Source organism: Dendrobates tinctorius, unplaced genomic scaffold, assembly GCF_039654945.1.
Source record: "Dendrobates tinctorius isolate UK_male_01 unplaced genomic scaffold, ASM3965494v1 ptg000324l, whole genome shotgun sequence".
NCBI lineage: Eukaryota > Metazoa > Chordata > Amphibia > Anura > Dendrobatidae > Dendrobates > Dendrobates tinctorius.
In genome coordinates this window covers 2,661,584-2,800,609 of record NW_027361991.1, presented here as the reverse complement: position 1 = coordinate 2,800,609, position 139,026 = coordinate 2,661,584, and the positions used below count along the sequence as shown (strand labels likewise).

The 139,026-nt window shown below is 43.7% G+C and overlaps 1 protein-coding gene across 1 annotated transcript; it reads left to right on the top strand.

The window, feature by feature from the left end:
• Positions 1–21,798: 21,798 nt before the first annotated feature.
• NAT16 (N-acetyltransferase 16 (putative)) lies at positions 21,799–107,658 on the top strand. Its single transcript, XM_073561672.1, has 4 exons — positions 21,799–21,877; positions 102,453–102,810; positions 104,180–104,404; positions 104,580–107,658. Exons 2-4 carry the CDS (start codon positions 102,613–102,615, stop codon positions 105,129–105,131), a joined length of 975 nt encoding a protein of 324 aa, XP_073417773.1. The 5' UTR covers positions 21,799–21,877; positions 102,453–102,612; the 3' UTR covers positions 105,132–107,658.
• The last annotated feature ends 31,368 nt before the right edge of the window (positions 107,659–139,026 follow it).

Here is a 139,026-nt window from a genome sequence, read left to right as displayed (position 1 = left end):
CTGTGTGTTACATTGTATCACTGTGTGATGATACATATGTGCTCGTGTCCTGTTTGTTACATTGTATCACTGTGTGATGATACATTTGTGTGTGTCCTGTGTGTTACATTGTATCTCTGTGTGATGAAACATTTGCGCTGTGTCCTGTGTGTTACATTGTATCACTGTGTGATGATACATATGTGCTGTGTCCTGTTTGTTACATTGTATCTCTGTGTGATGATACATTTGTGTTGTGTCCTGTGTGTTACATTGTATCTCTGTGTGATGATATATTTGTGCTGTGTCCTGTGTGTTACATTGTATCACTGTGTGATGATACATTTGTGCTGTGTCCTGTGTGTTACATTGTATCTCTGTGTGATGATACATTTTGTGCTGTGTCCTGTGTGTTACATTGTATCACTGTGTGATTATACATTTGTGTTGTGTCCTGTGTGTTACATTGTATCTCTGTGCGATGATACATTTGTGTTGTGTCCTGTGTGTTACATTGTATCTCTGTGTGATGATATATTTGTGCTGTGTCCTGTGTGTTACATTGTATCACTGTGTGATGATACATTTGTGCTGTGTCCTGTGTGTTACATTGTATCTCTGTGTGATGAATACATATGCGCTGTGTCCTGTGTGTTACATTGTATCACTGTGTGATGATACATTTGCGCTGTGTCCTGTGTGTTACATTGTATCACTGTGTGATGATACATATGTGCTGTGTCCTGTGTGTTACATTGTATCTCTGTGTGATGATATATTTGTGCTGTGTCCTGTGTGTTACATTGTATCTCTGTGTGATGATATATTTGTGCTGTGTCCTGTGTGTTACATTGTATCACTGTGTGATGATACATTTGTGCTGTGTCCTGTGTGTTACATTGTATCACTGTGTGATGTTACATTTGCGCGTGTGTCCTGTGTGTTACAGTTGTATCACTGTTGTGATTACATATGTGCTGTGTCCTGTTTGTTACATTGTATCTCTGTGTGATGATACATTTGTGTTGTGTCCTGTGTGTTACATTGTATCTCTGTGTGATGATATATTTGTGCTGTGTCCTGTGTGTTACATTGTATCACTGTGTGATGATACATTTGTGCTGTGTCCTGTGTGTTACATTGTATCACTGTGTGATGATATATTTGTGCTGTGTCCTGTGTGTTACATTGTATCACTGTGTGATGATACATATGTGCTGTGTCCTGTTTGTTACATTGTATCTCTGTGTGATGATACATTTGTGTTGTGTCCTGTGTGTTACATTGTATCTCTGTGTGATGATATATTTGTGCTGTGTCCTGTGTGTTACATTGTATCACTGTGTGATGATACATATGCGCTGTGTCCTGTGTGTTACATTGTATCTCTGTGTGATGATACATTTGTGCTGTGTCCTGTGTGTTACATTGTATCACTGTGTGATTATACATTTGTGTTGTGTCCTGTGTGTTACATTGTATCTCTGTGCGATGATACATTTGTGTTGTGTCCTGTGTGTTACATTGTATCTCTGTGTGATGATATATTTGTGCTGTGTCCTGTGTGTTACATTGTATCACTGTGTGATGATACATTTGTGCTGTGTCCTGTGTGTTACATTGTATCTCTGTGTGATGATACATATGTGCTGTGTCCTGTGTGTTACATTGTATCTCTGTGTGATGATATATTTGTGCTGTGTCCTGTGTGTTACATTGTATCTCTGTGTGATGATACATTTCTGTTGTGTCCTGTGTGTTACATTGTATCTCTGTGTGATGATATATTTGTGCTGTGTCCTGTGTGTTACATTGTATCACTGTGTGATGATACATTTGTGCTGTGTCCTGTGTGTTACATTGTATCTCTGTGTGATGATACATTTGTGCTTTGTCCTGTGTGTTACATTGTATCTCTGTGTGATGATACATATGTGTTGTGTCCTGTGTGTTACATTGTATCTCTGTGTGATGATACATATGTGCTGTGTCCTGTGTGTTACATTGTATCACTGTGTGATGATACATTTGTGCTGTGTCCTGTGTGTTACATTGTATCTCTGTGTGATGATACATTTGTGCTGTGTCCTGTGTGTTACATTGTATCTCTGTGTGATGATACATTTGTGCTGTGTCCTGTGTGTTACATTGTATCTCTGTGTGATGATACATTTGTGCTGTGTCCTGTGTGTTATATTGTATCTCTGTGTGATGATACATTTGTGTTGTGTCCTGTGTGTTACATTGTATCTCTGTGTGATGATATATTTGTGCTGTGTCCTGTGTGTTACATTGTATCACTGTGTGATGATACATTTGTGCTGTGTCCTGTGTGTTACATTGTATCTCTGTGTGATGATACATATGTGTTGTGTCCTGTGTGTTACATTGTATCTCTGTGTGATGATACATATGTGCTGTGTCCTGTGTGTTACATTGTATCACTGTGTGATGATACATTTGTGCTGTGTCCTGTGTGTTACATTGTATCTCTGTGTGATGATACATATGTGTTGTGTCCTGTGTGTTACATTGTATCTCTGTGTGATGATACATATGTGCTGTGTCCTGTGTGTTACATTGTATCACTGTGTGATGATACATTTGTGCTGTGTCCTGTGTGTTACATTGTATCTCTGTGTGATGATACATTTTGTGCTGTGTCCTGTGTGTTACATTGTATCTCTGTGTGATGATACATTTGTGCTGTGTCCTGTGTGTTACATTGTATCTCTGTGTGATGATACATTTGTGCTGTGTCCTGTGTGTTACATTGTATCACTGTGTGATGATACATTTGTGCTGTGTCCTGTGTGTTTACATTGTATCACTGTGTGATGATACATTTGTGCTGTGTCCTGTGTGTTACATTGTATCACTGTGTGATGATACATTTGTGCTGTGTCCTGTGTGTTACATTGTATCTCTGTGTGATGATACATTTGTGCTGTGTCCTGTGTGTTACATTGTATCTCTGTGTGATGATACATTTGTGCTGTGTCCTGTGTGTTACATTGTATCACTGTGTGATGATACATTTGTGCTGTGTCCTGTGTGTTACATTGTATCTCTGTGTGATGATACATTTGTGCTGTGTCCTGTGTGTTACATTGTATCTCTGTGTGATGATACATTTGTGCTGTGTCCTGTGTGTTACATTGTATCTCTGTGTGATGATACATTGTGCTGTGTCCTGTGTGTTACATTGTATCTCTGTGTGATGATACATTTGTGCTGTGTCCTGTGTGTTACATTGTATCTCTGTGTGATGATACATTTGTGCTGTGTCCTGTGTGTTACATTGTATCTCTGTGTGATGATACATTTGTGCTGTGTCCTGTGTGTTACATTGTATCACTGTGTGATGATACATATGTGCTGTGTCCTGTGTGTTACATTGTATCACTGTGTGATGATACATTTGCGCTGTGTCCTGTGTGTTACATTGTATCACTGTGTGATGATACATATGTGCTGTGTCCTGTGTGTTACATTGTATCACTGTGTGATGATACATTTGCGCTGTGTCCTGTGTGTTACATTGTATCACTGTGTGATGATACATTTGTGCTGTGTCCTGTGTGTTACATTGTATCACTGTGTGATGATATATTTGTGCTGTGTCCTGTGTGTTACATTGTATCACTGTGTGATGATACATTTGTGCTGTGTCCTGTGTGTTACATTGTATCTCTGTGTGATGATACATTTGTGCTGTGTCCTGTGTGTTACATTGTATCTCTGTGTGATGATATATTTGTGCTGTGTCCTGTGTGTTACATTGTATCTCTGTGTGATGATATATTTGTGCTGTGTCCTGTGTGTTACATTGTATCTCTGTGTGATGATACATTTGTGCTTGTGTCCTGTGTGTTACATTGTTATCTCTGTGTGATGATACATTTGTGCTGTGTCCTGTGTGTTACATTGTATCACTGTGTGATGATACATTTGTGCTGTGTCCTGTGTGTTACATTGTATCTCTGTGTGATGATACATTTGTGCTGTGTCCTGTGTGTTACATTGTATCACTGTGTGATGATACATTTGTGTTGTGTCCTGTGTGTTACATTGTATCTCTGTGCGATGATACATTTGTGTTGTGTCCTGTGTGTTACATTGTATCTCTGTGTGATGATACATTTGTGCTGTGTCCTGTGTGTTACATTGTATCACTGTGTGATGATACATTTGTGTTGTGTCCTGTGTGTTACATTGTATCTCTGTGTGATGATACATATGTGCTGTGTCCTGTGTGTTACATTGTATCTCTGTGTGATGATACATTTGTGCTGTGTCCTGTGTGTTACATTGTATCTCTGTGTGATGATATATTTGTGCTGTGTCCTGTGTGTTACATTGTATCTCTGTGTGATGATACATTTGTGTTGTGTCCTGTGTGTTACATTGTATCTCTGTGTGATGATACATTTGTGCTGTGTCCTGTGTGTTACATTGTATCTCTGTGTGATGATACATTTGTGCTGTGTCCTGTGTGTTACATTGTATCTCTGTGTGATGATACATTTGTGCTGTGTCCTGTGTGTTACATTGTATCACTGTGTGATGACACATATGCGCTGTGTCCTGTGTGTTACATTGTATCTCTGTGTGATGATACATATGTGCTGGTGGGGTCCTGTGTGTTACATTGTATCTCTGTGTGATGATACATTTGTGCTGTGTCCTGTGTGTTACATTGTATCTCTGTGCGATGATACATTTGTGTTGTGTCCTGTGTGTTACATTGTATCTCTGTGTGATGATACATATGCGCTGTGTCCTGTGTGTTACATTGTATCTCTGTGTGATGATACATATGTGCTGTGTCCTGTGTGTTACATTGTATCTCTGTGTGATGATACATATGTGCTGTGTACTGTGTGTTTACATTGTATCCTCTGTGTGATGATACATTTGTGTTGTGTCCTGTGTGTTACATTGTATCTCTGTGTGATGATACATATGTGCTGTGTCCTGTGTGTTACATTGTATCTCTGTGTGATGATACATTTGTGTTGTGTCCTGTGTGTTACATTGTATCTCTGTGTGATGATACATATGTGCTGTGGTCCTGTGTGTTACATTGTATCTCTGTGTGATGATACATATGTGCTGTGTACTGTGTGTTACATTGTATCTCTGTGTGATGATACATATGTGCTGTGTACTGTGTGTTACATTGTATCTCTGTGTGATGATATATTTGTGCTGTGTCCTGTGTGTTACATTGTATCTCTGTGTGATGATACATATGTGTTGTGTCCTGTGTGTTACATTGTATCTCTGTGTGATGATACATATGTGCTGTGTCCTGTGTGTTACATTGTATCTCTGTGTGATGATACATTTGTGTTGTGTCCTGTGTGTTACATTGTATCTCTGTGTGATGATACATATGTGCTGTGTACTGTGTGTTACATTGTATCTCTGTGTGATGATACATATGTGCTGTGTACTGTGTGTTACATTGTATCTCTGTGTGATGATACATATGTGCTGTGTACTGTGTGTTACATTGTATCTCTGTGTGATGATATATTTGTGCTGTGTCCTGTGTGTTACATTGTATCTCTGTGTGATGATACATATGTGTTGTGTCCTGTGTGTTACATTGTATCTCTGTGTGATGATACATATGTGCTGTGTCCTGTGTGTTACATTGTATCTCTGTGTGATGATACATATGTGCTGTGTCCTGTGTGTTACATTGTATCTCTGTGTGATGATACATTTGTGTTGTGTCCTGTGTGTTACATTGTATCTCTGTGTGATGATACATATGTGCTGTGTCCTGTGTGTTACATTGTATCTCTGTGTGATGATACATTTGTGTTGTGTCCTGTGTGTTACATTGTATCTCTGTGTGATGATACATATGTGCTGTGTCCTGTGTGTTACATTGTATCTCTGTGTGATGATACATATGTGCTGTGTACTGTGTGTTACATTGTATCTCTGTGTGATGATATATTTGTGCTGTGTCCTGTGTGTTACATTGTATCTCTGTGTGATGATACATATGTGCTGTGTCCTGTGTGTTACATTGTATCTCTGTGTGATGATACATTTGTGTTGTGTCCTGTGTGTTACATTGTATCTCTGTGTGATGATACATATGTGCTGTGTACTGTGTGTTACATTGTATCTCTGTGTGATGATACATATGTGCTGTGTCCTGTGTGTTACATTGTATCTCTGTGTGATGATACATTTGTGTTGTGTCCTGTGTGTTACATTGTATCTCTGTGTGATGATACATATGTGCTGTGTACTGTGTGTTACATTGTATCTCTGTGTGATGATACATATGCGCTGTGTCCTGTGTGTTACATTGTATCTCTGTGTGATGATACATATGTGTTGTGTCCTGTGTGTTACATTGTATCTCTGTGTGATGATACATATGTGCTGTGTACTGTGTGTTACATTGTATCTCTGTGTGATGATACATATGTGCTGTGTCCTGTGTGTTACATTGTATCTCTGTGTGATGATACATATGTGCTGTGTACTGTGTGTTACATTGTATCTCTGTGTGATGATACATTTGTGTTGTGTCCTGTGTGTTACATTGTATCTCTGTGTGATGATACATATGTGCTGTGTACTGTGTGTTACATTGTATCTCTGTGTGATGATACATATGTGCTGTGTCCTGTGTGTTACATTGTATCTCTGTGTGATGATACATATGCGCTGTGTCCTGTGTGTTACATTGTATCTCTGTGTGATGATACATATGCGCTGTGTCCTGTGTGTTACATGTATCTCTGTGTGATGATACATATGTGCTGTGTCCTGTGTGTTACATTGTATCTCTGTGTGATGATACATTTGTGCTGTGTCCTGTGTTACATTGTATCTCTGTGTGATGATACATATGCGCTGTGTCCTGTGTGTTACATTGTATCTCTGTGTGATGATACATATGCGCTGTGTCCTGTGTGTTACATTGTATCTCTGTGTGATGATACATATGCGTTGTGTCCTGTGTGTTACATTGTATCTCTGTGTGATGATACATTTGTGCTGTGTCCTGTGTGTTACATTGTATCTCTTTGTGATGATATATTTGTGCTGTGTCCTGTGTGTTACATTGTATCTCTGTGTGATGATACATATGTGCTGTGTCCTGTGTGTTACATTGTATCACTGTGTGATGATACATTTGTGTTGTGTCCTGTGTGTTACATTGTACCTCTGTGCGATGATACATTTGTGTTGTGTCCTGTGTGTTACATTGTATCTCTGTGTGATGATATATTTGTGCTGTGTCCTGTGTGTTACATTGTATCTCTGTGTGATGATACATATGTGCTGTGTCCTGTGTGTTACATTGTATCTCTGTGTGATGATACATATGCGCTGTGTCCTGTGTGTTACATTGTATCTCTGTGTGATGATACATATGCGTTGTGTCCTGTGTGTTACATTGTATCTCTGTGTGATGATACATTTGTGCTGTGTCCTGTGTGTTACATTGTATCTCTTTGTGATGATATATTTGTGCTGTGTCCTGTGTGTTACATTGTATCTCTGTGTGATGATACATATGTTGCTGTGTCCTGTGTGTTACATTGTATCACTGTGTGATGATACATTTGTGTTGTGTCCTGTGTGTTACATTGTACCTCTGTGCGATGATACATTTGTGTTGTGTCCTGTGTGTTACATTGTATCTCTGTGTGATGATATATTTGTGCTGTGTCCTGTGTGTTACATTGTATCTCTGTGTGATGATACATATGTGCTGTGTCCTGTGTGTTACATTGTATCACTGTGTGATGATACATTTGTGTTGTGTCCTGTGTGTTACATTGTACCTCTGTGCGATGATACATTTGTGTTGTGTCCTGTGTGTTACATTGTATCTCTGTGTGATGATATATTTGTGCTGTGTCCTGTGTGTTACATTGTATCTCTGTGTGATGATACATATGTGCTGTGTCCTGTGTGTTACATTGTATCTCTGTGTGATGATACATTTGTGCTGTGTCCTGTGTGTTACATTGTATCACTGTGCGATGATACATATGCGCTGTGTCCTGTGTGTTACATTGTATCTCTGTGCGATGATACATTTGTGTTGTGTCCTGTGTGTTACATTGTATCACTGTGTGATGATACATATGTGCTGTGTCCTGTGTGTTACATTGTATCTCTGTGTGATGATACATTTGTGCTGTGTCCTGTGTGTTACATTGTATCTCCGTGTGATGATACATTTGTGCTGTGTCCTGTGTGTTACATTGTATCTCTGTGTGATGATACATATGTGTTGTGTCCTGTGTGTTACATTGTATCTCTGTGTGATGATACATTTGCGCTGTGTCCTGTGTGTTACATTGTATCTCTGTGTGATGATACATTTGTGCTGTGTCCTGTGTGTTACATTGTATCTCTGTGTGATGATACATATGTGTTGTGTCCTGTGTGTTACATTGTATCTCTGTGTGATGATACATTTGTGCTGTGTCCTGTGTGTTACATTGTATCTCTGTGTGATGATAAATATGTGTTGTGTCCTGTGTGTTACATTGTATCTCTGTGTGATGATACATATGCGCTGTGTCCTGCGTGTTACATTGTATCTCTGTGTGATGATACATTTGTGCTGTGTCCTGTGTGTTACATTGTATCTCTGTGTGATGATACATATGTGCTGTGTCCTGTGTGTTACATTGTATCTCTGTGTGATGATAAATATGTGTTGTGTCCTGTGTGTTACATTGTATCTCTGTGTGATGATACATATGCGCTGTGTCCTGTGTGTTACATTGTATCTCTGTGTGATGATACATTTGTGCTGTGTCCTGTGTGTTACATTGTATCTCTGTGTGATGATACATTTGTGCTGTGTCCTGTGTGTTACATTGTATCTCTGTGTGATGATACATATGTGCTGTGTCCTGTGTGTTACATTGTATCTCTGTGTGATGATAAATATGTGTTGTGTCCTGTGTGTTACATTGTATCTCTGTGTGATGATACATTTGCGCTGTGTCCTGTGTGTTACATTGTATCTCTGTGTGATGATACATTTGTGCTGTGTCCTGTGTGTTACATTGTATCTCTGTGTGATGATACATTTGTGCTGTGTCCTGTGTGTTACATTGTATCTCTGTGTGATGATACATTTGTGCTGTGTCCTGTGTGTTACATTGTATCTCTGTGTGATGATACATATGTGCTGTGTCCTGTGTGTTACATTGTATCTCTGTGTGATGATACATTTGCGCTGTGTCCTGTGTGTTACATTGTATCTCTGTGTGATGATACATTTGTGCTGTGTCCTGTGTGTTACATTGTATCTCTGTGTGATGATACATTTGTGCTGTGTCCTGTGTGTTACATTGTATCTCTGTGTGATGATACATTTGTGCTGTGTCCTGTGTGTTACATTGTATCTCTGTGTGATGATACATATGTGTTGTGTCCTGTGTGTTACATTGTATCTCTGTGTGATGATACATATGTGTTGTGTCCTGTGTGTTACATTGTATCTCTGTGTGATGATACATTTGTGCTGTGTCCTGTGTGTTACATTGTATCTCTGTGTGATGATAAATATGTGTTGTGTCCTGTGTGTTACATTGTATCTCTGTGTGATGATACATTTGTGCTGTGTCCTGTGTGTTACATTGTATCTCTGTGTGATGATACATATGTGTTGTGTCCTGTGTGTTACATTGTATCTCTGTGTGATGATACATATGTGTTGTGTCCTGTGTGTTACATTGTATCACTGTGTGATGATACATATGTGCTGTGTCCTGTGTGTTACATTGTATCTCTGTGTGATGATACATTTGTGTTGTGTCCTGTGTGTTACATTGTATCTCTGTGTGATGATACATTTGTGTTGTGTCCTGTGTGTTACATTGTATCTTTGTGTGATGATACATATGTGCTGTGTACTGTGTGTTACATTGTATCTCTGTGTGATGATACATATGTGCTGTGTACTGTGTGTTACATTGTATCTCTGTGTGATGATACATTTGTGTTGTGTCCTGTGTGTTACATTGTATCTCTGTGTGATGATACATATGTGCTGTGTCCTGTGTGTTACATTGTATCTCTGTGTGATGATACATATGTGCTGTGTAATGTGTGTTACATTGTATCTCTGTGTGATGATACATTTGTGCTGTGTCCTGTGTGTTACATTGTATCTCTGTGTGATGATACATTTGTGTTGTGTCCTGTGTGTTACATTGTATCTCTGTGTGATGATACATATGTGCTGTGTCCTGTGTGTTACATTGTATCTCTGTGTGATGATACATATGTGCTGTGTACTGTGTGTTACATTGTATCTCTGTGTGATGATACATATGTGCTGTGTACTGTGTGTTACATTGTATCTCTGTGTGATGATACATTTGTGTTGTGTCCTGTGTGTTACATTGTATCTCTGTGTGATGATACATATGTGCTGTGTCCTGTGTGTTACATTGTATCTCTGTGTGATGATACATATGTGCTGTGTAATGTGTGTTACATTGTATCTCTGTGTGATGATACATATGCGCTGTGTCCTGTGTGTTACATTGTATCTCTGTGTGATGATACATATGTGCTGTGTACTGTGTGTTACATTGTATCTCTGTGTGATGATACATATGTGCTGTGTCCTGTGTGTTACATTGTATCTCTGTGTGATGATACATATGTGCTGTGTACTGTGTGTTACATTGTATCTCTGTGTGATGATACATTTGTGTTGTGTCCTGTGTGTTACATTGTATCTCTGTGTGATGATACATTTGTGTTGTGTCCTGTGTGTTACATTGTATCTCTGTGTGATGATACATATGTGCTGTGTCCTGTGTGTTACATTGTATCTCTGTGTGATGATACATATGTGCTGTGTAATGTGTGTTACATTGTATCTCTGTGTGATGATACATATGCGCTGTGTCCTGTGTGTTACATTGTATCTCTGTGTGATGATACATATGTGCTGTGTACTGTGTGTTACATTGTATCTCTGTGTGATGATACATATGTGCTGTGTCCTGTGTGTTACATTGTATCTCTGTGTGATGATACATATGTGCTGTGTACTGTGTGTTACATTGTATCTCTGTGTGATGATACATATGTGTTGTGTCCTGTGTGTTACATTGTATCTCTGTGTGATGATACATATGTGCTGTGTACTGTGTGTTACATTGTATCTCTGTGTGATGATACATATGTGCTGTGTCCTGTGTGTTACATTGTATCTCTGTGTGATGATACATATGCGCTGTGTCCTGTGTGTTACATTGTATCTCTGTGTGATGATACATATGTGCTGTGTCCTGTGTGTTACATTGTATCTCTGTGTGATGATACATATGTGCTGTGTCCTGTGTGTTACATTGTATCTCTGTGTGATGATACATATGCGCTGTGTCCTGTGTGTTACATTGTATCTCTGTGTGATGATACATATGCGCTGTGTCCTGTGTGTTACATTGTATCTCTGTGTGATGATACATATGCGCTGTGTCCTGTGTGTTACATTGTATCTCTGTGTGATGATACATATGTGCTGTGTCCTGTGTGTTACATTGTATCTCTGTGTGATGATACATATGTGCTGTGTACTGTGTGTTACATTGTATCTCTGTGTGATGATACATTTGTGTTGTGTCCTGTGTGTTACATTGTATCTCTGTGTGATGATACATATGTGCTGTGTCCTGTGTGTTACATTGTATCTCTGTGTGATGATACATATGTGCTGTGTACTGTGTGTTACATTGTATCTCTGTGTGATGATACATATGTGCTGTGTCCTGTGTGTTACATTGTATCTCTGTGTGATGATACATATGTGCTGTGTCCTGTGTGTTACATTGTATCTCTGTGTGATGATACATATGTGCTGTGTCCTGTGTGTTACATTGTATCTCTGTGTGATGATACATTTGTGCTGTGTCCTGTGTTACATTGTATCTCTGTGTGATGATACATATGCGCTGTGTCCTGTGTGTTACATTGTATCTCTGTGTGATGATGCATATGCGCTGTGTCCTGTGTGTTACATTGTATCTCTGTGTGATGATACATTTGTGCTGTGTCCTGTGTGTTACATTGTATCTCTGTGTGATGATACATTTGTGTTGTGTCCTGTGTGTTACATTGTATCTCTGTGTGATGATACATATGTGTTGTGTCCTGTGTGTTACATTGTATCTCTGTGTGATGATACATTTGTGTTGTGTCCTGTGTGTTACATTGTATCTCTGTGTGATGATACATTTGCACTGTGTCCTGTGTGTTACATTGTATCTCTGTGTGATGATACATTTGTGTTGTGTCCTGTGTGTTACATTGTATCTCTGTGTGATGATACATATGTGTTGTGTCCTGTGTGTTACATTGTATCTCTGTGTGATGATACATTTGTGTTGTGTCCTGTGTGTTACATTGTATCTCTGTGTGATGATACATTTGCACTGTGTCCTGTGTGTTACATTGTATCTCTGTGTGATGATACATTTGTGTTGTGTCCTGTGTGTTACATTGTATCTCTGTGTGATGATACATATGTGTTGTGTCCTGTGTGTTACATTGTATCTCTGTGTGATGATACATATGTGCTGTGTCCTGTGTGTTACATTGTATCACTGTGTGATGATACATATGTGCTGTGTCCTGTGTGTTACATTGTATCTCTGTGTGATGATACATTTGCGCTGTGTCCTGTGTGTTACATTGTATCTCTGTGTGATGATACACTTGTGCTGTGTCCTGTGTGTTACATTGTATCTCTGTGTGATGATAAATATGTGTTGTGTCCTGTGTGTTACATTGTATCTCTGTGTGATGATACATTTGCGCTGTGTACTGTGTGTTACATTGTATCTCTGTGTGATGATACATTTGTGCTGTGTCCTGTGTGTTACATTGTATCTCTGTGTGATGATACATATGTGTTGTGTCCTGTGTGTTACATTGTATCACTGTGTGATGATACATATGTGCTGTGTCCTGTGTGTTACATTGTATCTCTGTGTGATGATACATTTGTGCTGTGTCCTGTGTGTTACATTGTATCTCTGTGTGATGATAAATATGTGTTGTGTCCTGTGTGTTACATTGTATCTCTGTGTGATGATACATTTGCGCTGTGTCCTGTGTGTTACATTGTATCTCTGTGTGATGATACATTTGTGCTGTGTCCTGTGTGTTACATTATATCTCTGTGTGATGATACATTTGTGCTGTGTCCTGTGTGTTACATTGTATCTCTGTGTGATGATACATATGTGTTGTGTCCTGTGTGTTACATTGTATCACTGTGTGATGATACATATGTGCTGTGTCCTGTGTGTTACATTGTATCTCTGTGTGATGATACATTTGTGTTGTGTCCTGTGTGTTACATTGTATCTCTGTGTGATGATACATATGTGTTGTGTCCTGTGTGTTACATTGTATCTCTGTGTGATGATACATATGTGTTGTGTCCTGTGTGTTACATTGTATCTCTGTGTGATGATACATTTGTGTTGTGTCCTGTGTGTTACATTGTATCTCTGTGTGATGATACATATGTGTTGTGTCCTGTGTGTTACATTGTATCTCTGTGTGATGATACATATGTGTTGTGTCCTGTGTGTTACATTGTATCTCTGTGTGATGATACATTTGTGTTGTGTCCTGTGTGTTACATTGTATCTCTGTGTGATGATACATTTGCACTGTGTCCTGTGTGTTACATTGTATCTCTGTGTGATGATACATTTGTGTTGTGTCCTGTGTGTTACATTGTATCTCTGTGTGATGATACATATGTGTTGTGTCCTGTGTGTTACATTGTATCTCTGTGTGATGATACATATGTGCTGTGTCCTGTGTGTTACATTGTATCACTGTGTGATGATACATATGTGCTGTGTCCTGTGTGTTACATTGTATCTCTGTGTGATGATACATATGTGCTGTGTCGTGTGTGTTACATTGTATGTCTGTGTGATGATACATATGTGCTGTGTCCTGTGTGTTACATTGTATCTCTGTGTGATGATACATATGTGTTGTGTCCTGTGTGTTACATTGTATCTCTGTGTGATGATACATTTGTGTTGTGTCCTGTGTGTTACATTGTATCTCTGTGTGATGATACATATGTGCTGTGTCCTGTGTGTTACATTGTATCTCTGTGTGATGATACATTTGCGCTGTGTCCTGTGTGTTACATTGTATCTCTGTGTGATGATACACTTGTGCTGTGTCCTGTGTGTTACATTGTATCTCTGTGTGATGATACATATGTGTTGTGTCCTGTGTGTTACATTGTATCTCTGTGTGATGATACATATGTGCTGTGTCCTGTGTGTTACATTGTATCTCTGTGTCATGATACACTTGTGCTGTGTCCTGTGTGTTACATTGTATCACTGTGTGATGATACATTTGTGCTGTGTCCTGTGTGTTACATTGTATCTCTGTGTGATGATACACTTGTGCTGTGTCCTGTGTGTTACATTGTATCTCTGTGTGATGATACATATGTGCTGTGTCCTGTGTGTTACATTGTATCTCTGTGTCATGATACACTTGTGCTGTGTCCTGTGTGTTACATTGTATCACTGTGTGATGATACATATGTGTTGTGTCCTGTGTGTTACATTGTATCTCTGTGTGATGATACATATGTGCTGTGTCCTGTGTGTTACATTGTATCTCTGTGTGATGATACATATGTGTTGTGTCCTGTGTGTTACATTGTATCACTGTGTGATGATACATATGTGCTGTGTCCTGTGTGTTACATTGTATCACTGTGTGATGATACATTTGTGCTGTGTCCTGTGTGTTACATTGTATCACTGTGTGATGATACATATGTGTTGTGTCCTGTGTGTTACATTGTATCTCTGTGTGATGATACATATGTGCTGTGTCCTGTGTGTTACATTGTATCTCTGTGTGATGATACATTTGTGCTGTGTCCTGTGTGTTACATTGTATCACTGTGTGATGATACATATGTGTTGTGTCCTGTGTGTTACATTGTATCTCTGTGTGATGATACATATGTGCTGTGTCCTGTGTGTTACATTGTATCTCTGTGTGATGATACATTTGTGCTGTGTCCTGTGTGTTACATTGTATCACTGTGTGATGATACATTTGTGCTGTGTCCTGTGTGTTACATTGTATCTCTGTGTGATGATACATATGTGCTGTGTCCTGTGTGTTACATTGTATCTCTGTGTGATGATACATTTGCGCTGTGTCCTGTGTGTTACATTGTATCTCTGTGTGATGATACATTTGTGCTGTGTCCTGTGTGTTACATTGTATCTCTGTGTGATGATACATATGTGCTGTGTCCTGTGTGTTACATTGTATCTCTGTGTGATGATACATATGTGCTGTGTCCTGTGTGTTACATTGTATCTCTGTGTGATGATACATTTGTGTTGTGTCCTGTGTGTTACATTGTATCACTGTGTGATGATACATTTGTTCTGTGTTCTGTGTGTTACATTGTATCTCTGTGTGATGATACATATGTGCTGTGTCCTGTGTGTTACATTGTATCTCTGTGTGATGATACATATGTGCTGTGTCCTGTGTGTTACATTGTATCTCTGTGTGATGATACATTTGTTCTGTGTTCTGTGTGTTACATTGTATCTCTGTGTGATGATACATATGTGCTGTGTCCTGTGTGTTACATTGTATCTCTGTGTGATGATACATTTGCGCTGTGTCCTGTGTGTTACATTGTATGTCTGTGTGATGATACATTTGTGCTGTGTCCTGTGTGTTACATTGTATCTCTGTGTGATGATACATTTGTGCTGTGTCCTGTGTGTTACATTGTATCTCTGTGTGATGATACATATGTGCTGTGTCCTGTGTGTTACATTGCATCTCTGTGTGATGATACATTTGTTCTGTGTTCTGTGTGTTACATTGTATCTCTGTGTGATGATACATATGCGCTGTGTCCTGTGTGTTACATTGTATCTCTGTGTGATGATACATATGTGTTGTGTCCTGTGTGTTACATTGTATCTCTGTGTGATGATACATTTGTGCTGTGTCCTGTGTGTTACATTGTATCTCTGTGTGATGATAAATATGTGTTGTGTCCTGTGTGTTACATTGTATCTCTGTGTGATGATACATTTGCGCTGTGTCCTGTGTGTTACATTGTATCTCTGTGTGATGATACATTTGTGCTGTGTCCTGTGTGTTACATTGTATCTCTGTGTGATGATACATTTGTGCTGTGTCCTGTGTGTTACATTGTATCTCTGTGTGATGATACATATGTGTTGTGTCCTGTGTGTTACATTGTATCACTGTGTGATGATACATATGTGCTGTGTCCTGTGTGTTACATTGTATCTCTGTGTGATGATACATATGTGTTGTGTCCTGTGTGTTACATTGTATCTCTGTGTGATGATACATTTGTGTTGTGTCCTGTGTGTTACATTGTATCTCTGTGTGATGATACATTTGCACTGTGTCCTGTGTGTTACATTGTATCTCTGTGTGATGATACATTTGTGTTGTGTCCTGTGTGTTACATTGTATCTCTGTGTGATGATACATATGTGTTGTGTCCTGTGTGTTACATTGTATCTCTGTGTGATGATACATATGTGCTGTGTCCTGTGTGTTACATTGTATCACTGTGTGATGATACATATGTGCTGTGTCCTGTGTGTTACATTGTATCTCTGTGTGATGATACATATGTGCTGTGTCCTGTGTGTTACATTGTATCTCTGTGTGATGATACATTTGCGCTGTGTCCTGTGTGTTACATTGTATCTCTGTGTGATGATACACTTGTGCTGTGTCCTGTGTGTTACATTGTATCTCTGTGTGATGATACATATGTGTTGTGTCCTGTGTGTTACATTGTATCTCTGTGTGATGATACATATGTGCTGTGTCCTGTGTGTTACATTGTATCTCTGTGTCATGATACACTTGTGCTGTGTCCTGTGTGTTACATTGTATCACTGTGTGATGATACATATGTGTTGTGTCCTGTGTGTTACATTGTATCTCTGTGTGATGATACATTTGCGCTGTGTCCTGTGTGTTACATTGTATCACTGTGTGATGATACACTTGTGCTGTGTCCTGTGTGTTACATTGTATCTCTGTGTGATGATACACTTGTGCTGTGTCCTGTGTGTTACATTGTATCTCTGTGTGATGATACATATGTGCTGTGTCCTGTGTGTTACATTGTATCTCTGTGTCATGATACACTTGTGCTGTGTCCTGTGTGTTACATTGTATCACTGTGTGATGATACATATGTGTTGTGTCCTGTGTGTTACATTGTATCTCTGTGTGATGATACATATGTGCTGTGTCCTGTGTGTTACATTGTATCACTGTGTGATGATACATATGTGCTGTGTCCTGTGTGTTACATTGTATCACTGTGTGATGATACATTTGTGCTGTGTCCTGTGTGTTACATTGTATCACTGTGTGATGATACATATGTGTTGTGTCCTGTGTGTTACATTGTATCTCTGTGTGATGATACATATGTGCTGTGTCCTGTGTGTTACATTGTATCTCTGTGTGATGATACATATGTGCTGTGTCCTGTGTGTTACATTGTATCTCTGTGTGATGATACATTTGTGCTGTGTCCTGTGTGTTACATTGTATCTCTGTGTGATGATACATATGTGCTGTGTCCTGTGTGTTACATTGTATCTCTGTGTGATGATACATTTGTGCTGTGTCCTGTGTGTTACATTGTATCACTGTGTGATGATACATTTGTGCTGTGTCCTGTGTGTTACATTGCATCTCTGTGTGATGATACATTTGTGCTGTGTCCTGTGTGTTACATTGTATCACTGTGTGATGATACATTTGTGCTGTGTCCTGTGTGTTACATTGCATCTCTGTGTGATGATACATATGTGCTGTGTCCTGTGTGTTACATTGTATCTCTGTGTGATGATACATTTGTGCTGTGTCCTGTGTGTTACATTGTATCACTGTGTGATGATACATTTGTTCTGTGTTCTGTGTGTTACATTGTATCTCTGTGTGATGATACATATGTGCTGTGTCCTGTGTGTTACATTGTATCTCTGTGTGATGATACATTTGTGTTGTGTCCTGTGTGTTACATTGTATCACTGTGTGATGATACATTTGTTCTGTGTTCTGTGTGTTACATTGTATCTCTGTGTGATGATACATATGTGCTGTGTCCTGTGTGTTACATTGTATCACTGTGTGATGATACATATGTGCTGTGTCCTGTGTGTTACATTGTATCTCTGTGTGATGATACATTTGCGCTGTGTCCTGTGTGTTACATTGTATGTCTGTGTGATGATACATTTGTGCTGTGTCCTGTGTGTTACATTGTATCTCTGTGTGATGATACATTTGTGCTGTGTCCTGTGTGTTACATTGTATCTCTGTGTGATGATACATATGTGCTGTGTCCTGTGTGTTACATTGCATCTCTGTGTGATGATACATTTGTGCTGTGTCCTGTGTGTTACATTGTATCTCTGTGTGATGATACATATGTGCTGTGTCCTGTGTGTTACATTGCATCTCTGTGTGATGATACATTTGTGCTGTGTCCTGTGTGTTACATTGTATCTCTGTGTGATGATAAATATGTGCTGTGTCCTGTGTGTTACATTGTATCTCTGTGTGATGATACATATGTGCTGTGTCCTGTGTGTTACATTGTATCTCTGTGTGATGATACATATGTGTTGTGTCCTGTGTGTTACATTGTATCTCTGTGTGATGATACATTTGTGCTGTGTCCTGTGTGTTACATTGTATCTCTGTGTGATGATACATATGTGCTGTGTCCTGTGTGTTACATTGTATCTCTGTGTGATGATACATTTGTGCTGTGTCCTGTGTGTTACATTGTATCTCTGTGTGATGATACATATGTGCTGTGTCCTGTGTGTTACATTGTATGTCTGTGTGATGATACATTTGTGCTGTGTCCTGTGTGTTACATTGTATCTCTGTGTGATGATACATTTGTGCTGTGTCCTGTGTGTTACATTGTATCTCTGTGTGATGATACATTTGTGCTGTGTCCTGTGTGTTACATTGTATGTCTGTGTGATGATACATTTGTGCTGTGTCCTGTGTGTTACATTGTATCTCTGTGTGATGATACATTTGTGCTGTGTCCTGTGTGTTACATTGTATCTCTTTGTGATGATACATTTGCGCTGTGTCCTGTGTGTTACATTGTATGTCTGTGTGATGATACATTTGTGCTGTGTCCTGTGTGTTACATTGTATCTCTGTGTGATGATACATTTGCGCTGTGTCCTGTGTGTTACATTGTATCTCTGTGTGATGATACATTTGTGCTGTGTCCTGTGTGTTACATTGTATCTCTGTGTGATGATACATATGTGCTGTGTCCTGTGTGTTACATTGCATCTCTGTGTGATGATACATATGTGCTGTGTCCTGTGTGTTACATTGTATCTCTGTGTGATGATACATTTGTGCTGTGTCCTGTGTGTTACATTGTATCTCTGTGTGATGATACATTTGTGCTGTGTCCTGTGTGTTACATTGCATCTCTGTGTGATGATACATATGTGCTGTGTCCTGTGTGTTACATTGTATCACTGTGTGATGATACAGTTGTGCTGTGTCCTGTGTGTTACATTGTATCTCTGTGTGATGATACAGTTGTGCTGTGTCCTGTGTGTTACATTGTATCTCTGTGTGATGATACAGTCATGGCCAAAAGTATTGACACCCCTGCAATTCTGTCAGATTATACTCAGTTTGTTCCTGAAAATGACTGCAAACACAAATTCTTTGGTATTATTATCTTCATTTAATTTGTCTTAAATGAAAAAACACAAAAAGAATTGTCCTAAAGCCAAATTGGATATAATTCCACACCAAACATAAAAAAGAGGGTGGACAAAAGTATTGGCACTGTGCGAAAAATCGTGTGATGCTTCTCTAATTTGTGTAATTAACAGCACCTGTAACTTACCTGTGGCCCCTAACAGGTGTTGGCAATAACTAAATCACACTTGCAGCCAGTTGACATGGATTAAAGTTGACTCAACCTCTGTCCTGTGTCCTTGTGTGTACCACATTGAGCATGGAGAAAAGAAAGAAGACCAAAGAACTGTCTGAGGACTTGAGAAACCAAATTGTGAGGAAGCATGAGCAATCTCAAGGCTACAAGTCCATCTCCAAAGACCTGAATGTTCCTGTGTCTGCCGTGCGCAGTGTCATCAAGAAGTGTAAAGCCCATGGCACTGTGGCTAACCTCCCTAGATGTGGACGGAAAAGAAAAATTGACAAGAGATTTCAACGCAAGATTGTGCGGATGTTGGATAAAGAACCTCCACTAACATCCAAACAAGTTCAAGCTGCCCTGCAGTCCGAGGGTACAACGGTGTCAACCCATACTATCTGTCGACATCTGAATGAAAAGGGACTGTATGGTAGGAGACCCAGGAAGACCTCACTTCTTACCCCGAGACATAAAAAAGCCAGGCTGGAGTTTGCCAAAACTTACCTGAAAAAGCCTAAAACGTTTTGGAAGAATGTTCTCTGGTCAGATGAGACAAAAGTAGAGCTTTTTGGGCAAAGGCATCAACATAGAGTTTACAGGAGAAAAAAAGAGGCATTCAAAGAAAAGAACACGGTCCCTACAGTCAAACATGGCGGAGGTTCCCTGATGTTTTGGGGTTGCTTTGCTGCCTCTGGCACTGGACTGCTTGACCGTGTGCATGGCATTATGAAGTCAGAAGACTATCAACAAATTTTGCAGCATAATTTAGGGCCCAGTGTGAGAAAGCTGGGTCTCCCTCAGAGGTCATGGGTCTTCCAGCAGGACAATAACCCAAAACACACTTCAAAAAGCACTAGAAAATGGTTTGAGAGAAAGCACTGGAGACTTCTAAGGTGGCCAGCAATGAGTCCAGACCTGAATCCCATAGAACACCTGTGGAGAGATCTAAAAATGGCAGTTTGGAGAAGGCACCCTTCTAATATCAGGGACCTGGAGCAGTTTGCCAAAGAAGAATGGTCTAAAATTCCAGCAGAGCATTGTAAGAAACTCATTGATGGTTACCGGAAGCGGTTGGTCGCAGTTATTTTGGCTAAAGGTTGTGCAACCAAGTATTAGGCTGAGGGTGCCAATACTTTTGTCCGGCCCATTTTTGGAGTTTTGTGTGAAATGATCAATGTTTTGCTTTTTGCTTCATTCTCTTTTGTGTTTTTTCATTTAAGACAAATTAAATGAAGATAATAATACCAAAGAATTTGTGTTTGCAATCATTTTCAGGAAGAAACTGAGTATTATCTGACAGAATTGCAGGGGTGTCAATACTTTTGGCCATGACTGTACATTTGTGCCGTGTCCTGTGTGTTACATTGTATCTCTGTGTGATGATACATATGTGTTGTGTCCTGTGTGTTACATTGTATCCTTTGCCCTTCATCTTTGCCCTTCATCGTGGGTACCAGAGGAGAATGCTGTCCCGGCCCCCTGCCCCTCATTGATGCCTGGTACAGACATTCCCTTTATGTCACGATCTACAATGGAGGGGGTCGGACACGTGCAATCACCCCGGGAAGAGACCGATGAATGCTGCCCTTCCTCTCCATGATCTCTCGCCACCCGTGTTCCCATTTCATGCCGGGCTTCTGAATGGAAGCTGGATGTGGGAGGGATAGGGAGAGTGATGGAGGGAGGGTGGCAGAGATGGAGGGGGCGCTTTTCTTTCTCCCATAGAGGGGGAGGGGAGCAGAAAAGGTTTTCAGATTGGGGAGGGCTCATAGAGATGATATAGACAGCAGCACGGCGACCAGGAGGGAGAAGGATGTAGGAAGAAGTCCAAGGACGGCCGCCCTCACCCCATCGGTAACACTGCCTATATTCTATCTACCTGCACTGCATATAGGGGGCTGAGGAGTGAGTATGGGGAATGTGGGGGCATGAGCGCTGGGCGTCCGGGCTATGACACCTGCACAGAGGACCGGCATGGATACGGACAGGTGACTAATCCACAAATGATGCTCATAGAGAGAGGGCTGTGTAATAGGAGGAGGTCACCGGCAGCGAGGAGAAGGCGACAGCCAGCGACAGGTGCGAGGCAATGTCAGGGTGTGCGGTGACAGCGAGGTCCGAAGATCAGTGTATTAGGAGGAGGAGAGGTCTGTGTGTCCTGATATCTGTGTATGAGGAGGAGAGGTCTGTGTGTCCTGATGTCAGTGTATGAGGAGGAGGAGAGGTCTGTGTGTCCTGATGTCTGTGTATGAGGAGGAGGAGAGGTCTGTGTGTCCTGATGTCTGTGTATGAGGAGGAGGAGAGGTCCGTGTGTCCTGATGTCTGTGTATGAGGAGGAGGAGAGGTCTGTGTGTCCTGATGTCTGTGTATGAGGAGGAGGAGAGGTCTGTGTGTCCTGATGTCTGTGTATGAGGAGGAGGAGAGGTCTGTGTGTCCTGATGTCTGTGTATGAGGAGGAGGAGAGGTCCGTGTGTCCTGATGTCTGTGTATGAGGAGGAGGAGAGGTCTGTGTGTCCTGATGTCTGTGTATTAGGAGGAGAGGTCTGTGTGTCCTGATGACTGTGTATTAGGAGGAGGAGAGGTCTGTGTGTCCTGATGTCTGTGTATTAGGAGGAGGAGAGGTCTGTGTGTCCTGATGTCTGTGTATGAGGAGGAGGAGAGGTCTGTGTGTCCTGATGACTGTGTATTAGGAGGAGAGGTCTGTGTGTCCTGATGACTGTGTATTAGGAGGAGGAGAGGTCTGTGTGTCCTGATGTCTGTGTATGAGGAGGAGGAGAGGTCTGTGTGTCCTGATGTCAGTGTATGAGGAGGAGGAGAGGTCCGTGTGTCCTGATGTCTGTGTATGAGGAGGAGGAGAGGTCTGTGTGTCCTGATGACTGTGTATTAGGAGGAGAGGTCTGTGTGTCCTGATGACTGTGTATTAGGAGGAGGAGAGGTCTGTGTGTCCTGATGTCTGTGTATTAGGAGGAGGAGAGGTCTGTGTGTCCTGATGACTGTGTATTAGGAGGAGGAGAGGTCTGTGTGTCCTGATGACTGTGTATTAGGAGGAGGAGAGGTCTGTGTGTCCTGATGACTGTGTATTAGGAGGAGGAGAGGTCTGTGTGTCCTGATGTCTGTGTATGAGGAGGAGGAGAGGTCTGTGTGTCCTGATGTCAGTGTATTAGGAGGAAGAGAGGTCTGTGTGTCCTGATGTCAGTGTATTAGGAGGAGGAGAGGTCTGTGTGTCCTGATGACTGTGTATTAGGAGGAGGAGAGGTCTGTGTGTCCTGATGACTGTGTATTAGGAGGAGGAGAGGTCTGTGTGTCCTGATGACTGTGTATTAGGAGGAGGAGAGGTCTGTGTGTCCTGATGTCAGTGTATTAGGAGGAAGAGAGGTCTGTGTGTCCTGATGTCAGTGTATTAGGAGGAGGAGAGGTCTGTGTGTCCTGATGACTGTGTATTAGGAGGAGAGGTCTGTGTGTCCTGATGACTGTGTATTAGGAGGAGGAGAGGTCTGTGTGTCCTGATGACTGTGTATTAGGAGGAGGAGAGGTCTGTGTGTCCTGATGTCAGTGTATTAGGAGGAAGAGAGGTCTGTGTGTCCTGATGTCAGTGTATTAGGAGGAGAGGTCTGTGTGTCCTGATGACTGTGTATTAGGAGGAGGAGAGGTCTGTGTGTCCTGATGTCTGTGTATGAGGAGGAGGAGAGGTCTGTGTGTCCTGATGTCAGTGTATTAGGAGGAAGAGAGGTCTGTGTGTCCTGATGACTGTGTATGAGGAGGAGAGGTCTGTGTGTCCTGATGTCAGTGTATGAGGAGGAGAGGTCTGTGTGTCCTGATGTCTGTGTATGAGGAGGAGAGGTCTGTGTGTCCTGATGTCAGTGTATTAGGAGGAGGAGAGGTCTGTGTATTAGGAGGAGGAGAGGTCTGTGTGTCCTGATGTCAGTGTATTAGGAGGAGAGGTCTGTGTGTCCTGATGTCTGTGTATGAGGAGGAGAGGTCTGTGTGTCCTGATGTCTGTGTATGAGGAGGAGAGGTCTGTGTGTCCTGATGTCTGTGTATTAGGAGGAGGAGAGGTCTGTGTGTCCTGATGTCTGTGTATTAGGAGGAGGAGAGGTCTGTGTGTCCTAATGTCTGTGTATTAGGAGGAGGAGAGGTCTGTGTGTCCTGATGTCTGTGTATTAGGAGGAGGAGAGGTCTGTGTGTCCTGATGTCTGTGTATTAGGAGGAGGAGAGGTCTGTGTGTCCTGATGTCTGTGTATTAGGAGGAGGAGAGGTCTGTGTGTCCTGATGTCTGTGTATTAGGAGGAGGAGAGGTCTGTGTGTCCTGATGTCTGTGTATAAGGAGGAGAGGTCTGTGTGTCCTGATGTCTGTGTATTAGGAGGAGGAGAGGTCTGTGTATTAGGAGGAGGAGAGGTCTGTGTGTCCTGATGTCAGTGTATTAGGAGGAGAGGTCTGTGTGTCCTGATGTCTGTGTATGAGGAGGAGAGGTCTGTGTGTCCTGATGTCAGTGTATTAGGAGGAGAGGTCTGTGTGTCCTGATGTCTGTGTATTAGGAGGAGGAGAGGTCTGTGTGTCCTAATGTCTGTGTATTAGGAGGAGGAGAGGTCTGTGTGTCCTGATGTCTGTGTATTAGGAGGAGGAGAGGTCTGTGTGTCCTGATGTCTGTGTATTAGGAGGAGGAGAGGTCTGTGTGTCCTGATGTCTGTGTATTAGGAGGAGGAGAGGTCTGTGTGTCCTGATGTCTGTGTATTAGGAGGAGAGGTCTGTGTGTCCTGATGTCTGTGTATTAGGAGGAGGAGAGGTCTGTGTGTCCTGATGTCTGTGTATGAGGAGGAGGAGAGGTCTGTGTGTCCTGATGTCTGTGTATGAGGAGGAGGAGGAGAGGTCTGTGTGTCCTGATGTCTGTGTATGAGGAGGAGGAGGAGAGGTCTGTGTGTCCTGATGTCTGTGTATGAGGAGGAGGAGAGGTCTGTGTATTAGGAGGAGGAGAGGTCTGTGTGTCCTGATGTCAGTGTATTAGGAGGAGAGGTCTGTGTGTCCTGATGTCTGTGTATGAGGAGGAGAGGTCTGTGTGTCCTGATGTCAGTGTATTAGGAGGAGAGGTCTGTGTGTCCTGATGTCTGTGTATTAGGAGGAGGAGAGGTCTGTGTGTCCTAATGTCTGTGTATTAGGAGGAGGAGAGGTCTGTGTGTCCTGATGTCTGTGTATTAGGAGGAGGAGAGGTCTGTGTGTCCTGATGTCTGTGTATTAGGAGGAGGAGAGGTCTGTGTGTCCTGATGTCTGTGTATTAGGAGGAGGAGAGGTCTGTGTGTCCTGATGTCTGTGTATTAGGAGGAGAGGTCTGTGTGTCCTGATGTCTGTGTATTAGGAGGAGGAGAGGTCTGTGTGTCCTGATGTCTGTGTATGAGGAGGAGGAGAGGTCTGTGTGTCCTGATGTCTGTGTATGAGGAGGAGGAGGAGAGGTCTGTGTGTCCTGATGTCTGTGTATGAGGAGGAGGAGGAGAGGTCTGTGTGTCCTGATGTCTGTGTATGAGGAGGAGGAGAGGTCTGTGTGTGATGATGTATGTGTCCATATCTGCATGCATCCTCAATTATCCCCTATCTTGGACATAATTGTGAGCTCCCCCTAGTGGTGGCTGACCCCGGAATCTCATGTGTGCCTTGTTAGGCTGTGTGCACACGCTGCGGATTCTGCTGCGGTGTACAGTACCATAAATCCTATGGATATCAAAAACCGCAGTGCAGATGGAGCGGATTTTTCCGCACGGATTTGCTGCGGTTTCTAAACTGCAGGAAGAATTGACATGTCAATTCTTTCTGCGGATTCCGCTGCGGTTTGCCATCTCCTCCATTGTGGAGATGAAAAACCGCAGGCTAATCCGCAGGTAAAACCGCAAGTCTTCTGACCTACAGATTTACCTGCGCATTTTACAAAATCCGCGCGGCCAAATCTCCACCCCATTCCGCAGCGTGTGCACGTAGCCTTAGTGTACTGTAAAGTGCTGCGGAATATGTCGGCGCTATAGAAATTAAATTTATTATTATTACTGAACAGTGTGGTGGGTGTACAGGGTGATGAGGTGGATTCTGACCCCTCTGTACAGTGTGGTGGGTGTACAGGGTGATGAGGTGGATTCCGACCCCTCGGTACAGTGTGGTGGGTGTACAGGGTGATGAGGTGGATTCCGACCCCTCTGTGCAGTGTGATGGGTGTACAGGGTGATGAGGTGGATTCCGACCCCTCGGTACAGTGTGGTGGGTGTACAGGGTGATGAGGTGGATTCCGACCCCTCTGTACAGTGTGGTGGGTGTACAGGGTGATGAGGTGGATTCCGACCCCTCGGTACAGTGTGGTGGGTGTACAGGGTGATGAGGTGGATTCCGACCCCTCGGTACAGTGTGGTGGGTGTACAGGGTGATGAGGTGGATTCTGACCCCTCTGTACAGTGTGGTGGGTGTACAGGGTGATGAGGTGGATTCTGACCCCTCTGTACAGTGTGGTGGGTGTACAGGGTGATGAGGTGGATTCCGACCCCTCTGTACAGTGTGGTGGGTGTATAGGGTGATGAGGTGGATTCCGACCCCTCTGTACAGTGTGGTGGGTGTACAGGGTGATGAGGTGGATTCTGACCCCTCTGTACAGTGTGGTGGGTGTACAGGGTGATGAGGTGGATTCCGACCCCTCTGTACAGTGTGGTGGGTGTACAGGGTGATGAGGTGGATTCCGACCCCTCTGTACAGTGTGGTGGGTGTACAGGGTAATGAGGTGGATTCCGACCCCTCGGTACAGTGTGGTGGGTGTACAGGGCGATGAGGTGGATTCCGACCCCTCGGTACAGTGTGGTGGTTGTACAGGGTGATGAGGTGGATTCCGACCCCTCTGTACAGTGTGGTGGGTGTACAGGGTGATGAGGTGGATTCCGACCCCTCTGTACAGTGTGGTGGGTGTACAGGGTGATGAGGTGGATTCCGACCCCTCTGTACAGTGTGGTGGGTGTACAGGGTGATGAGGTGGATTCCGACCCCTCTGTACAGTGTGATGGGTGTACAGGGTGATGAGGTGGATTATGACCCCTCTGTACAGTGTGGTGGGTGTACAGGGTGATGAGGTGGATTCTGACCCCTCGGTACAGTGTGGTGGGTGTACAGGGTGATGAGGTGGATTCCGTCCCCTCTGTACAGTGTGGTGGGTGTACAGGGTGATGAGGTGGATTCCGACCCCTCTGTACAGTGTGGTGGGTGTACAGGGTGATGAGGTGGATTCTGACCCCTTTGTACAGTGTGGTGGGTGTGCAGGGTGATGTGGTGGATTCTGACCCCACTGTACAGTGTGGTGGGTGTACAGGTGATGAGGTGGATTCTGACCCCTCTGTACAGTGTGGTGGGTGTTCAGGGTGATGAGGTGGATTCTGACCCCTTTGTACAGTGTGGTGGGTGTGCAGGGTGATGTGGTGGATTCTGACCCCTCTGTACAGTGTGGTGGGTGTGCAGGGTGATGTGGTGGATTCTGACCCCTCTGTACATCGTGGTGGGTGAACAGGGTGATGAGGTGGATTCTGACCCCTCTGTACAGTGTGGTGGGTGTTCAGGGTGATGTGGTGGATTCTGACCCCTCTGTACAGTGTGGTGGGTGTGCAGGGTGATGTGGTGGATTCTGACCCCACTGTACAGTGTGGTGTGTGTTCAGGGTGATGAGGTGGATTCTGACCCCTTTGTACAGTGTGGTGGGTGTGCAGGGTGATGTGGTGGATTCTGACCCCTCTGTACAGTGTGGTGGGTGTGCAGGGTGATGTGGTGGATTCTGACCCCTCTGTACATCGTGGTGGGTGAACAGGGTGATGAGGTGGATTCTGACCCCTCTGTACAGTGTGGTGGGTGTTCAGGGTGATGTGGTGGATTCTGACCCCTCTGTACAGTGTGGTGGGTGTGCAGGGTGATGTGGTGGATTCTGACCCCTCTGTACAGTGTGGTGGGTGTTCAGGGTGATGTGGTGGATTCTGACCCCTCTGTACAGTGTGGTGGGTGTACAGGGTGATGAGGTGGATTCTGACCCCTTTGTACAGTGTGGTGGGTGTGCAGGGTGATGTGGTGGATTCTGACCCCTCTGTACAGTGTGGTGGGTGTACAGGGTGATGAGGTGGACTCTGACCCCTCTGTACAGTGTGGTGGGTGTTCAGAGTGATGAGGTGGATTCTGACCCCTTTGTACAGTGTGGTGGGTGTGCAGGGTGATGTGGTGGATTCTGACCCCTCTTTACAGTGTGGTGGGTGTACAGGGTGATGAGGTGGATTCTGACCCCTCTGTACATTGTGGTGGGTGTACAGGGTAATGAGGTGGATTCTGACCCCTCTCTACAGTGTGGTGGGTGTACAGGGTGATGAGGTGGATTCTGACCCCTCTGTGCAGTGTGGTGGGTGTGCAGTGTGATGAGGAGGATTCTGACCCCTCTGTACAGTGTGATGGGTGTTCAGGCTGATGAGGTGGATTCTGACCCCTCCGCACAGTGTGGTGGGTGTACAGGGTGATGAGGTGGATTCTGACCCCTCCGTACAGTGTGGTGGGTGTACAGTGTGATGAGGTGGATTCTGACCCTTCTGTGCAGTGTGGTGGGTGTGCAGTGTCATGAGGAGGATTCTGACCCCTCTGTACAGTGTGGTGGGTGTGCAGGGTGATGTGGTGGATTCTGACCCCTCTGTACAGTGTGGTGGGTGTACAGGGTGATGAGGTGGATTCTGACCCCTCTGTACAGTGTGGTGGGTGTACAGGGTGATGAGGTGGATTCTGACCCCTCCGTACAGTGTGGTGGGTGTACAGGGTGATGAGGTGGATTCTGACCTCTCTGTACAGTGTGGTGGGTGTACAGGGTGATGAGGTGGATTCTGACCCCTTTGCACAGTGTGGTGGGTGTACCAGGTGATGAGGTGGATTCTGACCCCTCTGCACAGTGTGGTGGGTGTACAGGCTCATGAGGTGGATTCTGACCCCTCTGCACAGTGTGGTGGGTGTACAGGGTGATGAGGTGGATTCTGACCCCTCTGTACAGTGTGATGGGTGTACAGGGTGATGAGGTGGATTCTGACCCCTCTGTAAAGTGTGGTGGGTTTACAGGCAGATGAGGTGGATTCTGACCCCTCTGTACAGTGTGGTGGGTGTACAGGCTGATGAGCTGGATTCTGACCCCTCTGCACAGTGTGGTGGGTGTGCAGGGTGATGAGGTGGATTCTTATCCCTCTGTACAGTGTGGTGGGTGTACAGGGTGATGAGGTGGATTCTGACCCCTCTGCACAGTGTGGTGGGTGTACAGGGTGATGAGGTGGATTCTGACCCCTCTGTACAGTGTGATGGGTGTACAGGGTGATGAGGTGGATTCTGACCCCTCTGTAAAGTGTGGTGGGTTTACAGGCAGATGAGGTGGATTCTGACCCCTCTGTACAGTGTGGTGGGTGTACAGGCTGATGAGCTGGATTCTGACCCCTCTGCACAGTGTGGTGGGTGTGCAGGGTGATGAGGTGGATTCTTATCCCTCTGTACAGTGTGGTGGGTGTACAGGGTGATGAGGTGGATTCTGACCCCTCTGCACAGTGTGGTGGGTGTACAGGGTGATGAGGTGGATTCTGACCCCTCTGTACAGTGTGGTGGGTTTACATGCAGATGAGGTGGATTCTGACCCCTCTGTACAGTGTGGTGGGTGTACAGGCTGATGAGCTGGATTCTGACCCCTCTGCACAGTGTGGTGGGTGTGCAGGGTGATGAGGTGGATTCTTATCCCTCTGTACAGTGTGGTGGGTGTACAGGGTGATGAGGTGGATTCTGACCCCTCTGCACAGTGTGGTGGGTGTACAGGGTGATGAGGTGGATTCTGACCCCTCTGTACAGTTTGATGGGTGTACAGGCAGATGAGGTGGATTCTGACCCCTCGGTACAGTGTGGTGGGTGTACAGGCTGATGAGGTGGATTCTGACCCCTCTGCACAGTGTGGTGGGTGTGCAGGGTGATGAGGTGGATTCTTATCCCTCTGTACAGTGTGGTGGGTGTACAGGGTGATGAGGTGGATTCTGACCCCTCTGTACAGTGTGGTGGGTGTACAGGGTGATGAGGTGGATTCTGACCCCTCTGTACAGTGTGGTGGGTGTACAGGGTGATGAGGTGGATTCTGACCCCTCTGTGCAGTGTGGTGGGTGTACAGGGTGATGAGGTGCATTCTGACCCCTCTGTACAGTGTGGTCGGTGTACAGGGTGATGAGGTGGATTCTGACCCCTCTGTACAGTGTGGTGGGTGTACAGGCTGATGAGGTGGATTCTGACCCCTCTGTACAGTGTGGTGGGTGTACAGGCTGATGAGGTGGATTCTGACCCCTCTGTACAGTGTGGTGGGTGAACAGGGTGATGAGGTGGATTCTGACCCCTCTGTACAGTGTGGTGGGTGTAATGGTTGATGAGGTGGATTCTGACCTCTCTGTACAGTGTGTTGGGTGTACAGGGTGATGAGGTGGATTCTGACCCCTCTGTACAGTGTGGTGGGTGTACAGGGTGATCAGGTGGATTCTGACCTCTCTGTACAGTGTGATGGGTGTACAGGGTGATGAGGTGGATTCTGACCCCTCTGTGCAGTGTGGTGGATGTACAGGGTGATGAGGAGGATTCTGACCACTCTGTGCAGTGTGGTGGGTGTACAGGGTGATGAGGTGGATTCTGACCCTTCTGTGCAGTGTGGTGGGTGTACAGTGTGATGAGGTGGATTCTGACCCCTCTGTACAGTGTGGTGGGTGTACAGGGTGATGAGGTGGATTCTGACCCCTCTGTACAGTGTGGTGTGTTTACAGGGTGATGAGGTGGATTCTGACCCCTCTGTACAGTGTGGTTGGTTTACAGGGTGATGAGGTGGATTCTGACCCCTCTGTACAGTGTGATGGGTGTACAGGGTGATGAGGTGGATTCTGACCCCTCTGTACAGTGTGATGGGTGTACAGGGTGATGAGGTGGATTCTGACCTCTCTGTACAGTGTGGTGGGTGTACAGGGTGATGAGGTGGATTTTGACCCCTCTGTACAGTGTGGTGGGTGTACAGGGTAATGAGGTGGATTCTGACCCCTCTGTACAGTGTGTTGGGTGTACAGGGTGATGAGGTGGATTCTGACCCCTCTGTACAGTGTGGTGGGTGTACAGGGTGATGAGGTGGATTCTGACCCCTCTGTACAGTGTGGTGGGTGTACAGGGTAATGGGGTGGATTCTGACCTCTCTGTACAGTGTGGTGGGTGTACAGGGTGATGAGGTGGATTCTGACCCCTCTGTACAGTGTGGTGGGTGTACAGGGTGATGAGGAGGATTCTGACCCCTCTGTACAGTGTGGTGTGTGTACAGGGTGATGAGGTGGATTCTGACCCCTCTGTGCAGTGTGGTGGGTGTACAGGGTGATGAGGTGGATTCTGACCTCTCTGTACAGTGTGATGGGTGTACAGGGTGATGAGGAGGATTCTGACCCCTCTGTACAGTGTGGTGTGTGTACAGGGTGATGAGATGGATTCTGACCCCTCTGTACAGTGTGGTGTGTGTACAGGGTGATGAGGTGGATTCTGACCTCTCTGTACAGTGTGGTGGGTGTACAGGGTGATGAGGTGAATTCTGACCCCTCTGTATAGTGTGGTGGGTGTGCAGGGTGATGAAGTGGATTCTGACCCCTCTGTACAGTGTGGTGGGTGCACAGGGTGATGAGGTGGATTCTGACCTCTCTGTACAGTGTGGTGGGTGTACAGGGTGATGAGGTGGATTCTGACCCCTCTGTACAGTGTGGTGGATGTGCAGGGTGATGAGGTGGATTCTGACCCCTCTGTACAGTGTGGCGGATGTACAGGGTGATAAGGTGTATTCTGACGCCTCTGTACAGTGTGGCGGGTGTACAGGGTGATGAGGTGGATTCTGACCCCTCTGTACAGTGTGGCGGGTGTACAGGGTGATGAGGTGGATTCTGACCCCTCTGTACAGTGTGATGGGTGTACAGGGTGATGAGGTGGATTCTGACCCCTCTGTACAGTGTGGTGGGTGTACAGGGTGGTGAGGTGGATTCTGACCGCTCTGTACAGTGTGGTGGGTGTACAGGGTGATGAGGTGGATTCTGACCCCTCTGTACAGTGTGATGGGTGTACAGGGTGATGAGGTGGATTCTGACCCCTCTGTACAGTGTGGTGGGTGTACAGGGTGGTGAGGTGGATTCTGACCGCTCTTTACAGTGTGGCGGGTGTTCAGGGTGATGAAGTGGATTCTGACCCCTCGGTACAGTGTGGTGGGTGTACAGGGTGATGAGGTGGATTCTGACCCCTCTGTACAGTGTGCTGGGTGTACAGGGTGATGAGGTGGATTCTGACCCCTCTGTACAGTGTGGTGGGTGTACAGGGTGATGAGGTGGATTCTGACCCCTCTTTACAGTGTGGTGGGTGTACAGGGTGTTGAGGTGGATTCTGACCCCTCTGTACAGTGTGGTGGGTGTACAGGGTGATGAGGTGGATTCTGACCCCTCGGTACAGTGTGGTGGGTGTACAGGGTGATGAGGTGGATTCTGACCCCTCTGTACAGTGTGATGGGTGTACAGGGTGATGAGGTGGATTCTGACCCCTCTGTACAGTGTGGTGGGTGTACAGGGTGATGAGGTGGATTCTGACCCCTCTGTACAGTGTGGTGGGTGTACAGGGTGATGAGGTGGATTCTGACCCCTCTGTACAGTGTGGTGAGTGAACAGGGTGATGAGGTGGATTCTGACCCCTCTGTACAGTGTGGTGGGTGTACAGGGTAATGAGGTGGATTCTGACCCCTCTGTACAGTGTGGTGGTTGTGTAGGGTGATGAGGTGGATTCTGACCCCTCTGTACAGTGAGGTGGGTGTACAGGGTGATGAGGTGGATTCTGACCCCTCTGTACAGTGTGGTGGGTGTACAGGGTGATGAGGTGGATTCTGACCCATCTGTGCAGTGTGGTGGGTGTACCGGCTGATGCGGTGGATTCTGACCTCTCTGCACAGTGTGGTGGGTGTACAGGGTGATGAGGTGGATTCTGACCCCTCTGTACAGTGTGGTGGGTGTACAGGGTGATGAGGTGGATTCTGACCCCTCTGTACAGTGTGGTGGGTGTACAGGGTGATGAGGTGGATTCTGACCCCTCTGTACAGTGTGGTGGGTGTACAGGGTGATGAGGTGGATTCTGACCCCTCTGTACAGTGTGATGGGTGTACAGGGTGATGAGGTGGATTCTGTCCCCTCTTTACAGTGTGGTGGGTGTACAGGGTGATGAGGTGGATTCTGACCCCTCTGTACAGTGTGGTGGGTGTACAGGGTGATTAAGTGGATTCTGTCCCCTCTGTACAGTGTGGTGAGTGTACAGGGTGATGAGGTGGATTCTGACCCCTCTGTACAGTGTGATGGGTGTACAGGGTGATGAGGTGGATTCTGACCCCTCTGTACAGTGTGGTGGGTGTACAGGGTGATGAGGTGGATTCTGACCCCTCTGTACAGTGTGGTGGGTGTACAGGGTGATGAGGTGGATTCTGACCCCTCTGTACAGTGTGATGGGTGTACAGGGTGATGAGGTGGATTCTGACCCCTCTGTACAGTGTGGTCGGTGTACAGGGTGATGAGGTGGATTCTGACCCCTCTGTACAGTGTGGTGGGTGTACAGGGTGATGAGGTGGATTCTGACCCCTCTGTACAGTGTGATGGGTGTACAGGGTGATGAGGTGGATTCTGACCCCTCTGTACAGTGTGGTGGGTGTACAGGGTGATGAGGAGGATTCTGACCCCTCTGTAAGGTGTGGTGGGTGTACAGGGTGATGAGGTGGATTCTGACCTCTCTGTACAGTGTGGTTGGTGTACATGGTGATGAGGTGGATTCTGACCCCTCTGTACAGTGTGGTGGGTGTACAGGGTGATGAGGTGGATTGTGACCTCTCTGTACAGTGTGGTGGGTGTTCAGGGTGATGAGGTGGATTCTGACCCCTCTGTACAGTGTGGTGGGTGTACAGGGTGATGAGGTGGATTCTGACCCCTCTGTACAGTGTGGTGGGTGTACAGGGTGATGAGGTGGATTCTGACCCCTCTGTACAATGTGGTGGGTGTACAGGGTGATGAGGTGGATTCTGACCCCTCTGTACAGTGTGGTGGGTGTACAGCTGATGAGGTGGATTCTGACCCCTCTGTACTGTGTGGTGGGTGTACAGGGTGATGAGGTGGATTCTGACCCCTCTGTGCAGTGTGGTGGGTGTACAGGGTGATGAGGTGGATTCTGACCTCTCTGTGCAGTGTGGTGGGTGTACAGGGTGATGAGGTGGATTCTGACCTCTCTGTACAGTGTGGTTGGTGTACAGGGTGATGAGGTGGATTCTGACCCCTCTGTACAGTGTGGTGGGTGTACAGGGTGAGGAGGTGGATTCTGACCCCTCTGTACAGTGTGGTGGGTGTACAGGGTGATGAGGTGGATTCTGACCCCTCTGTACAGTTTGGTGGGTGTACAGGGTGATGAGGTGGATTCTGACCTATCTGTACAGTGTGGTGGGTGTTCAGGGTGATGATGTGGATTCTGACCCCTCTGTACAGTGCCGTGGGTGTACAGGGTGATGAGGTGGATTCTGACCCCTCTGTGCAGTGTGTTGGGTGTACAGGGTGATGAGGTGGATTCTGACCCCTCTGTACAGTTTGGTGGGTGTACAGGGTGATGAGGTGGATTCTGACCTCTCTGTGCAGTGTGGTGGGTGTACAGGGTGATGAGGTGGATTTTGACCCCTATGTGCAGTGTGGTGGGTGTACAGGGTGAGGACGTGGATTCTGACCACTTTGTACAGTGTGTTGGGTGTACAGGGTGATGAGGTGGATTCTGACCCCTCTGTACAGTGTGGTGGGTGTACAGGGTGATGAGGTGGATTCTGACCACTTTGTACAGTGTGGTGGTATCCTTTTCTGGAGATCAGGTTGAACAATTTTCTGGAGGTATCAACTTTTTGGGGGGCGAGAGTGTCAAGTGGCAAAATTTGGTGATTGTTGGGAAGTGACGCAGAACGTGTGTCTGTGGCAGTGTGACAGCTGGTGACATGGTGAGATGTGGCAGTGTGGGACGACACACTTATCTCTGGGCTTATTTATTAGTACGTGGAGGCCATAGGCATAGTTTCCTGTATGTAATGTGCTGTCCAGCTGCTGCGGAGTCGGGGTGACAGCTGGATCGCTCCACTGGAGCACCTCTCTCTGTGTACGGAATCGAGATTTTTCTCCTTCATCCTTACGTCCGTCATTACTACAGTGTCATCTGTCATTTATTCCTCATCAAGCTGTCTATCTACAGTGATGTGAGAAAGTTTTCATACCCTTTTCCACATATTTTCACATTACGCCCACAAACTCAATGGGATTTAGGTCTGGACTGTGACTGCACCGTTCACACACATGGATAAGCTCTGATTTAAAGCATCCATTGTAGCTCTGGCAGGTTGTTTAGGGGTGTTGTCCTACTGGAAGGTGAAATTATGCCCCAGTCTCATGTCTTTTGAAGCCTCTAACAGGTTTTCCTCCAGGTTTGCCCTGTATTTAGATCCATCCATCTTCCTATCAACTCTGAACAGCTTCACTGGCCCTGTTGAAGAAAAGACGACCTCACAGCAGGATGCTGCTACCACCATGTGTGATGGTGGGGATGGTGTTTTTAGGGTGATGTGCAGTGTTAGTTTTCGACCACACGTAGAGTTTTGCATTTAACCCAAAATGTTCTCCTTTCGTATCATCTGACCAGAGCCACCTTTTTTTCCCTTTTCCCACATGCTCCCCTACAATGCTTTTTGCTTTCTGTAAACAGGACTTCTATAGCTTTTCTTTCAAAAATGGCTGTCTTCTTGCCACACTTCCATAAAGACCAGATTTGTGACATTTATGTCTAATACTTGTCCCATGTATAGATTCTCTCACTTGAGTTGTGGATCTCTGCAGCTTCTCCAGTGACCATGTGCCTCTTGGCTGCATCTCTAATTAGTGCTCTCCTTGCTTGGGATGTCTGGCTAGGTGGACAGCCATATCTTAATAGGTTTGCAGTTGTGCCATTTTTGAATGATGGATTGCACAGTGCTCCGTTAGATGCTCATAACTTAGTAACATAGTAACATAGTTATTAAGGTTGAAGGGAGACTTTAAGTCCATCTAGTTCAACACCTATCCTATCCTAACTTGCCCTAACATGTTGATCCAGAAGAAGGCAAAAAAAACCATGTGGCAAACAGTAAGCTTCACAATGGGGAAAAAAAATCCTTCCCGACTCCACATACGGCAATCAGACTAGCTCCCTGGATCAACGCAATATTAAGGAAACTAGTGTATATACCCTGTAATATTATACTTTTCAAGAAAGGCATCCAGGCCCTTCTTAAATTTTAGTAGGGAATCACTCATTACAACATCATATGGCACAGAGTTCCATAGTCTCACTGCTCTTACAGTAAAGAATCTGCATCTGTGAGTATGCTTAAACCTTCTTTCCTCCAGAAGTAGAGGATGCCCCCTTGTCCCTGTCACAGGTCTAAAAAAAAAACTTGGACTACTTTTTATAACCTAACCGTGCTTTACTCTTCTCCACAACTTTATCGTTGACCTGTCTGGTGGGCTCCTTGGTTTTCATGATGCTGTTTGATCCCTAATGTTCTCACACAAACCTCTGACGCCTTCATAGAACAGCTGCACTTATAGTGAGAAGTAATCAAGCACAGGTGGAACCAATGTACTATGTTATGAATGGGTCACCGAGGAGAAAAAAAACAAAACAAGCTAAGTCACAGAAAACAAGAGAGGTTGGTAACTATGCAGATTGCAGATCCCTGATCTTACCACACAACTAGCAGCAGCCGTGGAGCATACCTACGATGATCCTAGATGCTTCGTCACAGCCAGAGAACTACATAAGCCTGAAGCATGAAAAGGGGAAAACTAACTGCCCCTGAGCAGACCCCAAAAGAAAGACAGCCCCCACACAGGTATTGACGGTGAAACAAGATGAAAGCACAAACACAGGCAGGAAAATAGGCTGATCAAATGATGGGGCCCAAGCTAACTAGAAAGGATAGAAAAGGAAAGACACTGTCTGCAATCTGCAAAAAACCCTGCAAAAATAATGTCCAACACTTCTGATAGCAAAATTAACCCTGAAGTCACTAGACTTCTCCCACTATATCAGCACTCTGAAATATTCTGAGACAGAGCAAAAAGAGGCCAATCTAATAAGGGACAAAAAGCAAATTGGCAAATACAGGTAAATAACAGTGAAAATTCAGCACAGCCCCTGTGGGGGTCTGTACCGGCCTGCCGGGGGGCTGTGCCGGCCTGCCGGTGGTCTGTGCACCCTGTGGGGGTCTGTACCGGCCTGCCGGGGGGCTGTGCTGGCCTGCCGGTGGTCTGTGCACCCTGTGGGGGTCTGTACCGGCCTGCCGGGGGGCTGTGCCGGCCTGCCGGGGGGCTGTGCACCCTGTGGGGGTCTGTACCGGCCTGCCGGGGGGCTGTGCCGGCCTGCCGGGGGGCTGTGCTGATGTCCGGGGGTCTGTGCAAGCATCGTCCGATGGGACTACAAGTCCCATCGGGCGATGCCTGCTACCATGACAGTGATTGACACATTAGCCAATGATGGGACAGTAGTAGTCCCATCATCCGGCTAATGTGTTAAATGTTAAAAAAAAAAAAAAAATACTACATACATACTACATGCATGCTACATACATACTACATGCTACATACATACTACATATATACTACATACATACTACATACATGCTACATACATACTACATGCATGCTACATACATACTACATGCATGCTACATACATGCTACATACATACTACATGCTACATACATACCACATACATACTACATACATACTACATACAGTATATACTACATGCATGCTACATACATACTACATGCTACATACATACCACATACATACTACATACATACTACATGCATGCTACATACATGCTACATACTACATACATACTACATACATACTACATACATACTACATGCATGCTACATACATACTACATACATACTACATGCATGCTACATACATACTACATGCATGCTACATACATACTACATGCTACATACATACCACATACATACTACATACATACTACATACATACTACATACATACTACATGCTACATATAACATACTACATATATACTACATGCATGCTACATACATACTACATGCTACATACATACCACATACATACTACATACATGCTACATACATACTACATATATACTACATGCATGCTACATACATACTACATATATACTACATGCATGCTACATACATACTACATATATACTACATGCATGCTACATACATACTGCATGCTACATACATACTACATACATACTACATGCTACATACATACCACATATATACTACATACATACAATACATTCATACAATACATACATAGACATACAGTACATATAACATAGAGTAACATACTTACCAATACTTGTCACATTGTTCCCCGAAGCCATTGTCTTTTCCGGAATAAATATTAACATAACAAACCACAAAAATACTCACCCACGATCCGAAGCAGTCCACGAGTGTGTCCCACGACGATCTTGGGTAGAGAACTGCAGCATCAGATGATGCTGCCGTTCTCTACGGGCTGCAGGAATCCAATGACGGAAGGTAGGTATCCTTCCGCACTGTATTCCTCCGCCACTTAAAAAAAAAAAAGTCCCTAGTCTCACTTTATGCCATTGCTGCGTGGGAAATTCCCACACAGCAATGGCATAAAGTGAGACTAGGGACTTTTTTTTTTTTTAAGTGGCGGAGGAATACAGTGCGGAAGGATACCTACCTTCCGTCATTGGATTCCTGCAGCCCGTAGAGAACGGCAGCATCAGCTGATGCTGCAGTTCTCTACCCAAGATCGTCGTGGGACACACTCGTGGACTGCTTCGGATCGTGGGTGAGTATTTTTGTGGTTTGTTATGTTAATATTTATTCCGGAAAAGACAATGGCTTCGGGGAACAATGTGACAAGTATTGGTAAGTATGTTACTCTATGTTATATGTACTGTATGTCTATGTATGTATTGTATGAATGTATTGTATGTAGTATGTATGTAGTATATATGTGGTATGTATGTAGCATGTAGTATGTATGTAGTATGTATGTAGCATGCAGTATGTATGTAGCATGCATGTAGTATATATGTAGTATGTATGTAGTATATATGTAGTATGTATGTTGCATGTAGTATTTATGTAGTATGAATGTAGCATGTATGTAGTATGTAGTATGTATGTAGTATATATGTAGTATGTATGTTGCATGTAGTATTTATGTAGTATGAATGTAGCATGTATGTAGTATGTAGTATGAATGTAGCATGTATGTAGTATGCATGTTGTATGTATGTAGCATGTAATTTTTTTTTTTTTTACATTTAACACATTAGCCGGATGATGGGACTACTACTGTCCCATCATTGGCTAATGTGTCAATCACTGTCATGGTAGCAGGCATCGCCCGATGGGACTTGTAGTCCCATCGGACGATGCCTGCACAGACCCCCGAAGCCTGCACAGACCACCGGCAGGCCGGCACAGCCCCCCGGCAGGCCGGCACAGCCCCCCGGAGCCTGCACAGCCCCCCGGCAGGCCGGCACAGCCCCCCGGCAGGCCGGCACAGCCCCCCGGAGCCTGCACAGCCCCCCGGCAGGCCGGCACAGCCCCCCGGCAGGCTGGCACAGCCCACCGGAGCCTGCACAGACCACCGGCAGGCCGGCACAGCCCCCCGGCAGGCCGGCACAGACCACCGGAGCCTGCACAGACCCCCTGGCAGGCCGGCACAGCCCCCCGAAAGGCCCGTACAGACCCCAGAGAGGCTGTACAAGGGCAGGAAAGGGTTTTTCTTATTCCGATACCGGAAGTCCCATAGACTTGAATGGGACTTCCGGTATCGGAATCGGCGATACCGATACTTTTTTTAAAGATCGGCCGATACCATCCGATACGATACTTTGAAGTATCGGACGGTATCGCTCAACTCTACTGTTTAATAAACAAAATTGTTTGTCATATTATGGTTCTCTTCTCCTTTTTGGATGTAGGTTTAAATAGCTGCCTCCAGTGTCTTTTGTGCAATTGTATGGAAGTGCCATTTTGTCATAATTGTGGACATTTAGTGGATTACCACCAGAGGGAGCCTGGCAGGAGAACTCACAACTGGTGGACCAGAAAATGAACTCACAACAGTACCCCCCTTGAGGAGGGGTCACCGAACCCTCATCCACGCCACCAGGCCGATCAGGATGGGCCCGGTGAAAAGCACGAACCAATCTATTGGCATGAATATCAGAGGCAGAGACCCAAGAATTATCCTCCTGGCCATTACCATTCCATTTGACCAAATACTGGAGTCTCCGTCTAACCAAGCGAGAATCCAATATTTTCTCTACCTCATATTCCACATTGCCTTCAACCAACACAGGGTCAGGAGGTGCTGCCATAGGCACCACTGGCTCAACAAACCTCTCCAACAGAGATTTGTGAAATACGTTATGGATCTTGAACGTAACTGGAAGAGTCAATCGAAAAGAAACAGGATTAAGAATCTCCAAAATTATAAGGTCCAATAAATCTTGGCTTAAATTTTGGAGATGCAACCTTCATAGGAATATTCTTAGACGACAACCAAACTATATCACCCACTTTAAACCGGGGACCAATGGTCCTATGCCGGTTTGAAAATCCCTGGGCCTTTTCCTGAGAGAGTGACAACTTATCCACCACTTGGTCCCATATCTGCTGCATTCTCTCAACCACAGTGTCCACACCTGGGCAGGACGAAGATTCCACTTGCCCTGAAGAGAATCGAGGATGAAACCCAAAATTACAGAAAAAGGGTGACATCAAAGTGGCAGAACTAGCTCTATTGTTCAGTGCAAATTCGGCCAAGGGCAAAAATGAGACCCAATCATCCTGATCAGCAGATAAAAAACATCTCAAATAAGACTCCAAGGTCTGGTTTGTTCTCTCAGTCTGCCCATTGGTCTGGGGATGAAATGCGGAGGAGAAGGATAACTGAATTCCCAGATTGGAACAAAAGGCTTTCCAGAATCTGGAAACAAACTGGACTTCTCTGTCGGACACAATGTTCTCAGGAATCCCATGTAACCGAACCACCTGTTGTAAAAACAAGGGCACCAACTCAGCGGAAGATGGCAACTTTGGGAATGGTACAAGATGGACCATCTTCGAAAATCTATCACAAATCACCCAGGTAACAGTCATCCTCTGAGAGACAGGAAGATCAGAAATAAAATCCATTGAGATATGGGTCCATGGCCTCTTGGGCACCGGCAGGGGCATCAGCAACCCACTAGAACAAGAACAGGGTTTAGACCGAGAACAAGTCCCACAGGACTGTACAAAATTCCTGACACCACTAGATAAGGCAGGCCACCAAAAAGACCGACTCACCAAATCTCTGGTACTAAAAATACCTGGATGACCAGCCAATGCGGAGCAATGAATTTCAGACATCACTCTCTTTCTCCACTGGTCAGGAACATACAATTTTCCCATAGGGCAACGCTCAGGTTCATCCTCCTGAAATTCCTCCAGGGCGCAACTCAAATCGGGCGAAATGGCAGAAAGAAGTACCCCCTCACCTAGGATGGTAGTAGGCTCGGTCACACTAAGGGAATCGGCAAAGAAACTCCTAGAAAGTGTGTCTGCCTTAACATTCTTAGTGCACGGAAGAAAAGAGACCACAAAATTAAAACTCATGAAAAACAAGGCCCATCTAGCCTGTCTAGGATTCAAGCGTTTGGCCGACTCCAGATAAATCAAATTCTTGTGATCGGTGAGGACCACAACTTGATGTCTAGCTCCCTCCAACCAATGTCTCCACTCCTCAAATGCCCATTTTATGGCCAACAATTCCGGATTTCCCACGTCATAGTTGCATTCAGATGGGGAGAACTTTCGAGAAAAGAAGGCACAGGGATTCATCTTAGAAGTCACAGGGTCTTTTTGGGACAAAACAGCTCCTGCACCAATCTCAGAAGCATCTACCTCCACCTAAAATGAAAGTTCCATGTAGTAAGGACCACCCACTTTTGGAATTTTTGACAGTATAACTCTGCAGAATCCTGACACTGGTTTAATGCCAACAGGGTTCTCTCAGCTTGATCAACAGCATTAGGTTCATCATACAACAACCCCAAGGCTTGAAATAATGCATCCACATTAGTCAGAAGAGGATTTTCAGGTGTCAGAGAAAAAGCCCAATCCTGGGGATCGCTGCGCAGCAAGGAGGTGACAATTTTGACCTGCTGCACAGAGCTCCCCAATGAGTTAGGCTTCAAGGCAAAAAATAATTTACAATTATTCTTAAAATTCAGAAATTTAGACTGATCCCCAGAAAACACTTCAGCTGCTCCACACGATCAGTCAGTTGCTTAATCTCCATTAGGAAAAAAAAATCCTCCTACGGCCCCAGAGAAAAAGAGGAAAAAATATACACTTTTTTTTTTTCCCCTGCTTTTGAGTTCCCTAGAATCTGCGGTATGGCTGGTGATTCTGTTATGAATGGGTCACCGAGGAGAAAAAACTAAAACAAGCCAAGTCACAGAAAACCAGAGAGGTTGGTAACTATGCAGATTGCAGATCCCTGATCCTAACCACACAACTAGCAGCAGCCATGGATCGTGCCTACGATGATCCTAGACGCTTCGTCACAGCCGGAGAACTACATAAGCCTGGAGCAAGAAAAGGGGAAAACTAACTGCCCCAGAGCAGACCCCAAAGTAATAGACATCCCCCACACATGTATTGACGGTGAAGCAAGATGAAAGCACAAACACAGGCAGGAAAATAGGCTGAGCAAACGATGGGGCCCAAACTAACTAGAAACGAAAGGAAAGGAAAGACACTGTCTGCAATCTGCCCAAAAAACCCTACAAAAATAATGTCCAACACTTCTGATAACAAAATTAACGCTGAAGTCACTAGACTTCTCCCACTATATCAGCACTCTGAAATATTCTGAGACAGAGCAAAAAGAAGCCAATCTAATAAGGGACAAAAAGCAAATTGGCAAATACAGGTAAATAACAGTGGAAATGCAGCACAGCCCCAGCCGGGGCTGGCTGACCACACAAAAAACTGAATAGAGCAACAAAATCAAGTGTGAACATTAGCAGAAAAACTTAGCTTTAGATGACTGGAACAGAGCTGAAAACCAAGACCTGACAAGCCAGAAGGAATCACCAGCACCAGAATAGGGAGTCGGCTGTCTTAAATCCAGTCTGAGATTCCTGAGGTCCAATCGTCATCCTCATTATCAGGTGGCAGATCTCTACTGATTAAATCAGCCTCACTACCTCCTGTTACCACCAGAGGGAGCCTGGCAGGAGAACTCACAACTGGTGGACCAGAAAATGAACTCACAACAGTACTAATTATGTGACTTCTGGAAGCGATTGATCCCTCAGGATTTTATTTAGGGGCACTACAAGCGGCTGAATGTAAATGCAAGCCTCAATTTTCAGATTTATATTTTTAAATAATTAGTAAACCCTGTATAATTTCCTTTACACTTCACAAGTACTAGCGACTTTATGTTGGTATTACATAAAATGCTTTTAAATTTAAGGGTGAAACACGAAAAAATGTCGAAAGGTTCAAAGGGTATGAACACTAATTTTAGGCATTGTATCTATCTAATATCTATCTATTATCTATCTGTCATTGATCTATTATCTATCTATCATCTATCTATGTATATATCTATTATCTATCATCTATCGATCTATCTATGTTAAATGTCTGTTTTCTGTTAATAATTTGTACTAGAAAACATGAAAAGTCAGTCTGATGAGGCTCTGCCAGTAGCAGCTGCTTTGTATTCTGACTTCACAGCATTTCTAATTACATCAAAAATAGCAGCTAGTAATATATTAACTGTACAGGAAGATATAACATAATATGTGGGCAATCAATGCAACACTAGGATATTACTAACAATCTACTACTGTTAAGCATGTATAGGCATCATGTCACATCCATGTTATCGTCCATATAGAGCAGCATAAAGTATGTATATTCATATTGATAGGGGCAGCATTATAGTAGTTATATTCTTGTACATAGGAGGAGTATTATAGTAGTTATATTCTTGTACATAGGAGGAGTATTATAGTAGTTATATTCTTGTACATAGGGGCAGTATTATAGTAGTTATATTCTTGTACATAGGGGGCAGTATTATAGTAGTTATATTCTTGTACATAGGAGGAGTATTATAGTAGTAATATTCTTGTACATAGGAGGAGAATTATAGTAGTTATATTCTTGTATATAGGGGCAGTATTATAGTAGTTATATTCTTGTACATAGGGGCAGTATTATAGTAGTTATATTCTTGTACATAGGGGGCAGTATTATAGTAGTTATATTCTTGTACATAGGAGCAGTATTATAGTAGTTATATTCTTGTACATAGGGGCAATTTTTATTGTATAAAACCCACAAATACAATTAAAATAAACAGAATTCTTCCTTAATACAAAACATAAATTCTCATGAATGCATCAGACAATAATTACAGAACTAAATTAATACATTAGGAATAAAGGTAACTTAGAGTTCACTCCTGTGGATGGAAGAATATGAAATAAACACTTTTAGTAAGGCCTCTTTCACACATCAGTTTTTTGCCTTCAGGCGCGATCCGGCTTTTTTTTGTAAAACCGGATCCGGCAAAATGCAATGCCGGATCCGGTTTTTCCCCATTGACTTGCATTAGCGCCGGATCGTGCTGGATGGCATTGCGTTTCATCCTTTTTTGCCGGATCCGGGAACTTGTCTCATTCCGGCGTCTGGAAAAAACGGCTACTGTAACGTTTTTTGCCTCCGGCGAAAAAGCCGGAAGCGCCGGATCCGGCGCTTCCAGCTTTTTGCTACAATGAAAGTCTATGGGCGCCGGAATGCGCCGGATCCAGAAAAAGACGGATCCAGCCACCGGATCCGGTTTTTTTAAGTCTGCGCATGCTCAGATCCAATTGGCCAGCCGCCAGGAACAGAGACGGATCCAGCAAAAAAACGGATCCGTTTCTACAGTTCTCCAAAATTTATGCCGGATCCGTTTTTTCTAAAAAAAGCCGGATCCTGCCTGACGGCAAAAAACTGATGTGTGAAAGTAGCCTTACACGATCATGTTATTATCCCACAGACACATTCCTCCATAGTTTCTCATTACTCTGACTTTTCTTTATCTCTATCGCTCTAATCCATCTGAGCTCGGACAGTATCTTTGTGGCTGCGGTGACGGGATGGAAGGGCTCGCTGTGAAGGGACACTCGGGTTCTCATGTGCCAGCGGTAATACTTAATGGTGGCAATGATCAGGTACATTGTCCCCCTGTCGATGTTACCGTCAGTGGATGGGACTCCATAGATAATGTCAGGGTAATTCAGGGACAGCAGTCTGGGGATTTTCAGCTTGGTCGATACTTCCGTCCATATTTCCCTACTTCCCCAGCAATCACAAATAAAATGCTCCATGGTTTCCTCTTGCTGACAACCAAGGGGACAGTTCCGATCCAAAACACTTAAATATTTTAAGTTCCCCCTCACAAAGAGCTTCCCATGTTGCGACAGCCAAGCAATGTCAAAAAACTTTGCTGGAAGTCGCCTCCCATTGAGGAATCGGAGACTGTCCTGAAGAGTCTTGGTGGCACAATCCCTTAGGGCCAGTGGAGAGTGGAAGAAAGTCCTACATATATGAGCACACAGATCTTTCCTCGTATTACTCTCAATGTAAGACTTCTCCAGTCCCCACTTCCTGACACACTTCAGACCATATTCCAGATACTGGGGGAGGTGGTCACCTGTCCATCTCCTCCTCTTGAGACTGCCGCCTCGCACCCAAGATTCCGCAAAAGGCAATATCCAATACCTGATACTATTCGCCCACAGGGAGCTACTGTTTGAATCCATGCTCCCAAAATTTACTTTCAGAAACAAGGAGTCAAAGAAAACCCTTGGATTCAACATATCCAGCCCGCCCTCACTCCGCTGTAGGTACGTTATTCCCCTCTTTATCAGGTTCATCCTGTTCCCCCACAAGAGCTGGAAGAACAGGCTGAGGAGCCTTGCCGAGAAGGATTCTGGTAAAGGAAAAACGACAGAGACATACAAGAAGACGGGGACCAGGTAAGTCTTCAACATAGCAACCCTTTCTCTGTAAGTCAGCCTCCAGTTCTTCCATCGCTGAACCTTTGCATTTCCGGTCTCCAATTTTTCCTCCCAATTTAGGCTGGCATTATCTTCCCTCCCAAATTTAGCCCCTAAGATCTTAATATGGGTGGAGGCCTTAACAAACTGTGGCAGATCAAAGTCTGGGTCAGATTGCAATGTCCACAGAGCTTGACTCTTCTCAAGGTTGACCAGAGACCCGGAGGCCTCTGAGTAACTTCTGATGGCCGCAGACAACATCTGCACCTCATGAGGATTAGATATCACCAGAGTCACATCATCCGCGTAGGCAACCACCTTCAGAGGCAAGCAGTGGGGGACCGGCACCCCCCAAAAGTTACACTCCTGCAGTGACCTCAAAAATGGGTCTGTGGCAAAAACATACAGGAGTGGACTCAGAGGGCAGCCCTATCTCACCCCCGCCTCAACTCCAAAAGTTCCACCCTGCCAACCATTAATCAGAGGAAAGCTCACCGCCTCTCTGTACAAAATCTTCAGCCAATCCACAAATTGTCCTGGAATACCATACTTTGACAAAGTGGCCCACAGATAATCATGATCAACTCTGTCAAAGGCTTTAGCCTGGTCCAGACTGACAACATATCTCCCACACCGCAGAGCTTTACATCTCTCAAACATCTCCCGTATCGAGATGACCGCTCCAGAGATGTTCCACCCTTTTACCGTGCCAAACTGAGAGCCTACCAACAGTGCCGAGGACAAACAGACTAACCTAGAAAACAGGATCTTTGCCAGAATCTTCCTGTCAACATTCAAGAGGGCAATTGGCCTCCAGTTCTTGATGTCGCTCAGCTCCTTACCTTTAGACAGCAGAATTAATGAGGACACTCTCATGGATGGGGGTATCAGGTGATTTTCTAGACAATTTTTGTAAACATTCACAAGAATTGGAGCCAGGAGGTCTCTGAATTTCTTATAAAATTCTGCTGTTATACCATCCGGACCTGGTGCCTTCTTCAGATGTAACTTATCAATGGCCTCCTTTACCTCCTCCACCGTTAATTCTGCTGTCAAAGGAGAAAAGTCCAGATCGTTAGTATCAGGCGCTGGAGTTGCCTCCAAGAACTGAGTCATTTTATGTTTATCCAAAGCCTTCCTCTGAAACAAGTCAGTATAATAAGATTTCACAACCCCCAGGATACCCTCCCGAGATTCCTGCAATACACCCTGGGAGTCAATGAGACCTGTGACCAATTTATTGGCCACCTGCTCCCGGCAATTCTCAAAGGGATCAGGTGCCCCTAAGACCCCATAATCCCATTCAAGAACCAAGGAGGTATACCTGCTGTACTGATACTGCCTTATCTCAGATTTCAGCCGGTCGATCTTCTCTTGGTTACCCCCGCCCTCCGAATACAGTGACTCCAATTCTTTGTGCAGCCTTAGGTACTGGCTATACTTACTCCTGCCTTTCTTAACTGACAGTCTCTTCAAGAGGTATCTGATATCATCCTTGACGTCCTCCCACCAGTCGGCCATGTTGTCATAGAAGTCTACTCTCTGTAGATGACCCTGCAAAAGGGAGTGGACACAACTCTGGACAGAGACATCATGGAGGAGGCTAGAATTGAGTCTCCATAACCCCCTACCAACATCAGCTCGCTTAGTGGCCCCTAGGCAGAAATATAGGGCAAGATGGTCTGAGTATGGGACGACTCTCTCACTCATGGCACCAATGACTTCCATGGGACTTACAAAAGCCAGATCTATTCTACTGCCTCTATTGGAGCAGGAATAGGTTAATTTTGGCTTTCGTCCTCCCCGTTTAAAGACGTCACCTAATCCGGCCTGCAGGACTATATTATTCAAGATCCTACCATCCCTCGTCACGGTTCTACCTGAGGAGCTGTCACCTGATGTCAGTATGGCATTAAAGTCCTCCGCCATTATCACTGGAAGAGAGGTGAACAGATAAGGCTTGACATCATTAAATAACTGTATCCTGTCAGTCACCGTCTGTGGCCCATAGATGTTAATAAGCCGGAGTCGCCTCCCATGGACAGTGACTTCCAGGACCAGACACCTTCCCATAACCACCTCCGTCATCCTATGTACTGTCACATCCCTGGTGTTAAACAGAATGGCGACCCCGGCGTACGGCTCCACAGCCAGTGACCAAAAAGAAGGACCAGACCGCCATTCCCTCTCAGCCTCCCTCATGAGCCCCTGAGTCGTCAGCCGCGTCTCCTGCAGAAAGATGACATCTGCGTCCAGGTATCGGAGATGGTCATAGACAGCGTGCCTCGTCCTCCTCACCTTAATGCTGTTCACATTACTGGATGTTACTTTTAATGAGAAGTCTGCCATCACAATACCACAACAGAGGAGCAGAAAAGTAAAAGCCGCCATCATAAGTCTGGGTCACAGATGTTCTGACTACCACCGGTCTCCATGTCAGACTGTATCTCATTGTCAGCAGGTACGGGCTTCCGTTTTGAAGGGGGATGGTCCGCTACGTCCCTGTCATACTCAGTCTCTATTCTTTTTATCTCTTCCTCCAAGTCCCCATCAGACTCAGACAAAACATCAAACTTATTGGACATGACCATCACACCTGCCGAACTCTGGACTTTTTTCCTGCCACCCTGGCTAGTGACATACTCCTCCTCAGGTTTACGGGAGGCCTTGTCCTTTTTTTTCCTTTTTACCTGATTACAGCCACTTTCTTCAGCTAGAGATGGTGATACTGAAGTGGTGGCTACATGTGGCTGCTGGACCTGAGGGACGACCTCCATGCTCCCCTCTGTACCCGCTGTGCAAAGCTGCTCTGATGTTACCTGAGCGGACCCCTGGTGGACCTCTGACCTGGTCAGTATTGTCCCTGACATTAAAGCCTCCTCCTCCTGAGCCTCTGTCCCTGTCACTAACTCCTCATCAGGAAGGAGCTTGCATATATTGTGCCAGGCATCTGGACAGTCCCTGTGAGGGTGGCCGATCTCCCCACAGAGACGGCACTTGATGTTCTGGCAATCTGCCGCTAAGTGGCCGACTTCCCCGCACAGGCTGCACTTTACCACGGTACAGGTGTTTGCCAGGTGACCCACTTTACCACACTTAAAACACTTTCGTGGCTGCCCAGGGTAGAAGAAAACCCCCTTCTCCCTCCCGATAAAGAAGGAGTTGGGTAAGTGAGCCGTGATGTTGTTGTGCTGGCGCAATTTCACCAGCACCTTCCATCCACCGGTCCATATACCGTCCTCATCCCTGTTTTTGGTGAGGTCGGAGACAAGGTCACAATGCCTCCGGAGCCACACCACAATGTCCTGCGGGGGGAACAGCCTCATTCCAAAAGATGATGTTAACCGTGGCAGTATCTGGCTTAGATATTGGAATGAAGCTGAACTTATTCCAGCCATCAGCGTCCCTGAACTTGAGGAAATTGGCCCAGAATCTGTCCAGACCAGACATAAGCTTAAAGCTGATATCATAGCCCTGTCTGTCTGGCAGATTTATGACCGCCAAGATATTAACCGGCGCAAACCCCATCTGGCGGCACAGAAGCTCCCTGACTACCAGCCTCCTGTCCGGCAGGTTCTCCTTGGCACCTCTGTGCCTGAACCGCACCACATTCCTCCTTTTGAAAGCCTGCCCGGTGTAATTGGCGCCGGAGGTAAAGGACGGAGCGCCGCGGCTCCAAACATTACTGGGAGGGACCTGTGGGGCCACACTGGGCTGACTGACAGGGCGAGGGTCTGCAGCGGAGGGGCCTGTTACACCTTGTGTGCTGGAAACCAAAGGGGGGAAATCACAGACATTTTGCACATTAATATCAACATCATCATCATCAATCTCAATAGCGTCATCAGGATGCGCAATGTCCACCACAGTCTCTGTACCCCCTTCAGCCCCCAACCCCACATGAACAGTATCAATATCCCCAGAATTAGTGCTCTCCTGTACACCAACAGTAGATGCAGTCTCATGTCCACTGTCTTGCTGTTGTGCTGGGCATGCTGGGACTTGTGGTACCGCTGGGATCTGAGCCTCTTGCTCCTGCTTGGGGTCTGCCGCAGGTAGTTGCGGCTGCTGGTGTAGTATCTGACCCTCCTTAAAACAGAAGCTAGCGGGCTGCAGCACCGGCCGTACCTGCTGCCGGGTCCCCCCTGGGACAATGTCTGTGCGGGAACCAACACAGTCCTGCGCGCAGGACCTAAACCGCTCCTGGTTCCTATATGTCTCTGCCAGGGGCCCCAGCACACAGTCTATGTCCCGCACCACAGTTGCCAGCTCTACCCCCAGTGCATTCAGTCTCTGGTCATATACAGAGTGATCCCCAGGATTAGCAGCCTTCAACTTGTAAATGCAGTCAATTTCTATTTGCAGAAGATTCCTCTGCTGCTGCAACTCACCCATCCTCCTGACCAGTCCTGGTATCTCCTCTGCCAGCTGTAGCTCTGGGGCTCGCGGCGGCTCCTTCTGGGGTCTTGCTTTAGGGGTTGACACGTTGGTTTCTAATGTCGCTGGTTTTGTGGCTCCAGCCTCCGCAACACTTTTACCGCTGCCACCAGCCTGCAACCTCTTGCGTCCAGAGCTCGCCATGCTGGTCACCACATGTCCCAGCTGAAGGTTCTCCTGGAGTGTTTGCTTCTCCAGAGATGTCCGTCTCTGTCTGCCTGGAGTGAGCTGCACACCTGAAGCTGATGATGGACTCTGCCTCACCTTCTGTGCAGCCACCTGCCCTCCAGCACTCAGGTTCTCAGCAGAAGATGCCTTCTGGGATTTCCTTCCAGGCTCTGGACACTGTTTGCTATGACTGGCCGACTGTTTAACAGAAACATCCTTGCACACAGACAAAGCTTTATCTTGTTTCTTTCCCGTACTGAGCTTCAACACAGGATCTTTCTCCATGCTGCTGGGACTTCCATTCTGAGGTTTAATTTCCCCAGAGGCAACTCTGGGATTTCCATCCACATGAGAAGGTTGGGAGTTTCCTCCCAGTGTAGGCCTGGAAGACAGGGCCTTGCTTGGGGTGCTTCCCCGCCCAGGGTGGCCCCTCCCTGGGCTTGCTCCAGACATGAGGAGAACCACAGACACACAACCTCACAGCTAGGAGGCAGTATTATAGTAGTTATATACTTGTACATAGGGGGCAGTATTATAGTAGTTATATTCTTGTACATAGGGGCAGTATTATAGTAGTTATATTCTTGTACATAGGAGCAGTATTATAGTAGTTATATTCTTGTACATAGGAGTATTATAGTACTTATATTCTTGTACATAGTGGCAGTATTATAGTAGTTATATTCTTGTACATAGGAGGAGTATTATAGTACTTATATTCTTGTATATAGGGGCAGTATTATAGTAGTTGTATTCCTGTACATAGGGCAGTATTATAGTAGTTATATTCTTGGTCATAGGAAAAGTATTATAGTAGTTACATTCTTGTACACAGGAGCAGTATTATAGTAGTTATATTCTTGTACATAGCGGCAGTATTATAGTAGCTATATTCTTGTACATAGGGGCAGTATTATAGTAGTTATATTCTTGTACATAGGAGGAGTATTATAGTAGTTATATTCTTGTACATAGGAGCAGTATTATAGTAGTTATATTCTTGTACATAGGCGCAGTAATATAGTAGTTATATTCTTGTACGTAGAGGGCAGTATTATAGTAGTTATGTTCTTGCACATAGGAGCAGTATTATAGTAGTTTTATTCTTGTACATAGGGGCAGTTTTATAGTAGTTATATTCTTGTACATAGGGGCAGCATTATAGTAGTTATATTCTTATACATAGAGGGCAGTATTATAGTAGTTATATTCTTGTACATAGGAGCAGTATTACAGTAGTTGTTTTCTTGTATATAGGGGACAGTAATATAGAACTTATATTCTTGTACATAGGGGGCAGTATTATAGTAGTTATATTCTTGTACATAGGAGCAGTATTACAGTAGTTGTTTTCTTGTATATAGGGGACAGTATTATAGAACTTATATTCTTGTACATAGGGGGCAGTATTATAGTTGTTATATTCTTGTACATAGGGGCAGTATTAGAGTAGTTATATTCTTGGTCATAGGAATAGTATTATAGTAGTTACATTCTTGTACACAGGAGCAGTATTATAGTAGTTATATTCTTGTACATAGGGGGCAGTATTATAGTAGTTATGTTCTTGTACATACGGGGCAGTATTATAGTAGTTATATTCTTGTACATAGGAGCAGAATTATAGTATTTATATTCTTGAACATAGGGGCAGTATTATAGTAGATATATTCTTGTACATAGGAGCAGTATTATAGTAGTTATATTCTTGTACATAGGGGGCAGTATTATAGTAATTATATTCTTGTACATAGGGGCAGTATTATAGTAGTTATATTCTTGTACATAGAGGGCAGTATGATAGTAGTTATAGTCTTGTACATAGGCGCAGTATTATAGTAGTTATATTCTTGTACGTAGAGGGCAGTATTATAGTAATTATGTTCTTGCACATAGGAGCAGTATTATAGTAGTTTTATTCTTGTACATAGGGACAGTATTATAGTAGTTATATTCTTGTATATAGGGGCAGCATTATAGTAGTTATATTCTTATACATAGAGGGCAGTATTATAGTAGTTATATTCTTGTACATAGGAGCAGTATTACAGTAGTTGTTTTCTTGTATATAGGGGGCAGTATTATAGAACTTATATTCTTGTACATAGGGGGCAGTATTATAGTAGTTATATTCTTGTACATAGAGGCAGTATTAGAGTAGTTATATTCTTGGTCATAGGAATAGTATTATAGTAGTTACATTCTTGTACACAGGAGCAGTATTATAGTAGTTATATTCTTGTACATAGGGGCAGTATTATAGTAGTTATATTCTTGTACATAGGGGGCAGTATTATAGTAGTTATGTTCTTGTACATACGGGGCAGTATTATAGTAGTTATATTCTTGTACATAGGAGCAGAATTATAGTATTTATATTCTTGAACATAGGGGCAGTATTATAGTAGATATATTCTTGTACATAGGAGCAGTATTATAGTAGTTATATTCTTGTACATAGGAGCAGTATTATAGTAGTTATATTCTTGTACATAGGGGGCAGTATTATAGTAATTATATTCTTTTACATAGGAGCAGTATTATAGCAGTTATATTCTTGTACATAGGGGCAGTATTATAGTAGTTATATTCTTGTACATAGAGGGCAGTATGATAGTAGTTATATTCTTGTACATAGGCGCAGTATTATAGTAGTTATATTCTTGTACGTAGAGGGCAGTATTATAGTAGTTATATTCTTGCACATAGGAGCAGTATTATAGTGGTTTTATTCTTGTACATAGGGGCAGTATTATAGTAGTTATATTCTTGTACATAGGGGCAGCATTATAGTAGTTATATTCTTATACATAGAGGGCAGTATTATAGTAGTTATATTCTTGTACATAGGAGCAGTATTACAGTAGTTGTTTTCTTGTATATAGGGGGCAGTATTATAGAACTTATATTCTTGTACATAGGGGGCAGTATTATAGTAGTTATATTCTTGTACATAGGGCCAGTATTATAGTAGTTATATTCTTGTACATAGGGGGCAGTATTATAGTAATTATATTCTTGTACATAGGGGCAGTATTATAGCAGTTATATTCTTGTACTTAGGGTCAGTATTATAGTAATTATAATCTTTTACATAGAGGGCAGTATAATAGCAGTTATATTCTTGTAGATAGGAGCAGTATTATAGTAATTATATTCTTGTACAAAGGGGGCAGTATTATAGTAGTTATATTCTTGTACACAGGAGCAGTATTATAGTAGTTATATTCTTGTACATAGGGGCAGTATTGTAGTAGTTATATTCTTGTACATAGATGCAGCATTATAGTAGTTATATTCTTGTACATAGAGGGCAGTATTATAGTAGTTATATTCTTGTACTTAGGAGCAGTATTACAATAGTTGTTTTCTTGTATATAGGGGGCAGTATTATAGAACTTATATTCTTGTACATAGGGGGCAGTATTATAGTAGTTATATTCTAGTACATAGGGGCAGTATTATAGTAGTTATATTCTTTTACATAGGGGCAGTATTATAGTAATACAGTAGCTATATTCTTGTACATAGGAGCAGTATTATAGTAGTTATATTCTTGTACATAGGGGCAGTATTATAGTAGTTATATTCTTGTACATAGGTGGCAGTATTATAGTAGTTATATTCTTGCACATAGGGGCAGTATTATAGTAGTTATATTCTTGTGCATAGGGGCAGTATTATAGTAGTTATATTCTTGTACATCGGGGCAGCATTATAGTAGTTATATTCTTGTACATAGAGGGCAGTATTATAGTAGTTATATTCTTGTACATAGGAGCAGTATTATAGTAGTTGTTTTCTTGTATATAGGGGACAGTATTATATAACTTATATTCTTGTACATAGGGCCAGTATTATAGTAGTTATATTCTTGTACATAGAGGGCAGTATTATAGTAGTTATATTCTAGTACATAGGCGCAGTATTATAGTAGTTATATGCTTGTACATAGAGGGCATTATTATAGTAGTTATATTCTTGTACATAGGAGCAGTATTATAGTAGTTTTATTCTTGTACATAGGGGCAGTATTATAGTATTTATATTCTTGTACATAGGGGCAGCATTATAGTAGTTATATTCTTGTACATAGAGGGCAGTATTATAGTAGTTATATTCTTGTACATAGGAGCAGTATTACAGTAGTTGTTTTCTTGTACAGTGGGGAAATAAAGTATTTAGTCAGACAGCAATAGTGCAAGTTCCACCACTTAAAAAGATGAGAGGCGTCTGTAATTTACATCATAGGTAGACCACAACTATGGGAGCCAAACTGAGAAAAAAAAATCCAGAAAATCACATTGTCTGTTTTTTTTTCATTTTATTTGCATATTATGGTGGAAAATAAGTATTTGGTCAGAAACAAGCAATCAAGATTTCTGGCTCTCACAGACCTGTAACTTCTTCTTTAAGAGTCTCCTCTTTCCTCCACTCATTACCTGTAGTAATGGCACCTGTTTAAACTTGTTATCAGTATAAAAAGACACCTGTGCACACCCTCAAACAGTCTGACTCCAAACTCCACTATGGTGAAGACCAAAGAGCTGTCAAAGGACACCAGAAACAAAATTGTAGCCCTGCACCAGGCTGGGAAGACTGAATCTGCAATAGCCAACCAGCTTGGAGTGAAGAAATCAACTGTGGGAGCAATAATTAGAAAATGGAAGACATACAAGACCACTGATAATCTCCCTCGATCTGGTGCTCCACGCAAAATCCCACCCCGTGGGGTCAGAATGATCACAAGAACGGTGAGCAAAAATCCCAGAACCACGCGGGGGGACCTAGTGAATGAACTGCAGAGAGCTGGGACCAATGTAACAAGGCCTACCATAAGTAACACACTACGCCACCATGGACTCAGATCCTGCAGTGCCAGACGTGTCCCACTGCTTAAGCCTGTACATGTCCGGGCCCGTCTGAAGTTTGCTAGAGAGCATTTGGATGATCCAGAGGAGTTTTGGGAGAATGTCCTATGGTCTGATGAAACCAAACTGGAACTGTTTGGTAGAAACACAACTTGTCATGTTTGGAGGAAAAAGAATACTGAGTTGCATCCATCAAACACCATACCTACTGTAAAGCATGGTGGTGGAAACATCATGCTTTGGGGCTGTTTCACTGCAAAGGGGCCAGGACGACTGATCCGGGTACATGAAAGAATGAATGGGGCCATGTATCGTGAGATTTTGAGTGCAAACCTCCTTCCATCAGCAAGGGCATTGAAGATGAAACGTGGCTGGGTCTTTCAACATGACAATGATCCAAAGCACACCACCAGGGCAACGAAGGAGTGGCTTCGTAAGAAGCATTTCAAGGTCCTGGAGTGGCCTAGCCAGTCTCCAGATCTCAACCCTATAGAAAACCTTTGGAGGGAGTTGAAAGTCCGTGTTGCCAAGCGAAAAGCCAAAAACATCACTGCTCTAGAGGAGATCTGCATGGAGGAATGGGCCAACATACCAACAACAGTGTGTGGCAACCTTGTGAAGACTTACAGAAAACGTTTGACCTCTGTCATTGCCAACAAAGGATATATCACAAAGTATTGAGATGAAATTTTGTTTCTGACCAAATACTTATTTTCCACCATAATATGCAAATAAAATGAAAAAAAAAACAGACAATGTGATTTTCTGGATTTTTTTTTCTCAGTTTGTCTCCCATAGTTGAGGTCTACCTATGATGTAAATTACAGACGCCTCTCATCTTTTTAAGTGGTGTAACTTGCACTATTGCTGACTGACTAAATACTTTTTTTCCCCACTGTATATAGGGGGCAGTATTATAGAACTTATATTCTTGTACATAGGGGGCAGTGTTATAGTAGTTATATTCTTGTACATAGGGCCAGTATTATAGTAGTTATATTCTTGTATATAGGGGGCAGTATTATAGTAATTATATTCTTGTACATAGAGGGCAGTATTATAGTAGTTATATTCTTGTAGATAGGAGCAGTATTATAGTAATTGTATTCTTGTACATAGGGGGCAGTATTATAGTAGTTATATTCTTGTACACAGGAGCAGTATTATAGTAGTTATATTCTTGTACATAGGGGCAGTATTATAGTAGTTATATTCTTGTACATAGGGGCATCATTATAGTAGTTATATTCTTGTACATAGAGGGCAGTATTATCGTAGTTATATTCTTGTACATAGAAGCAGTATTACAGTAGTTGTTTTCTTGTATATAGGGGGCAGTATTATAAAACTTATATTCTTGTACATAGGGGCCAGTATTATAGTAGTTATATTCTTGTACATAGGGCCAGTATTATAGTAGTTATATTCTTGTACATAGGGGCTGTATTATAGTAGTTATATTCTTGTACATAGGGTCAGTATTATAGTAGTTATATTCTTGTACATAGGGGCAGTATTATAGTAGTTATATTCTTGTACATAGGGGCAGTATTATAGTAGTTATATTCTTGCACATAGGGAGCAGTATTATAGTAGTTATATTCTTGTACATAGGAGCAGTATTACAGTAGTTGTTTTCTTGTATATAGGGGGCAGTATTATAGAACTTATATTCTTGTACATAGGGGCAGTATTATAGTAGTTATATTCTTGTACATAGGGGGCAGTATTATAGTAGTTATATTCTTGTACATAGGAGCAGTATTATGGTAGTTATATTCTTGTACATAGGGGCAGTGTTATATTAGTTATATTCTTGTACATAGGGGCAGTATTATAGTAGTTATATTCTTGTACATAGGGGCAGTGTTATATTAGTTATATTCTTGTACATAGGAGTAACATTATAGTAGTTATATTCTTGTACATAGGGGCAGTTTTATAGTAGTTATATACTTGTACATAGGGGCAGTATTAATTAATCTTGCCCTAACAATTTATCGCATGGGGGTATTTTGGATGCCCCACCACTGCTAACAACCTTCCAAGAACTGCGGGGATTTATGTATATCCCACTTTCTCTGTTCCACTTTGGAACTCGCAGCTCTCCAGTTCCCCCCTTACCCTCATGTCAGTCAGGGAACTGCACCTAGGATAATTAGTCGCCAGATGGTCTGCTTGTTGTGCACGGGCAATTAGAATTAGACTACTGCAGTAAGGAAATTATCAATGCGTTGGCCACGGCCACCCAGTCAGCATGTAAGACCCTTCCGTACTGCCAACTAGCCCATCCCACTGAACACACCATGCTGCCACCAGCCACGATTCACTTAATCAAAGAGTTAATTAAGAGGGTCTGTGGCAAACCCCCAAATTGGTAGCGATTATCTAAAAAAGGCGCATAGTTCGTTTCTTTGAGCATGAAGACAGACTGATAATTTTATCATTTATTCCCAAAATGTGGGCAGTGATTACACAGATAAAAGTTGTTACAAAGTTGAGACATTAAATATGTACATTGCAAATATAGAAATAACATGGATGAATAAACAGAAATTACACTTACAGTTGCTTATGGTTCTTTAGGCACCCATGTGGCTCGGGGGAGGGGCAGCCAACCACACATCCCGGACATCTGCAGGTCTTTAAAATAAAATAAAATGACTCAAGGAAAGTGCAATATAAAATCTCCTAATAATCAGAATTGTGCACCATGGAAAGAATAAAGAAGACAACTCGGGAAAATTAAATGAAGAAAGCGAAGAAACCGAGAACAATGTCCAATAATAAAGATTTTTATTTTATTAGATATCCAACAATATTATATATATATATATATATATACGTATATTTAAAATTAATGGTAAGGGGAGGCCAATGCCAAATAAGGGCACAGCCTGGGGACAGCAATAATCACTCAATAAAAAGCACCCACAATAATATCACACAGTAAAATGAAAGCCAAAAATATATATTTGAATATATTATATATGTATATATAAAAGCACATATAAAAATTGCTAGTGAGAGTGTAATAAATTTATGTGCAAACATATAATATGTGCAGGCAAGAAAAAACTGTGAAAAAATATATAAAAACGCAAAAAAAATATATAATAACTAAATATGTATAACCACACAATAAAGTGCAATGTGCCACAATTGTAAACAGGAACCGTGTGCAAAAGGAAAAATTATTTAAAATATATGTGTGAAAGCACAAAACGAGTGCTCAAATAATTTATAGTAAATGAGCTGCCACAATTGAAGTGCAATGTGCCACAAAAGTGTAATAAATCAGAGCCTATAATATACAATAAAAATAATTGTGGACAGTGTAAATACCTTTCAGCTGTTTCTGTCCCCAGGATGTGCCAGCCCCGACGCGTGTTTCGGCGTACCTTCGTCGGTTTCTTCGCTTTCTTCATCTGCAGGTCTTTGTAGAATGGCATCTGCAGCTTCAACTGAGGAATTGTAAGGGAGGGGTACCTTATAGCCTAGGGTCGGTTACATCATGAAAGGAGCAGTCTGGAGAAGTTCAGCCCTCCTTTCTCCAAGTTTCAATTTCACTGTAAAACTTATAATAACTATATCTGAATGAGGGAAGCTCGTATAAACACACGTATGGTATCATTGGTTGTAGTCTATCGAATACAATAAAACAACATCAAACCTGCCATAATTAAGACACTCCATTTGGGAGCAATCCATATCTCTGTTTCTGGAGGGATTAGAACCATGAAATCTAGGGGATAGAAATCTGGTTTCGTGCCCTTCACAGAAATGTAATTATTACATCCCTGTCACATATGGTTTTTGCGATATGACTTGTTTTAATATCTCCCATAACTTTATTCAGCCACATGTTTGAGAACAAAAGACATCCTCTCCACTCAGCTTAATTAACATTCTTAGCTCCCAAGGAAATGGACAGTGTCCTGTTACAGATGCAGGCAGACCAACACACTCACACAACTGCTAAGATGGGAGAAACAAAAGGAGGGGGGCTGCAGGTGTGTGACAAGGAGATTTTCTCCTAGAATGAAGGATTCTGGAAGGTTCCAACAAAATCATGCCTTACAGTACATTACACCTCCCCCTTTTAGAGGGCGCTACGGAGGCATTACCTGACGGTAATCAGCCATGCGCACCTCAGCAGGTTCGCCCCGGCGGGACAGCCCATCGGCTTTACCATGTTCGCTGCCCTTTTTGTGTTGTTCAGTAAAGTCATACTGTTGAAGGGCAAGGGTCCAGCGGAGCAACCTTCCTTTGGTTCTGGATACTGTGTGCAACCAGCTCAGAGGGTTGTGGTCGGTTACCACCGTGAAGGTGTGCCCGTACAGGTAGGGCTGCAAATGTTGCTGTGCCCACAGCATGGCCAGACACTCCCTCTCGATGGTGGAATATGCCGTTTCCCTCAGCAAAAGTTTCCGGCTCAGGTACAACATGGGGTGCTCTTGGTTCCCTGAGTCGACCTGGCTGAGCACAGCACCGAGGCTAAACTCACTGGCGTCGGTCTGTACCAGGAACGGGCGACTGCTGTCGACTGCTTTCAACACTGGAGAGTTGCACAGGGCTGTTTTCAAAGCTTGGAAGGCCGCCTCACAGTCATCTGTCCAGTTGACTGTTTGGGGTAGCCTCTGCTTGGTGAGGTCGGTAAAGGGTTTTGCAAGGGCGCTACAGTCTTGTACGAACCGCCTATAGTACCCTGCAGTGCCAAAGAAGGACTTCACCTGTTTCTTGGTCCTGGGGGTGGGCCAAGACACAATTGCATCCACCTTTTCTGGCTCCGGACTCATGGAACCCCCGCCTAGCCGGTGCCCCAGGTAGTGGACCTCGCTCATGCCCATCAGGCACTTTCCCGGCTTGATAGTCAGGCCTGCCTGGTGAAGATGCTTGAGCACCTCCTGGAGATGCTGAAGGTGTTCCTCCCAGGTGGAACTGAAGATGGCGATGTCATCCAAGTACGCCACCACGTACTCCTCCAGTCCCCAGAGCAGGTGTTGACCATCTGCTGGAAAGTGGCAGGGGCATTTTTCATGCTGAAGGGCATGACTGTGGACTCGTACAGCCCAAAGGGTGTGATAAAGGCGGATTTCTCCTGCGCCTCAGGGCTCAGGGGGATCAGCCAGTATCCCCGACTCAAATCCATGATGGATATGTACCTTGCTTTCGCCAGCCGCTCAAGCAGATCCTCGATGCGCGGCATTGGGTGGGCATCAGAGGTTGTGATGGCGTTGAGCCCCCTGTAGTCCATGCAGAACTGGGTGGTTCTATCCTTTTTAGACACAAGGACTACAGTTGAGGCCCATGCGCTTTTTGACCGTCGAATCACCCCCAGCTTAAACATCTCATCGATCTCTTGGCGCATGACTTGTTGCACTGCCTCAGAGATCCGATAAGGTGTTAGCCATAGTGGGGCGTGATTCCCGGTGTCCATCTCATGAACCGCTAACTCCGTCCTCCCAGGTCGGTTGGTGAACACGGCCCAGAAGAGTTCCAGGGTGGCCACCAACTGCGACCGCTGGGATACAGTTAACAAACCACTTATCTCCATGTCCTCAGTGGACCCATTGGCCTTGGCTTGGGCCAGCATGTCCAGGAGGGGATCTTCCTCCCCATCCTCTGGCAGGTTGCAGACCGATAGGACGCAAGCTTCACGTTCGTAGTGTGCCTTCAGCATGTTGACGTGAAAGGCCTTGCGCCTACCCCGAGTATGGTCAAGGGTGTCCACGTAGGTGACCGGGTTGAGCTGTTCGTGGACGATGTATGGGCCTTCCCAGGCTGCCTGAAGCTTATCCGTTGGTACAGGGACCAGCACCCACACCTTTTGACCCACCTGGTAGGTCCCCTCCCAGGCGTTCTGGTCGTACCAGTGCTTCAGGTCAGCCTGAGCCTGCGTCATGTTGTCATGCACCAACTGCGTCAAGGTCTGCATCTTGTCATGGAAGCGCATGACATAATCCACGATGGACACTTCTGTGGGGTTTGGCTCATCTTCCCAGGATTCTATTATCAACCGAAGGGGTCCCCGGACTCGCCTGCCATACAGGAGCTCAAAGGGGGAGAACCCGGTCGAGGCCTGCGGAACTTCTCTGTAAACGAACAGCAGGTGTGGAAGGTACTGCTCCCAGTCGAGCCCTTGGGTCTCAACCAGCGTTCAGAGCATCTGTTTGAGGGTACCGTTGAAGCGTTCACACAAACCATTAGCCTGTGGGTGATACGCACTCGATACCAGGTGCTGCACCTGCATTTTCTTACAAAGAGCCTCCATTAGGTGAGACATAAATTAGGTCCCTTGATCGGTAAGCATCTCCCTGGAAATCCTACCCTTGAAAAGATGTTCACCAGTGCGTCAGCCACCTTATCTGCCCTGGTTGAAGAAAGAGCTACTGCCTCTGGGTACCGGGTAGCGTAGTCTACCATGGTGAGAATATATTGCTTTCCGGAGCTGCTGGGGACGGCCAGCAGGCCTACAATGTCCACCGCGATTCTCTGGAAAGGCACCTCTATCACTGGCAACGGAATAAGGGGAGCCTTAAGAGCAGGCCCCGCCTTACCCACTTTTTGACAGGTGTTACAGGAGCGGCAGTATTGTGTTACATCTGTCCCCATCTTGGGCCAGTAGAAGTGTTGAGACAGCCGCGCCTTGGTTTTGCTGATCCCCAAGTGTCCAGCGAGTGGAATCTCATGGGCAATCCGCAACAACTCAGTTCTGAACTGGAGGGGGACGACCAGCTGTCTTTCCCTCAACCACTCCTTTTGGGAATCTCCGGGTACTGTCTCCTTCCTCGTTCCCAGAACACCCTCTCGTTATCAGACTCGGAGGTGAGCGTCTCGGCGTGATCTCTCAATTTCTCCAGGCTCGCGTCTGAGTGCAGAGCAGCCTGGAACTCCTTGCTGGAGGCTGCCAGAAGTGATGTCAGGGTCCCTTCCTCACTGGGACCCTCTGGAACCTGCTCTGGGTTCACCTCTGGTTCAGTCTCTCCTGTAGCAGAAGAGGGTCCAGAAGACGGCGCTACCTGCGATCTGGGCACTCTAACTGCATGTGACAGCTGCTACGTATACTGTCTCCCTGGGGATTTCTACAGACCCACCAGTCTGTGCTGCTATGGGCCCTACCTCCCCATCCACTACCAACACTTCCGGAGCAGTGCTACTTATGGGCCAGTTACCTTCCTCGGTGGCACTGGTCAGTTGCATGGCATTACCTTCCTCATGGTCCCCATGCACCTCCCCATTTCCTTTAGCACCGTTGCTTGCTCCTGCCAGGGGTTCCTCAGCCGGCTCACTCCGCAGAGTGACGGGGCTGAGCATTTTGGTACCTGTGGACACACCTACCGTTTCAACAAAATGGTTAACAGGTTCAGTCGGCACAGATACATCATCGTCATCATTCCTAGGAAAAGAATGGTTATCAGATTTCTTTGGTACATTTACATCACCATCAGCATCATTCCTGGGGAAAGAATGGTTGTTAGTTACATCATTACGCATCAATTCGTTAGCAGGTAACACATTCTGTTTCCCATCATCATCAGGGTTAACGTTACCCTTATTATCAGATTGGGGAGGGGTGTCAGGGACATAGTAAGCAACCATCCTCCCTAAGTCAGTCCCCAATAAAACGTCAGTGGGCAGGTTTTCAGACACCCCCACTTCCCTCACCCCTGATCCCAGCACCCCAATCAAGGAATACCCGGGCCACTGGCAAGGGACAGTGGGTACCCCCGATCCCGGTGACAGTCAGGGTTTTCCCCTCAACAAACTCTTCAGGGGCCGCCAGTCCAGGACGGATGAGGGTTCGTTCAGCCCCAGTGTCCTTGGGGCTTGTAGCAAGACGGGCCCCCACCTGGATGGGTTGAACGTTGTCGCCCATCCTCCCAACCTCACCTCCCACCAACAGAACAGACGCTTTGGGCCCAGAGGCCTTGGCTGGGGGGTTCTTCGGCCTTTCCGGACAGGTGACCAGTCCGATCGAAGTTGTAACACTTGCGATTGTCAGTAATAGGCCTGGCATTGGCAACAGCGCCAGGGCCTCCAGAGTGACGGCTAGCTGGGGCACTGGGGTTGGTTGCAGGCTTACCCCCTCTCCAGCTGGTGGTGACTGGCCTCCGCGTCTCTGACTTCCGGTTGGCCTCATAGTTGTCGGCGATCTGCGCCTCTTTGTCCGCATTCGTTGGTTCGTGGTCCAGGATGAACAGTCGGACCTCAGCTGGGCAGAGATGCAGGAACTGGTCTTTGATCATCAGGTCCCGTAGCAGCTCAAAGGAGTCAACGGACTGTCCATGTGTCCAGTGGTCAAAGTGGGTCTTGAGTCCTTGCACCACATCGCTATAGCTATTGTGTGGGCCACATTGGAAGTTCCGGAACGTCTTTCGGTACACCTCAGGTGTCAGCCGGTATTTAGGGATCAGAGCCTGCTTTATGGCGTCATAGTCATCATCATCTTCTGGTGGAGGAGAGGCAAACGCCTCCAGAGCTTTGCCTTTTAGCCCTGGGGTCAAGTACCAGGCCCATTGGACCTTATCCAGCTGGTCCTGTCTGCAGGCTTTCTCAAAGGCTCGCAGAAACGTGTCCAAGTCCTCGTCCTTTTCCATCACGGGAAAATGCTCTGGCTGGGGTTTAGGACTCTGGACACTGCTGGGCTCACTTCTTCGGGCTATGGAGGATGTTCCCCTTGTCGGAGCATCTACAGCTCATGGGCCCTCTGCGCTTGGCGCTCGGCTCTCTCAGCCTCTCTTTCGGCTCGGGCCTCCTGCTCGACTCTCTCCTGAGCTTGCTGGATCAGCTTCAGACGTCCCTCACGGTCTTCAGCAGGGAGTGCATCCAAGGCCGCATGCAGGTAGGGGTTCAGCTTGGCCTGGTTGCATGTGGAGCCGGCATATGGTGGTTGGACCTCAGATGCAGCGCCACCTTGGCTAGGGCCGGCTTCTGCGCCCGCTGGGCTCTGGGCGTTGTCCAGCTGCACCAGAGCCGCGATCAGTTGGTCTCTGGTTATGTTTGTGGCGTCAATGCCTCGGTACGTGCATACTCCAGCAAGAGTTTCCTTTTTCTGCTGTATTTACCAGCGTTCTCCTTTTGCTGCCATGGTTGCCAAATAAAAGATAGAAAAGAAAAACAAAGAGGAGGCAGGGAATACTCGCACGTACACAAAAATGTCTCAGGACTAATAACCACTGAGTCGGTTCTTCAAAACCTATGACGCAGGATTCCCGCAGGAACCGTGCAGGTTTTTAGTGAGAGGGATGATTGCTCAAACCAAATCACTAATGCTCTATGATAATCCCACCGCTCTGCCACCAAACTGGTACGAAAGCACACCCTGTGCCACCAATATGTCATGATTAGTGTTGAGCATTCCGATACCGCAAGTATCGGGTATCGGCCGATACTTGCTGTATCGGAATTCCGATACCGACTTCCGATATTTTTTCAATATCGGAATTCGGCATCGGAATCGGAAGTTCAGTTGATTGACGGCCTGACGTCATCATGATGCGCGGTGTGTGCGCATCATGATGCGCCGTCATTTCGGGCCTTCCGGGGGTCTCTGCCGGCCTGCCGGGGGGGCTGTGCCGGCCTGCCGGGGGGCTGTGTGGACTGCCCGGGTTCTGTACCGGCCTGCCGGGGGGCTGTGCCGGCCTGCCGGTGGTCTGTGCACCCTGTGTGGGTCTGTACCGGCCTGCCGGGGGGCTGTGCCGGCCTGCCGGGGGGCTGTGCCGGCCTGCCGGGGGGCTGTGTGGACTGCCCGGGGTCTCTGCCGGCCTGCCGGGGGGCTGTGCCGGCCTGCCGGGGGGCTGTGCACCCTGTGGGGGTCTGTACCGGCCTGCCGGGGGGCTGTGCCGGCCTGCCGGGGGGCTGTGCTGATGTCCGGGGGTCTGTGCAAGCATCGTCCGATGGGACTACAAGTCCCATCGGGCGATGCCTGCTACCATGACAGTGATTGACACATTAGCCAATGATGGGACAGTAGTAGTCCCATCATCCGGCTAATGTGTTAAATGTTAAAAAAAAAAAAATAAAAAAAAAAAATACTACATACATACTACATGCTACATACATACTACATATATACTACATACATACTACATACATACTACATACATACTACATGCATGCTACATACATACTACATATATACTACATACATACTACATACATACTGCATGCTACATACATACTACATACATACTACATACATACTACATATATACTACATGCATGCTACATATATACTACATACATACTACATATATACTACATGCATGCTACATATATACTACATACATACTACATATATACTACATACATGCTACATATATACTACATACATACTACATATATACTACATACATGCTACATACATACTACATACATACTACATATATACTACATGCATGCTACATATATACTACATGCTACATACATACCACATACATACTACATACATGCTACATATATACTACATGCATGCTACATACATACTACATATATACTACATGCATGCTACATACATACTACATGCTACATGCATGCTACATACATACTACATACATACTACATGCTACATACATACCACATATATACTACATACATACAATACATTCATACAATACATACATAGACATACAGTACATATAACATAGAGTAACATACTTACCAATACTTGTCACATTGTTCCCCGAAGCCATTGTCTTTCCGGAATAAATATTAACATAACAAACCACAAAAATACTCACCCACGATCCGAAGCAGTCCACGAGTGTGTCCCACGACGATCTTGGGTAGAGAACTGCAGCATCAGATGATGCTGCCGTTCTCTACGGGCTGCAGGAATCCAATGACGGAAGGTAGGTATCCTTCCGCACTGTATTCCTCCGCCACTTAAAAAAAAAAAAGTCCCTAGTCTCACTTTATGCCATTGCTGTGTGGGAAATTCCCACACAGCAATGGCATAAAGTGAGACTAGGGACTTTTTTTTTTTTAAGTGGCGGAGGAATACAGTGCGGAAGGATACCTACCTTCCGTCATTGGATTCCTGCAGCCCGTAGAGAACGGCAGCATCAGCTGATGCTGCAGTTCTCTACCCAAGATCGTCGTGGGACACACTCGTGGACTGCTTCGGATCGTGGGTGAGTATTTTTGTGGTTTGTTATGTTAATATTTATTCCGTAGACGACAATGGCTTCGGGGAACAATGTGACAAGTATTGGTAAGTATGTTACTCTATGTTATATGTACTGTATGTCTATGTATGTATTGTATGAATGTATTGTATGTATGTAGTATATATGTGGTATGTATGTAGCATGTAGTATGTATGTAGCATGCATGTAGCATGTAGTATGTATGTAGCATGCATGTAGTATATATGTAGTATGTATGTAGCATGCATGTAGTATATATGTAGTATGTATGTAGCATGCATGTAGTATATATGTAGTATGTATGTAGTATATATGTAGCATGTATGTAGTATATATGTAGCATGCATGTAGCATGTAGTATGTATGTAGCATGCATGTAGTATATATGTAGTATGTATGTAGCATGCATGTAGTATATATGTAGCATGCATGTAGTATATATGTAGTATGTATGTAGTATATATGTAGCATGTATGTAGTATGTATGTAGCATGCATGTAGCATGTAGTATGTATGTAGCATGCATGTAGTATATATGTAGTATGTATGTAGCATGCATGTAGTATATATGTAGTATGTATCATGAAGTATGTATGTAGCATGCATGTAGTATATATGTAGTATGTATGTTGCATGTAGTATGAATGTAGCATGTATGTAGTATGTAGTATGAATGTAGCATGTATGTAGTATGTAGTATGAATGTAGCATGTAATTTTTTTTTTTTTTTACATTTAACACATTAGCCGGATGATGGGACTACTACTGTCCCATCATTGGCTAATGTGTCAATCACTGTCATGGTAGCAGGCATCGCCAGATGGGACTTGTAGTCCCATCGGACGATGCCTGCACAGACCCCCGGAGCCTGCACAGCCCCCCGGCAGGCCGGCACAGCCCCCCGGCAGGCCGGCACAGCCCCCCGGCAGGCCGGCACAGCCCCCCGGAGCCTGCACAGACCACCGGCAGGCCGGCACAGACCACCGGAGCCTGCACAGACCCCCTGGCAGGCCGGCACAGCCCCCCGGCAGGCCGGCACAGCCCCCCGGCAGGCCGGCACAGCCCCCCGGAGCCTGCACAGACCACCGGCAGGCCGGCACAGACCACCGGAGCCTGCACAGACCCCCTGGCAGGCCGGCACAGCCCCCCGAAAGGCCCGTACAGACCCCAGAGAGGCTGTACAAGGGCAGGAAAGGGTTTTTCTTATTCCGATACCGGAAGTCCCATAGACTTGAATGGGACTTCCGGTATCGGAATCGGCGATACCGATACTTTTTTTAAAGATCGGCCGATACCATCCGATACGATACTTTGAAGTATCGGATGGTATCGCTCAACTCTAGTCATGATGCCACCACCGACCCGAGTGTGTCAGCGGACGGAGGGACGCAATGCTTTGCCGACACACGGCTATCACAGGCACAGTGAGGCTTATCTTAGCTATCCCACCACCGGCACCATGTGACAAAAATATACAGCAAGTTAATCTTGCCCTAACAATTTATCGCAGGAGGGTATTTTGGATGCCCCACCACTGCTAACAACCTTCCAAGAACTGCGGGGATTTATGTATATCCCACTTTCTCAGTTCCACTTTGGAACTCGCAGCTCTCCGGTGCCCCCCTTACCCTCTGGTCAGTCAGGGAACTGCACCTAGGATAATTAATCGCTGGATGGGCTGCTTGTTGTGCACGGGCAAATAGACTACTGCAGTAAGGGAATTATCAATGCGTTGGCCGCGGCCACCCAGTCAGCATGTAAGACCCTTCCGTACTGCCAACTAGCCCAACCAACCGCACACACCACGCTGCCATCAGCCACGATTCACTTAATCAAAGAGTTAATTAAGAGGGTTCATGGCAAACCCCCAAATTAGTAGCGATTATCTAAAAAAGGTGCATAGTTTGTTTCTTAGAGCATGAAGACAGACTGATAATTTTATCTTTTATTCCCAAAATGTGGGCAGTGATTACACAGATAAAAGTTGTTACAAAGTTGAGACATTAAATATGTACATTGCAAATATAAAAATAACATGTATGAAAAATACAGAAATTACACTTACAGCTGCTTATGGTTCTATAGGCAACCCATGTGGCTCGGGGGAGGGGCAGCCAGCCGCACGTCCCCGGACATCTGCAGGTCTTTATAGCATGGCATCTGCAGCTTCAACTGAGGAATTGTAAGGGAGGGGTACCTTATAGCCTAGGGTCGGTTACATCACGAAAGGGGCAGTCTGGGGAAGTTCAGCCCCCCTTCTCCAAGTTGCAATTTCACTGTAAAACTTATAATAACTATATCTGAACAAGGGAAGCTCGTATAAACACACATATGGTATCATTGGTTGTAGTCAATCGAATACAATAAAACATGCCGTAATTAAGACACTCCATTTGGGAGCAATCCATATCTGTTTCTGGAGGGGTTAGAACCATGAAAACTACGGGTTAGAAAGCTGGTTTCGTGCCCGTCACAGAAATGTAATTATTATATCCCTGTCACATATGGTTTTTGCGATATGACTTGTTTTAATATCTCCCATAGCTTTATTCAGCCACATGTTTGAGAACAAAAGACATCCTCTCCACTCAGCTTAATTAACATTCTTAGCTCCCCAGGAAATGGACAGTGTCCTGTTACAGATGCAGGCAGACCAGCACACACACACTGCTGCTAAGGAAGGAGAAACAAAAGGAGGGGGGCTGCAGCTGTGTGACAAGGATATTTTCTCCTAGAATGGAGGATTTTGGAAGATTCCAACAAAATCATGCCTTACAGTACATTACAATAGGGGCAGTGTTATAGTAATTATATTCTTGTACATAGGGGGCAGTATTATAGAAGTTATATTCTTGTACATAGGGGGTAGTATTACAGTAATTATATTCTTGTACAAAGGGGCAGTATTATAGTAGTTGTATTCTTGTACATATGCGCAGTATTATAGTAGTTGTATTCTTGAACATAGGGGCTGTATTATAGTAGTTATATTCTTGTACATAGGGGGCAGTATTATAGTAGTTATATTCTAATACATAGGGGGCAGTATTATAGTAGTTATATTCTTGTTAAAAAGGGGCAGTATTATAGTAGTTATATTCTTGTAAATAGGAGCAGTGTTATAGTAGTTATATTCTGTTACAAAGGAGCAGTATTATAGTAGTTATATTCTTGTACATAGGGGCAGTATTATAGTAGTTATAGTCTTGTACATAGGGTGCAGTATTATAGTAGTTATATTCTTGTACATAGGGGCAGTATTAGAGTAGATATATTCTTGTATAAAGGAGCAGTATTATAGTAGTTATTTTCTTGTACATAGGGGCAGTATTATAGTAGTTATAGTCTTGTACATAGGGTGCAGTATTATAGTAGTTATATTCTTGTACATAGGGGCAGTATTATAGTAGATATATTCTTGTAAATAGGAGCAGTATTATAGTAGTTATATTCTGTTACAAAGGAGCAGTATTATAGTAGTTATATTCTTGTACATAGGGGCAGTATTATAGTAGTTATATTCTTGTACATAGGGGCAGTGTTATAGTAGTTATATTCTTGTATATAGGGGCAGTATTATAGTAGTTATATTCTTGTACATAGGGGCAGTATTATAGTAATATTCTTGTACATAGGGGCAGTATTATAGTAGTTATAGTCTTGTACATAGGGTGCAGTATTATTGTAGTTATATTCTTGTACATAGGGACAGTATTATAGCAGCTAGATTCTTTTATATAGGAGGTAGTATTATAGTAGTTATAGTCTTGTACATAGGGGCAGTATTATAGTAGTTATATTCTTGTACATAGGGAGCAGCATTATAGTAGTTATATTCTTGTATATAGGGGTTGTATTATAGTGGTTATATTCTTGTACAAAGGAGCAGTATTATAGTAGTTATATTCTTGTATATAAGAGCAGTATTATTGTAATTATATTCTTGTACATAGGAACAGTCTTATAGTAGTTATACTCTTGTATCATAGAATCATAGAATCGTAGAGTTGGAAGGGACCTCCTGGGCCATCTGGTCCAACCCCCTGCTCAAAGCAGGATTCGCTAAATCATCCCAGTCAGATGTCTGTCCAGCCTCTGTTTGAAGACTTCCATTGAAGGAGAACTCACCACTTCTCGTGGCAGCCTCTTCCCCTCATTGATCACTCTAAGTGTCAAAAAGTTTTTTCTAATATCTAATCTGTGTCTCCTCCCATTCAGTTTCATCCCATTGCTTCTAGTCTTTCCTTGTGCAAATGAGAATAAAGATGATCCTTCTACAATGTGACAGCCCTTTAGATATTTGTAGACAGCTATTAAGTCTCCTCTCAGTCTTCTCTTTTGCAAACCAAACATTCCCAAATCCTGCAACCTTTCCTCATAAGACAGGGTTTGCAGACCGGTCACCATTCTGGTCGCTATTTTCTGAACTTGCTCCAGTTTTTTGATGTCTTTTTTAAAATGTGGTGCCCAAAACTGGACACAATATTCCAGATGAGGTCTGACCAAAGAGGAGTAGAGGGAAATAATGACTTCACGTGATCTAGACTGTATGCTTCTGTTAATACATCCTAGAATTGCATTTGCCTTTTTTGCTGCTGCATCACACTGTTGACTCATATTCAGTCTGTGATCTATTAGTATACCCAAGTCTTTTTCACATGTGCTGTTGCTTAGCCCTATTCCTCCCATTCTGTATATGCTTTTTTCATTTTTATTGTCCAGATGTAGTACTTTGCATTTTTCCCTGTTAAAAACCATTCTGTTAGTTGCTGCCCACAACGCCAGTTTATTTATATCTTTTTGAATCCTCTCTCTCTCTTCTCTTGTATTAGCTATCCCTCCTAGCTTTGTGTCATCAGCAAATTTAATCAGTTTACTCTCAATTCCTTCATCTAAATCGTTGATAAAGATGTTGAACAATACAGGGCCCAGGACAGAGCCCTGTGGTACCCCACTTGAGACATTCTTCCAACTGGATGTGCAGCCATTTACGACCACTCTTTGGGTCCGATCACTAAGCCAGTTATGAATCCACCTAACAGTTGCCTTGTCCATTCCATACTTAGTCATTTTTTCAATAAGGATTGTATGAGATACTTTGTCAAATGCTTTGCTGAAGTTAAGATATACTATATCTACAGCATTTCCTTGATCCACCCAATCAGTGATTCCGTCATAGAAGGAAATTAAGTTGGTCTGACATGACTTATTAGTTACAAACCCATGCTGACTCTGTTTAATCACTTCATTCTTAGCCAGGTACTGACATACATGTTGTTTAATAATTTGTTCAAAGATCTTTCCTGGTATAGAAGTCAGACTCACCGGCCTATAGTTGCCTGGGTCCACCTTCTTCCCCTTTTTGAAGATAGGAACAACATTTGCTCTTCTCCAGTCTTCTGGGACTTCTCCTGTTCTGAAAAAACCAAGAGAGCAAAAGGAATTTGACCCTAAAAATTAACTTTTATTCCAATATTTAAAACCTGGATAGTACCAGTATAGGGAGCAGGGTACATAATATTTTGGACATACAAATTGTGCAATATATCAGGGCACTACACTCGCCCTAATAAGCCCTAGTGCGTCCCTTCCTTGCCTCGGAGGTTGGCACCCTAATATATGCGATATGGCGCCCCCGCTCAACGTCGGTGACCCTAATAGCACCCTAAACAACCCTAGTCCACGAAGAGGATACACAAAAAACACAAACACACACAAATCCCGAAAAAAATGACCCCTAGTGGAGAGACCATGTACTGTCTCTAGGAGTACACCTAATCTTAACACAGAGTGGAGGGTATATATCCACCCTCATATCTCGTAGTAAAAAATGCTTATGGTTGCAGCTCAATTAGAAACTTATCTCGTAGGGAAAAATGCCAAATGCTGCATAGGTGACAGACTGTAGCTTTCTAAAAAAAGCGTTTACACATAGCAACAATGCATAGATTAAATCCAAAAGGAGTTCATCAGGAAAACATATTTGCTGATCTAGCGTGTCCAAGGGACATAATAGTCCTCAAAAATCACAATAGACACAATAGTCTCTTTTATAAACAAGTATGGCAAAAAACACCATTAAATTCATTCATGGGATGACCCAATTACCCAATAAACAAATTGCCATCCATCAGTCTGTCAGCATAAAAATTCAAAAAAATACTTATCAGCCATCAGATGATAACGATTGATCAATGCAGTGTGCGGCGTCATTGATCATTCGGCTGGGGTGATGAGACCCCTTGCGCTCTTTTGCCCCTGATGAACCCTCAACATCTAAGAGGGGGAAACGCGTCGGGCTGGGCTCGTTATCATCTGATGGCTGATAAGTATTTTTTTGAATTTTTATGCTGACAGACTGATGGATGGCAATTTGTTTATTGGGTAATTGGGTCATCCCATGAATGAATTTAATGGTGTTTTTTGCCATACTTGTTTATAAAAGAGACTATTGTGTCTATTGTGATTTTTGAGGACTATTATGTCCCTTGGACACGCTAGATCAGCAAATATGTTTTCCTGATGAACTCCTTTTGGATTTAATCTATGCATTGTTGCTATGTGTAAACGCTTTTTTTAGAAAGCTACAGTCTGTCACCTATGCAGCATTTGGCATTTTTCCCTACGAGATAAGTTTCTAATTGAGCTGCAACCATAAGCATTTTTTACTACGAGATATGAGGGTGGATATATACCCTCCACTCTGTGTTAAGATTAGGTGTACTCCTAGAGACAGTATATGGTCTCTCCACTAGGGGTCATTTTTTTCGGGATTTGTGTGTGTTTGTGTTTTTTGTGTATCCTCTTCGTGGACTAGGGTTGTTTAGGGTGCTATTAGGGTCACCGACGTTGAGCGGGGGCGCCATATCGCATATATTAGGGTGCCAACCTCCGCGGCAAGGAAGGGACGCACTAGGGCTTATTAGGGCGAGTGTAGTGCCCTGATATATTGCACAATTTGTATGTCCAAAATATTATGTACCCTGCTCCCTATACTGGTACTATCCAGGTTTTAAATATTGGAATAAAAGTTAATTTTTAGGGTCAAATTCCTTTTGCTCTCTTGGTTTTTTCAGAATATTTGATCCAATAATTTTTTGAGGTTGACTTCTCCTGTTCTCCAAGAATTTTCAAAGATTATGGAGAGGGGTTCAAAAATTACTTCTGCTATCTCCTTCAGTCCTCTGGGGTGTAATTCATCTGGACCTGGAGACTTGAATTCATTTAGGTTAGCTAAGTGTTTCCTCACTATCTTTCTGTTTATAGATATCCTGGATTCTTCTATTCCCTTAATAGGACAGTGAAGAACAGTTGATGTTACATTTCCTTTCTGAGAGAAAACAGATGCAAAATAGGAATTTAAAAGTTCGGCCTTCTCAACATCCTATCTTAGCATTTCATCATTTTCATTCTGTAAAAATCCTATAGCATCTTTGACTTTTCTTTTACTTTTGACATATCCCCAAAATCCTTTATTATTGCTTTTGACATCTCTTGCAAGCCTCAATTCATTGTCAGCTTTAGATAATCTGATTTGTGCCCTGCAGGTTCTGCAGACAGCATTATATTCTTCTTTAGATATGCCTCCCTCTTTCCATTTTATAAACATTTTTTTCTTCCTTTTTAGCATGTGCTTAAGTTCTGTGTTCATCCATCCTGGTTTTCTTAAATGCTTCCTATTCTTCCCTCTTTTCGGAATTGTTAACAACTGTGCTTTGAGAATTTCATTTTTCAAGATTTCCCATCCTTCCTGGACATTTTTGTCTTTAAGGATATCCATAGGGGCATACATACATACATACATTCATAGGGGCAATATTATAGTAGTTATATTCTTGTACATCGAGGCAGTATTATAGTAGTTATATTCTTGTACATAGGAGCAGTATTATAGTAGTTATATTCTTGAACATAGGAGCAGTATTATAGTAGTTATATTCTTGTACATAGGAGCAGTATTATAGTAAATATATTCTTGTACATAAGGGCAGTATTATAGTAGTTATATTCCTGAACATAGGGGCAGTATTATAGTAGTTATATTCTTGAACATAGGAGCAGTATTGTAGTAATTATATTCTTGTACATAGGAGCAGTATTATAGTAGTTATATTCTTGAACATAGTGGCAGTATTATTGTAGTTATATTCTTGTACATAGTGACAATATTATAGTAGTTATACTCTTGTACATAGGAGCAGTATTATAGTAGTTATATTCTTGTACATAGGAGCAGTATTATAGTAAATATATTCTTGTACATAAGGGCAGTATTATAGTAGTTATATTCCTGAACATAGGGGCAGTATTATAGTAGTTATATTCTTGAACATAGGAGCAGTATTGTAGTAATTATATTCTTGTACATAGGAGCAGTATTATAGTAGTTATATTCTTGAACATAGTGGCAGTATTATTGTAGTTATATTCTTGTACATAGTGACAATATTATAGTAGTTATATTCTTGTACATAGGAGCAGTATTATAGTAAATATATTCTTGTACATAAGGGCAGTATTATAGTAGTTATATTCCTGAACATAGGGGCAGTATTATAGTAGTTATATTCTTGAACATAGGAGCAGTATTGTAGTAATTATATTCTTGTACATAGGAGCAGTATTATAGTAGTTATATTCTTGAACATAGTGGCAGTATTATAGTAGTTATATTCTTGTACATAGTGACAATATTATAGTAGTTATACTCCTGTACATAGGAGCAGTATTATAGTAATTATATTCTTAGAATCATAGAATCATAGAATCGTAGAGTTGGAAGGGACCTCCTGGGCCATCTGGTCCAACCCCCTGCTCAAAGCAGGATTCGCTAAATCATCCCAGTCAGATGTCTGTCCAGCCTCTGTTTGAAGACTTCCATTGAAGGAGAACTCACCACTTCTCGTGGCAGCCTGTTCCACTCATTGATCACTCTAACTGTCAAAAAGTTTTTTCTAATATCTAATCTGTGTCTCTTCCCATTCAGTTTCATCCCATTGCTTCTAGTCTTTCCTTGTGCAAATGAGAATAAAGTTGATCCTTCTACAATGTGACAGCCCTTTAGATATTTGTAGACAGCTATTAAGTCTCCTCTCAGTCTTCTCTTTTGCAAACTAAACATTCCCAAATCCTGCAACCTTTCCTCATAAGACAGGGTTTGCAGACCGGTCACCATTCTGGTCGCTCTTTTCTGAACTTGCTCCAGTTTGTTGATGTCTTTTTTAAAATGTGGTGCCCAAAACTGGACACAATATTCCAGATGAGGTCTGACCAAAGAGGAGTAGAGGGAAATAATGACTTCACGTGATCTAGACTGTATGCTTCTGTTAATACATCCTAGAATTGCATTTGCCTTTTTTGCTGCTGCATCACACTGTTGACTCATATTCAGTCTGTGATCTATTAGTATACCCAAGTCTTTTTCACATGTGCTGTCTCTTAGCCCTATTCCTCCCATTCTATATATGCTTTTTTCATTTTTATTGCCCAGATGTAGTACTTTGCATTTCTCCCTGTTAAAAACCATTCTGTTAGTTGCTGCCCACTTCTCCAGTTTATTTAAATCTTTTTGAATCCTCTCTCTCTCTTCTCTAGTATTAGCTATCCCTCCTAGCTTTGTGTCATCAGCAAATTTAATCAGTTTACCCTCTTGTACATAGGAGCAGTATTATAGTAGTTATACTCTTGAACATAGTGGCAGTATTATAGTAGTTATATCTTGTACATAGGGGAAGTATTATAGTAGATACATTCTTGTACATAGGGGCAGTATTATAGGAGTTATAGTCTTGAACATAGGAGCAGTATTATAGTAGTTATATTCTTGTACATAGGAGCAGTATTATAGTAATGATATTCTTGTACATAGGAGCAGTATTATAGTAGTTATATTCTTGTACAAAGGAGCAGTATTATAGTAGTTATATTCTTGTACATAGTGGCAGTATTATAGTAGTTATATTCTTGTACATAGGGGGAGTACTATAGTAGTTATATTCTTGAACATAGGAGCAGTATTATAGTAGTTATATTCTTGTACATAGTGGCAATATTATAGTAGATACATTCTTGTACATAGGGGCAGTATTATAGGAGTTATAGTCTTGAACATAGGAGCAGTATTATAGTAGTTATATTCTTGTACATAGCAGCAGTATTATAGTAATTATAATCTTGTACATAGTGGCATTATTATAGTAGTTATATTCTTGTACATAGGAGCAGTATAATAGTAATGATATTCTTGTACATAGGAGCAGTATTATAGTAGTTATATTCTTGTACAAAGGAGCAGTATTATAGTAGTTATATTCTTGTACATAGTGGCAGTATTATGGTAGTTATATTCTTGTACATAGTATCAGTATTATAGTAGTTATATTCTTGCACATAGGAGCAGTATTATAGGAATTATATTCTTGTACATAAGGGCAGTATTATAGTAGTTATATTCTTGAACATAGGGGCTGTATTATAGTAGTTATATTCTTGAACATAGGAGCAGTATTATAGTAGTTATATTCTTGTACATAGTGGCAATATTATAGTAGTTATATTCTTGTACATAAAAGCAGTATTATAGTAATTATATTCTTGTACATAGGAGCAGTATTATAGTAGTTATATTCTTGAACATAGTGGCAGTATTATAGTAGTTATATTCTTGTACATAGGGGAAGTATTATAGTAGATACATTCTTGTACATAGGGGCAGTATTATAGTAGTTATAGTCTTGAACATAGGAGCAGTATTATAGTAGTTATATTCTTGTACATAGGAGCAGTATTATAGTAATTATATTCTTGTACATAGTGGCAGTATTATAGTAGTTATATTCTTGTACATAGGAGCAGTATTATAGTAATGATATTCTTGTACATAGGAGCAGTATTATAGTAGTTATATTCTTGTACATAGGAGCAGTATTATAGTAGTTATATTCTTGTACATAGTGGCAGTATTATAGTAGTTATATTCTTGTACATAAGGGCAGTATTATAGTAGTTATATTCTTGTATATAGGGAGCAGTATTATAGTAGCTATATTCCTGTACATAGGAGCAGTGTTATTGTAGTTATATTCTTGTATATAGGAGGCAGTATTATAGTTGTCATATTCTTGTACATAAGGGGCAATATTACAGTAGTTATATTCTTGTACATAGGAGCAGTATTATAGTAGTTATATTCTTGAACATAGGGGGCAGTATTATAGTAGCTATATTCTTGTACATAGGGAGCAGTATTATAGTAGTTTTATTCTTGTACATAGGGGCAGTATTATAGTAGCTATATTCTTGTACATAGGGGCAGTATTACAGTAGTTATATTCTTGTACATAGGTGGCAGTAATATAGTAGTTATATTCTTGTTCATAGGGGCCAGTATTATAGTAGTTATATTCTTGTTTATAGGGAGCAGAATTATAGTAGTTATATTCTTGTACATAGGGGGCAGTATTATAGTAGTTATATTCTTGTACATAGGGGCATTATTACAGTAGTTATATTCTTGTACATAGGAGCAGTATTATAGTAGTTATATTCTTGTACATACGGGGCAGTATTATAGTAGTTATATTCTTGTACATAGGGGCAGTATTATAGTAGCTATATTCCTGTACATAGGAGCAGTGTTATAGTAGTTATATTCTTGTATATAGGAGGCAGTATTATAGTTGTTATATTCTTGTACATAAGGGGCAATATTATAGTAGTTATATTCTTGTACATAGGAGCAGTATTATAGTAATGATATTCTTGTACATAGGAGCAGTATTATAGTAGTTATATTCTTGTACAAAGGAGCAGTATTATAGTAGTTATATTCTTGTACATAGTGGCAGTATTATGGTAGTTATATTCTTGTACATAGTGTCAGTATTATAGTAGTTATATTCTTGCACATACGAGCAGTATTATAGGAATTATATTCTTGTACATAAGGGCAGTATTATAGTAGTTATATTCTTGAACATAGGGGCTGTATTATAGTAGTTATATTCTTGAACATAGGAGCAGTATTATAGTAGTTATATTCTTGTACATAGTGGCAATATTATAGTAGTTATATTCTTGTACATAAAAGCAGTATTATAGTAATTATATTCTTGTACATAGGAGCAGTATTATAGTAGTTATATTCTTGAACATAGTGGCAGTATTATAGTAGTTATATTCTTGTACATAGGGGAAGTATTATAGTAGATACATTCTTGTACATAGGGGCAGTATTATAGTAGTTATAGTCTTGAACATAGGAGCAGTATTATAGTAGTTATATTCTTGTACATAGGAGCAGTATTATAGTAATTATATTCTTGTACATAGTGGCAGTATTATAGTAGTTATATTCTTGTACATAGGAGCAGTATTATAGTAATGATATTCTTGTACATAGGAGCAGTATTATAGTAGTTATATTCTTGTACATAGGAGCAGTATTATAGTAGTTATATTCTTGTACATAGTGGCAGTATTATAGTAGTTATATTCTTGTACATAAGGGCAGTATTATAGTAGTTATATTCTTGTATATAGGGAGCAGTATTATAGTAGCTATATTCCTGTACATAGGAGCAGTGTTATAGTAGTTTTATTCTTGTACATAGGGGCAGTATTATAGTAGCTATATTCTTGTACATAGGTGGCAGTAATATAGTAGTTATATTCTTGTACATAGGAGCAGTATTATAGTAATGATATTCTTGTATATAGGAGGCAGTATTATAGTTGTCATATTCTTGTACATAAGGGGCAATATTACAGTAGTTATATTCTTGTACATAGGAGCAGTATTATAGTAGTTATATTCTTGAACATAGGGGGCAGTATTATAGTAGCTATATTCTTGTACATAGGGAGCAGTATTATAGTAGTTTTATTCTTGTACATAGGGGCAGTATTATAGTAGCTATATTCTTGTACATAGGGGCAGTATTACAGTAGTTATATTCTTGTACATAGGTGGCAGTAATATAGTAGTTATATTCTTGTTCATAGGGGCCAGTATTATAGTAGTTATATTCTTGTTTATAGGGAGCAGAATTATAGTAGTTATATTCTTGTACATAGGGGGCAGTATTATAGTAGTTATATTCTTGTACATAGGGGCATTATTAGAGTAGTTATATTCTTGTACATAGGAGCAGTATTATAGTAGTTATATTCTTGTACATACGGGGCAGTATTATAGTAGTTATATTCTTGTACATAGGGGCAGTATTATAGTAGTTATATTCTTGTACATAGGGGGCAGTATTATAGTAGCTATATTCCTGTACATAGGAGCAGTGTTATAGTAGTTATATTCTTGTATATAGGAGGCAGTATTATAGTTGTTATATTCTTGTACATAAGGGGCAATATTATAGTAGTTATATTCTTGTACATAGGAGCAGTATTACAGTAGTTATATTCTTGTACATAGGAGGCAGTATTATAGTAGCTATATTCTTGTACATAGGGAGCAGTATTATAGTAGTTTTATTCTTGTACATAGGGGCAGTATTATAGTAGCTATATTCTTGTACATAGGGGCAGTATTATAGTAGTTATATTCTTGTACATAGGTGGCAGTAATATAGTAGTTATATTCCTGTTCATAGGGGCCAGTATTATAGTAGTTATATTCTTGTTTATAGGGAGCAGAATTATAGTAGTTATATTCTTGTACATAGGGGGCAGTATTATAGTAGCTATATTCTTGTACATGGGGGCAGTATTATAGTAGTTATATTCTTGTACATAGGGGCATTATTACAGTAGTTATATTCTTGTACATAGGAGCAGTATTATAGTAGTTATATTCTTGTACATAGGGGGCAGTATTATAGTAGTTATATTCTTGTACATAGGAGCAGTGTTATAGTAGTTATATTCTTGAACATAGTGGCAGTATTATAGTAGTTATATTCTTGTACATAGGGGCAGTATTATAGTAGTTATATTTTTGCTCATTGGGGCCAGTATTATAGTAGTTATATTCTTGTACATAGAGAGCAGTATTATAGTAGTTATATTCTTGTACATAGGGGGAGTACTATAGTAGTTATATTCTTGTACATAGGGGCAATTTTTATTGTAAAAACCAAACAAATACAAATAACATTCCTCCAATAATACAAAACTAAATTCACTAGGATTGTACATACATTCATTACATATCCAGTTTATACATATCAAATTAACTTAGAGTCCATACTCCTAGTTTAAGGGAAAAAAAAAATAAAATAAAAAATAAAACACTTTACAAACAGAGCTCATCATATTCCTACCCAGTGACTCATCCTTCCGTATCTTAACATTTCCTAATTTCTCCTAATGATTTTCCCTATCTGAGTTTAGACATTATCTGGTTGACAGCGTCACAGATCTGAGTCGGAGTTATTCTGTTCACCACCGGTCTCCATCTCAGACTCTACCCGAGTGCCCTCAGGTAAGGGCTTCCGCTTTGGCGGAGGACAATCCTCTACATCCCTATCACACTCTGCATCAATTCTTTTAAGGTCAACTTCAAAATCGCCATCAGACTCAGACAGAACATCAAACCTGTTAGATACGACCATTACACCTGCAGAACTCTGGAATTTCTTCCCGGCTCCTTGGCCAGTGTCATACCCCTCAGGTTTACGGGAGGCCTTGTCCTTTTTCTTCCTTTTCTGATTATTGCTATACTCTTCAGACACAGATGGTAGCACTGAAGTAATGCCTTCCTGTGACCGCTGCCCCTGAGGTACAACCTCCATACTCCCCTGTTCTCTCTCTGAACCCTGCTGCTCTGGTGTTAGCTGAGTAGACCCCTGGTGGATCTCTGGTCTGGTCAGTATTTCCCCTGACAGTAAAGCTGCCTCCTCCAGAATCTCTGCCCCTGCCACCAAGTCCTCGTCAGGAAAGTCCTTACAGATATTGTGCCAGGCGTCTGGACAGTCCCTGTGAGGATGACCGATCTTCCCACAGAGGTTGCACCTGATGTTCATGCAGTCTGCAGCTAGATGGCCAACCTCCCCACACAGGCTGCACTTCACCACAGTACAGGTATTTGCCAGGTGACCTGCCTTGCCACATTTAAAGCACTTACGAGGCTGCCCAGGATAGAAACACACACCCCTCTCCCTCCCAATAAAGAAGGAGTTGGGTAAATGGGCAGTGATGTTATTGCATTGGCGCAGTTCACCAAAACCCGCCACCCTCCCGTCCAGATCCCATCACTGTCTCTGCTTTTGGTGAGGTCCGAGACCAGGTCACAATGCCTCCGGAGCCACACCACAATGTCCTGCGGGGGAACAGACTCATTCCAGAAGATGACATTTACAGTGACAGTATCTGGCTTAGAGATAGGAATAAAGCTGAACTTACTCCAGCCCTCCGTGTCTCTAAACTTGGGGAAACTAGACCAGAATCTGTCCAGGTCAGACATGAGCTTAAAGCTGACATCATAGCCCTGCCTGTCTGGAAGATTAATCACTGCCAGGATGCTGACTGGCACAAACCCCATCTGGTGGCACAAGAGCTCCCTGACGACAAACCTCCTGTCTGGCAGGTCCTCCTTGGCACCTCTGTGCCGGAAACGCACGACGTTTCTCCGTTTAAACGCCTGGCCTGTATAATTGGTACCAGAGGTAAAGGACGGAGCACCACGACTCCATGCATTACTGGGGGGACCGTGCGGGGTCACATTGGGTTGACTGATGGGGTGAAGGTCTGCAGCAGGAGGGGCAGCCACACCCTGTGTGCTCGAAATTAAAGGGGGGAAATCACAGACATTATCATGCACATTGTTATCATCAGCATCAATGTCATTATCAGACTGTGCAGCGTCCACCAAAGATACTGTGCTCCCCCAAGCCCCCAACCCCCCAGATACAGCGCGGTTATCCCCAGCATCAGAGCCCTGCTGGGCACCATCAGTAATGACCGGCACATGTCCACTGCCCAACTGTTGTGCTTGGCATTCTGAGACTTGTAGTCCCTCTGCTGGAAAGTGCAGTCCATGCTGCTGCTTGGAATCTGCTGCAGGCTGCTGTGCTGGGCATTCTGAGACTTGTGGTACACCTGCTGGAATCTGCATAACATGCTGCTGCTTGGGGTCTGCCGCAGGCTGCTGCGGCTGCAGTATTTGACCCTTTTGGAAGCAGAAACTTGCAGGCTGCAGCACTGGCCGCACCGGCTTCTGGGGCTCACCTGGGACAATGTCTGAGCTGGAACCTGCAGAGTCCTGCTTGTGTGACATAAACAGTTCCTGGTTCCTATAAGTCTCTGCCAGAGGCCCCATCTTCTCTAGGACACAGTCCATGTCCGTCACCACTTTTGCCAGCTGTATGCCAAGCATGTACAGAGTCTGATTACAAAAGGTGTGATCCCCACCAGGGTTAGCAGCCTTTACCTTATAGCCCATTTCTATTTGCTTCTGCAGCAAGTCTTTGTGCTGCTGTAACTCACCGAGCCTCTTGACCAGTCCTGGGATCTCCTCTGCGACCTGAAGCTCAGGTGCACATGGCGTCTCCTCCTGGGATCCTGCTTTCAGCAATGTCCCCGGATGCTTGAAACCAGACGTCTCCTTAACTTTCACCACCGCTGGTTTCATGGCTCCAGGCTCCACAGCACTTTTACTGCTGCCACCTGACTGTGACCTTGTGCGCCCAGAGCTCGCCATGCTGGCCACCACATGCTTCTGCTGCAGGTTCTCCTGGAGCGTCTGTCTCTCCAGTGAGGTTCTCCTCTGTCTGCTGGGAGTCAGCTGCACACCTGAAGCCGGTGATGGCACCTCCTGAGCTGCAGGCTGCTTTCCTCCATTCAGCTTCTCACCAGTAGATTTCTTTTGGATTTCTCCTCGTTGTCCTTCACCCTGCTGGCCTTGGCTGGCCGACTGCTTAACTGGAACTTTCTTACCCACAGCCATGGCTTTTCCTTGTTCCGTTACTTTACGTACTTTCACAGCTTCATCTTTCTTGCTGCTGCTACTTCCATTCTGAGCTTTCTTTCCCTCAGAAACAACTTTGGGACTTGCATCCGCCTTAGACACAACTTGAGCGTTACTTCCAAGTGTAGGCCTGGAAGCCTGGGCCTTGCTTGGGGAGTTACCCCGCCCAGGGTGGCCTCCCCCTGGGCTTGCTCCAGACATCAGGAGAGCTACAAACACACAACTTTACAGCTAGGAGGCAGTATTATAGTAGTTATATTCTTGTACATAGGGGCAGTATTATAGTAGTTATATTCTTGCACATAGGGGGCAGTATTATAGTAGTTATATTTTTGCTCATAGGGGCCAGTATTATAGTAGTTATATTCTTGTACATAGAGAGCAGTATTATAGTAGTTATATTCTTGTACATAGAGAGCAGTATTATAGTAGTTATATTCTTGTACATAGAGGCATTGTTATAGTAGTTATATTCTTGAACATAGGAGCAATATTATAGTAGTTATATTCTTGTACATAGGAGCAGTATTATAGTAATTATATTCTTGTACATAAGGGCAGTATTATAGTAGTTATATTCTTGAACATAGGGGAAGTATTATAGTAGTTATATTCTTGAACATAGGAGCAGTATTATAGTAGTTATATTCTTGTACATAGTGGCAATATTATAGTAGTTATATTCTTGTACATAGAAGCAGTATATAGTAATTATATTCTTGTACATAGGAGCAGTATTATAGTAGTTATATTCTTGAACATAGTGGCAGTATTATAGTAGTTATATTCTTGTACATAGGGGAAGTATTATAGTAGTTACATTCTTGTACATAGGGGCAGTATTATAGTAGTTATAGTCTTGTACATAGGAGCAGTATTATAGTAATTATATTCTTGTACATAGTGGCAGTATTATAGTAGTTATATTCTTGTACATAGGAGCAGTATTATAGTAGTTATATTCTTGTACATAGGAGCAGTATTATAGTATTTATATTCTTGTACATAGTGGCAGTATTATAGTAGTTATATTCTTGTATATAGGGTGCAGTATTATAGTAGTTATATTCTTGTATATAGGAGGCAGTATTATAGTAGTTATATTCTTGTATATAGGGTGCAGTATTATAGTAGTTATATTCTTGTATATAGGGTGCAGTATTATAGTAGTTATATTCTTGTATATAGGGGACAGTATTATAGTAGTTATATTCTTGTACATAGGGGGCAGTATTATAGTAGTTATATTCTTGTACATAGGAGCAGTATTACAGTAGTTATATTCTTGTGCATAGGGGCAGTATTATAGTAGTTATATTCTTGTACATAGGGGGCAGTATTATAGTAGTTATATTCTTGTACATAGGGGCAGTATTATAGTAGTTGTATTCTTGTATATAGGAGCAGTATTATAGTAGTTATATTCTTGTACATAGGGGCAGTATTATAGTAGTTATATTCTTGTACATAGAAGCAGTATTATAGTTGTTATATTCTTGTACATAGGGGGCAGTATTATAGTAGTTATATTCTTGTATATAGGAGGCAGTATTATAGTAGTTATATTCTTGTACATAGGAGCAGTATTACAGTAGTTATATTCTTGTGCATAGGGGCAGTATTATAGTAGTTATATTCTTGTACATAGGGGGTAGTATTATAGTAGTTATATTCTTGTACATAGGGGCAGTATTATAGTAGTTATATTCTTGTACATAGGGGACAGTGTTATAGTTATATTCTTATACATAGGGGCAGTATTATAGTAGTTGTATTCTTGTATATAGGAGCAGTATAATAGTAGTTATATTCTTGTACATAGGGGCAGTATTATAGTAGTTATATTCTTGTACATAGGGGACAGTGTTATAGTTATATTCTTGTACATGGGGGCAGTGTTATAGTTATATTCTTGTACATAGGGGGCAGTATTAAAGTAGTTATATTCTTGTATATAGGAGCAGTATTATAGTAGTTATATTCTTGTACATAGGGGCAGTATTATAGTAGTTATATTCTTGTTTTTTCTGTTTTCATACATTTAGTTTTTGTGATTTCTCACCTAATACTTGACAACTTGTTGTCTCCCATTTTCTGTAATCTCTATCTTATAATTACCATATGTCACCCTACGTATTATTAATGACTTCTAGAGAGCAGAAGATTCCAATTTCATTGTATGTAACAGAATGACTTTTGCTTAAAAAAAAAGAAGATTTTGTTCCAAGTTGATTATTTTCTTTACTGCAGCTTTAATTCAGCCAACATGGAAATGTAATTTTGCCTAAATTTGCTTCCTTACGTCCTATGTCAGGAGTCTCGGCTGTGGAATTACTCGTGACCTGTCTGTGTTTGCAAACATTTTAGAATAATTTCCAGGTTTTCTAGAAGTTGATTTTCTGGCTGTGTACTGTATCTAGAGGAGTCCTGTACTGTATATGAATGTCTCCGGTGACATTATGTGAATATATAAAAAAAGAAGAAAAAAAAAATATATATATACCGTATTTTTCTAATTATAAGACCCTCCCCAAATTTGAGGAGAAAAATAGGAATTTTTTTTAAGAAAATGGTGATGCTTCTTATAATTCATGCGTCTTATTGCTTATTGGAGGTGGTGGCTGCGGTGAAGCGGGGTCCCAGGGTCACTGCTGGAGGAGGCAAGAGTGGGGTGATGCTGCAGGCTGCTGGCTGGGTTGAGGGGGTGTTCCGATGTGCGATGTGTCGCTGCTGGTGTCCAGCGCTGCTGCGGGTGTCCGTCGCAGTGGGGGTGTCCGGCGGTGCTGCGGGGGTGTCCGGTGCTGCTGTGGGGGTGTCCGATGCTGCTGCAGATGTCTCCGGTTCTGCAGGGACTCTTCCAACATTTTGTGAAAGGCCAGATCCCCCGCAGTTCCTTGGTTTCCTGTGCGGTGAACTCTGGGAAAATGGCCGCCGGGGGCAGCGCATGCGCAGATAGAGATTTCGGAACTGCCAGACACCCTCTGTAGCACCGCCGAGCACCCACAGCACCGCCGGACACCCCCTCATCCCAGCCTGCGGCCTGCAGCAATGGTATATCCTTATTAGAAGACGCACCCCCATTTTCCCTCAAAATTTGGGGGGAAAAAGTGCATCTTATACTCCGAAAAATACGGTATTTATTTTTTTCAATAATTTGTGTCTAAAATGCTGTAAAAAACCTCAATAAACATTTTCGCAGAACCATTTTTGGTAAATAAAATTAACTTTATTAATCATGTATTTTAGACAAATCACACACAAGTAATTTGTAGTAAAAAAAATATTGCAAAACAGGGCGTTTTGAACACAGCGCTTTTTTTTCTGCCTAGAGATCAAGGTTTGGCAGCAGAAAAAAAAGCAAAAACACTGAGTGTGAACATAGCCTATCAGCAGCTCTCTGGCCAAGCGTTCCTGTGGATGAGGGTTGCTTGAGAGCTAGCTGTCGGGCATTGGACAATTATCTACTGTATATTGTATGGTATAAATAATCTCATTATCTAAAACGCAGAGACACTTCTTACTTAAAGGGAATCTGTCACCCCATTTTTCGAGTGTCAGCTGCGGCCACCGCCATCAGGGGCTTATCTACAGCATTCTGTAATGCTGTAGATAAGACCCCGATGTATCCTGAAAGAGAAGAAAACTGAGTTAGATTATACTCACCCAGGGGCGGTCTGGGTCCGGTCTTGGTCTGATGGGTGTCGCGGTCCGGTCCGGCGCCTCCCATCTTGATACGGTGATGTCCTCTTCCTTCCCTTCCTGTCGTGGCTCCAGCGCACACGCACTGCTCTGCCCTGTTGAGGGCAGAGCAGAATACTGCAGTGCGCAGGAGCCGGACCTCTCCTGGGTGAGTATAATCTAACGTGTTTTTCTTATATTTCAGGTTACATCGGGGGCTTATCTACAGCATTACAGAATGCTGTAGAGAAGCCCCTGATGGCGGTGGCGGCAGCTCATATTAAAAAAAAAGGGGTGACAGATTCCCTTTAAGAAGTAATGTGCATAAACATTAGGTAATTACTTCTATACAAAAGAAAGAAAATAAATCACCGAGAAAGTAAGATAAAAAGGAGTACCTAAAGGACTGAAAGGATGGAAATCACAAGATGATAGATGATAAAAAATGGCCCAAACCAGCTCCCTTCGCTGCAGCGTCTCCACACTTGTCTCCCATGGAGCACATCTGGGACGTCATTGCCAGCAGCGGATCTTGATGATTTGTACATTCAGTGGTAGAACCTTCTTCAGACGCCCATTAATAACCTCATTGATAGCAGCCGAGGCTGGAGGCGCCGGGATTTCTTCTCGTGGCTCAGACTCTACTCTGAAGAAATCCAGAGATTTTTAAAAGTTTGTTTCCATTTTTCCATCATCACGCAACAACATCTCCATTCTGTGATTTCCAGCGCTCAACATACAGTACATTAAAAAGAATTATAGAGAAAAATCAAAAAGGACAAAGTAAAATAGAAAAAAAAGAATAACACAAAATAACGACAAAAAGCAGTAAAAGGAAAAACAATAAATGAAATTCAATTAATATAAAATCACCATGTGCCTTCCTTTCTAATGAATTGGCTAAGTTCAGACCCAACTGTTAATTTGTTTCCATGGCCGTGAGCTTATAATTAGTATATTTTATATTCATGAGAATTTTTTTTTTCCATTTCTGTGTTTTCTCTGCTCTTTAATTGCCAGGTTTCTTATTTTGTCCTATTCTGCCACCACCAAAGTAGAACATCTTGTTCTGAATATTCTTTCTTTTTTTTTTTTTGATCATTTTGCTCAGTTGGCAAATTAATCGACCTCACTTTCAACACCCACACCCGGATCATAATGAATAAATTAAAAATAAAAATCCCGTGAGGCCACACTGAGAGCTTGGAAAGGTTCATGTAGATAATGTATTCCGTCGCGATCCTCGCGCTCGACACTTCAGTCATTAGGCGGTAGAATATTTAGACTTGTTTACACGATGTCAGTCTTCTGTTAAATATAGTCGGAAAATCATCATGTAGAGAAATCTCATGGTGACAACCCATAATGAAGGTCGTCAATCTCTCGAAATGACGGTAATTTGTCGTCTGCTGAAGAGGAGGTAGATAACCTAAATATCTGATGCATCGCTGATCCAGTTTTTTTAATTTTTTTAAACTTTTTGGAAACCCTGTAATTATCGTAAAAAAATTAAAAATATTTCAAAGGAAACATGTTATCAGAAAATTATTTACTTTTTAAATAGTTTTTGTGTCTTTTTCAAAATTTTTATTAAAAATCATTAATCTAGAAATGTTCACATTGGCCATTGTGGCTTTTTTTTTATTTACAAACAAACTTCCTGTTGTTTCAGGAAACAACATATGTACATAGCCACAAAGGTCTGACCCCGACCCTAATTTTGTATTGGAAGAAGTAATCCCATCAAAGTTTTTATCCTCTTAATATATTGCATTCATCATATTCTATAGCACTGTGTACTTACAATTGCTCATTTTGCCTCTCTACCTAGTTATTTATTCTTTTTTCTCTGCTCTATGTAGAAGCAGGAAGTCTCTTGTATATGCATTACTCATTTCCTTCTTCAACTACTGACCCACTACTGCTCCGCACCTCTCCTGCCATAGACTTTTGCAGTAACTCATGTCTTGTGCAGAGAAAATTCACTTCCTGTGTCTACATAGAACGTAGAACGTGATATCATAGACCTAATGTAAAACAGAAGAATTAACTGGGTAGAAGGGTAAAAAGAGCAATTGTATGTACACATATATAATATTATGACTACAATATACAGTGGGGAAAAAATATTTAGTCAGCCACCAATTGTGTAAGTTCTCCCACTTAAAAAGATGAGAGAGGCCTGTAATTGACATCATAGGTAGACCACAACTATGAGAGTCAAAATGAGAAAACAAATCCAGAAAATCACCTTGTCTGATTTGGTAAGATTTATTTTGCAAATTATGGTGGAAAATAAGTATTTGGTCATTAACAAAAGTTCATCTCAATATTTTGTTATATATATCCTTTGTTGGCAATGACAGCGGTCAAATGTTTTCTGTTGTGAGTTCATTCTCCCCTTCACCTTTGATGTCTGATGAATTCCCTCTGCTGGTGAAGAGAGGTAGTGAAATTGATTGGGATGGGAAGAACCTGTCATCTGAATAGGCGGAGTGAGATTGGACATCTGGAATTTCTGAGTGGATATAAGGCAGCCGACGCCCTGCAGGGCTGCTGGTGATCCTTTCTGCTCTGAGCTCTTGCATCCAGTTTAGTTCCTGTCTACTAAAAGCTAAGTTTTTGCCCTGCTGTTATTCCATGAGATTTTGTCTGGTTTCCTTAGTGATTGTATTCAGCCAGTCCTGGTTGGGACTGGCTGAATTCCATTTTTGTCTCTGATCAGTTGATCTCTTTGCTCTGTTTTCAGAATATACCTGAGTGCTGATATAGTGATTTTGAAGTCTAGCGACTTCAGGGCCTTTTTCCCTATCAGACGGTTGGGACATTTTTGGTAGGGTTTTTTGCGGATTGCAGCCAGCATCTTTTCTGTCCTGTCCTATCTAGTTAGTTGGGCCCCATCGTTTGCTCAGCCTGTCTTTCTGTCTGTGTTTGTGTTTTCATCTGTTTTTCACCGACAATACATGTTGGGGGCTGTCTATTGCTTTGGGGTCTGCTCTGGGGCAGTTTAGATTTCCCCTTTCCTTCTTTAGGCTTATGTAGTTCTCCAGCTGTGATGAGGGGTCTAGGGCACCGTAGGAACCCCCCACGGCTACTGTTAGTTGTGGTGTATAGGATCAGGGGTCTGCAATCCGATAGCTACCAACCTCTCCGGTTTTCTGGACTTAGCTTGTATTTTTTTTTCTCCTCCTCCGGTGACTCATTCATAACAGAATCACCATCCATACCACAGATTCTAGGGTACTCAATAGCAGGAAAGAATTGTAAAAAAGAAAAAAAGTCAGAATTTTTTTTTTGTGTGTATATTTTTTCCTCTATTTCTCTGAGGCCGTTGGGGGAATTTTTTCTCAATGGAGATTAAGCAATTGTCTGATCGTGTGGAGCAGCTTACTGCTGAAGTGCAGGGAATTTCTGACTATCTTGCTCATTCACATGCTGCTGAACCAAAGATCCCTACTCCTGATGTGTTTTTTGGGGATCGGTCTAAATTTCTGAATTTTAAGAATAATTGTAAATTATTTTTTGCCTTGAAGCCTAACTCATCGGGGAGCTCCGCGCAGCAGGTTAAAATTGTCATCTCTTTGCTGCGCGGCGATCCCCAGGATTGGGCGTTTTCTTTGAAACCTGATGATCCTATTCTGACTGATGTGAACGCATTTTTTCAGGCCTTGGGGTTGTTGTATGATGAACCTAATGCTATTGATCAGGTTGAAAAGGCCCTGTTGGCATTGAGCCAGGGTCAGGATTCTGCAGAGTTGTACTGTCAAAAATTCTGAAAGTGGGCGGTCCTTACTACCTGGAATGATGGTGCCTTGGCAGCTCTCTTTCGGAAGGGTTTGTCAGAAACCGTAAAAGATACTATGGTGGGATTTCCTGTTCCCTCTGGTCTTGACGATTCTATGTCATTAGCCATTCAGGTTGATCGGCGTTTGCGTGAACGCAAAACTGCACGAGAGGTGTTGCCACCTGTTGAACAAATGTCTGAACCTATGCAATGTGATAGAGTTTCGTCTAGGGCGCAACGTCAGGAGTTCAGAAGTCGTAATAAGCTGTGTTTTTTCTGTGGAGATGCCTCTCATATTATTTCTGTCTGCCCTAAATGAGAGAAACGTTTTGCACACACATTTGCTGTGGGTGGTGTTCAACCTAAGTTTCTTCTGGCAATTACTCTGATCTGCTCCCTGTCCACATTTTCCGCTAAGGCTTGTGTGGATTCGGGAGCAGCTCTGAACCTGATGGACTTGGATTTTGCTAAACGTTGTGGGTTTCCTATGACACCTCTGCGGACGCCTATCCCTTTGAGGGGTATTGATGCTACTCCATTGGCGAAGAATAAACCTCAGTTTTGGACCCAGGTGGTAATGCGGGTCGCCCCAGACCATCAAGAAAATTGCAGATTTTTGGTGTTGCATAATTTGCATGATACCATTGTTCTGGGGTTTCCCTGGTTGCAAATCCATAATCCAGTTTTGGATTGGAAATCTGTGTCAGTGGTGAGTTGGGGTTGTCGGTGTGCCCTTACTGACGCTCCTATTTTCTCCACCTCTCCCCAGTCGCATGATGTTCCTGACTATTTGGCTGATTTTTGTGATGTATTTAGTGAGAATGAGTCTGCGTCTTTGCCTCCTCATAGGAGTTATGACTGTGCAATTGAGCTGAGCCCTGGGTGTAAATTTCCCAAGGGTTGACTTTTCAATTTATCTGTACCAGAGCATGAGGCTATGCGATCCTATATTAAGGAGTCATTGGAGAAGGGTCATATTAGACCATCCTCTTCACCCTTAGGTGCTGGGGGTTTTTTTGTGGCCAAGAAAGATGGTTCATTAAGGCCTTGTATTGACTATCATTCCCTCAACAAAATTACTGTTAAATATCAGTATCTGTTACCCCTGATTTCTGATCTATTCTCCAGAGTTAAAGGTGCTTGCTGGTTTACCAAGCTTGACCTCAGGGGGGAGTATAATCTTATTCGCATTAAGCAGGGGGATGAATGGAAGACGGCATTTAATACTCCGGAGGGACATTTTGAGTACCTGGTGATGCCTTTTGGGCTCACTAATTCCCCTTCTGTCTTCCAGTGCTTCATGAATGATATTTTCCGAGACTTTGTGGATAAATTTTTGATCATCTATCTGGATGATATTTTGATCTTTTCCAAGGATTGGGACTCTCAAGTGGAACATGTTCAGACTGTGTTCCGGATTTTGAGGGAGAATTCCCTGTATGTCAAGGGATCGAAATGCCTTTTTGGTGTACAGAGGATTTCATTTTTGGGATTTATTTTTTCTCCGTCAACTATTGAAATGGACCCGGCCAAGGTACAGGCCATTTATGGTTGGGTTCAGCCCACTTCTTTGAAGGCCCTCCAGAAGTTTTTGGGTTTTGCTAATTTTTATCGTAAATTTATAGCTAATTTTTCTGATATTGCCAAACCATTGACTGATTTGACTAAGAAGGGGGCTGATGTGCTGAATTGGTCTCCGGAGGCTGTTTCTTCCTTTCAGGAGCTGAAGCGAAGGTTCACTTCTGCTCCGGTTTTGCGGCAACCTGATGTCTCACTCCCGTTTCAGGTAGAGGTGGACGCTTCTGAGATTGGTGCAGGAGCTGTTTTGTCCCAAAAAGATCCTGTAACATCTAAAATAAATCCCTGTGCTTTCTTTTCCCGAAAGTTCTCCCCATCCGAACGTAACTATGATGTTGGGAATCGGGAACTGTTAGCCATGAAATGGGCATTTGAGGAGTGGAGACATTGGTTGGAGGGAGCTAAACATCAAGTCGTGGTCCTTACTGACCACAAGAATTTGATTTACCTGGAGTCGGCCAAACGCTTGCATCCTAGACAGGCTAGGTGGGCCTTGTTTTTCACACGTTTTGATTTTGTGGTCTCTTTTCTTCCGGGCACTAAGAATGTCAAGGCAGAAGCCCTCTCTAGGAGTTTCTTTGCTGATTATCCTATTGTGACCAAGCCTGCTACCATCTTAGGTGAGGGGGTAGTTCTTTCTGCCATCTCGCCCGATTTGAGACGTGTTCTGGAAGAGTTTCAGGAGGACAAACCAGAGCGTTGTCCCATTGGAAAATTGTATGTTCCTGACCAGTGGAGGAAGAGAGTGATGTCTGAGGTTCATTGTTCCGCATTGGCTGGTCATCCAGGTATTTTTGGTACGAGATTTTTGGTGAGTCGGTCTTTTTGGTGGCCCACCTTGTCTCGTGATGTCAGGAATTTTGTGCAGTCCTGTGGGACTTGCTCCCGGTCTAAACCTTGTTCTCGCTCTAGTGGGTTGTTGATGCTTTTGCCGGTGCCCAGGTGGCCATGGACCCATATTTCAATGGATTTTATCTCTGATATGCCTGTCTCTCAGAGAATGACTGTTATTTGGGTGATTTGTGATAGTTTCTCTAAGATGGTCCATCTTGTACCACTCCCTAAGTTGCCATCTTCCTCAGAGTTGGTGCCCTTGTTTTTGCAACAGGTGGTTCGCTTGCACGGGATTCCTGAGAACATTGTATCTGACAGAGGAGTTCAGTTTGTTTCTAGATTTTGGAGGACTTTCTGTTCCAAGCTGGGAATTCAGTTGTCCTTCTCCTCTGCGTTTCACCCTCAGACCAATGGGCAGACGGAGAGAACAAACCAGACTTTGGAGTCGTATTTGAGATGTTTTATTTCTGCTGATCAGGATGATTGGGTTTCATTTTTGCCCTTGGCCGAATTTGCTTTAAATAATAGAGCTAGTTCTGCCACTTTGTTGTCACCTTTTTTTTGTAACTTTGGGTTTCATCCTCGATTCTCTTCAGGGCAGGTGGAGTCTTCTGCCTGCCCAGGTGTTGACACTGTGGTGGAGAGAATGCACCAGATCTGGGACCAAGTGGTGAATAAGTTGTGTCTCTCCCAGGAAAAGGCCCAGCGGTTTTCCAACCGGCATAGGCTCATTGGTCCCCGGTTTAAGGTGGGTGATATGGTTTGGTTGTCATCAAAGAATATCTCTATGAAGGTGGCTTCTCCAAAGTTTAAACCTAGATTTATTGGACCTTACAAGATTTTGGAGATTCTTAATCCGGTCTCTTTTCGATTGGCTCTTCCTGTTACATTCAAGATCCATAACGTGTTTCATAAGTCTCTGTTAAAGAGGTTTGTTGAGCCAGTAGTTCCTGTGGTGGCACCTCCTGACCCTGTATTGATTGAAGGTAATGTGGAATATGAAGTTGAGAAGATACTTGACTCTCGTCTGGTTAGACGGAGACTCCAGTATTTGGTTAAATGGAAGGGTTATGGCCAGGAGGATAATTCTTGGGTCCCAGCATCCGATATTCATGCCGAAAGATTGGTGCGTGCTTTTCATCGGGCCCATCCTGATCGCCCTGGTGGCGTGGATGAGGGTTCGGTGACCCCTCCTCAAGGGGGAGGTACTGTTGTGATTTCATTCTCCCCTTCACCTTTGATGTCTGATGAACTCCCTCTGCTGGTGAAGAGAGGTAGTGAAATTGATTGGGATGGGAAGAACGTGTCATCTGAACAGGCGGAGTGTGATTGGACATCTGGAATTACTGAGTGGATATAAGGCAGCCGACGCCCTGCAGGGCTGCTGGTGATCCTTTCTGCTCTGAGCTCTTGCATCCAGTTTAGTTCCTGTCTACTAAAAGCTAAGTTTTTGCCCTGCTGTTATTCCTTGAGATTTTGTCTGGTTTCCTTAGTGTTTGTATTCAGCCAGTCCTGGTTGGGACTGGCTGAATTCCATTTTTGTCTCTGATCAGTTGATCTCTTTGCTCTGTTTTCAGAATATACCTGAGTGCTGATATAGTGATTTTGAAGTCTAGCGACTTCAGGGCCTTTTTCCCTATCAGACGGTTGGGAGATTTTTGGTAGGGTTTTTTGCGGATTGCAGCCAGCATCTTTTCTGTCCTGTCCTATCTAGTTAGTTGGGCCCCATCATTTGCTCAGCCTGTCTTTCTGTCTGTGTTTGTGTTTTCATCTGTTTTTCACCGACAATACATGTTGGGGGCTGTCTATTGCTTTGGGGTCTGCTCTGGGGCAGTTTAGATTTCCACTTTCCTTCTTTAGGCTTATGTAGTTCTCCGGCTGTGATAAGGGGTCTAGGGCACCGTAGGAACCCCACACGGCTACTGTTAGCTGTAGTGTATAGGATCAGGGGTCTGCAATCCGACAGTTACCAACCTCTCCGGTTTTCTGGACTTAGCTTGTATTTTTGTTTTCTCCTCCTCCGGTGACTCATTCATAACAGTTTTCTGTAAGTCTTCACAAGGTTGGCACATACTGTTGGTGGTATGTTGGCCCATTCCTCCATGCAGATCTCCTCTAGAGAAGTGATGTTTTGGGTCTGCCGCTGGGCAGCACGGACTTTCAAATCCCTCCAAAGACTTTATATGGGATTTAGATCTGAAGACTGGCTAGGCCACTCCAGGACCTTCATATACTTCTTATGAAGCCACTCCTTCCTTGCCCTGGTGGTGTGCTTGGGATAATTATCATGCTGAAATACCCATCCACGTTTCATCTTCAATGCCCTTGCTGATGGGAAGAGGTTTGCACTCAAAATCTCACGATACATGGCTTCATTCATTCTTTCATGTACACGGATCAGTCGTCCTGGTCCCTCTGCAGAGAAACAGCCCCAAAGCATGATATTGCCACCCCTGTGCTTCACAGTAGGTATAGTGTTCTTTGGATGTAATTCAGCATTCTGTCTCCTCCAAACACGACAAGTTTTGTTTCTACCAAACAGTTCTACTTTGGTTTCATCAGACCATATGACATTCTCCCAATATTCTTCTGTATTATCCAAATGCTCTCTAGCAAACTTCAGATGGGTATGTACTGGCATAAGCAGGGGACAAGTCTGGCACTGCAGGATCTGAGTCCCTGGCAGCATAGTGTGTTATTGATGGTAGTCTTTGTTATGGTGGTCCCAGCTTTATGCAGGTCATTCACTAGGTCTCCCCGTGTGGTTCGGGGATTTTTGCTCACCATTCTTGTGATCATTTTGACCCCATGGGATGAGATCTTGCGTGGAGCCCAAGATCAAGGGAGATTGACAGTGGTCTTGTATGTGTAATGATCACGTGTGACTGGACACAGCGCCTCCAGCAGGGCGAATTTATGACACACGTGATCCTGGATACAGCGCCTCCAGCAGGGCGAATTTAAACAATAATGGGACGTGCAGCCGGATACACCGCCTCCAGCTGGCGAATTTAAGAAATACACGTAAAACTGGATATCCCGCCTCCAGCTGGCGAATTTAAAGAATAAGGGTAAACACAGGGAACAATTACAGTGGTGGGCCCTGCGATAGGGAATGGGGGACGTGGAGACCTCCTAAGCTCCCCTGAGCCAGAGTCCCTACACTCCTAACATTCCCTATACAGGCTCCTCGCCTGTCGCCGCACACGTGCCTCAATACCCTAGCTCGCCCTAAACCTAAACCCTCACTAGGGAATAGGTCGGTGCGGACACTAATCCCACCACTGCACTAGAACACACATAAGGAAAGTCACAAACAGGGGAAACAGAAAACTTAGCTCTCTCTGTGCTAAAGCTCCAGCACAGAGTCCAGCGACCGACTGCAGCCTTCCTCCTGAATAGCTGCCAAGAACTCCCTTCTGTGACTCCTTCCACACCAGGACTCAGATTGAGCTGAGCACTCTCTTCAGCTCCTTCCACCACCAAGGTTGGTTGCAAATGAACAACTATCACCAACAATGATTGCATACCCTGAGCACACCTTTATAGGGTGTCACACCTGATCCATAATTAAGTGAACATTAACCTAAACCTAAGGTGCGATACCATTCCCCACCACCGGGAAACTTAGAATGAACGACACCACGTGTGATAATTCTAATGGCCACCGGGGGCTATCACGACACACTTTGGAACCAAAGGAAAAAAAGTTCACTTAACGCATATAATACCGCCAGATCCAAACACTGGATCATGACTGTACCCCCTCCTTAATGAGGGGCCTCTGGACCCTCAAGACCACCCCTCCTTAGGGAAACCCCTACAGCGGGGACGCCCAGACCCTGAGTTCACCCCACCCTCACCTGAATTCAAATTTATGACAAACATGCAGCTGGTAATGGCAATAAAGTTAATTTTGGAGACACCACTCATCTCCACAGCGCCGACCTGGGGAACGAGTTTATGTATGTGTATGTTTGTTTGTTATGAGCTGATCAGGCTCCACAACACACTTCCACAAGATGTTTTTTGGTGGCACCCATATACGCTCGTTCACACACAGGTCCGGACCTGAACGTTTATTGCACACATACGTTTGTCATAATTTTGGTGAACTCACTCTTGACCTGATAACAGAGGCGTCCCCCTGTGTCACCACACTCACACCCCTGCATTACACCATAGGGTACACCACCCTCCAACCCTTTCCACCACGAGGTCTGCCCCTCACAGGGTTTGCTAGTGGCGAGGGCTGGAACTTGCCCCTACTCCCCCGCCGCACAATCGCTGCTCTCACAGGAGAGGAAGGGGTCCCCTGAAGAGAGACGGCAGAGACAGTGGTCTCAAGGCAACAGCCCCCACACGACTGCCCCCAGCTGACTACTTCCCTAGCTCGCCAATCTATCCCCGGGTTGTGTTTTTTCAGCCAAGGGAAGCCTAAAATGATAGGTACTGGCATTCCCTCCAAGACGTAGCATGACAAGGACTCCTCATGATGTCCTATATGCAGATGGATGTTTTCTACGACTTGGGTAAGGCTCCCCTGACTCAGTGGAACAGAGTTAATGGCCTGGACGCTTATAGGTTGGGCCAGCGTCCTACACTTCAGGCCATGAGTCTGGACAAAACAAGCATCCACCAGACTGACTCCTGCTCCGCTGTCCACAAGCACTGGTACCACCTCCGGTACCCCGCCAGCTAACACTTCTGCTGACATAATACCTTGGGAGGGCAAAATGGAGGAAATGTACACTCCCTGGTTGCCTCCCTCCAAACGACCAGGGGTCTGCGGCTTCTGAGATGACACAGATATTTTGGCACGTAATGGGCACGCCTTAAGGAAATGACCAATCTTCCCACAGAAAAAACATGCCAACCCCACTCCCTGAACCGTAGGCAGGCCTGAACACAACCCAACACCTCCTACTTGCATAGGTTCGTCCGGAGACTTGGCACGCCCTGGGCAGATTCCCATGAAATGGCCCGGCTTCCCACAGGAAAAGCATACCCCCCCACCACGGCGAACCCCAGGCAACCCCCTATTTGTACCAACAACACCGGGCTGCCTGGGTTCCACCAACCGTACCGGGAGGTCCTCACCCCCGGAGAGAACTGCAGGGGGCACATTTTGTGTATGTCTTTCCCTAAGGCGTCTATCCACCCGGATGGCGAGGGACATGGCGGCCTCCAGCGACCTGGGGGCGGCGTACTGCACCAGAGTGTCCTGCAACTTAGGAGACAGACCCTGCACAAATTGACTCCTAAGTGCAGGGTCATTCCACTGAGTGTTAGTGGCCCATCTCCTAAACTCAGAGCAGTACTCCTCAGCAATCCGGGCTCCCTGTTTACACCTACGGAGTCGGGATTCCGCCAGAGAGACGCCATCAGGATCCCCATACACAAGCGCCAAAGCCGCAAAAAACTCGTCCACGGACTCTAAAGATGGTGAATCGTCCGGCAGGGAGAAGGCCCAGGATTGGGGATCCCCCTTCAAAAGGGACATAATGATTCCCACCCATTGCTCTTCACTCCCTGAAGAACGAGGGCGCAGCCTGAAATATAATTTACAGGCCTGCTGAAAAACCAAGAATTGATCTCTCCCTCCAGAAAACCGGTCTGGGAGAGATATCTTGGGTTCTGGCTGAGCCTGTGCCTGGATCAAACCTCCAAAGCCCACCAACAGCTGCAGTTGCTGCACCATCTCACAGCGCAGCCCCCTAATCTCTTCAGTAAAGGTCTGCAGTACCTGGACAAAGGTTTGCATTAGGTCCATAGCTCAGCAGAAAAGAAAAAATGTTTCGGTTGGTGATAATGTAATGATCACGTGTGACTGGACACAGCGCCTCCAGCAGGGCGAATTTATGACACACGTGATCCTGGATACAGCGCCTCCAGCAGGGCGAATTTAAACAATAATGGGACGTGCAGCCGGATACACTGCCTCCAGCTGGCGAATTTAAGAAATACACGTAAAACTGGATACCCCGCCTCCAGCTGGCGAATTTAAAGAATAAGGGTAAACACAGGGAACAATTACAGTGGTGGGCCCTGCGATAGGGAATGGGGGACGTGGAGACCTCCTAAGCTCCCCTGAGCCAGAGTTCCTACACTCCTAACATTCCCTATACAGGCTCCTCGCCTGTCGCCGCACGCGTGCCTCAATACCCTAGCTCGCCCTAAACCTAAACCCTCACTAGGGAATAGGTCGGTGCGGACACTAATCCCACCACTGCACTAGAACACACATAAGGAAAGTCACAAACAGGGGAAACAGAAAACTTAGCTCTCTCTGTGCTAAAGCTCCAGCACAGAGTCCAGCGACCGACTGCAGCCTTCCTCCTGAATAGCTGCCAAGAACTCCCTTCTGTGACTCCTTCCACACCAGGACTCAGATTGAGCTGAGCACTCTCTTCAGCTCCTTCCACCACCAAGGTTGGTTGCAAATGAACAACTATCACCAACAATGATTGCATACCCTGAGCACACCTTTATAGGGTGTCACACCTGATCCATAATTAAGTGAACATTAACCTAAACCTAAGGTGCGATACCATTCCCCACCACCGGGCAACTTAGAATGAACGACACCACGTGTGATAATTCTAATGGCCACCGGGGGCTATCACGACACACTTTGGAACCAAAGGAAAAAAAGTTCACTTAATGCATTTAATACCGCCAGATCCAACACTGGATCATGACAGTATGTTTTCCGTTTTCTTTTTGTTGCTCCCACAGTTGATTTCATCACACCAAGCTGCTTGCCTATTGCAGATTCAGTCTTCCCAGCCTGGTCTAGGTCTACAATTTTGTTTCTGGTGTCCTTCAACAGCTCTTTGGTCTTCACCATAGTGGAGTTTGGAGTGTGACTGTTTGAAGTTGTGGACAGGTGTCTTTTATACTGATAACAAGTTCAAACAGGTGCCATTACTACAGGCAATGAGTGGAGGACAGAGGAGCCTCTTAATGAAGAAGTTACAGGTCTGTGAGAGCCATAAATCTTGCATGTTTTTAGGTGACCAAATACTTATTTTCCATCATAATTTGAAAAATAAATCTTGCCAATTCAGACAAAGTGATTTTCTGGATTTGTTTTCTCATTTTGACTCTCATAGTTGTGGTCTACCTATGATGTCAATTACAGGCCTCACTCATCTTTTTAAGTGGGAGAACTTGCACAATTGGTGGCTGACTAAATACTTTTTTACACCACTGTATTGAGGATAAAAATTTTGATATGTGCTTTAATAAAGATTAGATAAAGTATGTTAATGGGGCATAGGTAAACAAAGTTAAGACTAAGACTTTGTTTAAACTAGCATCATTACTTCCATCAAAGAAAACATAACAGCTAATTTGGAATAAACGCTTTTGAAAAAATTCATAATCTTGTTGACTTGACTTCTAATGGGGTTAGTTTGGTTCCCATCACGGTTCCAGTATTTTTGATGGCAAGGAAAATGGTGCAGACTATTACAGAAAGTAATGGATCATAGTAACAATTTCCAAAGGCGATCCAATCAACTTTTAAGCTAAGTGGGTTCTGACATAACACATGTACAACCAACCACACACACACAATAATGCAAAAATATATAATAGGTGCACAAAAACTACCAGTGCAGGATAAAAAATGTTTTGGTCTCACCCTGTTGATCAGTAGAGTCCATAAGTCAGTAGAAAGTAAGAATCAACTGGATATTGTAAACTCCCTTCCGTGCCCTGGGTAGAGTCAACTATTGGCAACACTGCATATCTGTAGCCGCAAAACACTCTGCCGGCTCTAAGGATCCCTACTACCTTAGGCATTGGCACCCATACACTTGTCCCCATGATGTTTTTAGGGTCTTTACATTAATTTGAACCCATACTCATTCCCTTTATTTTTCATTGCTCCCTTAATGAATCCCCCATTACTGGAGGATGAAACGGGTGGGGAGGGTAATTAGGGACATTTTAGCGGGACCGGACCACACAGAACAGTGGGACAGAACAGTAGACTCTACATGGGTCACGACAGGGAGTTTACAATATCCTGTTGATCCTCCTTCCTCCTGGCTTATGGACGGCACACTCTACTCATCAAAAGGGTGAGATCTAACCATTTTTTTCTGGCACTGGTGGTTTTTGTGTGTCTCGTATACATTTTTACCTTATTGTGTGTGTTGGTTGGCACATGTCAGGCCCTTCCTAGTTTTAACTTTTTACCATTGAAAGTTAGGTTTTACTTATCCAACACATATCTGTCCTTGCTGACAATGGATCCCAAATCAAGTTAACAAGTCCATTGAAAATAGTGATGTTAGCGATGGCTTCTAGTCAAATGTACAAACAAATTTTCGTAGATGATCACATTATATTGTATGCCACAAAATCCTGTGCGTTAATACACTCTCTCAACAACGCTCAAGCGTGAAAACTTTTAGATTCCCACAGGCTAAAATATTGATTAGACTTTTTGATTAATTGATCCTTTCAAGGCCAAGAGAACAAACATAGAGTTGTGGCATGAATAGATGACGGAAAATCATCTCTTAACACATGAAGAAGCCATGTGATGTATAGAGAAAATAAAAATCTCTCTGCCATGTCCATGGACTTGGCAAGAGTAATACCGTGTCACAAACAGTTACACTATTACATGATATGGTCAAGAGTATGAAAAGCTGTAGTTGAAAATACACAGTAAAATGTTAACAATATTAATTATTTTTATTTTGCATACTGTATTTGCTTTTTTTTGTCTTTCTGTGACATTTTCTCCTTAGATCTCCTGTGATATCTTATTACAAAGAACGATTTTACGCAACATCTCCTCATCAAGTGTCTTCTGCTTGTTTGGCTTACTGGTGGCATTGGTCTCCTTCACCACTTTCGTGGCTTCCTCACTCTCTTTTCTTTGGCGTTCCTGGCTCTTCTGGCCTCCACATGAAGATTGAAGCTATACCTGGTGCTCCTCAAGATGGGGATTTGGAATTTGTGCTAGCCACCGAGAAGGAATTTGAAGAAGTTATCTCTATGTCTCATGGGATCTATGCAGGCCTGGACTATCTGCCAAGTCGATACCACAGTTGGGTCAATGAGAAAGATCGAATGGTTGTGCTAGCCAAGAAGGAAGGAGATGTTGTAAGAAAATGCAATGGTTCAAAGAAACCTCTACCTTTCATAAACTTTTTGACCAACTGGTCTTCCATCTTGCCCAACTGGTCTAATATATTGCTTATGCCCATGGGTATATGTTGACTAACACCACTGTCTGCTGTCTCTGTCCATGGATTCTGCCCTGTCCCTGAGCTCCTCGCTTCATGCATTGATATGGACCTTAGGATGCCTCAAGGGCCATTCACACAGCCGTTGGTGCCATGCAAAGAACTTGTTGTATGAACCTTAGACATTGATAAAGAATTCGCCCGATTTGCTGTGTCAATGGTCCTTTCCAGTCAACAGGTGCCATTAAATGGCATTAAACCCAGCGAATGAACAGGAAAGACTGAAAGCCCAAATTAATCAACATGAAAAATTGAACGAAAATTGCACTTCCTCAATTTTTCTTTATTTTTAAGTAAAAACTAAAGTCATCTGGATTAACAAGGGAAAACTTGGATTCCCTACCCAGCACCAACCACCCTTTTTCTGGTGCAACTTAATGGACTTAATGTAATTATCTATACGTGTTCAAAAAAAAACTCATAAAAATGTTGGTGGTTGGCAAATTCATACTGACCTTTTCATTGAAATATCAGCCATGATGGAACATGTGACCATAGAATTGCGTATATACACGTAGGGTTGATAAAACCTAAAGGGTGGTTCAGAGTTGTAACATATATGCTATCTTTGGATCAAGCTTCCATATCCTGGACACCCCATTGGTCACCAAAAGAATATGCAACACTGTAATGTATATTCTCAGTTGCTTGCAGTGCCCTCTACGGGAGAATTAGAGCCATCTTTAATAAATCAGTAAATCGCTTGAATGCTATAGCCTTCCATGGATGGAACATGGACTTAGCTTGGATGCCACCTTTGAAATGACTATAGTTGGGAAAAGAGGGTGGCCACGCGAAGGCGATTTTAGAATTATATGACATAAAGGGGCCACAAGGAACCTTTAGAAGAAAATAGCCATCACAATTCTAATCGATCCCATTATCAACCTTTTAGTGTACTAGGGCTTTTGTCTACTTTATAAGAACCAGATTGAAAAAGATTAGATTAGCAGCCATTGTGAAAGTCCAAAAGTGGGGGGTATGGTGTAGTAGAATCATCATATAAGGGAGGGGGCACAAATAAACATATGGAGTGTGCATGCACCTTGTCAAAGAGATGTGCTGCCGATGGTTCCAAGTAGTAGCAGCTTGAGTTTATATATAACTTTTGAAGCCTATCCCAAGTTGCAGTTATAGGGCCTTAAGAAGATCAGTTTGACATATAACATAGCTCTTCCTGTTTTGCATGGAGATGCTAATTTTTTCCCCTACTACTTTATCCCTAGATTGGCCTCCTTTCCATGTTTGTGGTGGATGGTGGGGAGACAGCTCTACTTGAAGGACTTCGAGTGGCACCATGGGAGCGAGGCAGAGGTGTTGCGGGGGTTCTTCAGAGGTTCTGCTGCCAATTGGTGAAACATCGATACCCAAGTGTCAAAGTCATGAGGTTGACGCGGGATGACAAGCTATCTCCAAAGGAGCTTAACAAGTATAGAGTCATTGCTAAACAGGTATGGTCATGACATGCTGGGACATGGTGGTGGACAAGACTTGCTGTGTTAAGATTTCTGCTTGGAATTCAGCAGTAGAACTTTAACAATACTTTCTCTCTTTTGTTTTTTGTTTTCTTTTCCCTCCTTCCTGTCCATGTTGACATTTACATGCCATCTCACATTCATCACACAGGGCATACTGCTTGTCCGTTTCAATGCTCCCGAGTTTTCCTCTCGTTTATCCACCATACCACTGCCTGCCGGGCCATCTCGTTCATCTCCACCTACCCTCTTGTCTCCTGACGAGGTCCATGCAGTTTTCCTGGAGAGAGGTGGCCTACTGAAAGACCTACTGCCCAACCAGACTGTAATCCAGGACTGGCAACCATTTCAGGCGCTTCCTGGGAATTATGATCTGCTACGTCGCAAGTCACTTCGTTGGATGACTGATGACAGCATTCGACCTCGGGTGGTTTCTCTTTGCACCCCACCATTCCCAGTTCCGGCAGGGCCACTCTGCTTCTACCTCAACATTGATGTCTTTGGTTCTGGTTTGAGAGGGGCCCAGGAGCAGTTATTATCTCACCTAGCTGCTCATGTTCCCCTGCTTTCAGGAGATGTAAAATGTCAGCTTTTCCTGGCCCCAAATATGTGGAGGCCCATGGCTGATTTTTGCACCTCCGTGCTGGGCTTTCAGCTGGAGAAAGGTTACACAGAGCAATATCTACTAGAAGCAGATATATAGTGGAACCTAGAGGCCTCTAAAAGTCCCCCCTTATACAAAATGAGGGTGGGAAGCAAACCTAATCTACATTATTGTAGCCACTTCCAATAGCAGAGCCCACCCATTAGATGTAAAACTCATATAGACCCTTACTCATCTCTACAGATGTGTTTCCCCTTATATGTGAAAACAAAATACTATATTACCTATACTTTACTAAAACACACATATATATATATATATATATAGAATGTACTCAAACAATTTACTAAAACATATATATATATATATATATATATATTGAATGTACTCAAACAATTTACTCAAACATATATATATATATATATTGAATGTATATAGATATTGAATGTATATTTCGAGCAAGAGGGATCATAGGATATTGAGCATTATTATATATTGTCCTAACTGGCTCCTAGTGGGTGAGTCTTTAAAATGTGGGTGTGGCTAAGTGTTGATTGGGTAGAGCTTGGGCAGTTCATCCCCAATGTATTGTCAATCTACAGTATATGTATATATAAACATAAATATATGCATATATGTGTATATATATGTATATATGTAGAGACCTTTCCTTTTCGTACTGTTCTGCTAACATTGCACTATAAGTATGAGTGTACGTGTGTGTATATATATATATATATTTAATTATATATATACACGATATATATTTATATGGGGGGCTAGGGGGGAGTGTAAGGTATAATAAGTGGGAGGGGTAGGGATTTTATACTCTGCACTGAGTTTTTCAAGTGTGTGTGATAAAATATTTCTATATTTATTGCACTTTTTTCAGACGGAAGGTGAGGCCGATGCCATGCACTGTGTATATATATATATATATACACATACACGGTTTATATAGTGTAACCGCAGCTGTTTAGATGTGATACATGAGAGATAGTTAGACTTATGCAATAATTTGCACTGCACATGCTGACGTTAAAGTGGACCTGACTTCCTCACTTACCGGTTAGTTGCCATTTTGTGGACCAAAGTGGCTTCCGATATATTAGTAGAGGCGAAGATATATTTTAATGTAACTGCTGACAGCTCTGGGGTGTTTTACTTGGAGTGTCTACTAACCCTAGGTTTGGGTAGATCTAGGCTGTCGGCAGAGGTATATTATATTGATGGGTAGTATTAGTATAATATATGATTATAGAGTTTATGGCGTACTAACGCGCAGTGGCCATGGATGGCGCTCTGTAGCCTCTCAATGACGATACCAGCACTTAATACTCTTTACACTGTAGGTTAGGACCACCATTTTCATTTTGGAGGGTCCCTGAAGATGACATCATCATGAGCCGTCACCTTCTTGGGACCACAGCTGCTTTCTAAGTGCTTTTTTGCTGCAGGGAAGGGTAAGCAGTGAAAACAATGGGTGCCCAGCAGTGGCGTAGCGAGGCAAGGCCAGAATTGCTTTATTGTTCTATGTACTCCCTTAATTAGTGCCCCTTTAAAAAGTAATAATGCCACTACAAGGACAACCCCATGTTGATCAAAATGTTTGGCCCTATAAAATAATAAACCTTATACTCGCCTCCTGTGCTTGTGTCGTTCCCGCGGTGTCGGTACTCAGTCTCCCCCGGGCTCCCGTGCGGTTGTTGTGAGACGTGACGCCGGCATCCAATCAGCGCTGGCATGACTGTTTACATCAAACATGTAAAGGATGTCCGGGGTCAGCTACAGCTGATCTCGGACTTCCTCTTCCTGCTCATTTCGACAGGAGGCGGGGACAGTTACGCCAGCGCTGATTGGGCGCTGGCATCACGTCACAACAACCACACGAGAGGCCCGGGGAGACCGAGTGACGACACCACGGGAACCACACCGGCACGGGAGGAGAGTATAGCCTTTATTATTTTATGGGGACCAAGTGAGGGGCATGACGAGAAGTTGTCCAAGTATTGAATGAAATATTTCCTACTATTGCCACCTCTGCCCCCTCAAAAATTATGTTTATACTGTCCTAATCCGAACAACCGAGTCCACTTCTCCCCATAAAGCGGTGCACTGCAGGGACGTTATTACGCCTCCTGCGCGGTAAGGGGGAGGAGCAGAGAGTTTAAATACTGCGATGAGTTTTTCAAGTGCGCGATGAAAAATTTCTAATGTTATTGCAATGCTTTTCAGATGGATCTTCAACCGTCACTTTATCTTTATTTATTTTTGGGAGGGGAGGAGAATTTTTGCACCTTTAACAATTTTATGCCCAAGATAACCTCTCCTTTACCTGCCTCCACCCCACGCTACGCCACGGGTGCCCACTATCAATAGAGAGTAGGGACCAAACTATGCTGTCTAAGCTAGTTACATGCAGTCACCACTAGAGGTCAGTACAGTTTAATCCACATGGTAGAAATCACTGAACCTTCCTCAATCCCTGATCGATGACTTTTCTCTCTGATACAGCTACATGTGCGTGACGCCTTGCAAAACTCTATGTGCACTTAAATATTGTGTTGCTTTGTACGATAATACTGATTTACTTGACGTGCTACTAATATATTTTGCTTTTGGATCCTTAAGCAGCTATTGCTCTCTGTTATCTCCCAAAATGTTTTGTCTTCAAGTCTTCCCACAGAATGGACAGGCTACTGTTCACAGGAAAATACTCCCGTCGTCCCCAGCCTTTTCTCATGCCCCGCCCATTTCCTCATCTCATTTGCATGGACTGTGTTGGACTTCCTATCCATACAGTAAGAAAGACCTTAAAGGGTTTTTCCACTTTAAAATAATGGCACCTTTTACTCTATATAAATAGTAAAAAAATATATAAAAAATTAGCATTATATGCAAATTAGCACTTTTTTTAAGGGACCAGATATGACATAAGCACAGGCCATGTGATATAGAGGTGCCCACCAAAGATTTCTTATTGACTTAGTGGAGTTTGTACATTTAAAGGGGAACTCCATCCAAAATTGAAAACCCCCAGGCTCTTTTAAATGCACTTAGTTATGTCAAGTTTACTTGGCTAGACATTTTACTTTTGGTATTCATCAGCATTGCACCTCTTACACGTAAGGAAATGTAAGAAAAATCTCGTTATGCTGTTTAAAATACGCTTGCAACGTCTCTTTAACAGCCCCCTATTGATAGACGCCAGTCTTTTAAAGGGAATCTGTCACCTCAAATTGGCGGGTTACGTAAATGCCCTGTGTCCGGACCGATGGGCGGTGTTTCGTCTTCTTTCCTCCATCCCATCCTTCCCCTCTGTCCGCAATATTTTTCGGGAATTTGAGTAGGTGTCCTCCATAGTTTGCACGTGCGCAATGCAATCTTGCCTCGCGCACGCGCAGTATGCTATGACCAACTGCGGGCAAAGCCGAAAAACATTACTGCGCATGCGCCGGTGAACTGTCCCGGAACATAGCGAAATACTTCCAGGACATAGTGCCCCGGCGCATGCGCACTAATGCTTTTCGGCTTTGCCCACAGTTGGGCATAGCATACTGCGCATGCGTAAGGCAAGATTGCATTGCGCACGCGCAAACTATGGAGGACGCCTACTCAAATTCCCGAAAATATTGTGGACAGTGGGGAAGGATGGGGTGGAGGAAATAAGACGAAACACCGCCCATCGGACCGGACACAGGGCATTTACATAGCCCGCCAATTTGAGGTGACAGATTCCCTTTAATAGCCACAGTGATTGGCTGTAAGAAAAAAAAAAGTGGCGCTATTGCATAGGAGCCTATAGAATATTGTTGCAAATTATGTAGTGGTGAAAAATGGTACTGCAAGCTGAGTACAAAAACAGAAATGGAAATTGCAATAACTTTTGAACGAAGCATCAGGAAGAAATAAAACAGGAATCATTTTCATCAGCAGGGAGGTATAAACAAAAGTGGGGCCTGACTTTTTCATGAAGGCAAAAATCATTTCTGTATTAAACCCTGGATTGTATATTTAGCATTTGGGATAAAGTCTGTTGTAGTGTGTTTTCCATATTTCTAAGCTGGCACAATTGTGATATTATATGTAACTGATAAAATGATTTGTGTCTATTCATCTGCACCCCAGTGTCTGTAACCTGCTGTAATATTTTACCCCAAGTTCTGCAGTAATATAAAACAACAAATCTGACTCCTAATACTTGAGCATGTCCGTCTCCTGCGTGTGACCCTCCTGACCACAGGACCGCTCCTGCGACACCGGCACCGCTCTAAGGGCGCATCTCCGTGTGCGAGAAAAAAAAACGGACCGATTCTATGCGAGTGTCATGCGATTTCAGTGTGATTTTTCCATATGACATCCGTATGCAATGCGATTCTAACATGAGGTTTTACATAGAGCCGTTCTCTCCACGTGAAAACTCATGGTAAAATAGCATTGTAAAAAACAAACTGTACACATCGTCTTAAAAAAAAACCCTTCAAAACACAAACATATATATATATATATATGATAGAGACATAGATAGCAGAATAGCCGGTAATTCATTTGTCGGCTTTTGTAAAATAATTGCAAAATCCGACAGGATAGGAGAGATGGATTACATACAGTAAACCATTTTATGTCATTTATTTTTTTATGTGTTCATATATACACATAGAGTACATACATATATATATATATACACACATGTCAGTGACACACACATACTGTATATATATATATATCATATATCTAATATAATATATATATATACATAATATATATATTATATATATGTAACATATAATATATTATATATATATAAAATATATATAGTTACACAATATGTATATATCTGATATAATATATATATATACACACACATCAGTGACACACACATACTGTATATATATAAATATATCTATCATATATCTAATATAATATATATATACATAATACTGTATATATTATATATATGTAACATATAATATATATGCTATATATACAATATATATAGTTACACATAATATGTATATATCTGATATAATATATATGTATACACACATGTTAGTGACAAATACAATTATTCTAGTGTTGGTTCTAAATTATGGAGATGTATTTATTTAATACATGATTATTTCAAGGAACAAAATGTCGTGGGGTCCCCCTAATATTTATAGACAGCAACACTATACTACGGTAAATTTATATGTCTCTGACACATATATATATATTATATATCTTATATATGAAATGTATGTATGTATTTATATTGCATAGTAAGATTGAACAAAAGCCGCTGATTCATTTGCCGGCTTCTGTAAAATCATTCCCCAACCCGACATGAAATGACACACAGATACATACAGAAAACCACTTCATTTCATGTATTTTTTATATGTCCCTGACTAATAATTAGTTGAGGGTTTGTGTGCAAAATTTGGGAAGCCGGCAACTGAATTAACGGCTTTTGTTCAATCTTACTGTGCAATATAAATATATATATATATATATTAGGTCCATATATGTTTGGACAGAGACAACATTTTTCTAATTTTGGTTCTAGACATTACCACAATGAATTTTAAACAAAACAATTCAGATGCAGTTGAAGTTCAGACTTTCAGCTTCCATTTGAGGGGATCCACATTAACATTGGATGAAGGGTTTAGGAGACTCAGCTCCTTAACATGTGCCACCCTGTTTTTAAAGGGACCAAAAGTAATTGGACAATTGGCTCCAAGGCTGTTTCATGGACAGGTGTGGGCAATCCCTTCGTTATGTCATTCTCAATTAAGCAGATAAAAGGCCTGGAGTTGACTTGAGGTGTGGTGCTTGCATTTGGAAGGTTTTATATATATATATATAATATACATATAAAATATATATTGTTAAATATATATATATATATATATATATATATATGTCAGTGACAAATACAATTAATATAGTGTTGCTGTCTATAAATAGGGGGACCCCACACCATTTTGTTCCTGGAAATAATAATTTATTTAGTAAATACATGCCCATAATTTAGAACAACACTATGCTAATTGTATTTGGCACTAACATGTATATATATATATATATATATATATATATATAATATTTTTAGTATATTTATATTATATATGATATGTATATATAAAATATTAATATAGTAAATATATAATATATTATATATAATATACTGTATATATATATATATATAATATGCATATATATTCCCTATATCTTTAATATATATATATTATTATATATATATATATTATATATGTGTGTGTGTCACTGACATGTGTATATACAGTATATATATATATGTATGTATTCTATGTGTTTATATCTAGTGGTTTGTGAGCTGTCATTGTGATTTTCCAAGTATATATATATATAGCTACACCTATGCTATGTGTATACATGTAGTATATCTTTTGTATTAGAACATGTCAGTGTGATTTTACTGTCTAGCCGCATATGAATTACCGGCTTTTCTCCTATCTATCTATCTATCTATCTATCTATCTATCTATCTATCTATCTATCTATCTATCTATCTATCTATCTATCTAACATAAATACATATATATGTGTTGGTGTCACTGACATCTATATATCTGTGTATTCTATGTGTATATATCTTTTCTATCTATTCTTTTCTGAGCTGTCAGTGTGATGTTACTGTACATCGCATATAAATTGCCGGCCTATCTATCTTTCTAATATAAATACATATATACATGTCAGTGACACACACACATATATGTGTATTTATATGAGATAGATAGATAGAGAGACAGACAAGCCGGCAATTCATATAAGATAAGATAATCCTTTAATCGTCCCACCATGGGGAAATTCAGAGCATTACAGCAGCAAGGCCGGAACAAGTACAGATACAGATGCATAAAGGCATTACATTGACAGTAGGTAGGTACATATACGAAAAAAGATGTAACCGGACTATCACAACTTTGGATCTATCAGTTCACTGTTTGGGTCGTTCTCCGTTTTGGACAGTGCCGGTTATACAGCCTAACTGCAGCAGGAAGGAAGGACTTTCGATAGCGCTCCCTCTCACATTTAGGATGAAGTAGCCGGTCACTGACAGTACTGCACATCTTTGTCACGGTCTCATGCATAGGATGGGAATCATTCTGCACCATGTAGCTCACCTTGGCCAGTATCCTCCTGTCACCTACTTCCTGAACTGGGTCAAGGGGGCATCCCAGGACAGAGCTGGCCCTTCTAATCAGTTTGTCCAGCCTATTCCTGTCCCTGGTTGATATGCCACTACCCCAGCACGCCACACCAAAGAAGATGACTGATGCCACAACAGAGTTGAAGAAGGATGCAAGGAATGCCCCTCTAACTCCGAAGGCTCTCAGCCTTCTGAGCAGATAAAGCCTACTGTGGCCCTTCCTGTACACTGCATCCAAGTGATGGGCCTAGTCAAGCTTATTATTGAGGATCACACCAAGGTACTTATAGGTGTCGACTATCTCAATGTCATTTCCCTGAATGTTCACCACTACTGGTGGATTTTCTCCCTTGCGAAAGTCCACCACCAATTCCTTGGTCTTCCCGGAATTAATCCTAAGGTGGTTCCTCTGACACCACTCCACAAAAGCTTGGTTAGTATCTCTGTACTCTCTTTTGTCTCCTCCTGTGATGAGGCCTACTATTGCAGAGTCATCAGAATACTTCTGCAAGTAGCAGCTAGATGAGTTGCACTTAAAATCCGCAGTGTACAGTGTGAAGAGAAAAGGGGCAAGAACTGTACCTTGAGGTGCCCCTGTATTGCAGATCACCGTGTCTGACACACTGTCCCAAACCTTTACAAACTGAGGTCGGTTTGTGAGGTAGTTAAGGATCCAGGTGGAGAGTTGGAGGTCCACGCCAACAAGGCCCAGCTTGTCTCTCAGTAGACCTGGCTGTATGGTATAATATATGTGGCTATAATAACACTGACAGATCAAAAAGAATAGATAGTATAGATACATACACATAGGATACATAGATATATACATGTCAGTGACACACACACACACACATATATATCTGTGTATTCTACACTGTGTGCAGAATTATTAGGCAAATGAGTATTTTGATCACCTCATCCTTTTTATACATGTTGTCCTACTCCAAGCTGTATAGGATTGAAAGCCAACTGCTAATTATGTAAAGCAGGTGATTTGCATCTCTGTAATGAGGAGGGGTGTGGTCTAATGACATCAACACCCTATATACGGTGTGCTTAACTATTAGGCAACTTCCTTTCCTTTGGCAAAATGGGTCAGAAGAGAGATTTGACGGACTCTGAAAAGTTAAAAATTGCGAGATGTCTTGCAGAGGAATGCAGCAGTCTTGAAATTGCCAAACTTTTGAAGCGTGATCAACGAACAATCAAGCGTTCCACCATGGCAAATAGCCAACAGGGTCACAAGAAGCGTGTTGATAAAAAAAAGGTGCAAAATAACTGCCCATGAATTGTGGAAAATCAAGCGTGAAGCTGCCAAGATGCGATTTGCCACCAGTTTTGCCATATTTCAGAGCTGCAACATTACTGGAGTATCAAAAAGCACAAGGTGTGCCATACTCAGGGACATGGCCAAGGTAAGGAAGGCTGAAAAACAACCACCTTTGAACAAGAAACATAAGATAAAACGTCAAGACTGGGCCAAGAAATATGTAAAGACTGATTTTTCTAAGGTTTTATGGACTGATGAAATGAGAGCGACTCTTGATTGGCCCAATGGATGGGCCCGAGGCTGGATCAGTAAAGGGCAGAGAGCTCCACTCCGACTCAGACGCCAGCAAGGTGGAGGTGGGGTACTGGTATGGGCTGGTACCATCAAAGATGAACTTGTGGGACCTTTTCGGGTTGAGGATGGAGTGAAGCTCAACTCCCAGATCTACTGCCAGTTTCTGGAAGACAAGAGTGGTACAGGAAGAAGTCAGGATCGTTCAAGAAAAACATGATTATCATGCAGGACAATGCTCCATCACATGCATCCAAATACTCTACAGCGTGGCTGGCCAGTAAAGGTCTAAAAGAAGAAAAAATAATGACATGGCCCCCTTGTTCACCTGATCTGAACCCCATAGAGAACCTGTGGTCCCTCATAAAATGTGAGATCTACAGGGAGGGAAAACATTACACCTCTCGAAACAGTGTCAGGGAGGCTGTGGTGGCTGCGGCACGCAATGTTGATCGTAAACAGATCAAGCAACTGACAGAATCTATGGATGGAAGGCTTTTGAGTGTCATCATAAAGAAAGGTGGCTATATTGGTCACTGATTTTTTTTTGTTTTTGAATGTCAGAAATGTTTATTTCTAAATTTTGTATTGCTCTATTGGTTTACCTGGTGAAAATAAACAAGTGAGATGGGTATATATTTGGTTTTTATTAAGTTGCCTAATAATTCTGCACAGTAATAGTTACCTGCACAAACAGATATCCTCAAATATTCCACAAATATTAAGCTTTGATATTTATGAGTCTTTTGGGTTGATTGAGAACATAGTTGTTGTTCAATAATAAAAAGAATCCTCTCAAATACAACTTGCCTAATAATTCTGCACACGGTGTAAGGTATGTGTATATATCTATACTATCTATTCTATTCTAACATGTCAGTGTGATTGTACAATAGCCACATATGAATTGTCGGCTTTTTTCAAAGGACACCGGTGCGTATCAATCGGACAGCACTTGCATGGTGCGAGTGCTGTCAGACATTTTATCGCACCCATTGACTTGCATTGGTGATTTTCACCTGAAAATCGCAGCAAATCGCGGCATGCTGTGATTTTATTCTTAGTCCGATTTCGGCTGAGAAAAAAATCACAAATGAGATGTCACCCATTGACTAACTTTGGTGAGAGTGCCATCCGATTTTTAAGGCATCATGTGATCAACGATTTGTACAGGTACCATTGGTACGGTAAGTATTCAGACCCCTTGACATTTTTCACTCTTTGCTTCATTGCAGGTAAAATCAGAAAAGTTCATTTTCTTCTCATTAATGTACACTCTGCACCACATCTTGACTGAAAAAAACAGAGATGTAGAAATTTTTGCAAATTTATGAAAAAAGGAAAACTGAAATATCACATGGTCATAAGTATTCAGACCCTTTGCTCAGTATTGAGTAGAAGCATCTTTTGAGCTAGTACAGCCATGAGTCTTCTTGGGAATGATGCAACAAGTTTTTCACACCTGGATTTGGGGATCCTCTGCCATTCTTCCTTGCAGATCCTCTCCAGTTCCGTCAGGGTGGATGGTGAACGTTGGTGGACAGCCATTTTCAGGTCTCTCCAGAGATGCTCAGTTGGGTTTAGGTCAGGGCTCTGGCTGGGCCAGTCAAGAATGGTCACAGAGTTGTTCTGAAGCCACTCCTTTGTTATTTTAGCTGTGTGCTTAGGGTCATTGTCTTGTTGGAAGGTGAACCTTCAGCCAAGTCTGAGGTCCAGAGCACTCTGGATGAGGTTTTCATCCAGGATATCTCTGTACTTGGCCGCATTCATGTTTCCTTCAATGACAACCATCTTGTCCCTTCAGCTGAAAAACACCCCCATAGCATGATGCTGCCACTGTGATGTACAATGTCTGCAAGATATGTTTTCTGTTGCAATGTGCTAACAAATCCTCCATCCTAGGACATTGTAAACTGTCAGTAGTAGGAATTCCTTCCCCCCAGGTTTTATCAACCCTGCCACTTCCTCTGGAAGAGCAGGAATGTTAATTAGCTAGACCATCTTCCTCACCCCATTTGGCTTCTCTCAGCTGAAAGAGAAAAATGCGGGAAAAAGGTCTTTGTTTGAAATAGAACTTTAAGAGCCTGCCCTGCGAAAACCGTACCAAGTAGAGATATGAAAATCATATTTTTGTAACCTGAGCGGTCCCAGCTTCGAGACCGCGTATGTTTCGAAGTTCTACCCTGTCCAGAACATGAGATAGGATTTGCGCCCAAATGGATGGTCATATCGCATAGATGTTTGATGTTTTCTTGATAGGCTCATTACGCTGGGAAACATGAAACCACTGATGAGTCCATACCAGCTTCTCCCATAAAGTTATAGCTAATCTAAGTTTTGTAGCCAAAACATAACTTGGATAAGAGAGGTGGGATCAACCCAGAATGCACCTCTCTGTGATGTCACATAGGAAAGTCTATAAGGCATTCCCTGGCAGAACCAGCTCAGAACAGCTGCAGAGTCCGTGCTGACAAGAACTCAGATGAGCGGAGAAGTGCAGCTCCGCCTCCACCCACCTTAGCCGCATGGTCTGCCTAAGGAACAATATGGAACTGTGAGTGTAATCTCTTTGTTTTCTCCACTTTTATTTTATACCTGTACTGTACATATTTTATGTCTCAATTTTATAGCAACTTTTATCTGTAATCACTGTCCTCTTTCGAAAATAAATGAAATAATTATTTAGATCTGTCTCTATGCTCTAAGACTCGAACTATACGCCTTTGATAGATAATCGCTACTAATTCAAGGGGTTTGCCACGGACCCTCTTAATTTAACACTGTGAATTAAGTAACCGTGACTGGTGGCAGCGCGTTGTGTACGGCTATTACGGCTTGCTGGCAGTACAGAAGGGTCTTATATTGCTGAATAAGGGTCTGCGGCCACAGCATTGATAATTCCCTTACTGCAGAAGCCTAATTGCCGGTTCACAACAGGCAGCCCGTCCGGCGACCAATTATCCTAGGTGCAGTTCCCTGACTGACCTGAGGGTAAGGGGGGCGCCGGAGAGCTGCGAGTTCCAAGGTGGAACTGAGGAAGTGGGATATACACAAATCCCCGCAGTACTTGGAAGATTGATAGCAGTGGTGGGGCATCCAAATTAAACTCCCCCTGCGGCAAATTGTAGAGCGAGATTAGCTTGCTGGATATTTTTGTCACATGGTGCCAGTGGTGGGATAACTAAGATAAGCCCCACTGCGCCTGTGATAGCCGTGTGCCGGCATTGTGTCACGTCCCTCCGTCCGCTGATACACCGGTGTCAGTGGTGGGATTGTGACATAGTGGTGACACAGGGTCCGCTGTCCGTCGCGTTTTGGTGGCAGCGGGACCCCCGTTAGTCGTCGCCCGTAAGTGGACGAACGGCCGTGGGCTGTTCGTCACATATTGGTGGCAGAGCGGTGGGATAATCCTAGAGCATTAGTGATTTGGTTTGAGCAATCATTCCTCTCACTAAAGACCTGCACGGTTCCTGCGGGAATCCTGCATCATAGGTTTTGGAGAACAGACTCAGTGGTTACTAGTCCTGAGACATTAGTGTGTACTTGCAAGTATCCCCCTCCCGTTTCTTCGTTTTTCTTTTTCTATCTTTTATTTGGCAACCATGGCGGCGATGACAGTGGAGTGGTATCAGAAGCAGAAAAAGGACACCCTTGCTGGGTTATGCACGTACCGAGGCATAGACGCCGCAGGCGGAACCAAAGATCAAATGATCGCAGCTCTAGTGCAGCTGGACAACGACCAGAATCCAGCGAGTGCAGAAGTTGGCCCAAGTTGCCATGGGGCTGCAGCAGAGGCTCCACTCCTGAGCGCTGGCCCCACATTCAACCAGAGCGGGGTGGACCCCTATCTGCAAATGGCCTTGGACGAACTCCCCGCCGAAGACAGGGATGGGCGGGTGAGGTCGATCCAGCAATATCGGCAGGAGGCCCAAGCCGAACGTGAGCGCCAAGCTGAGGCTGAGAGAGCCGAGCGCCAGGCGCAGAGGGCCCATGAACTGGAGGTACTCCAGCGGGGTGGGAATGCCCCCACAGCCCGAAGCAGTGAGCCCAGCAGCGTCCAGACTCCTAAACCCCGGCCAGAGCATTTTCCCGTGATGGAAAAGGATGGGGACTTGGACACATTTCTGCGAGCCTTTGAGAAAGCCTGCAGACAGTACCAGCTGCCTAGAGACCAATGGGCAAGGTACTTGACCCCAGGGCTTAAAGGCAAAGCCCTGGAGGCATTTGCTTCTCTTCCGCCAGAAGCCGATGACGACTATGACGCCATAAAGCAGGCGCTGATCGCCAAATACCGGCTGACACCTGAGGTATACCGAAAGAAGTTCCGGCACCTCCAACGTGGCCCACATGATAGCTACAGTGATGTGGTGCAAGGACTCAGGACCCACTTTGACCAGTGGATCCATGGACTGTCCGTTGAAACCTTTGAGCAGCTACGGGACCTGATGATCAAAGACCAGTTCCTGCATCTCTGCCCAGCTGAGTTCCGACAGTTCATCCTGGACCGCGAACCAACGAACGCGGACAAAGCGGCGCAGATCACCGACAACCACGAGGCCAACCGGAAGCCCGAGACGCGGAGGCCAGTCGCCACCAGCTGGAAAGGGGGTAAGCCAGCAACCAACCCCAATGCCCCAGCAAGCCGTCCCTCCGGAGGCCCTGTCCCTGTTGCCAACAACAGGCCGGCTACTGACAGTCGCCTGTGTCACCACTGCAAGCGGCCTGGTCACTTCTCTTACACCTGTCCGGATAGGCCGAAGAACCCCCCAGCCAAGGCCCCCGGGCCCAACGCCTCTGTTCTTTTGGTGGGAGGTGTGGTTGGGAGGGCTGACGACAACGTTCAACCTGTTCAGGTGGGGGCCCGTCTTGCTACAGGCCTCAAGGACACCGGGGCTGAACGAACCCTCATCCGTCCTGGACTGGCGGCCCCTGAAGAGTTTGTTGAGGGGAAAACCTTGACTGTCACCGGGATTGGAGGCACCCGTTGTCCCTTGCCAGTGGCACAAGTTTTTCTTGATTGGGGTGCCGGGAGCGGGTTGAGGGAGGTGGGAGTGTCTGAAAATTTGCCCACTGATGTTTTATTGGGGACTGACTTGGGGAGGATGGTTGCATACTATGTCCCTGACACCCTTCCCCAAACTGATAATAAGGGTAACGTTAACCCTGATGATGTTGATGATGGGAAACTGAATGTGTTACCTGCTAATGCCTTGATGAGTAATGATGCAACTAACAACCATTCTTTCCCAAGGTATGATGCTGATGCTGATGTGAATGTACCAAAGCAAACTGATAACCATTCTTTTCCTAGGAATGATGATGTTGATGTATCTGTGCCGACTGAACCCGTTAACCCTTTCTTTGAAGCGGTAGATGTGTCCACAGGTACCGAAGTGCTCAGCCCCGTCACTCTGCGGAGTGAGACGGCTGAGGAACCCCTGGCAGGAGTAAGCAACGGTGCTCAAGGAAATGGGGAGGTGCATGGGGACCATGAGGAAGGTAATGCCATGCAGCTGACCAGTGCCACCGAGGAAGGTAACTGGCCCATAAGTAGCACTGCTCCTGAAGTGTTGGGGGTGGATGGGGAGGTAGAGCCCAAGCCAGCACCGGCTGGTGGGTCTGTAGAAATCCCCAGGGAGACAGCATACATAGCAGCTGTCACACGCAGTCAGAGTGCCCAGATCGCAGGTAACGCACTGTCTTCTGGACCCTCTGCTGCTACAGGAGAGACTGAACCAGAGGTGAACCCAGAGCCGGTTCCAGAGGGTCCCAGTAAAGGAGGTACCCTGACGTCACTTCTGGCAGCCTCCAGCATGGAGTTCCAGGCTGCTCTGCACTCAGATGCCAGCCTGGAGAAATTGAGAGGTCTCGCCGAGACGCCCACCTCCAAGCCTGATAAGGAGAGGGTGTTCTGGGAACGAGGAAGGTTGTACCGGGAGACAGTACCCGGAGATCCTAAAAAGGAGTGGTTGAGGGAAAGACAGCTGGTCGTCCCCTATCAGTTCAGAACCGAGTTGTTGCGGATTGCCCATGAGATTCCACTCGCTGGACACTTGGGGATCAGCAAAACAAAGGCACGGCTGTCTCAACACTTCTATTGGCCCAAGATGGGGACAGATGTAACACACTACTGCCGCTCCTGCGCCACCTGTCAAAAAGTGGGTAAGGCGGGGCCTGCTCTTAAGGCTCCCCTTATTCCTTTGCCGGTGATAGAGGAGCCTTTCCTGAGAATCGCGGTGGACATTGTAGGACCGCTGTCCGTCCCCAGCAGCTCCGGAAAGCGATACATTCTCACCGTGGTAGACTACGCTACCCGGTACCCAGAGGCAGTAGCTCTGTCTTCAACCAGGGCAGGTAAGGTGGCTGACGCACTGGTGACCATCTTTTCAAGAGTAGGATTTCCCAGGGAGATGCTTACCGATCAAGGGCCCCAATTCATGTCTCGCCTAATGGAGGCTCTCTGTGAGAAAATGCAGGTGACGCACCTGGTATCGAGTCCGTATCACCCACAGACTAATGGTTTGTGTGAACGCTTCAACGGTACCCTCAAACAGATGCTCCGCATACTGGTTGAGACCCAAGGGCGCGACTGGGAGCGGTACCTCCCACACCTGCTGTTCGCTTACAGAGAAGTTCCGCAGGCCTCGACCAGGTTCTCCCCCTTCGAGCTCCTGTATGGCAGGCGAGTCCGGGGACCCCTTGGGTTGATAAGAGAATCCTGGGAAGATGAGCCAAACCCCACAGAAGTGTCCAACGTGGATTATGTCATGCGCTTCCGTGACAAGATGCAGACCTTGACGCAGTTGGTGCATGACAACATGACGCAGGCTCAGGCTGACCAGAAGCACTGGTACGACCAGAACGCCCGGGAGCGGACCTACCAGGTGGGTCAAAAGGTGTGGGTGTTGGTCCCTGTACCAACGGATAAGCTTCAGGCAGCCTGGGAAGGCCCGTACGTCGTCCACCAACAGCTCAACCCGGTCACCTACGTGGTCACGCTTGACCATGCTCGGGGTAGGCGCAAGGCCTTTCACGTCAACATGCTAAAGGCGCACTACGAACGTGAAGCTTGCGTCCTACCGGTCTGCAATCTGCCAGAGGATGGGGAGGAAGATTCCCTCCTGGACATGCTGGCCCAGGCCAAGGCCAATGGGTCCATTGAGGACATGGAGATAAGTGGTTCGCTCACCGTGTCCCAGCGGTTGCAGTTGATGGCCACCCTGGAACTCTTCCGGCCCGTGTTCACCAACCGTCCTGGGAGGACGGAGTTAGCGGTTCATGAGGTGGACACCGGGAATCATGCCCCATTACGGTGAACACCTTATCGGATCTCTGAAACGGTGCAACAAGTCATGCGCCAAGAGGTCGATGAGATGTTAAGGCTGGGAGTGATTCGACGGTCAAAAGGTGCGTGGGCTTCACCTGTAGTCCTCGTGCCTAAAAAGGATCGAACCACCCGGTTCTGCGTGGACTACAGGGGGCTCAACGCCATCACAACCTCTGATGCCCACCCAATGCCACGCATCGAGGATCTGCTCGAGCGGTTGACAAACGCCAACTACATATCCATCATGGATTTGAGTCGGGGATACTGGCAGATTCCCCTGAGCCCTGAGGCGCAGGAGAAATCCGCCTTTATCACCCCCTTTGGACTGTACGAGTCCACGGTCATGCCCTTCGGCATGAAGAATGCCCCTGCCACTTTCCAGCGGATGGTCAACCACCTGCTTCGGGGACTGGAGGAGTACGCGGTGGCGTACTTAGACGATATTGCCGTCTTCAGTTCCACCTGGGAGGAACACCTTCAGCACCTCCAGGAGGTGCTCAAGCGTCTTCACCAGGCAGGCCTGACCATCAAGCCGGGGAAGTGCCAGATAGGCATGCGCAAGGTCCACTACCTGGGGCACCGGGTAGGCGAGGGTTCCATGAGTCCGGAGCCAGAAAAAGTGGACGCAATCGTGTCCTGACCCACCCCCAGGACCAAGAAACAGGTGAAGTCCTTCTTGGGCACTGCAGGGTACTATAGGCGGTTCGTACAGGACTATAGCGCCCTTGCCAAACCCTTGACTGACCTCACCAAGCAGAGGCTACCCCAAACAGTCAACTGGACAGATGACTGTGAGGCGGCTTTCCAAGCTTTGAAAGCAGCCCTGTGCAACTCTCCAGTGTTGAGAGCAGTCGACAGCAGTCGCCCATTTCTGGTACAGACTGACGCCAGCGAGTTTGGCCTCGGTGCTGTGCTTAGCCAGGTCGACTTGGGGGACCAAGAGCACCCCGTGTTGTACCTGAGCCGGAAACTTTTGCCGAGGGAAGTGGCATACTCGACCATCGAGAAGGAGTGTCTGGCCATGGTGTGGGCACTGCAGCGTTTGCAGCCCTACCTGTACGGGCGCGCCTTCACGGTGGTAACTGACCACAACCCTCTGAGCTGGTTGCACACAGTGTCCAGAACCAATGGAAGATTGCTCCGCTGGAGCCTTGCCCTTCAACAGTACGATTTTACTGTAAAACACAGGAAGGGCAGTGAAAACGGCAATGCCGATGGGTTGTCCCGCCGGGGCGAACCCGCTGAGGTGCGCATGGCAGATTACCGAGAGGTAATGCCTCCTTAGCGCCCTCTTAAGGGGGGAGGTATGATGTACAATGTCTGCAAGATATGTTTTCTGTTGCAATGTGCTAACAAATCCTCCATCCTAGGACATTGTAAACTGTCAGTAGTAGGAATTCCTTCCCCCCAGGTTTTATCAACCCTGCCACTTCCTCTGGAAGAGCAGGAATGTTAATTAGCTAGACCATCTTCCTCACACCATTTGGCTTCTCTCAGCTGAAAGAGAAAAATGCGGGAAAAAGGTCTTTGTTTGAAATAGAACTTTAAGAGCCTGCCCTGCGAAAACCGTACCAAGTAGAGATATGAAAATCATATTTTTGTAACCTGAGCGGTCCCAGCTTCGAGACCGCGTATGTTTCGAAGTTCTACCCTGTCCAGAACATGAGATAGGATTTGCGCCCAAATGGATGGTCATATCGCATAGATGTTTGATGTTTTCTTGATAGGCTCATTACGCTGGGAAACATGAAACCACTGATGAGTCCATACCAGCTTCTCCCATAAAGTTATAGCTAATCTAAGTTTTGTAGCCAAAACATAACTTGGATAAGAGAGGTGGGATCAACCCAGAATGCACCTCTCTGTGATGTCACATAGGAAAGTCTATAAGGCATTCCCTGGCAGAACCAGCTCAGAACAGCTGCAGAGTCCGTGCTGACAAGAACTCAGATGAGCGGAGAAGTGCAGCTCCGCCTCCACCCACCTTAGCCGCATGGTCTGCCTAAGGAACAATATGGAACTGTGAGTGTAATCTCTTTGTTTTCTCCACTTTTATTTTATACCTGTACTGTACATATTTTATGTCTCAATTTTATAGCAACTTTTATCTGTAATCACTGTCCTCTTTCGAAAATAAATGAAATAATTATTTAGATCTGTCTCTATGCTCTAAGACTCGAACTATACGCCTTTGATAGATAATCGCTACTAATTCAAGGGGTTTGCCACGGACCCTCTTAATTTAACACTGTGAATTAAGTAACCGTGACTGGTGGCAGCGCGTTGTGTACGGCTATTACGGCTTGCTGGCAGTACAGAAGGGTCTTATATTGCTGAATAAGGGTCTGCGGCCACAGCATTGATAATTCCCTTACTGCAGAAGCCTAATTGCCGGTTCACAACAGGCAGCCCGTCCGGCGACCAATTATCCTAGGTGCAGTTCCCTGACTGACCTGAGGGTAAGGGGGGCGCCGGAGAGCTGCGAGTTCCAAGGTGGAACTGAGGAAGTGGGATATACACAAATCCCCGCAGTACTTGGAAGATTGATAGCAGTGGTGGGGCATCCAAATTAAACTCCCCCTGCGGCAAATTGTAGAGCGAGATTAGCTTGCTGGATATTTTTGTCACATGGTGCCAGTGGTGGGATAACTAAGATAAGCCCCACTGCGCCTGTGATAGCCGTGTGCCGGCATTGTGTCACGTCCCTCCGTCCGCTGATACACCGGTGTCAGTGGTGGGATTGTGACATAGTGGTGACACAGGGTCCGCTGTCCATCGCGTTTTGGTGGCAGCGGGACCCCCGTTAGTCGTCGCCCGTAAGTGGACGAACGGCCGTGGGCTGTTCGTCACAGCCACCACCATGTTTCACTGTGGTATTGGGCAGGTGATGAGTAGTGCCTGTTTTTCTCCACACCTACCACTTAGAATTATCACCAAAAAGTTCTATCTTCATCTCATCAGACCAGAGAATCTTATTCTCCTAGTCTGGAAGTCCTTCATGTGTTTTTTAACAAACTCTATGCGAGATTTCATATGTCATGCACTGAGGAGAGGCTTCCGTTGGTCCACTCTGCCTTAAATGCCAGACTGGCGGAGGACTGCAGTGATAGTTGACTTTGTAGAACTTTCTCCCATCTCCCTACTACATCTGTGGAGCTCAGCCACAGTGATTTTGAGGTTTTTCTTTACCTCTCTCACCAAGGCTCTTCTCCCACGATTGCTCAGTTTGGCTGGACGGCCAGGTCTAGGAAGACTTCTGGTGGTCACAAATTTCTTCCATTTAAGAATTAGGCTGGGTTCACACTGCGTTAGGGGGCAATGCGCTGACGGATCTGTTACATAGTGGCACTAATGCCATGTAACGGGTCTCCGATCTGTGCACACATGAGGTGAATGGAGGTGTAGTTGATTGGGGCTGGGAGAGATTCCTACCTTCCGTTTCCTCGATGCAGAGCAGACAGGACCATTGTTGCTGTTTTGATGTTCATGCATCCAGAGAGATGATACACACCAGATATTGTGAAGTCCAGACTTGTTTATTGGAAATCTGGACATACAGCGCATGATTGGTAATGCAGTACTTCTCTAGAAATGCAGGGGTAACGACCCAGGTGGTACATCAGTGTGTGCAGCAAGGTGTGCAGCAAGATGATTCAGCAAAGTTAACAAATTGTGAGTGGTCAAAAAACTGATGCCTTCCACAGCCTGGTAAGCGTGTCTCTCCCGGGTGAAAAGAAACTAGTAATGGCCACCGGCAGGAAGAGAAGGAGTCACTGACCTGGAAGTGGGAGGCATGTACTAGAATTAATTAGCTGCAGTCTGCTGTACAGAAAAGGACAGCAGGTGGCAGCAGACCAAATGCAAAACTGAATACAAAGAAAGGTAACATAACGCAATCTATATAAGCATATAGATTGCACAGGTCTGTTAAAGCACCCATTGGCCGCAATGATACTAACACATACTAATGCATGCCAAAATCGGCATGCATTAGAAAGTATGCGTTAATTCATGACGCACCCTCAAACGCTGCTTGCAGCGTTTTTGGGTGCGCTGCCAGTAATGCGCAGCAAACTGACCCGTTCACTGTGCCTAGAACTGTATGGGCTAACGCAAGACAGAACATGGTACCTTAGCGCTACCTAGCGTTAACACATACCGTTAGCGCTAGGTCACTAAAGATGTCAAAAACGGATGCCCTAACGCAATGTGAACATAGCCTAATGGAGGCCACTGTGCTCTTAGGAACCTTGAGTACAGCAGAAATTCTTTTGTAACCTTGGCCAGATCTGTGTGTGCCTTGTTACAATTCTGTCTCTGAGCTCCTTGGCCAGTTCCTTTGACCTCATGATTCTCATTTGGTCTGACATGCACTGTGAGCTGTGAGGTCTTATATAGACAGGTGTGCGCCTTTACAAATCAAGTCCTATGAGTTTAATTACACACAGCTGGACTCCAATGAAGGAGCAGAACCATCTCAAGGAGGATCACAAGGAAATGGACAGCATGTGAGCAAAGGGTCAGAATACTTATGACCAAGTGATATTTCAGTTTTTCATTTTTAATAAATTTGCAAAAGTTTCTACATTTCTGTTTTTTTTCAGTCAAGATGGGGTGCAGAGTGTACATTAATGAGAAAAGGGGAACTTTTTTGAATTTACCAAATGGCTGCATAGAAACAAAGAGTGAAAAATTTAAAGTGGTCTGAATACTTTCTGTACCCACTGTATAACTGGCTATAGGGGCAGTATTATAGTAGTTATATTCTTGTACATAGGAGCAGTATTATAGAAGTTATATTCTTGTACATAGGAGCAGTATTATAGTAGTTACGTATATTCTTGTACATAGGGAGCAGTATTATAGTAGTTATATTCTTGTACATAGGGGCAGTATTATAGTAGTTATATTCTTGTACATAGGGGCAGTATTATAGTAGTTATATTCTTGAACATAGGGGCAGTATGATAGTAGTTATATTCTTGTACATAGGGGCAGCATTATAGTAGTTATATTCTTGTACATAGGAGCAGTATTATAGTAGTTATATTCTTGTATGTAGGGGGCAGTATTATAGTAGTTATATTCTTGTACATAGGGGGCAGTATTATAGTAGTTATATTCTTGTACATAGGAGCAGTATTATAGTAGTTATATTCTTGTACATAGGAGGAGTATTATAGTAGTTATATTCTTGTATGTAGGGGGCAGTATTATAGTAGTTATATTCTTGTACATAGGAGCAGTATTATAGTAGTTATATTCTTGTACATAGGAGCAGTATTATAGTAGTTATATTCTTGTACATAGGAGCAGTATTATAGTAGTTATATTCTTGTATGTAGGGGGCAGTATTATAGTAGTTATATTCTTGTACATAGGAGCAGTATTATAGTAGTTATATTCTTGTACATAAGGGACAGTATTATAGTAGTTATATTCTTGTACATAGGGGGCAGTATTATAGTAGTTATATTCTTGTACATAGGGGGCAGTATTATAGTAGTTATATTCTTGTACATAGGGGCAGCATTATAGTAGTTATATTCTTGTACATAGGAGGAGTATTATAGTAGTTATATTCTTGTATGTAGGGGGCAGTATTATAGTAGTTATATTCTTGTACATAGGAGCAGTATTATAGTAGTTATATTCTTGTACATAGGAGCAGTATTATAGTAGTTATATTCTTGTACATAGGAGCAGTATTATAGTAGTTATATTCTTGTATGTAGGGGGCAGTATTATAGTAGTTATATTCTTGTACATAGGAGCAGTATTATAGTAGTTATATTCTTGTACATAGGGGGCAGTATTATAGTAGTTATATTCTTGTACATAGGAGCAGTATTATAGTAGTTATATTCTTGTACATAGGGGGCAGTATTATAGTAGTTATATTCTTGTACATAGGGGGCAGTATTATAGTAGTTATATTCTTGTACATAGGAGCAGTATTATAGTAGTTATATTCTTGTTCATAGGAGCAGTATTATAGTAGTTATATTCCTGTACATAGGGGGCAGTATTATAGTAGTTATATTCTTGTACATAGGGGGCAGTATTATAGTAGTTATATTCTTGTACATAGGGGGCAGTATTATAGTAGTTATATTCTTGTACATAGGGGAAGTATTATAGTAGTTATATTCTTGTATGTAGGGGGCAGTATTATAGTAGTTATATTCCTGTACATAGGGGGCAGTATTATAGTAGTTATATTCTTGTACATAGGGGGCAGTATTATAGTAGTTATATTCTTGTACATAGGGGGCAGTATTATAGTAGTTATATTCTTGTACATAGGAGCAGTATTATAGTAGTTATATTCTTGTATGTAGGGGGCAGTATTATAGTAGTTATATTCTTGTACATAGGGGGCAGTATTATAGTAGTTATATTCTTGTACATAGGAGCAGTATTATAGTAGTTATATTCTTGTACATAGGGGGCAGTATTATAGTAGTTATATTCTTGTACATAGGGGGCAGTATTATAGTAGTTATATTCTTGTACATAGGGGGCAGTATTATAGTAGTTATATTCTTGTACATAGGAGCAGTATTATAGTAGTTATATTCTTGTACATAGGGGGCAGTATTATAGTAGTTATATTCTTGTACATAGGGGGCAGTATTATAGTAGTTATATTCTTGTACATAGGGGGCAGTATTATAGTAGTTATATTCTTGTACATAGGGGGCAGTATTATAGTAGTTATATTCTTGTACATAGGGGGCAGTATTATAGTAGTTATATTCTTGTACATAGGAGCAGTATTATAGTAGTTATATTCTTGTACATAGGGGGCAGTATTATAGTAGTTATATTCTTGTACATAGGGGGCAGTATTATAGTAGTTATATTCTTGTACATAGGATCAGTATTATAGTAGTTATATTCTTGTACATAGGGGGCAGTATTATAGTAGTTATATTCTTGTACATAGGGGAAGTATTATAGTAGTTATATTCTTGTACATAGGAGCAGTATTATAGTAGTTATAGTCTTGTACATAGGAGCAGTGTTATAGTAGTTATATTCTTGTACATAGGAGCAGTATTATAGTAGTTATATTCTTGTACCTAGGGGGCAGTATTATAGTAGTTATATTCTTGTACATAGGGGGCAGTATTATAGTAGTTATATTCTTGTACATAGGGGCAGTATTATAGTAGTTATATTCTTGTACATAGGGGCAGTATTATAGTAGTTATATTCTTGTACATAGGAGCAGTATTATAGTAGTTATAGTCTTGTACATAGGGGCAGTATTATAGTAGTTATATTCTTGTACCTAGGGGGCAGTATTATAGTAGTTATATTCTTGTACATAGGGGGCAGTATTATAGTAGTTATATTCTTGTACATAGGGGGCAGTATTATAGTAGTTATATTCTTTTACATAGGAGCAGTATTATAGTAGTTATAGTCTTGTACATAGGGGCAGTATTATAGTAGTTATATCCTTGTACATAGGAGCAGTATTATAGTAGTTATATTCTTGTACATAGGGGCAGTATTATAGTAGTTATATTCTTGTACATAGGGGGCAGTATTATAGTAGTTATATTCTTGTACATAGGGGGCAGTATTATAGTAGTTATATTCTTGTACATAGGAGCAGTATTATAGTAGTTATATTCTTGTACATAGGGGCAGTATTATAGTAGTTATATTCTTGTACATAGGAGCAGTATTATAGTAGTTATAGTCTTGTACATAGGGGCAGTATTATAGTAGTTATATTCTTGTACCTAGGGGGCAGTATTATAGTAGTTATATTCTTGTACATAGGGGGCAGTATTATAGTAGTTATATTCTTGTACATAGGGGGCAGTATTATAGTAGTTATATTCTTTTACATAGGAGCAGTATTATAGTAGTTATAGTCTTGTACATAGGGGCAGTATTATAGTAGTTATATCCTTGTACATAGGAGCAGTATTATAGTAGTTATATTCTTGTACATAGGGAGCAGTATTATAGTAGTTATATTCTTGTACATAGGGGGCAGTATTATAGTAGTTATATTCTTGTACATAGGGGAAGTATTATAGTAGTTATATTCTTGTACATAGGAGCAGTATTATAGTAGTTATAGTCTTGTACATAGGAGCAGTGTTATAGTAGTTATATTCTTGTACATAGGAGCAGTATTATAGTAGTTATATTCTTGTACCTAGGGGGCAGTATTATAGTAGTTATATTCTTGTACATAGGGGGCAGTATTATAGTAGTTATATTCGTGTACATAGGGGGCAGTATTATAGTAGTTATATTCTTTTACATAGGAGCAGTATTATAGTAGTTATAGTCTTGTACATAGGGGCAGTATTATAGTAGTTATATTCTTGTACATAGGGAGCAGTATTATAGTAGTTATATTCTTGTACATAGGGGCAGTATTATAGTAGTTATATTCTTGTACATAGGAGCAGTGTTATAATAGTTATATTCTTGTACATAGGGGCAGTATTATAGTAGTTATATTCTTGTAAATGCTCTCCCTTTGTCTTTCTCCATCCTCTCCTACTTTCTCCATGTTTTTCTTCCATGTATTTTTTTCCTCTGCTGTTTCCTTCTAATTTGTATGTCTACTTGGTTCAGTACTCAAAAGAAAGACTTCAACCCGAAAGGAGAGATACCTACATGCTGAACACAGCTTTCATGCAGCTGAAAGAGGAGCAGCTGCAATCTTTGCTTCCAATCTTTTCCATGTAAGTTACGGCGTACTATGGTGACATATGCAATCCTTCATCACAAAACAATGATATTAGTTGCTACAAGAGACACCGGAAAGAAAGAATATAAAAGAAAAGATGAAAAATTACAGGAAGAAAAGATGAAGAATGCATACAAGAACAGTCAGCGATTGTTTGCCAGTGGTGATGTCTGATGATGGTGATTATCATACATGAGGATAAATTGTCCCCCTGTCGATGTTACTGTCAGAGGATGGGACACCATAGGTGATGTCAGGGTACTCCAAGGACTGCAGTCTGGGGATTGTTAGATTAGGTGACACTTCAGTCCATATTTTTCTCCCTCCCCAGCAATGACATATAAAATATTCCACTTTGGTATTTTAAGTTTCTCCTGACTAAGAGCTCACTATGTAATGACAGCCAAGCAGTTTAACAAAAAAAATAGCAGGAAATCGTATTTTAAGGGTGTGGTGACACAATATCTTAGGGCCAGTGGAGAGTAGAAGAAGGTCCTACATACACGAGCACACAGGTCTTTTCTCCCTTTACTTTCAATGTGAAACCAACCTTCAGAGTCTCCACTTCCTGACAAACTTCAGACCATAAAGAATAAAGCACCAAAGACATCATCAGTACATAAACACAGCACCAGAACCATTATTAACCCACGAATACAGCACTAGAACCAATATAATTGCAAGAATAAAGCATCATAACCATCAACACTGCATGAATTCAGCACTAAAACCGCTATCAGTGCAGGAATACTGCACTAGAACCATCATCAGAACATGAAAACGGTACCAGAACCACAAATAGTACATGAATACAGCATCAGAACCAAGACCAATATATGACTATAGTATAGTGCCAGCCAGTCATTTGTCATCAGCAGTTGATGAACACAGCACCAAGCTCAGTGCAGTGATAAGCTGAAACGTCAGGCCAGTCACCAGTACGTACAGTTGCATCGCATGAACCTGTTCCTCCAAGAATGTCTTTATCAATGGTAAGCAGGGATGTGCTGATCTTTTGAATTTTGAATTCATCAAATTTTCCCTCAAACTTAGATTTACGCCAAATAAATTTGTGTGTATCTCAGTACTGGAAAACTTGTAGTTCCTTAGAAAATACACATAGGGAGAGGAGAGAGAAAGCGAGCTCTGCTAACCGTAAGCGTATACTGTCTGCAATCGAGAGAAATGACCATTCTGACCATAGGAACATCAACACTATAGTAGAGTTAGAGAGAGCACCCCACTGACCCTAAGATTTTACATTCTACAGGAAAGGGAGAGAGAGAGGGGGCGTACTCTGCTGACCATAAGAGCTTACACTCTACAGGACAGAGAGAGAGGACCCCACTGACCATAAGAGCTTACCCTCTACAGGAGAGAGAACCCCACTGACCATTAGAGCTTACACTCTACAGGAGAGAGAGGACCCCACTGACCATTAGAGCTTACACTCTACAGGAGAGAGAGGACCCCGCTGACCATAAGAGCTTACACTCTACAGGAGAGAGAGGACCCTGCTGACCATAAGAGCTTACACTCTACAGGAGAGAGATGATTCCACTAACCATAAAAGCTTAGACTCTACAGGAAAGAGAGAGAGAGAGAGAGAGGACCCTAGTGACCATAAAAGCTTACACTCTACAGGAGAGAGAGGACCCTGGTGACCATAAAAGCTTACATTCTACAGGAGAGAGAGGACCCCGCTGACCATAAGAGCTTACACTCTACAGGAGAGAGCGGACCCTGGTGACCATAAAAGCTTACATTCTACAGGAGAGAGAGGACCCCGCTGACCATAAGAGCTTACACTCTACAGGAGAGAGAGAGGACCCTACTGACCATAAGAGCTTACACTCTACAGGAGAGAGAGGACACCACTGACCATAAGAGCTTACACTCTACAGGAGAGAGAGGACCCCGCTAACAATAAGAGATTACACTCTACAGGAGAGAGAGGACCCAGTTGACCATAAGAGCTTACACTCTACAGGAGATAGAGGACCCCACTGACCATAAGAGCTTACACTCTACAGGAGAGAGAGTACCCTACTGACCATAAGAGATTACACTCTGCAGGAGAGAGAGGACCCAGCTGACCATAAGAGCTTACACTCTGCAGGAGATAGAGGACCCAGCTGACCATAAGAGCTTACACTCTACAGAAGAGAGAGGACACCACTGACCATAAGAGTTTACACTCTATAGGAGAGAGAGGACCCCGCTGACAATAAGAGCTTACACTCTACAGGAGAGACAGGACCCCGCTGACAATAAGAGCTTACACTCTACAGGAGAGAGAGGACCCCACTGACCATAAGAGCTTACACTCTACAGGAGAGAGAGGACCCAGTTGACCATAAGAGCTTACACTCTACAGGAGAGAGAGGACCCTACTGACCATAAGAGCTTACACTCTACGGGAGAGAGAGTACCCTTGTAGAGTCGGTGGTGGGGTGCCGAGCTGGGGGGGTGGTCCTACTTTTGTACCGCGCAGAGATGATAACAGAGACACGATGAGGCAGATTCTGGGTGCAACAGGTCCAAGTTTATTTCATTACTTGCCGTCCGCCTGACGGCCTCCGCAGCACACCGCACGTTTCTTCACTTATCGGCCCTCCGTTTCCAGAGCCGTTTACACACCGTACTTTTACAATAGGGACGTACATATGCGTACTGTCCCTCCTTCACTTGTTCGACGCTCCTGACAGGTCCGCCACTGTGGCCGCCCTAGGCCCAATAACCAACAGCGCTTTCACTGGTCAGTCGTCGTGTCAAATACGGTATATGGCACTCACTGCCTCGTCTCTTCTGCGGTATCTTTCTGTCAGGACCACCCCCTGATGTTTCCTCTCCTCAGTCCCCTTGGTCGGATTCTCCTCAGGGCACACAGACTGGCGAAGTCCTCCTGTCACCTGAGCTCCCCCTGGGGACTGGAACCTTCTGGAACCCTCCCTCAGAATTTATAACTTCCCCGGTTCCTTGAAACTGTCACTAACTGTCACCACGCCCCCCATGACCAACGGTTTCTAAAGCCCTAAGCTGCTGTAAAGTCCTTTGCTCACACTCCACCCTGCCATCTAATGGTCATCCCAAGGTACTGCACGTCCACTACACTTTTCTAGTTGTTTCCCCACTGTAATCACTGTCTCCTACCTACACTGTGTAAACCTATCTTTCTTCACTCTGACTAGTCCGTCCGTCCGTCAGGTCACCTTCCCTACACCCTACTGACCATAAGAGTTTACACTCTACAGGAGATAGAGGACCCAGCTGACCATAAGAGCTTACACTCTACAGAAGAGAGAGGACACCACTGACCATAAGAGTTTACACTCTATAGGAGAGAGAGGACCCCGCTGACAATAAGAGCTTACACTCTACAGGAGAGACAGGACCCCGCTGACAATAAGAGCTTACACTCTACAGGAGAGAGAGGACCCCACTGACCATAAGAGCTTACACGCCACAGGAGAGAGAGGACCCTGCTGACCATAAGAGCTTACACTCTATAGGAGAGAGAGGACCCCGCTGACAATAAGAGCTTACACTCTACAGGAGAGAGAGGACACCACTGACCATAAGAGCTTACAAGCTACAGAAGAGAGAGAACACCACTGACCATAAGAGCTTACACTCTATAGGAAAGAGAGGACCCCGCTGACAATAAGAGCTTACACTCTACAGGAGAGAGAGGACACCACTGACCATAAGAGCTTACACTCTACAGGAGAGAGAGAGAGGACCCTGCTGACCATAAGAGCTTACACTCTACAGGAGAGAGAGGACACCACTGACCATAACAGCTTACGCGCTACAGGAGAGAGAGAAGACCCCACTGACCATAAGAGCTTACACTCTGCAGGAGATAGAGGACCCCACTGACCATAAGAGCTTACACTCTACATGAGAGAGAGGACCCTACTGGCCATAAGAGCTTACACTCTACAGGAGAGAGAGGACACCACTGACCATAAGAGCTTACACTCTGCAGGAGATAGAGGACCCCACTGGCCATAAGAGCTTACACTCTACATGAGAGAGAGGACCCTACTGGCCATAAGAGCTTACACTCTACAGGAGAGAGAGGACACCACTGACCATAAGAGCTTACACTCTACAGGAGAGAGAGAGAGGACCCTGCTGACCATAAGAGCTTACACTCTACAGGAGAGAGAGAAGACCCCACTGACCATAAGAGCTTACACTCTGCAGGAGATAGAGGACCCTACTGGCCATAAGAGCTTACACTCTACATGAGAGAGAGGACCCTACTGGCCATAAGAGCTTACACTCTACATGAGAGAGAGGACCCTACTGGCCATAAGAGCTTACACTCTACAGGAGATAGAGGACCCCGCTGACAATAAGAGCTTACACTCTACAGGAGAGAGAGGACCCAGCTGACCATAAGAGCTTACACTCTACAGGAGAGAGAGGACACCACTGACCATAAGAACTTACACTCTACAGAAGAGAGAGGACCCTACTGGCCATAAGAGCTTACACTCTGCAGGAGAGAGAGAGGACCCACTGACCATAAGAGTTTACACTCTACAGGAGATAGAGGACCCCGCTGACAATAAGAGCTTACACTCTGCAGGAGATAGAGGACCCTACTGACCATAAGAACTTACACTCTACAGAAGAGAGAGGACCCCGCTGACAATAAGAGCTTACACTCTACAGGAGAGACAGGACCCCGCTGACAATAAGAGCTTACACTCTACAGGAGAGAGAGGACCCCACTGACCATAAGAGCTTACACGCCACAGGAGAGAGAGGACCCTGCTGACCATAAGAGCTTACACTCTATAGGAGAAAGAGGACCCCGCTGACAATAAGAGCTTACACTCTATAGGAGAGAGAGGACCCCGCTGACAATAAGAGCTTACACTCTATAGGAGAGAGAGGACCCCGCTGACAATAAGAGCTTACACTCTACAGGAGAGAGAGGACACCACTGACTATAAGAGCTTACACTCTACAGGAGAGAGAGGATCCCACTGACCATAAGAGTTTACACTCTACAGGAGAGAGAGAGAGGACCCTGCTGACCATAAGAGCTTACACTCTACAGGAGAGAGAGGACACCACTGACCATAAGAGCTTACGCGCTACAGGAGAGAGAGAAGACCCCACAGACCATAAGAGCTTACTCTCTACAGGAGATAGAGGACCCTACTGGCCATAAGAGCTTACACTCTACATGAGAGAGAGGACCCTACTGGCCATAAGAGCTTACACTCTACAGGAGAGAGAGGACCCTACTGGCCATAAGAGCTTACACTCTACAGCAGAGAGTGGACAGCACTGACCATAAGAGCTTACGCGCTACAGGAGATAGAGGACCCTACTGGCCATAAGAGCTTACACTCTACATGAGAGAGAGGACCCTACTGGCCATAAGAGCTTACACTCTACATGAGAGAGAGGACCCTACTGGCCATAAGAGCTTACACTCTACAGCAGAGAGTGGACAGCACTGACCATAAGAGCTTACGCGCTACAGGAGAGAGAGAGAAGACCCCACTGACCATAAGAGCTTACACTCTACATGAGAGAGAGGACCCTGCTGACCATAAGAGCTTACACTCTGCAGGAGATAGAGGACCCTACTGACCATAAGAGCTTACACTCTACATGAGAGAGAGGACCCTACGGGCCATAAGAGCTTACACTCTACAGGAGAGAGAGGACACCACTGACCATAAGAGCTTACACGCTACAGGAGAGAGAGAAGACCCCACTGACCATAAGAGCTTACACTCTACAGGAGAGAGAGGACACCACTGACCATAAGAGCTTACACTCTACAGGAGAGAGAGGACACCACTTTCCATAAGAGCTTACGCGCTACAGGAGAGAGAGAAGACCCCACTGACCATAAGAGCTTACACTCTACAGGAGAGAGAGGACCCAGCTGACCATAAGAGCTTACACTCTGCAGGAGATAGAGGACCCTACTGGCCATAAGAGCTTACACTCTACATGAGAGAGAGGACCCTACTGGCCATAAGAGCTTACACTCTACAGGAGAGAGAGGACACCACTGACCATAAGAGCTTACACTCTACAGGAGAGAGAGGACCCCGCTGACAATAAGAGCTTACACTCTACAGGAGAGAGAGGACACCACTGACCATAAGAGCTTACGCACTACAGGAGAGAGAGAAGACCCCACTGACCATAAGAGCTTACTCTCTGCAGGAGATAGAGGACCCTACTGGCCATAAGAGATTACACTCTACATGAGAGAGAGGACCCTACTGGCCATAAGAGCTTACACTCTACAGGAGAGAGAGGACACCACTGACCATAAGAGCTTACACTCTGCAGGAGATAGAGGACCCTACTGGCCATAAGAGCTTACACGCCACAGGAGAGAGAGGACCCTGCTGACCATAAGAGCTTACACTCTATAGGAGAAAGAGGACCCCGCTGACAATAAGAGCTTACACTCTATAGGAGAAAGAGGACCCCGCTGACAATAAGAGCTTACACTCTACAGGAGAGAGAAGACACCACTGACTATAAGAGCTTACATTCTACAGGAGAGAGAGGACCCACTGACCATAAGAGTTTACACTCTACAGGAGAGAGAGAGAGGACCCTGCTGACCATAAGAGCTTACACTCTACAGGAGAGAGAGGACACCACTGACCATAAGCGCTTACGCGCTACAGGAGAGAGAGAAGACCCCACTGACCATAAGAGCTTACTCTCTGGAGGAGATAGAGGACCCTACTGGCCATAAGAGCTTACACTCTACATGAGAGAGAGGACCCTACTGGCCATAAGAGCTTACACGCTACAGGAGAGAGAGGACACCACTGACCATAAGAGCTTACACTCTGCAGGAGATAGAGGACCCTACTGGCCATAAGAGCTTACACTCTACATGAGAGAGAGGACCCTACTGGCCATAAGAGCTTACACTCTACATGAGAGAGAGGACCCTACTGGCCATAAGAGCTTACACTCTACAGGAGAGAGTGGACACCACTGACCATAAGAGCTTACGCGCTACAGGAGAGAGAAGACCCCACTGACCATAAGAGCTTACACTCTACAGGAGAGAGAGGACCCAGCTGACCATAAGAGCTTACACTCTGCAGGAGATAGAGGACCCTACTGACCATAAGAGCTTACACTCTACATGAGAGAGAGGACCCTACGGGCCATAAGAGCTTACACTCTACAGGAGAGAGAGGACACCACTGACCATAATAGCTTAAACGCTACAGGAGAGAGAGAAGACCCCACTGACCATAAGAGCTTACACTCTATAGGAGAAAGAGGACCCCGCTGACAATAAGAGCTTACACTCTATAGGAAAGAGAGGACCCCGCTGACAATAAGAGCTTACACTCTACAGGAAAGAGAGGACACCACTGACCATAAGAGCTTACACTCTACAGGAGAGAGAGGACCCACTGACCATAAGAGTTTACACGCTACAGGAGAGAGAGAGAGGACCCTGCTAACCATAAGAGCTTACACTCTACAGGAGAGAGAGGACACCACTTTCCATAAGAGCTTACGCGCTACAGGAGAGAGAGAAGACCCCACTGACCATTAGAGCTTACACTCTACAGGAGAGAGAGGACCCAGCTGACCATAAGAGCTTACACTCTGCAGGAGATAGAGGACCCTACTGGCCATAAGAGCTTACACTCTACATGAGAGAGAGGACCCTACTGGCCATAAGAGCTTACACTCTACAGGAGAGAGAGGACACCACTGACCATAAGAGCTTACACTCTACAGGAGAGAGAGGACCCCGCTGACAATAAGAGCTTATACTCTACAGGAGAGAGAGGACACCACTGACCATAAGAGCTTACACTCTATAGGAAAGAGAGGACCCCGCTGACAATAAGAGCTTACACTCTACAGGAGAGAGAGGACACCACTGACTATAAGAGCTTACACTCTACAGGAGAGAGAGGACCCACTGACCATAAGAGTTTACACTCTACAGGAGAGAGAGAGAGGACCCTGCTGACCATAAGAGCTTACGCACTACAGGAGAGAGAGAAGACCCCACTGACCATAAGAGCTTACTCTCTGCAGGAGATAGAGGACCCAGCTGACCATAAGAGCTTACACTCTGCAGGAGATAGAGGACTCTACTGACCATAAGAGATTACACTCTACATGAGAGAGTGGACCCTACTGGCCATAAGAGCTTACACTCTACAGGAGAGAGAGAACACCACTGACCATAAGAGCTTACACTCTGCAGGAGATAGAGGACCCTACTGGCCATAAGAGATTACACTCTACATGAGAGAGAGGACCCTAATGGCCATAAGAGCTTACACTCTACATGAGAGAGAGGACCCTACTGGCCATAAGAGCTTACACTCTACAGGAGAGAGTGGACACCACTGACCATAAGAGCTTACGCGCTACAGGAGAGAGAGAGAAGACCCCACTGACCATAAGAGCTTACACTCTACAGGAGAGAGAGGACCCAGCTGACCATAAGAGCTTACACTCTGCAGGAGAGAGAGAGGACCCTACTGACCATAAGAGCTCACACTCTACATGAGAGAGAGGACCCTACGGGCCATAAGAGCTTACACTCTACAGGAGAGAGAGGACACCACTGACCATAAGAGCTTACACGCTACAGGAGAGAGAGAAGACCCCACTGACCATAAGAGCTTACCCTCTATAGGAAAGAGAGGACCCTGCTGACAATAAGAGCTTACACTCTACAGGAGAGAGAGGACACCACTGACCATAAGAGCTTACACTCTACAGGAGAGAGAGGACCCACTGACCATAAGAGTTTACACGCTACAGGAGAGAGAGAGAGGACCCTGCTGACCATAAGAGCTTACACTGTACAGGAGAGAGAGGACACCACTTTCCATAAGAGCTTACGCGCTACAGGAGAGAGAGAAGACCCCACTGACCATAAGAGCTTACACTCTACAGGAGAGAGAGGACCCAGCTGACCATAAGAGCTTACACTCTGCAGGAGATAGAGGACCCTACTGGCCATAAGAGCTTACACTCTACATGAGAGAGAGGACCCTACTGGCCATAAGAGCTTACACTCTACAGGAGAGAGAGGACACCACTGACCATAAGAGCTTACACTCTACAGGAGAGAGAGGACCCCGCTGACAATAAGAGCTTACACTCTACAGGAGAGAGAGGACCCCGCTGACAATAAGAGCTTACACTCTA

Bases quoted from the DNA above. Each gene is read 5' to 3' on its own strand.
- NAT16 (XM_073561672.1), top strand. From the start codon at position 102,613: ATGAAGATTGAAGCTATACCTGGTGCTCCTCAAGATGGGGATTTGGAA. The intron at 102,811-104,179 runs GTAAGAAAATGC...CTTTATCCCTAG, and splicing joins CCAAGAAGGAAGGAGATGTT to ATTGGCCTCCTTTCCATGTT. The intron at 104,405-104,579 runs GTATGGTCATGA...TTCATCACACAG, and splicing joins ATAGAGTCATTGCTAAACAG to GGCATACTGCTTGTCCGTTT.